The following is a 142819-nucleotide window of genomic DNA, read 5'->3' on the forward strand; positions in this document are numbered from 1 at the left end:
TGCACAAGGAGCTTCATATCAGCCCAGCTCAGAGCAAGGTGGGGCCTTTGACTCAGGGTTCTTCCAAATCTTCTGAAGGGGGAACCCCAGTGTGAGGGAGAGGAAGGGACAGACAGGAGGGGAGGGTAGGTGAGAACCTGGATTTGTCTTGCGCTGTTCCCTCCCCCCAACCCCCCAGCACTGGTGGCTTGCTACTGGAAGCAGCACTGGCTCTGCCTTAGGACACCTTGGAGCTGCCCCAGTTCCAAAATCTGAGTCCCTGTGGTTTCTCACTGCTCAGTCTGGTTTCCTCCTCTGGATAATGGGAGACTAAGTCATGACCCTGTTTTGTCTGCCTCAGAGAACTGTTGCTAGGATCAAATAGGGAGGAAAGAAAATTGCCCTGGCAATAGAGACCAGAGTCACAACGCAGATTTGCACTTTTTCCTTTGATAGGAAACCCTTGAACATAAACATCATCCATTCCATTACATAGTCCCACCCCCTCCCCCAATATGATCATTTTCATTGGCTGAAGAACCATCAAGGACGCCAGCATAATTTATTCAATCATCCCACCAACCTGACATCAATTGTTATAATTGGGGTGCTTGCCATTTTTCTCAACTATGAACAACACTACAGTTGACATCTTTATGGGCTTCAGTTTTTGCTTTGCTCTTTAAAAATCATTTCACTAGGACAAATTCCAGAGGAAATAACTGGTCAAAGTATACAAATGGTTCCTGTGGGTCTTGCTCTGTTCTGTCAAATTGCAGCCTACCAAAGGGTTGGCCATGGTGACATGTAGGTATGTATAGGACACGGCATCTCTTGCCAGGAAGGTCTACTCCTGCTGTAACACAATTCAAATTTCACCGAAATCAAGACTAATCCTGACAAAAGACGAGAGGAGACATTTATATTTGTTTACCACTTTAAAAAATGCCCTGTTTGACAATGTTGTCAATCCCTTTTGCAGCTCACTTAACCAGACAGCTTTGAAATTGTTTCTTGACATACATTTTAAAAGTTGGGAGAATTCAGACAAAATGAGACTTTATTAATATTTCACATTTGATAAAATATTTACCTGGCATGTTTCAAATGCTCACAAAAATGCTACCACACATGGTGTGCTAGTTTCACCACACCGTCTCCACCACTGGGTGCTATTATTTTGGTGTGTTTTTTTCCCTAAACAAATTGGTCTTTTTCTAATTACTAAATTTGCAGCTCCAGGCCTGGAAGATCCATTTGTAAGGCAGGGAAGGAGGAAGCAATATATATATATGTATATATATATATGCCTTTCTTGGAGCCAGCTAATAATTATATGCTCTACTTTGTAAGAATCGACTTCCTGCCAGACGCTTTTTTTTTTGATCCTATTAGTCAGGTACAACTACCGCCCTTGACAGAAGAGGAAGCCGAGGCGCAGGTCCTCGGGACACTGCCATTCTGGATGCAGTAGGTAGAGAACAAAGGTAGGACTGATGTCAAGGGTCAGGGGCCTGGTCCTGGCTCTGTCCCTAGTTTCTGGCCCATCGTTCCACCTTGAGGGCCTTGTCTTTACCCCAGTGAGAGGCTGAGGCCCAGGGCATGGTCATGCGACTTCTTCACATCCCACAGGTGGGTCCTCTGGGTCCTCTGGAAGGGAGACTGACTGGCTTTTCTTGGTCCCCACAGAACACTAAGCGAGTTGTGATCTTGGGGTTCAGCTGAGCATAGGAGGGGCCACGCCAATCACCCACAGCACACGCTGTGCTTATAGTCTTCGTTGCTCACTCAGGAGCCCTAGAAGTCAGATATACACTTTTAGTCATTCTCCCACAGTTTTTGAGCACCAACCATGAACACAGCAGGGAGGCCATGGGGCCAAAGAACCCAGCACCACTTCACCTGTGACGCCAGCGATGGGGTAAATCACTTCTGTGGCCTGCGACCGCAGCTTCCGCATCTGTAAAATGGGGATAAAAATGACTGCCTCAGAGCGTTGTTGTGAGGCCACACAAGCCAAAGCAGGCTCTCCAGGTGTTCTCTGGGCATGACTCAGGGGCCCACTAGGGAGTTCACTGACACCCAAAACAGGCCACAATGGGGAAAGTATCAGACTATGAGAGGGTAGGACAAACTTTCCCTGAGGGTTGGGAAGGGTTCTTAGAGGGCTTCTGGAAAAAGGTGGTGTTTGCCTCAATGGCAATTCAGTCCTGTGGAGTGATTAGAGCTGCCACCTGCCATCAGATTCCATTTAGAACCTGGACAGCAGATTTCACATCGGAGGGAATGTCACGCTGACTCCACGCAGCCAGAGCAGATACCCCAGAACATCTAGGCGAAGTCTCCCACCCTCTCTGTCAAATGACAGATGTGCTTCATTCATTCATTCATTGGATACATATGTCTTGAGCATGTGCCACGTACTGGGCATTGCTCTAAGTACTGGAGATACGTCAACGAACAAAACAAACCCCTTGCTCTCAGAGCTTACGTTCTTTAGGGGAACAGAGGGAAACTAAACAATAAAAAAATAAGGTTATACCAGGTTGGCATAAGTGCCAAAGGGATAAATAAAGCAAAGTGAGGGGAGTAGAGCATCAGGGAATGGTGGGGAGGTTGCTGCAATCAGGGAAATTTGTAAAGGGCTGATTTTTGAGTGAGATCTGTAGGAAATGAGGGAAAGAATGTTCCAGGCAATGGGGAACAGCAAGTTCAGGAGTCCTGCATGCTCCCTTGGCAGAGTATAAGACAGCAATGACCCCAGGGAAGCTGGAGAAGGGAGGGAGGTCAAAGGGCGTCTTGTGGGCCTGACAGGAGGAGATAGGACTCCAGTTACCCCATGGGGGATGGGAGCCCTCAGTAAGCTCCTCACAGGAACTGCATGCAGGGCTCTGGCTACAGTGAGGAGACGGGAGCAAGGCAAGGCAGAAACGGGATGGCCAACAGGCAATCGCACAGGTGACAGTGGCGTAGACTTTCATGGAAGCAGTGGAGCGGGAGAAGAAGCCGGATTCTGGGTATGCTTGAACGTATAGCCAAGAGGATTTTTCTGATGAACGAGACCCCCACCACCATTGCCCTTCTTTTCAGTCCTCCCTGTGGCCTCACCAAGCACCACCTGGGAGCCTCCTCATTCTGCAGGTGACTGGGGAAATAAGATCTCAAACACTCATTTGGGTTTTTTTCCTTAAATAAAACCCAATGTAATCACTGTAAGAAAAGCCCCACCTCCAGGGCGCTGCTCCCTCAGGTGGAGGCAGGGATTAGATGAGATTTGCAGGACTGTGTTAACTCCCAATTTAGATGCTTTCCATAAATTAATTACAGAGGCAAAGCCAGACAGAGAGGCCCGGGGGCCGGTTCCAGGGCAGCTCTTCCCAGACAGCTGGGCTGCTCCCTGCTATGTGCTGAAGGCTCTGGAAGGGCTGGGACTCCTGATTTCTGCCTGAAGTTTGCTGCTCTCCGTCCCTGTGGGGTCAGCACCTTCACCACCAGGAGAGGAGCTGGGAGAACGCAGGGGCTTAGGTTTTCTCCTGAGGGCAATGGGAGCCATGGACAGTGGCAGACAGGGAAGGAACAGGACAGATTTCCATTTTAGAGGGGACTTCAGGAGACTGGGTTGTGGGAGGGGAGGCTGGAAGCCAGGAGATCCAAGTGGGGCCCTGAGGGAGGAGAGGAGAGAAGGGAAGTGGGGCCAACTAAAGGTGCAGGAGTTACCACTAATACAGAGGCACCTGCCTGGGCCGCCCTCGTCAATGGTAGCTCTGCCCTTTGGGCCCAAGCCTGGTGCCCACCATGCCTAGAGCCCCAAGCGCCTGTTGGTGCGGCCTCTTGAGGCCCAGGTCAGGCCAGTGACTCATTTCTGAATGGTTTTAGCCAAATAAGACAGTTCTGTCCTACACCTCAGCTATTTGTCCCTCCTCGTCACAGTTCAGGGTTTTGGCACTAAACAGCAGCACATGAGAAAGGGATTTCCGGAGGTGGTTTACGGGACTTTTGCTGAAATAACTGAGTGAACTTCACCTGCAGCCTGTAGAAAGCAGCCCCATTCTTCTGAGCTCCGTGCTCCTCCCTGGTCTGTCCTAAATCAAGGATGGGGCCTTGGGCCTCATCCAGGTAAGAAATGCCAATCTTGGCCTCCTAGAATGTGCCTGAGCTCCGTCCTCAGGTCCTGCTCAAACCCATTTCCTCAGCAGAAACTGCATGTCCTGCTCAGTCATCTCACAGCAAGGACATACAGTACCATGTTTCCCAGAAAATAAGACCTAGCCGGACCATCAGCTCCAATTTTGGAGCAAAAATTAATATAAGACCCGGTCTTATTTTAATATAAGACCTGGTATAACATAACATAACATAACATAACATAACATAACATAAAACATAACATAACATAACATAGCATAACATATACTATAAGACTGGGTCTTATTTTAATATAAGACAGGGTATAATATATTATAATATAATACCGGGTCTTATATTAATTTTTGTTCCAAAAGACACATTAGAGCTGATGGTCCGGCTCGGTCTTATTTTCAGGGAAACACGGTAGCTCCTCCAGGAAGCTGCCCAGATCTCTCTAAATGGTGCTGACTGACAAGGTCCAGGGAGTATGGAAGCTCAGCTCCTTTGTCTGGGTTTCGACAACCTGAGATGTAACTACACTCCAGAGACCCCCACAGAATCAGACTGAAGCTACTCTCTGTGGGACTCAGCTGGAAATGGGGCCCGCTTGTCATCCTCCCCACCCCTCTCCGGCTTCCTGCTCCTCTCCTGGCTAGTTCTAGGAGCACTTCCTGTGTAAATCACTTGCACACAAATCCTCAGCTCTTCTGCTAAGAGCCTGCTTCTGTGGAACAAACCAGGACACATCTGTGCTTTTACTTCTGCTGTTTCCTTTTCTTAGACCATCCTCCTGGGAAGCTCCCTAACAAACTAGAATGATGCCTGCCAGGCCTCACACAACCTCTCCTTCGGCAGGGAACCTTCCCAGTGGGAATGGCCCACCCTGAAGCCCCCTGGCTCCTGATGGCTCCCAGGGCTCTTGGGAGGCAGCCCCTCCACTCGACTCCACCTTGCTGCACCCACCATCTACTCTACACACAGAATTGTGCTGCCCTGTTGACTCTTCGTTCTGCCCCCAACCTCGCAGCCTCCCTGGGCCTCTGTGTGTCCATCTGCATAATGGGGATGCTGGGCTCTGGCCCAGTGTGAGCACGGCTGCTGTTCCAGTCCTAGATTCTTGCTCCCTACCCTCCACCCCTGCAATATCTGAGCAAAGAAGAACCAGGCTCTTAGAAAGAACAGTTGTTTCCCACTCACAGAACCAAATACTCTGGCTGTTACAGCTCATTACTAAATCCCAGCCATGCCCTGAGAAGGATTAAGGAAACAGCTCTGGTAAAAATCCCCCGCAGGAGCGCAGAAATAACACGCTCCTGCCACAGGGAGCCCCAGAAATCTGACTACAGTAATCTTCTCCTGGCCCTCTCCCCTGAAGCACATTCGGGTGTTTGCATGCCAGTAAGGTCAGCTCGCAACTGGGCGATCACTTCTGCCTGGAGGACAGCAAGGTGGCAGCCTTAGGATCCATGTTCAGGACTTCAGGCGGCATAGCTGCTGGGGAAGTTTGTTCCCATGGGGGAACCGGAGTCCCGGCAGTGGGAGGCCTGGTCAGGCGACTGCTCTGCCTGGAGCCTGTCAGTGACTCAGGAAGGCCATGGTCTCCCCAAACCCTTGGTTTTCCCATTTGAAAAATGGGGGTGGTGTCCACCCTTGCAGGGGTTCACTCACTCACAGAGAACATGTTTACCAAGAGTGCACCCTGGCTGGGTGCTGAGGCCTCAGAAGAGGCTTGGATCCTACCCTGCCCTTGCCTGGCTGTAGCTGCTGGTTCACAGGCAAGAGTGTATGGTGAGGCCCATGTTAGCACAAAACCAGAGGCTTGCAGCCAGCATCCCAGGCATTAGGGCGGAAGCAGATACCCCACATCTGAGATGGTGGATGAATCAACAGCTGGAGATGTGACCAAAGGACTCACCAGGGCTGGCTGGTGACGTAGGTCAGGGGCAATCCTGGATGTTGTGGTCAAGCTTTGGTGTCACTTTGACCTGGGTTTGAGGCCCAGCTGAAACTTGGTGATTTTGGACAAGTCCTTCCACCTCTCTGCACCTCAGTGTTTTCTACTTGAACGTGGGAATTGTAATGGTGCCCACTCTGAGGCCGGCGTGGTGGTGAAGAGCACAGTGAAGGCCGACGCACAGCTGGACTCAGTCTGGATAGGGGTGCCCGTCCCCCGCCCCGAAGTCCCCAGTCTGGGCCCTCTGCTCCCCAGAAAAGCAGGTTGTGAAAGGGGCAAGTGGATTCTTAGGCTGGATGTAAGGCTGTCGCAGGGCTGAAAGTCTAAGGATGATCCAAGTCCACTGCTGAGCTGGGACAACTGGGCGCCCGCCCCCACCCTGTGCGTCTAGCCTCCAGAAAACCTGTGAGGCAAGTCCAGCTAAGCTCCCTTCCGTGGGGAGGCCCTGGCCCTTCAGCTGGTAGTTCCACACACTCACCCCGTCCCCAGAGACATGCCTCACTGGGCTGTAAAACTCAAACACATTTCCCAGGGGCCTGGGCTGGCCAACGGGGACCCAACTGGGCCCTCTGCTACTCTCTGTGGTCAGGGCTCAGTCCTTCGTATGGTAGCCTCAGCTTCCAGCTGCCACATGGGACCCCAGGCCGGGGCCACGATGAAAGCCACACTAAGCCTAGCTTCATGTGCATCATCAGGGAAGTTCTTTCCCCTCTCGGGGCACCAGTTTCCATATCTGTATAATGGGCGAGTGAGATCTCTGAGGTCCGTTTACAAGTCATTATAGCCATTGTACTCTGAGGCCCAGAGAAGTGAAGGGAGCCCAGGCAGAGCCGAGACTAGAACCTAGGCATTCTGCCACCAAGGCTGGGGCTCTAGAACCATGAGGGTGAGCAGAGGGAGGACCCCTGGTAACGTTCTGTGAAGCCTGAGTCAATGAGGAGAAGCCTAGAGCTCAGGGCTACGAGGTGCAGCCCCTAGCTTCTCACATATGCTCCACCAGCATGCCTTGCCCCCAAGCCCAAACCAGGGGCCGGCACTGCCATCAGGGAGGAGAAAACAGTTAGATGGTCTAGATCAAATCTAGTCCTGCCCCTTACCGGCCGTGTGACCTTGAGCAAGTCACCTCACCTATCTCTGTCAGTTTCCCCATCTATAAAATGGGGACCCTAAAATCTGCCTCACTGGGCTTTGCAGGAATTAAATGAACTCCTGTGTGTGTGAAGTACCTGGATGACTCACTCACTCACTAAGATCAAATACTCACTCGCTTTCCTTGGGGCGTCTTCCTCTTATGTCATTATCTGACTTCATCTTCTGCTGCCCATCGCAGCTACTTCTACTGTTCTTTCCTTTTGGCATATGCCCATGCTTTCCAGCCTCCAGACCTTTGCTCATGCTGTTCATCCTGCCATGCATGCCTTTTCTCCCTCTTTCATTCCCACCATTCCAAATCTTATTGCCTTCACTGTTCAGCTCAAATGCCCCCTCCTCCAGGAAGCCTCTTCTCCCAGGAGCTCTGTGCTCTCGACAAGAACACAGATAACAGGAGCACCACAAGGGGCCGCTCTCTGCCCACGCTGGCCTCCTTTACCTTCTGCTGGGGTCAGACTCAAACAAGTAGAGCCTTTTTCTCCCCCACCCCGCAGTACACAAAAGTGCCCACTAGGTGGTGATAGAACGACAAATTCCCAGCGGAAATGAGTAATACGGGAGGCCAACCGCCTGCCTCATTCATTTCTTCAACAAATGTTTGCTGACCACCTGCCATGTCCAAAACTGTAGCACCACAGTGGTAAACAAAGTAACAAGGTCCCAGCTCTCGAGCGGGGGGAGGTATGCAGAGGGAGAGGGAGACACAAAAAAATAGGAACTAAAGCAAGAAAAACGTGGGACAGAGGTGAAGGCTGTACAGAAACGCTGGGGCCTGCTTGCATCCAGACCTCTGACTGAGCATGTTTTCAGTGAACAGCAAGACCAGTAATCAAAGCAGCACTTAGGGCCTCAGAGACTGGCCAAGTTGGAAGATACCCTAGTCCCCCGGCAGTCAAAGTGCAGTCTGGCCCAATGTCACAGTCCAGGTACCCAGAGAGGCTGACTTAGGAGCACCTGCACTGTGCCAGTATTGGTGGGCACTCTTCTGTGTGTTGCCTCTTGCAGCCCTGCCCTATGGCCTGGGAGGGAGCCACACGCTTCCCTGTCTCTCACCCTGCAGTGCTCCCCTGGCAGTTTGATCTTCAGGGGTCTTCAGTGTGTGCCACATGCCCGGGCTGCGTCAGTCTATGCCTGAGTGGGCGTGGTGAGGCCGCTAGGTTACACAGTCAGCGCTGGGGTGCTGCGGTGGAACGCGAGCTCAGAGGACCAAGGCTGGACTCTAGCCAGGGCTAGAACAGTGGAGAAGAGAGCAAGGTAGGTCCCCAGGACAGCTGATCAGGGTTCAGGAGGGTAACTGTGTTGGCTCAGGAGCTCAAGGTTCCAGATTCCAGAAGTCAGGAGTGGGGACAAGTCTTAGAGATCAGGCAGATAACAGACCTAACAGCTGACCTAACAGATGCCCAAGGGCTGATCGGACCCCTCAGCCAGGGTGCTGCAGGCCGACACCCCTGAGCACTCCACACCCCTGCCCAAGGGCAGGAGAGGTCCAGGGCCTGGAGCATTGGGGGAGCCCGCTGGGGGCAAGTGTCACAGCTGTGGGGAGTGAAGCCAGTGGGGACAGGGAGGCAGGCAGTGCCGACGTGGACACGGGCATGGCTTGGGCCCATTTTCTTCCCCTGGCCAAAGGGGTGAGGTTGAAAGTCAATCCCATTCTGTCAACATTTCCTGTGTACCGCTGAGGCCCCAGCGCTGCATTCGGCACATACCAACCACCCTGACATCAACAGATTGTCCCCATTCTGTAGTTTGGAAACTGAGGACCAGACAGAAGTGCTTTGCCTGATGCCCCCTGGTCAGTTTGTAGCCAAGGCAGATTTTGTGAGCCAGCCAGCCTTGTTCTCACGACACCTCAGAAATGCACAAACCACAAGCACCTAACTTTCTGCTTCTAAAGAAATCTTCAGATGTGTCTTCGCCAATATTATTGCACTACTGCTGCATAGCAAATGACCACAAACGTAGTGGCTTCAAACAACAGCCCTTTACCATCTCACATATGACTAGTCACATATGCTAGGTAGATAGAAACAGAACAGAACAGAATGTCAAGTTCAGAAATAGACCTTAGTAGACCCAAATTGAGTATACGATGGTAGAATTTCAAATTAGTGGGGAAAGGATGGATTATTTCATAAAAGGTATTGAACAACTTGCTGGCCATCAGAAAAAAAACAGAGAGAGATCAAAATCTCAGTAAAAAATTAAATCATAAAAGTACCAGGCCTAGAAAGCATGAGAGATTTTTTTAAAAAAATTAACCCCTATGTGGAAAAGGCCTTTTTATGTGTGGCAATTTTAGGAGGCCAATGCCTTATCCATTAGGCGACTGGGATATGTGTGGCAATTTTAAAACATGGCCCCCAAAGTCTTCCATATTTTTCCCATCAAGACACGGGGTCCATGCCCCCTCCTGGAATCTGGGCTCTGTGACTGGAAAACCAATGGAATGTGGCAGCAGCACCATTGCCAGGCTCAGGCCTTAAGAAATGGAGAGCTTCTTCTTTCTGTCCCTTGGAATGGCCTAGGCTTGGAGCCCAGGCTCCAGGCAGTGAGGAAGTTCAAGCCAGATGCAGAGATACTGTGTCGATGTTCAGGCCAGCAGCCCATCCGAGGACCCAGCTGACAGTCAGCATCAATGAGCAGACTTACGAGTGAAGAAGCCTTCAGCTGATTCTAGCCCAACCACCATATGACCGCCCAGCATGACAGAGCCGGAACCAAAACCCCTAGCTGAGCCCAGCCAACCTCCAGAACCATAAGAGATGATAATAGAATGATTGTTGCTGCTTTAAACCACAACATTTTGGGATCATTCATTATACAATAAGAGGAAATTGATATACTATGCATGACCAAACCGAGAAGCCATACGAATAAAAAATTTCTGCGTTAAAAATAATTAACAAAATCATAAGAAAACAAACCAGGGCAAAGACCATATTTGCAACTCATTTTACAGACAAAGGGCTAATTTCCTTAGGATACAAATAGTTCCCACAAATCACTAAGACAACAACGCCCAACTCATCTGAACAGGCAAAGGATATCAGCCCATAGTTTGTAGCAAAGGAAACAGCCCTTAAATGAATGAAAAGTGCTCAGCTTGGCATAAAAGAAAACTGTAAATTGAAATTACAATAAAACACCATTTTACAAAATAATACACTGGGGAAATAAGTGCTTTCAACATTACTGGTAGGGGTGCTAATTGACCAACTTCTATGGAAAGCGTTTTATCAGTATCTATGAAAATTTATAGTACACATATTTTTTGACCCAGGAATTCTGCTTCTAGGAATTTACCTTACAGACGTACTTACACATGCACAAAATGACACCTGCTCATCCTTGTGGCACTGTAATGTAAAAGATAGAAACAACCTATGCGTCCATTAATATGGGACTGTTCATATTTGTGGTCCACTCCCACAGTGAAATACTCCGCTTCAATAAAAAGAATGAGGCACGGCTATGTGTACTGATGTGGAATGATCTCCAAGATATACTGTTCAGTGAAAAACTTGGGTACTACAAAGAGTACATGCTACTTCTATGTGAACGATATATGCATATTCTTATATAAACATGAAACATCTCTGGGAAAATGTGATGGTCTCTAGGGAGGGGACCTGAGTGGTGAGAGACAGAGTAGAAGAGAGAGAATTTTCACCACACAGCCTTGTATACCTTTGAGAATTTGTAACTTGTGTATTTACTATCTATTCCAAAAATAAAAACACTCATTTCAAAATAGTACGTGAATAACTAGTTAACCATTTGGAAAAACATTAAGGACAGCTCCACCTCAAACCAAGTGCCCAAAATATTTCGAATGGATTTAAGATTTAAATGCAGAAGTGAAATTATAAAAGTCCTACACAAACTTCTTTTCTTACTGTCCTTTTGACTTTTTGCATGCTCTACATTTCCATCCCTCTGCTGGCGCTGTGGTCCTGCGCCTCTGTCAGTTGCCCAGGTGTCTCCCACGCTGCACATCCATGCTGATGACTCTGGAACAGCAGCTGCAGCCCCCACCTCTCACTGAGCTTTAGATTCATTAGCCCGCTTCTCTCCTGGGCTCCTCCACCTGAGCACCTCCCCCACCCCTGGGCATCTGGAGCTCAACCCTTTCCAGGCTGAACTCGGCCACCTTCTCACCTACCCCCCAACACCCGCACATCTCCTGGATATCCATCAAAGTGACAGCCACCTCCAAGAGTGCCCCCTAGCCAATACCTAAAAGTCCTCCCTCACTTGCCCCCTTCACCTTCTGTTATAAACTGAATGTTTGTGTCCACCCCCTCGATTCATATTTTGCAATCCTAACCCCCAATGTGATGGGATTAGTAGGAGGGGCTCTGGGAGGTGATTGGGTCATGAGGGTGCAGCCCTCCAGAATGGGATTATAAAAGAGGCCTTGGAGACCTCCCTTGCCCATTCCACCATGTGAGGACACGGGGAGACCATGGCCATCTGCCAGCACTTTGAGTTTGGACTTCCAAGCTCCCAGAACTATGAGAAATAAATGTCTGTTGTGTAAGCCACCCAGCCAATGGCTTTCTGTTACAGCAGCCCGAATAGACTAAGACGGGCCTTCTTCACTCCCAAGAGGTTTGCAGAGTGCTTAAGAGCTTGGGTCTGGAGTCAGGGTGATGTGCTTAAATCCAAGCTCTGCTTCTTATTAGCTGTGTGACCTTAAGCAAAGAACTTCATCGTTCTTGCCCTCAGCTTCCTCAGCTGGGAAGTAGGTAGAGTAACAGTATGTACCTTACAGGGTGTTGAGACGTTTTAATTACAGTGAGGTACCGTGTACTGTGCTTAGGACAGTGCTTAGAACTTGCTAAGAGCTCCATCAATCTTAGCTACTTATTAGATGACCAGTTTTACCCTGTGAAGCCCAGATCAGACCTCCAGCTCCTCTCCATTCTGGATCCTTCATGTCCCAACCACTGCACCTGATCCCTCCTCCTGGGCCCCCAGTTGGTTCCACGTTCTGGCTCATGCCCATCACCCTGTAGCACTTACTGAGCTCCAGCTGAGTGCTTTGCCTTGGGGGCAGGGGCCTACTGATGTGTCATGAGCCCTTCTGCCCCTGGTGGACAGCTTGCCCAGTGTCCTTGCCTGCCCTGGTGTATGGAAGGAACTGGACTCAGGTGTCACGGCTGATGAACAGAGGTTACCACCACAGGGACAGTGCTGTCCTCAGAGGGCCTGACCTAAGAACAGAAAAATACCTCGTTGTCTCAATGTTTGAGGTATTTCCGAAAGTGTCCCTGAGGTGGCCTAGCAGTGCAGATAATGATCTGTGGGAAAGACATTTATTAATGTGTTACTTAAGAGAGGGAGGTGGAGGTTAGAGCACTGGCCAGGGATCCAGGTGGCCTGGGGCACCAGCTCTGGACTCTCCTGAGACTTGCTGTGTAGCCCTAAGCTGGACATGTCTCCTCTCTGTTCCTGTCTCTATTCCCTATCTGAGGGCCAAGGGGGTAGAATGCATTCAGATAAAATCAACAGAGACCATCAGGCAGGATTTTGCCCTCTGGGCGCTCCCAGGCCTGGGAGCAAGTATTTGAACAGTCTCTAGCAGAGATGAAAGCCAAAGAGCTGAGGGACAGGCCTGGGTCCTCCCATTTGTCCTGCGTCTGGCTTTTGCACCTGTATCTCTGATCAACTGCCGGCCCCAGGGCACCAGCATGTGGGTTTCCTGGAATGTGTTACTAGTTGTCAAGCACCCACAAGATGTGTTACACCTTGTTGTAAGCCCATAGCTCATGCTCTCAACAAGCCATGAGTCAGGTACTATTATTATCCCCATTTTATAAATGAGAAAACTGAGGCATACAGCATTTCAATGACTTGTCGTTAGTATGCAGCAGATTTAAACCCAGTTTGTGTCCAGAGTCTGAGCTCCTCATTCTCTCCTCCATGGCCTCCATGCTTGATGAACACCCAACATGGCCCGGGGCCCACGCAAATGTTGCTTGTTTAATCATCACAATAACCTCAAAGGAAAGTTCTCATAACCTCATTTTATAGCTGAAAAAACTGAGGCTTAGGAAGGTGTTGTGAACTGATCCAGGCCACACAGCTTGTAAATGGACCAAGAGTCAGACCCAGTTTCGTCTGACTGCAAACTACTGGTCTGCTCCTGACCCCACAGTGCCTCATCCAGCACCTTGGCCCTGGCCCTATATATGACCTACCTCCAGCCAGACAGCAGGTATCTAGCGAGCTGGGTGGCCCATGACCAATTAAATTCCCCCTCACACCTGTGGGCTTCATATGGGAATAGCACCAAGTATTGAAGAGGCCCTTCCTGGATGCAGAATGCCCTGGTCCAGCCTCCTGTGTTTGCACAAAAGGCAAGGCTCAGAGCCCAGGCTGTGTGACCAAAGGGCCTGGAACACTGCCTGGAACAGTGTGACCATGATGGAACAGACTTAGCAAGGATGGTCAGGGCACTCAGGCCCTGGGAATGCGGATGGTCGCTGACCGCATCCCCCCTCCGGGAACACAGATACACTCTGACAGTTATAGTGCCCTGACAGACACCCACACACTCATACAGGACTCTCCCATGCATGCGCCTTTAACCACGCCAGCCACCCCAACCCCCGGACACCCCTGCCAGTCTGAGACCCTGGGGCAGTGGTGCCCAGAGAGAGGCCCTGGAGGGCAAGGGCCAAGGCACCAGCCTGGCGGCATCACCCAGAACGAGTTCCAGATCCACTGAGGCTTAATCACACACCTACAGTTGCACCGAGGCGCACACTCGGGACCTCACAGTTACACCACACACAAAGACACACTGTCACTGCCTGCACACACGCAGTGCGGGTACAGCTGCAATCCTACACGCCCCGGCACGCGGCCCGCTCGCGCCCCGCCCAGCCCCGGGCCCGCCCCTTCCGAAGCCCCGCCCCGGCCCGGGCCCCGGCCCCGCCTCCACGTCGCATCCCGCTTCCGGCAGGCAGGGTTCGGTTCAGTGTCCAGCGGCAGCAGGTTGAATGAGGCCAGTGCGACTCATGAAGGTGTTCGTCACCCGCAGGATCCCCCCCGAGGGCAGGGCAGCGCTCGCTCAAGCCCCAGAGTAAGAGCCCGGTGCCCTGCGGAGCCTCCCCCACCCCCCCACCCATGGAGCGCGAGGGTGGGATTGTGTCGGGCAAGGGGCTGCGGAACCCCGACACCTCCCCGGGATCTCGTGCACCCCGGAACACAGGGTGACTCAGCGTCTCCAGGAGCTACTTTGGGGGTGCCCGGGGCTGCGCCTGGGCGGACTGGGGCGGCCTCGAGAGACCCCAGTTATTTTTGGTGGAGAGAATGGGACGGTCCCAGGGGCCAGAGAGAGCCGGAATCCTGCGCTTGGGCCTTGCTGGACTTTGCAGCCTGTGCCTGGCCGGGACGGTTTTGGAGTTTTGGGGATCCCTGAAGTTCTCCGGGGCCCGGCTCTCTCCAGACCCGTTGCAGTGACGCTGAGACCTGCGTCTCTCCTGGCACTTGCCATGGGGGTGAGGGGGGAAAGACTGGAGCACTTCCCAGTCATGGCCTGGGGAGAGAGGAGAGACCTCTGATGCAAAGTCCAGGCTGTTAATTCTTTACCCTGCAAGGTCACTTGATGGGGTCAAGGACCTTGTCATTTCACTGATCTGGTCCCTTGGAGCTTGGCAGGGGCCTTGGGTGACATTTCTTAAATTGAACCCTGCATGCCAGCCTTGCCAAGTGCTTCATATTTATAGACTCTTTTAATCTTTGCAACACTGTGAAGTTGGTATTATAATCCTCATTTTGCAGATGAGAAAACAGGCTGGGCGAGGTTAAGTCCTTTGCTCAAAGTTACCCAGCTTTGCGTGTGGCAGGGCTGGGATTTGAACTCAGCTCTATCTCATTGCAGTCTGGGCACTGCGTTATGCCGATCGGTCCTGCCAATGTCAGGCAGGGAGAAGGTGGAACCCAGCCTGAGAAACCAGTGCCAGGGGAAAGTGAAATTTAATTCGTTGAATGCAACACAAGTTTTGCAGAGGACCTGTCCTGCCCTGAGCATCGAGGGGGAGGAACAATGGCAGTAGCTCACACTGTGACAGCCCGTGGCCACAAGCTCAGGGAAAGGAGGATGAAAGGTGACCTGTGCCTTTCAGGTGGCCCCCCATTGCCCCAGGGTCTGGCTTAGTGGGCCAGATGCTGCAGCAGGGTGTTCTGGGAGCGCCAGCAGCTGCTCTGTGTCGGACACCTGTAGATGCTCCTACATGTTGTCTGCACTGAATTAAATGGCCAGGGCTGGGGGGCTGGGCAGCACCTCAGGAACATGCCCGGTGCCCATACGTGTACTCCTCCATGTTGCATTGCTCTGATCTTGCCTTCCTGGCAAAGTCCTCAAGTGTGAGAGTTTTTCATCTCATGGACTCACAGGACAGGACATGCAACTGGACATGGAATCCCATCCCATTTGCTGCAGCACACCCTCCACCCGCAACTGGCCTTCCCAACAATTGGCCACCTGGGCCAGATGCTCACTGCCTGGGAGCCTCCTGGGAGGGTGAGGAAGCTCTTCCTTGTGCTGAGCTGAGAGCTGTCCCCATGACTTTCTTCTTTCAGTTTAGGCTCTTGTCAGCCCTCTCTGCTCTGTGATAACCCTTCACCCTTCAGCCACCCTCTCAGGACAGTTCTGAAGTTGCCCATACCTGACCCAACTCCCCTCAGCCAATCCCAGGCAGCCTGAGGCCAGAGCAAGCAGAAGGCAATGTTTCCCTCGGAGAGAGGGACTGTGGATGGGGCTGGGGCGACTTTGGGGGCCTGGGAGCATCTTCAGGACTCCTCTTTTCTGAGTGGTCTTTCCTGTGCCCTCAGCTGTGAAGTGGAGCAGTGGGATTCAGATGAGCCCATTCCCGACAAGGAGCTGGAACGAGGTGTGGCCGGGGCACATGGCCTGCTTTGCCTCCTCTCTGAGCGTGTGGACAAGAAGCTCCTGGATACCGCAGGTGTGTGCACTGGACAGGTCTGGGAGGATTCTGAGGGTACCTCAGACTGTGGGGCACATCAGCCTACTGCACTTAGGGCCCCGAGCAGGTCTGCAGGGCCCTCTCTGAGTGAGGGCATCGGCTGTACTACTAGGCCAGAGGGAGCAGTTTTGTGCAGCTCCATCTGGCACACATATTGTTCCTCTCTCCTGCCTGTGAATCCCTGGAGGAAGGCCTTTGGAGGGCAGAGACCATGTGTGGAGGCAGCAAAAGGTGTGGGGGGGGGGCATCCCGAGGTCTGGGGTCTTTGTCCAGCCCTCCCACAGCTATGCTTTCTGACCTCCAGCAAGGCCCTGCCCCTCTGGGCCCATCTAAAGAGTGCAGGAGGGGCTGAAAACCACGAGGAAAGATAGAAACCATGCTTTTTCTGCACAACAGGACCCAATCTCAAAGTCATCAGCACACTGTCTGTGGGCGTTGACCACTTGGCTTTGGATGAAATCAAGAAGCGGTAAATGCAGTTTGGGTTCTGGAAGGGGGCCCGGAGTGAGGGGTGACTACCGGACGGGGAGGAAGGGGAGCTAATCCCTGACTTATTCAGTGAGAATGTGAGGTGGCTGATGATAAAATCTGTCCACATGTGCACAGGTCAGTTAAAATAAGCCTGAGAGGTCAGAAACAGTGGGTAATAGCTGGCCAGGTATCACCCTTTCACATTCATTATCTTTTTTTTTTATTAGTTTCAGGTATACAAAACAATGTACTAGTTAGACATTCACACCCCTCACAAAGTGATAACCTCCTCCCCCCATCTACCACCCCTCTGACATCGTATGTAGCTGTTATAATTCCATTGAGTCTTTTCCCTATGCTGTACTCCACATCCTGTGACTCTATATATTAAATTATAGTTGACATTCATTATTATTCAACTTCAGCTTCAGCAGTGGCCAGGCATCATTATCTTTTCTGACCACAACAGCCCCTTGAAGTAGAAAAGGCATGGATTATTATTTTTCCCTATAGATGAAGAAATTCAGAAAGGTTAAGTATAATAGTTACTTGCTCCAGATTTTGGACCTTCTTTCCCATCTTCATATCCTTCCCACAGCGGGAGATAATTGAAATGGAATGAGGGGCTGACCATTCCTGAGTATTCATTTACAGCTCTGAGCTTCCTGGCAGGCAGTGCAAAGAGGGAGCAAAGCAGCACCATGGAAATGTCCCAGCATTAGAAATTGCTGACGGTGCTTGAGGCCAGTGTTACCACCAAATGTTTGCTTCATAGCGGGATCCGTGTGGGCTACACCCCAGACGTCCTGACAGACTCCACTGCAGAACTCGCCGTCTCCCTGCTGCTCACCACATGTCGCCGGCTGCCGGAGGCCATTGAGGAAGTGAAGAAGTGAGTGAACACCTGGCGGGAAAGTTGGCTCTGCCCAGCAGCTGGCTACCGAGCACCCAGTGTTGCCTTGGCCCAGATGTGATCCCTGTCCCCAGATGTTACTGTCCCCAGGTGTTCCCCATCTAGTGAGGAGGGACAGATTAAGCCCAAGTAGTAAAGTACAAGGCAGAACTGAAATAAACAGGGCTTGAAGGGAAATCGTGAGAGAAGAGGAGAAGGAAGGTGAGGTAAGGGGAGGAGTATAGATCACGGAAGACTTCATAGAGGAAGTAGCAGGTGGGTGTCGTCGTGAGTGCTTAGAAAGACAGGTCCACCAGCCCTTAAAATGTGGAAATCCGAAAACTCTGAAAACTGGAAGTTGTTTCATGAATCTTTCGGTAGCAAAGCTTAACTGGAACTAACAGGAGGCTGCTTATGGTTTGGATTTCTCCCAGTCAGTGTGAATATTCATGTGTTTTGTTGCAGGTAGACCAAAGTGTTTGATAGTGTACTACCCCAGAGGTTGCTGAGGGTGTTGCACAGAATATAGCAGATGCACTATACTACCTTTCTAAAATCTGAAAATTTTGGAATCTGGCCTGAGGGTTTCAGATCAGGGGTTTGGGTCTGTATGCCCAGAGTTGAGGAAGGTATTCTGGGTGCAGGGACTGGCCTGTGCAGAGTCTGGGAGACAGGCAAATGCAGGCCCTCAGAGCCTGTGGCCCAGGAGCGTGGGCTCTGGGCGGGGGCTGTGCACAGCAGCATGGCGCTGACTAGACACCGTGCTGAGTGTCCCACTCACCCTCCTCCCTAGGGAGTCAGAGCCTTCAATGGAGGCTCCATTCCGCTGTCCGCCCACGGCAACAGGGTGGGCCTGTGGCTTTACTTTTTATTGCTTCCGTAGGACACCGAGGATACGGGTTTTGGAATCCCAGATCCCAAGCTCACAACCTGCTGCTACTAACTCTGAGCTGGCTGGATCACCTCAGTCAGGTCCCCCTTTCTGGTCTCAGTTTCCCTGTCTGCAAAATGCGATGAGCACTTCCAAAGCTGCTTCCAGCGCTCAGGTTCTGAGTCCCCAGTGGCTTTAAAGGAAGAGTCATTCCTGCTGCTTGTCCGCAGCACTGAGTGGCTGAGGGCGTAACTCACGCCACTCTCAGTGCTCAGACCTGGAGGGCAGTTGCTATCCCTTGGACCACAGCGCCTGCCCCGGGGTGCTGGCTCTGTGAGGTCACAGTGGGCCCTCGTCTTTGCCCCAGGCCGGGGCCTCTCACCCACTCCTCTCCCTTCCCCGCAGCGGTGGCTGGACGTCATGGAAGCCCCTGTGGTTGTGTGGCTACGGCCTCACAGGCAGCACCGTCGGCATCATCGGGCTGGGGCGCATCGGTGAGGCCACCTACCCTCCTGCCTATCGCTGCTCGCATGGCTTGGTTTGAATCTCCAGCATGTGTCTGGATGCTGACAATCCTTCTTTGGAAAGAGTTGTCATAACTGCGTGTGATCGGTGCACTTTGCATGCAGTAGGGATATTTCTAATGGGAACACACAGCTTTGTAACACACAGGCAAAAATAAAAACAAAAACCAGAAACTCAGGCATTCCTTAAGAACTCAATAGGAGAAGACGCAAGTTGTAAGAGCCAGGGTTCTTTATGGCTACAGCTCCATACGGAACAGATGAAAGCAATGATGAAGAGGAGGGGTGGGAGCCGTTAGTGGGGCTTTACTGTGGGAGAGCCCGTGCTCCCCTAGGCTAGGGTTTTAGAAAGCATTTGACTCGTAAAGCCTTAACTCAGGAACCTCAAGGTCCCGTGGGCGGAATTTACCTGTGACGCCGCAGCAGCAGCAGAGCTGGTTTTCTTCCAATGGTCCCTGTTTGGAGATGCCTGGCGTAGAGGCTTGAGCTCAGCCAGGCAGCTCTCGGTAGTTCTCTGGCGTCCTGCCTGCTGCAGAGATGAGAGTGAGGATAGAAAATGTGGATAATCTATCTGGCCAGCTAGCAGGCCTACCTTTCACACTAGAGAGTTGCTTAGAAGAAACCATAAGCTTTGGGGCATGTGCTGAGTCCAAAATCCAGCTGCTCAAGCCTGTCTCAGCAGCAGCATATGTGAAAAGATCTTACAGATTAACGGCAAGTTGGCAGTTTGCAATGCCACCAAAACGTTAAATGAAGGGCAGCTGGATGGCTCAGCTGGTTAGAGCGCAAGCTCCGAACAACAGGGTTGCCAGTTTGATTCCCACATGTGCCAGTGAACTGCACCCTCTACAACTAGATTGAAGACAACGAGCTGCCTCTGAGCTTCCCAAAGAGTGGCTGGATGGCTCAGTTGGTTAGAGCACCAGCTCTCAACAACAAAGTTGCCAGTTCAATTCCTGCATGGGATGGTGGGCTGTGCCCCCTGCAACTAAAGATTGCAAATGGCAACTGGAATTGGTGCTGAGTTGCGCCATCCACAACTAGATTGAAGGACAATGACTTGGAGCTGATGGGCCTTGGAGAAACACACTGTTCCCCAATATTCCCCAATAAAATTTTAAAAAAAGAAAAGTTAAATGAGGTCCGGAACTGCATTAACACAAGCAGAAGGTCCAGAAAGATGGGAGGGTACTGTTTGGTCAGACCTCTCCTGGGATGCCAGGTCCAGTACACAGGGAAGCTTAGAAAATGGCCCTTGAGATGGCTGGGACCATGTGGGGACAGCATAAGCCAATCACAGCCACAGAGGAGCTGTGGTGCTGCCTCCAGCCCTATGAAGATCTGTTACGTGGACCCCTGAGGGTAGTTTGGGCTGGCTGGGGGCTGGTTACACAGGGGCAGGACCAGTTAACATTGGGACTGTACTGATGAAAGGATCTGCTCTCTCCTCAAGGGGCTCCCTGCCCCTGGAGCTGCTATCCTTGCCTTCTGAGGGTTTGGGAACAGCCATGACGCTGACTCCCTGTCTCCAGGCCAGGCCATTGCTCGGCGTCTGAAACCGTTCGGGGTCCAGAGATTTGTGTACACAGGACGCCAGCCCAAGCCTCAGGAAGCAGCAGAATTCCAGGCAGAGTTTGGTAAGTAAAACTTTGATTTCCACAGGCTCTTCATCTGTGCTCAGTCAAAGGCTTCTCCCTATTTTCTGTAATGGTAACATTTGCAGGCAGAATGCAGGAGCTCCAGGTGTGTCCGGAGCTTGTGACAGGCCTTTGGTGTTATTGGATCTACTTGCCCTGGACACAGAGGCCCACTGAAGGAGCAGAGACTTACCTGGGCCACCTAGCGAGTTCTCTCAGTGCCAGGAAAGCACTCTAGGTCTGTCTTTCAGAGTCCCTTGTCACCATGGGCAGAGCAACAGGGATGATGACAGACAGAAGGAACTGCTGGGAACTTTCACTCACAGTTTCCTTAATAAACTGTTGAGCACCACCCCGCAGCCTGTGTCCAGGTGAATCCAGCCCCCTGGCAGGGTGCACAGCGTGGTGTGCAAAGGGCAGGCTGAATTTCAGCCATTCCTCACCGCCTTGGCACTTTGGGCCCTGAAGTTGGTGAAAGCCAGAGTGGCCCAGACCCCACTGTGTGACCTTGAACAAACTCCTGCCTCTCTCTGGCTTTAATTTCCTCATCTGTTAGACCAGGGTGCTGCATGTAATGATATAGTACACCAGGGTCCCATGAGTGGCTGTCAACATTGTACAATTATCAGAGTTGTCCAGGTAGAGAGAAGGCCTTCAGGAAGTACCTGTGGAGTTCCCATTATGGGAGGAGGAGACAAGGATCTGGTCTCCTACCCTCTTGCGGCCCCTAAGCTGGGACTCAGCATCTGATGGAGCCATGCCTTCCCCCAGTGTCCACCCCCCAGCTGGCTGCCGAGTCTGATTTCATCGTTGTGACCTGCTCCTTAACACCTGCAACCAAGGGGCTCTGCAACAAGGACTTCTTCCAGCAAATGAAGAAAACGGCCGTGTTTGTCAACATCAGCAGGTATCCTGGGGCCACCCAACATCCCTGAGTCACTGGGCTGTCCTTGCTTCTGGGGATCTGAGGATTTTCTTCCCTGTGGGTTGTCAATGAGACCTCAGGCTGAGCTTGCCTTGCCCCTCTCCACAAAATAACCAACAGCCAACTCAGAAACACAGTAAAGGCCACGAGAGAGCAGCCAGGCTGGGAGGAAGAGCGGTGTGAGCAGGTCCTGGCCTGTCTGGTTCCCAGCAGTACCACAGCGTTGCTCAGGGGTGTTGGTTCAGGGAGTGAAGGCACGATGGCGGCGACTTCCCAGGTAACCTTGGGCAGCCCCTGTTCATCTGCATCACAGAGGGTTGGACTTTATGATTTGACAGCCCTTCAGAGGCCAGCTTTCCCTTGCACTGAACCTGGGTCTGTCTGTGTGAGTTAGTGACAGCTCGACACCTCCATGTTTCTGGGAAGATAGACCCAAATCAAGTCTTGGTTCCTCAAAGTGTCCCCAGGGTGCCTTCAGGCTACTGGGCGTGTTATGGGGGCAGACTGTCCCTCTCTGCCTTTCCAACCCCTTCCTACCGTGTTTCCCCAAAAATAAGACCTAGCTGGACCATCAGCTCTAATGCATCTTTTGGAACAAAAATTAATATAAGACCCGGTATTATATTAATATATTACATTACATTATATTATATTATTTATATTATTATATTATAAAGGCCGGGTCTTACAGTAAAATAAGACCACGGTAGCTGGTGCCCTTTTAACCTGCTTAAATCAGTTTGGAGGCAACAAAGATGAGGGAAGGGGTTGGATGAGATCACCTCCCAGGGATCTCCATCCCAGAGGCCCCTGTAATTACTAATGTTTAGCTCTCAGGTTGGTGCAAAAGTAATTGTGATTTTTGCAATTTTTTTTTTTAACTTTTAAACCGCAATTCCTTTTGCACCGACCTAATATAAAGGAGGTGACCTGGAGGCAGAGTGAACACAGGGTTCATGCTGAAGGCCAACAGTATACAGCTTGCATTACTAAGCACCCACACGGCCCAGTACTGTGCAAGACGCTGTGTGACTTATTATTGCACAAGTATTATTTAGTGCACGATATGAAGTCTCCAGCCAGTCATTTCTTCAGTGGTTCAGTCATAGGAAGACTTACTCAGGTGGATGTCATTAGGGGTGTTCTCCTGTCTCTGCCCTCAGACAGGTAGGTGATTGATGGTTTGCTGCAGTGGTTCTCAGCAGGTTGTCTGGGTACCAACTAGATCTGAAACATCTGGATGGGGCCCTATACAAATGCAGAGTTCTGGGCCCTGGTTATGCAGTGGTGCACGTCAGTAAGCTTAATCCTCCCAGGACTCCTGGGAGTTCGGTAATATTTTTTCCTGTCTCACAGAGGAGGAACTTGAGGCACAGAGAATCTGAGACACTTGCCCAAGGTCACACAGCTAGAAAGTGGCAGGGCTGTGTTTCTCTGATTATAAGACCTGTGTTACTATACAGATGTAAGTACCTGTATATAAGTAAGTAAGATGTAAGTAAGTAGGACATACTGCTTTAAAAGTCAGTGCCAAGGTCAGTGGGAAAATTCATTCTGTGGGTTGTTCTGCCCTAAGGGCAGCCTGGGTGCGGGGAGCTGCTGGGCACCCACATCACCACTGTCATTGCCAGGGGAGACGTGGTAAACCAGGATGACCTGTACCAGGCGTTGACCAGCGGTCAGATTGCAGCTGCTGGACTGGATGTGACGACCCCAGAACCACTGCCTACAAACCACCCTCTCTTGACCCTGAAGAACTGTGGTAAGAACTGTGCTTTTTGAATGCAGTCAGCCATGTGCTGTCCGGCAGGAGCACGGGAGTAGTTAGAGGGGGTCTGGAGGTGCTGTGTGTGACGCTCCCGCACGCAGTACCGAGCACCGTACATGTTTATACCATTAATGGCACTGGTTCATGACGCCATGGGGCAGGGGCTCCTGCGTGTGCGCACCTCGGTCTGCGTCCCTAAAGGAGTGAAGGGAGGTAGGGCGTGAATGGATTGGTTTAAAAAGAGTGGGTTGACTGCATGTCTGATATTCATAGCTAGTCACGTGTAACACGGGTAAAACCCATTACTATAGATTGCCGTTATCAGTTTAAGTGTGAGAAGTCATAGGTGTACTTTCAATACCAACATTTGCAACTTGTGCCAGTTACTAAGCTCTTGTCTCTTGACTCCAAAGCTACCCTTGTGTGTCCTACTTTTGTGGTGCAGGGGCTGGGACGCTGCTGGGCCCTGTCAGTGTAGATGCTGGGGGCAGCCTGGCAGGCCAGGGGCAGCAGGATGTGGCTCGCTCCCTCCTGCCTTCCTGTCTGGGCGCGGCAGGCAGCAACTTCTTCACTGGCAGCAGCAGTTCTTCCCATAGTGGTTTCGGTCTGCAGTTTTCCCAGCACCTGGTTTACCATTGAGCCCCCACAGACACAAGCCACAGCCGGTGCCCCACACAGGTCTGAGCTGCAGCTCCAAAAGGGCCCCCTAAGTGTTAATAATCCTGCCCTTTCCCTCGGTCCCCCTAGTCCTAGGGTGGTAGATGCTCCCAACAGACGCTGTCTCTGCGATACCTCAGGACAGGGTTTCTCAAGTTCGGTTCCTTAGTCACCTGGAGGGACTGATTAGACACAGGGCACTGGGCCGCCAAGGGTTTCTGCTTCCATAGAGCGGGGGTGGGGGACCTGAGAATGTCTGCTTCTGTCTGACATGCTCCTGTGCCAGTGCTGCTGGGCCTGGGACCCACTGCCTTAGTGTTCCTTCTTAGCCTCCTCAGTTACCTCGTTAACAACTTCACACCTAGTTACAGTTCTTTATATTCAGCTCTATCTGTTCAGGTAGCTGGTGTGGTTTGTGTCTCCAGACTAATACATAGCTGTGAGTGGTAAGGGCCCTTGGCAGTCTGGGCCAGCCCCTGCCCTTTATTTACATTCTGGAATGGAAAGCCAAAGACAAGGTCCTAAACTGCCTTCCCCAGTGAATGCTCCCATTGTTGTAGCCCTTGGAAACGCTACCATCCCCACCCCCAACCAGCCGGATAGGAACACTGGCTGTCAGGCCCATGCCCACAGTCGAGAAAACTGTCCCCATCCCAAGGCCTGGGAGTTCGGCTCAGTGCCCAAGGTATTGCTTTCTAAAGGCACTCTTTAGGGACAAGTGACCTATCTTGCTTGGCATTGGGGCCACAGGAAGCTGTGCTGTGCAACATTTCATCTTGTCATTATTTCTGTAGGTCAGAAGCCCTGTGGAATCACTTTCAGGGGCGCAGGGTGTGGACAGTCAGTGAAGCTGGCACCATTCACACTCTGATACCTGAAGGGCTGGGATCTAGATAAGCTCCCAGCTGACATTCTTGTTTTTAGGAGACGTGTCCCTTGTCAGCCTTGCACTTGGGTGTCAGGCACCTGGATTCCCTTCACTCTTACTCCACGCTCAGCGGTGGGGGAATGCAGTGCTTAGTGACAGGAGGGAAGGCAAAGAGAAGACTGTTGAGACAAGCTCTCTTTATTCTTCTTACTGGCAAACCTGAGCTGTGAAGGGACCTGCTTTAAGGCTCTTGACCCAACCCCCTCTCACCTCCTGTTCTCTCTTCTTTCCAGTGATCCTGCCCCACATTGGCAGTGCCACCCATGGAACCCGAAACATCATGTCCTTGTTAGCAGCTAACAACCTGCTGGCTGGCCTGAGAGGGGAGCCAATGCCCAGTGAACTCCAGCTGTAGCCAGATGAGACACCAAGGGCCAGGGGGCTCACAGTGTCCTAGGATGCTGTCGGGTGCGCCGGGCTTGATTTGGACCCACAGGGTGGGAGCGAAGGAAAAGTCTGATCTATACAGATTCTGCCTGGGGACGACTGGTGCTGACAGGTGTGTTTGCCACTTTTGTGGTTGGAAACATCTGAGCAAAAGTGTGTAATTCTATTAAATAGTTCTCTGAGACACGGTGTTGGCCTGTAACTGGCAGAAGCTAATGACAAGGGCATCTGCTTTACCTTTTCTAAATCCAGGCATCTAGTGACCTATGGGTTCAGCTTCACACCTCTGTCCTCGCCCCCTAGCATTTTAATTATTAGAACTTGTCCAAACCACTTGACCCGTCTGCTCGAATTCCTTCATATGTCCGTCACTGAGAACAGATGACCAGGGCCTAGTGGTGACCGTAGCATTTGAATCTGCAGCCTAGACCATCGGGGCAAATTAAATATACATGGCAAAGAGAACCAGGTAAGAATAATTGGAAGTAGGTGAGTTTCTAATTTTTATTTTAAAATTAGTTTTAGCACCTTCACACTTTGTTCCCTTTGTCCAGCTGGTCCTCATCCCCACCCCCCAGATGGATGCCCTTTTTCTAATCACCACCCCACTCACTTCTCGCCAAGGCCAAGGCCACGGCCACCAGCATTGGCAAAGCCCTGCTCCTGCTGAAGGAGTCGGGTTCCAGCTCTTCCTCACGGCCAAGCCAGACTGGCAGGTGGAGTTTTCAACCCGGGAGGCAGGTCAGGGAGCAGCCGAAAGCACAGGATTAAGCAGGCCCTGTAAGAGTAACCCTGGGTGGACTGAGAACAACCTTCACACTCATCCATGGCTCAGAGACAGAGTGCAGGCAAGGCCGAAGGGACTCACTCGAGGAAATGACCAATAATCGTTACTGACAGCATTCGAGTATTTTGGAAGAGGCTTGGTTAAAAAAAAATATTGGTCAAAACACCATTAGCAAAGAAAGCAATATTACTTCCCTGTTTTGTTTTAACCTTAATAACCTAAGAGAAGAAAAGGAACACATATTGAGTTAGAGGCATGAATGTGACAAATTTTTTTTATTTCAATATCTCAAATTTTGACCAGCATAGCACCACTGACATGGGTGCCCTGATAGAACTTTATGAGTTGATCACCAGAAATGATTATGCCAGGCTATAATTAAGGCTAACCAATCAAATTCCAGGTATGCAATACCAGTTAAAATTCAGGTAGAAACTATGGATCCTAGGAACCCTGGGACTGGTTTTCCAGGGAACCTCTGAATTACCTTTTAAGTACTACAGCTTGTATGAGGACACTGGCCCGCAAGCTTGCTTCTCACACGTAGAAACTGACTGACTAAGAGGTAGATGAGCAATTCTAGATTCCGTTTAGCAGTGGAGAGCCAGGGCTCCAGCTGTTGTATTGGAGATAGGCCGCAAAGCAAAGTCCACGTAAGCCCGAGCTGAGGGGAGGGGGCAGAATCCTGGCACCACCTCCTCAAGATAGAAGGGAACGAGAGCCGCCACTGCTCTTCCCGGTGTCACTGGTTCCTCTCCCTGGGCCCAGGCAGGGCCCCTTGTTGTCCATGCTGACCCAACTGCCTCCAGAGGTTAATCTCACAAGACACTGGTCCCCACGGCATGTAGAGGGGTGGATGCAGAACCCCCTCACAACAAGTCAGAAAATGGCTAACAATTAGCCACACACACAACTGAGTTTCACAGCTGACCCCACGTCCTCCAGTCTCTTCCCCACATCTGCTGGAAAGGAGAGGACTCCCAAAGGTTCCCTCTCCTCCCTGGGAATCTGTTCACAGGAGATGCTAAGCCCGACTATGAACATTGAGTTTATCCACGGACAGATGTGTAACTGCACACACTAGATGAAGAGGAGAAAACACGCTGATTTTTGTTTTAGGCTACACACACTTAGCTTTCTCAATGTAAGAACTGAAGGATTTCTCTCAGTTGTGCACAATGGTTGCTATCTAAAAAAGCTGTATAAAAACAATGAACTCATGGTCACACACGAATTAAACTGACTTCATGAGCTGTACAGACACATTAACCTATGCTGTTTCCCTGAAAGCACACAAGTCAGGTCTCAGCCTGACACAGGTGCCACCAAGAGCCCCGATGGCACAGGGTCAGGCCGCCAGGTGGGCTGGGGAAGTGAGGCAGTGGGACCAAAGAGGCCCTGGGCAGTGACCCAAATGTCTCTTCCAACAGTCTCAGATGCCACTTGGTGATTTCTATGCTCTGGGCTGCCCAACTCTCTTACCGTCTGGAAAGTAGTCATCCATGAACACTGCTACGCTTAGACTTCAAACATTCAGGACTGAGCTGGAGCAACAACAACTAAAGTCGGGTCCTACACTTGAAAACTAGAGTACATATATAACAGTAATAAAACCCGCGGTGGGAGGGGCTGGACCTCATTTTTGGTTCGTTTGCCACTGAGAACAGCAATCTGGGTCTTGGAATGATGCCATATAGGGTGAGTGCGTGAAGAAGCGAAGCGGAAAACAGGCTTGTCACTGCGTGAGATGTGTCAGGCTCGACTGGCCCCCGAAATCTGGATGGAGCAAAAGGTTAAAAGCGCTTTCAAAGATCCCACAAAACTGGACTCCACATCATCAGAACAAAGACAAACACTAGCTCTTTTCTGACCTCCAAACATGGACCTGTAACATAGGCATACAAGTTGGTTAAATACTGCTACAACCGCACATACAGAAACAACACTTGTCACTCCCTACGAGTACATACTCCATTTACAACTTTGTTTTCAAAACCAGGAAAAATTATTAAAACATCTATGCAACAGTGATGTTTTCAAAAGTATATACACCTAATAGTCCAGAGAATGCTCGCTCTGGACCCAGTGTCAGCACCATCAAAGTGCAGTGCCTGTGACTGCAGATCAGACAAAAATAAAAGCTACAGTACTTTCTGAGGCCGAGGACGAGCTCCTCATAGACATTAAAGCATCTGTGGGGACAGGCCTGTCCTCTGGGGCCTTTTAGACGGGCACAAAGTTGCCATTGGTTACACATAAGTGCGATTTGCATCACTGTACAGGTATATAATATTCCCATCAGAGGGTATAGGAAATTTAATTAACTGCTTCAGAGTTCTACAAAAATTGCTAAAAAAATTTTTTTGCACTTCAATTTTTAATTTTTACATGTGCCACTTTTAACGACATCAATTACAAACTACTTGCTGACTGCATTACTCAACCCTAAGGAAGAACCTGGTATGGGGATTGCAACCCTCTCTGAGAGTGTGCATTTCACCCAGACATGCAGCAGCACGGTGCTGCACGTGTTAGTTCTCCACTTATTAGCCATCGAAATTTACAAGAGCCATCGTGGCAGCTGGAAGCCTCAAACCCAAACGGGATTTTAGTTTCAGTCCTACAACTGGCACCGACGTTATCTCAAGAGGTCGGGGTTAGAGCAAAGTGCTGGGAAGACTGCTGCTCTGCCAGCGCAGGCAGGTCGTCTTCGAATGTTTATACAGGTGGCTGGACTGGCTGAACCGCTTGCCACACTTGAGGCAGGCATAGGGTTTTTCACCTGTATGAACACGGATGTGCTTCTTGCAATCTGTCAAGGTCAGGAAAGTCTTGCAGCAGATTTTGCAGGCATACTTGCGAGCTCCCTCTACAACCAAGACGTTGTGCTCTGATAAGGCCTTCTTGCACTTGGACAGGACATCAGCAGATGCCCGGGTCAACTGCGGAGGGCCAGGCTGGGAAGGATGGCCATTTTCAAATGAGGACGATGCCCCATTCATCATTAACTGGGAACTGGCAGAGTTTTCTGGGATCTGTGAGCTCCTGACAGAAGTTACAATTGGCATTTTGGGAGCTATGCGGCGGTAGTATGGAAAGTTACTGGCCTTTCCTCTTGAGGAGCCCATCATTACCCTGGAGAAGGAGGAGTGGAGGCCCAATCCAGACCTGGAAAAATCCATCCCAAACTGTTCTCCTTGATAGCCTGAAGTCTGCACACATGGCAGGCCCATCGCCTCCTGCATGGGCCTAACAAAGTGGGAGTCTGCAGGCTCGCTGAATGGGTTCTCCACGTGAGACCCGGGGGCTGAGGAGGGCCCGCCCGCAGGCCCAGCCTCTGGACTCAACAAATACGGGCCCTCACACTCCAGCCTGCAGTCACTAGTGGTATTTGGGATATTATCGTCATTGCTCTGAGTTGCACTAAAGTTACTTCCTCTGCTCTTGTTAAGGAAATTTGAAATGCTGAAAGTGGACTTGTGATCTAAGTTATTTGTGACTTCCAAAATGTGGATGTCACCTACCCTGTCCGTACTCGACTGCGGATCCGAAAAACTCCGATCGCTGCTTTCCGGGCTGAGGTCTATCTTCTCGGCACTGACCACAACTCCTTCCACTTCCACCGACTCGCTGCCTTCTGCTTGTGAGGTCACATCGCTCACTTCATCCTGAGGCTCGGGAGAGCTCAGCGGCTCAGATTTCACCACCACTCTCATGTGCTCCTTCTCACCGAGGCCAACCTCGGGGTTTTCACACTGAAAACCACTTTTCTCAGTTGCAGCTTCCTGCTCAAAACTAGTCTCCACCTGAGTTGCACGGGAAGCCATGGCCAACGGAGCCATGTCGCCGGCGCCGTTGTCCGACTGGCTGGGCACCTGGGCATCTTCTTGCGCACCGAAGGACTGGTCAAACATGATGGCGCCATCTTCCTGGCTGTCCGTCATCCCGTCGGCCTTCGGGTTCTCCACGATTTTCAGAGAATCTGGTGAGAAGAACTCCTCCCGAGGATGCACCCCCGCCGGCCCGTTCTCTGGTGTCACATTGGACAGGCCCGACTCGTCCAGGGCGGGTCGGAGGCGCTGCCTGGCCCGCTCCTCTGCAGACTGCTTGCGCTTGTGAAGGCGTCTCATGGGGAAGGGCGTCCGCGGGTCCAGCGTACTGCGCAGCGATGAGCTCATGGGGGCCGGCTGCTCCTCGCCACTCTGGTTGGAATTGAGGGCTGAGCTCACGATGCTCAGTCCCAGCTGCTGCAGCATAAAGAAGCGCTGCATGCGGGCGCTCTGCTCCTGCACACGCTCACTGGGGGGAGACATGGGCAGTGTCCTTGTCGTGAGGTAATGTTTACAGGCCTTCACCACCGAGTTCAAATGCAGATGAGAGGCTGCCAGTAAGACGTCCATAACATTGCTCTCCCCCAGCATGAGGGTGGACGTGTACATCATGTCAATCAGTGCGGCAAAGGCCTCCGCCGTCACCACCTCGCTATCCAGCTGGATCATGTTCATGGTCTGGTCTCCCTCGGCCACTGAGAACAGGGCTCGGAAATGCGTGCTGCAGGCTGCCAGGACGGAGCGGTGCGCCTTAAAATGTCTATTCCCCACTACGATGACACAATCACAGAGCTGGCCGTGAAGTCTTTGGTAGTTCAGCTGCTGGAAGATCTGTTCAAAGTGTCCCGGAAAATCCATGATCCTACGGGAAAACAGAGAAAGAAAGTATGAAGACTTAGGACAACTTAAGACAAGGCCAGGGGCCTTAGGGTGTGATGAAAAGAGGTGTGGATGACCAAGCCTGGACCTTTGAAAACTGGTGATGTTTCCGATGATGGGCACACAGACTAAAAACCTGTCACATAAGGAGCAAATCCTCATTCAGCTACAGCGCTGGAAGCACGCACATGTGTGGGATCAGCTACTGGCTGTTCACAGGCTCCTCTTCCCTCTTCCCATGACCTGCTTTTAACACTTAACATGCTTTTAACTTGTTAGAAAAGACCAACGTGTGAATGACAGAATATCTACCCCACAGAAGTAAATTTGTGTTCTGTATTCCCTAAAGACAATGAATAAACTAACTCCAAGAATTCCAAACCAGTCTTTTAGCAACCTTACATGAATGAAACCAGTATTAGTGGGGAAGATTTCTAGTTATCATAGGTGGTAGTATCATAGATTGTACACACACGTTTACCCCCCAATCATTCCTGAAACCCCATTAAAAATACACCAAAGTTTTTCGGTTTTGTTGTTGTTTGAAAGGTATAAACACACAAGGAAAAAACGAATGGGAAAGAAAATGTCAATAACATTTTGGAAGCGGCTGAACAGGTGAGTGATTGAGTGCTAGCTGACTTAACACACCCAGAAAGCTAAATCCTAAACCGGCAGTAGATAAAACACCCTGACTTATATATAAGCCCCCCATCCAGCCAAAGGCTCAGGAACTGGTTGCCAAGGTACCAGGGGAAGTGGAATGGAGGTGACCAAGAGGAGGACTGGATGGAAGTCTATTAAAAAATAATAATAATCCAAGGGACGCTCTCTGCCTCTGGCACAGAAAAGGTACATGTACAGAAACAGAGCGTAGATTACTGGTTATCTGGGGCTGGGGGTGGGACACGGAAGGACTGCAAATGGGCGCAGGGACTTTTGGGGGCTGATGGGAATGTTCTAAAACTGGACTGTGGTGATGACTATACAATTCATACATTTTCTGAAAATATTTGCCCCCTTAAAATAATGAATTTTATGGTATGGACATTATACCTCAATATAGCTCAACAAATTATAAAAAATAATGGGGAAAGAAAAACAAGAGATGAACAAGATCCAGATGAGGGGGACATAAAAGACTAACTTTTAAAATAAAAGATATTTCAACCCACATACTGATTTAAAAAAATAACGATATTTTGTCCAATGCCTTTCTTCCTCAACAAGCAGCAGAAGTATGATTATCTGCAGGAAAAAGAAGCCTCCTCATTTTCTGAAATGTAAGTTATCTTAAGTATAAGAAACCGCCACTCTTTCCCACAAAAGGTCGTTCACTAGAATGTCAAACTCTTAATGTTCAATCCCCACTTCTATACAAAAGGCATAAGCAGCAAGGAAATGGTGGCCTGAGAAGCACCATTTGGAGGAAATTCCCAGCACCCAGAGATCTTTGAGAAAAGATTACCGAGGTAGCTAAACATGACCCCAACAAAGGCCGCGGTTTGAGTAATGTTGGAAGAGTCCATACAATCATTTAGCTTTCCCATTTGCCTCAAGATCATCAGCCCTACACTAGATGCCCCAACGTAGTCCTCGAGAGAAACTCAACTTTTCCAGGGTCTTCTCAAAACACTGTAGGGACGCCTGGACTGTCCTGCTATGCCTTGTGGTCAGGCCATCTTCAGAGCAGTACAAAGGCTCAGGCTTCTTTTGCTCTTAAGGGGCTCTGGGTGAAACTACATGGTGACATTAGAGATGATCAAAACCTGGAGAAACACCTGTTGTCTAAGTCACAACAGTGTGCGATTACCCATTTTGAGATACTCCAAACTTATTTCTCCTGAATGACCATATTCTTTCATCTCAGTATCAGTCGGTCAATTTACGATCATTTGGATTAGTGACGGAAATCAAATCCACCAGCTCAAAGCTAATCTTAGCCATAAAACTGGCTAATTATTCACTGTCCTTCCTTCCCATATCGAGGTGTCAGAAAGGACCTCAGGATTAAGTCAGAGTCCTTAACTGACTACAACGGTCTACTCGTCTACTCGGCTGACTTAAGGAGAGAGGGGAAGTCACCGGCTCGTGACACAGGAAGTCCTGGGGTGATGCTAAGTAGAGTCACGGCTGGATCCCAGGGTCTCCACATCATCAGGACACTCTTTGGGGCTGCTCTCTTCTGTGAGGCAAAAATGGCCACGATCAGTGCTAGACAGAACTCGCCCTTCTAGCTTGCAATCTGGGTAACGAGACTATCTTTCTTGATAGTACCAGAAAAGTCCCCAGAGCAGACTTTTACAGGCAAGGCTTGGGTCACATACCCATCTCTGAAACAGTCACTGTAATCAAGGGGAATGGCCTTGCTGGAACATCTACCTCTGGAATTCACAGTCAGGGGCACTCTGATCTGTACACATACACGAAGACTAGGTGAAGAGTGATTTCCCCCAAAGATGGAGTAGACAGACAAAAACAAGCAAACAAGAAGGGTCCCTTGGAGATAGTATCTGAATGTTGATTTGTGGGAAGATGTTAACAAGTTTTACATTAGTGCAGTTTTTTTGTTGCTGTGTAACAAATCACTTTAAAACTTAATGGCTTAAAACAACAAAAATCATTTTATTCTCTCTTGACAGTTCTAGGGGTTGACTGGACACCACTGGTTCTCTCTTGGGAATTGTCATGTGGTTGTAGTCAGGTTGTGACTGGGGCTGAAATCATCTTGAAGCCATAGTCACACACCAGGCAATGCAATTAAATACAGGAAATACTGGCCCATCTTTCCAAATGGATCGGTAGGGATGAGCATGCAGAGAGAAGGGCAACCTGTGCTGTGAGTACGCTGACAGACTTTTAAGAGAAGCTATGTAACATCTAGCAGCACATGCATAACTCAATTAAGGTAAAAGTGGAACCATGAGTTCCACTTTCTCTAGTGAAACCAAAGAAGAAGTGCAGCTGATGCACTAGTATCACTCTCATATATGTTTGGCCATCCCAAAGTGCCACTGTCAATATTCCAAGAATGAGCTGGAAATATTAGGTTGCTGCAAAAGTAATTGCGGTTTTTGCAATTATGTTTAACCTTTCAAACTGCAATTACTTGTGCACCAGCCTAAGAGCAGGGCATGACTATAATACCCAAAAGTGATTCCAAAGTCTATGAATATGAAGAAGGCTTCGATTTGTCCCATCTTAGGTAAGGTTTTCCCAGAAGCAGCCCATGAGAGAAGGATTCAAGTGCAAGTGATTTATCAAGGAGGCACTCCCAGGGGAAAACGGGGGTGGGGCAGGGGAGGGGGAAGCAGCAGTGGCCAGGCCAGGGTGTGATCTGGGGCAAATCCAAGCCTTCACCTGGTCCAGCAGGGCAGCTCTAGAGTATCAACGTGTTGGGGGCACCTCAAGGCAGGGGAACTGGTCTTTGGCAGCGCCGCATCAGTCAGTCCACCGCTAAGGGCCTCTCCAGGGGGATGGAAACGGCCAGGTACTTCCGGCTCTCTGGGCCCACGCACAAAGTGACGCCAGTCACCCAAAGACCCAGTCCTCAAAGAGTCACAGACGCAAGCCATTAGAAGAAAAAACATAGAGATGCTGCACGGCAGGGGCACAGAACTGGCAAAAAGGATCAAGGGGGTCTGATCAGAGCCCAGACAGCATCTGCGACACATTGTTCGTGATACTACAGAAGAAAGTGACATGGAACCATACAGATAAATACACACTACTGTCTGTCAGGAAAGGACATTTTTACATACTTATGCTTTATTCTCAACGCCCCACTGCCGTTCCAAAACTATTAAATAAGGAGAAATTAGGTAATAACTTTATTTCAATATTGGATCATTGGAAGCTTCTTCTCTTAAAATGGTTTAAGTAACGTAAGAATGATCTTTTTTATAGCATTGGATAGATATTTCCTATAAAACTATTGGTACTGATGCTTAATACCATTCGCTAATAAAAGGAACCAGGGCTCCTTGGACAAATGGCTGATGCTTGGACTGAGGCAGGAAATATACAAGATAAGCCTGCAGAATTTTGTAGTGCCAGAAAGTAAGGGTGTGCTTAAAACAAACAAACAAACAAACATGATAATGGGAGTACTTGAGAGGGACATAGGACTCCACAGAAGAAAGCGCTCCCAAAGGCCAAAGCTGGAACAGCTTGAGCAAAAAGATAAATAAAACAGTACTGGTTTATGACCCAAAATGCAAAATAAATATCCGTAGGTCCATACTGATTTAAAGTATGGATTCGATAAATAAATGGGAGAGAAGAGACAAATCTCTTGTGCAGAAGAATTTCAAATAATTTATGTAGCTATTCTGCCCTCAAGGACATAGAGCATATCTCCCCACTCCTTAAGTGTGGGCTATGCCCAGTGATTTCCTTCCACAGCACAGTACGGAAAGGGAGGGGAAAAGAGGAACTTCAGACTTGAGAAATCTGACAAACACTACCTCAGCCAGGTGACTGAGGGCAACACCAAAGATGACAAGTCATGCTGACAGTAAGTACGTTAGTAAGCGTCATGTGCTGATGTAATGAGAATGGCACTTCATTTCTGTGGTCTTTCCCCCTGCAAAACCTGGAACCCCGGTCTAATCATAACAAAAACATCAGACAAATCCCAATGGGACATTCTACAAAATAAGTGATCAGCACTCAAAATTATCAGTCACCAAAAACAAGGAAAGTATGAGACACTGTCACAGCCAAGGGGAGCCTAAGGAGACATGATGCCCGATTAAACGTGTTTTCCTGAATAAGATCTTAGAATAGAGAAAGGACAAGAGGTAAAACTAAAGATAACCTGAGTAAAGAATGCACTTTAGTTAATAATAATGCATTAATAATGGTTCATTAATTTTAACAAATGCCCCCTACTAATGGTAAGATGTTAATAACAGGAAAACTGGGTGTTGGTATGTGGGAACGCTCTGCACTGTCTTCACAATCTTTCATCAACCAAAAACTGTTCTAAAAATAAAGTTTTTTTTTCAAATGCCACTATTTTTTACCAAACACTTGTTTTGGAAAATAGTTATTTTTCATAAAAATATGTTACTTATGTTCACATGTAATGAGCTTATCACTTTTAATGAATGCTTAAATCTTTTTTCTCAATTTTAATTTCTAATATGTTTTATCCTGATAGCTATAACCCACAAAAAAGCTCTTTGGAGTCATTAATCATTTTTAAATGTGTAAAGGAATCCTACAGTCAAAGTCTGAAAACCACTGAAGTCGATGTTTCACATACCTGTATACGGGAAATGCACGTATGTGGAGTCTCAATCTTCAAATATATAGGATGAAGGAGACTAAAGGCAGTCTCCATTATACATACTCATCTATTATGCTACTCAAGTGTGTGAAATGAATTGCCTGGCATTTTCTCAGTGTTACCTTCCAGGATCATCAGGAAGTATGCCTTTAACCTGTGACTATTGTAGCCAGCTGTCACAGCACCTGTGCGGCACCAGTAACACCGCACCCCTTCCCATGACGACATCTATTAGTTGGGTGGTGGAGGACTAGTTTGGTGGGAATGAGAGGGTTGACTGCCAACTAAGAGCCAGGTTCTGTAGGTACTTTATGTATATTATTTCTTAGGGAGGATTGTCAAGCAGTGACAGTCATCCCGTGTGTAGAGCCGACCTTACCCAACTAGTGCAGTGAGTGAAGGAGAGGAGTTGTAAATCCAGATCCGACTACGAAAGCTCACTTTGCTGTAATGTGGGCAGCCCCCAGATAGACATGGGCCAGGTGGATGATGACAGGATATTCAGAGAGAACACTACGTACTTACGAGAGTGAGCAAAGGCTAGGAATAGGATTAGGAGATCGAGGGAGTAAGGGGATGAAGCTGAAGAGCAGGGTCAAGGTCAAGGATTGGGAGTGAGAGTGAAAAGACAAGTGCGTAAAATAACAGCTAAGGGAGTGAAAATTAGAGCAAGCGTTCTGGAAGGTGTAGCAGGAGGGGCTTCTCTTCTCTTCCTCAAATCCTCCAAAGCTGCATGCCACCACCACCGACCACACTGCCAAAATCACCGACCACACTGCCAAGCCTTCACGGCCAACAGACTGATTTGGAAGGTGAGGAGGATGTAGGATGAGCTTTGCTTTCTCTTCCCACTGTCCCTTGCCATTGGCTCCTCCCCAAACCTGCCTTCCATGATGCTGATGCAGAACAAGAATCAGGGACCAGAGCTTTGGGGAGAAGGGAAGGGTGACAAAATACATTCCTGGCAGCAGGCTCACCTATCATAAGGGGAGAATCTTGGTCTGCTCACCCCTGGTCTCTCAAGGTGGTGGGCCACCAGCGGAGTGCTGTCTGAAGGATGGGCGTGTCCAAGACAGTTACATGACTCTGAAAACTCTGTATTTAAACTTAAAAGTAACTTATGACATATTTCACTGCTTTATCCTGTTTAGAATTTTCTACTTACACTGTAACTGGCCTAGAAATTTCCCCTTTTTGGGTACTACATTTTCCTAAAACGTAAAATGAATAGCCAGCTAGCTGACTCTAGATGAAAGAACATCTGGAGCCAGTTAATGCTCTAAAGATCATACAAACTTCATAAGCATATCAAAATCTATAAAAACCACCATAAATGACTTCTTTTAGCTACTTACAAATCTGAAACTGTATCTAGTTTAACATCTGCTTAAGAAGTCTAAATGTATTTTCCCTTTGTTATTTAGAAAATGTTGCCTGCCACCCCCCAGATGTCCCCGTACACACAACCTTTTCAGCAATTTTTAAAAATAGCTTTCATTGCCTTTTACCCCTGACAGATCAAGAAACATATTTATTAATGAACAAAAACTGTTTTATCAAGAAAAAAGCCATGCCAAAGCATTGAAGACACCATTAGTGATGATGCCTTTACAGTAGAGAAAATGAAAAATAGATTTAAGTCGTTTTTATACCTAGTTTACTTTCTAAGTAGGATATTCCTTACTTCTGAATCATTTATCAAATCAATAGCATTCAGCAAGGGATACATACTTTACCTGCTGAGTGGCTTTTGACATTCTACTCAAAGAATACAATGTATGTTATTAAATGTGTTTAGGTTTTTGTACCATCTGTGGGTTCTTTTCACAACTGAACCCCCAAACAGTGGGTTTTCTTCTCCATCCTCCTCAAATCCTCTAGTAGAGACTAAAATAGGACGAAACAATTGAAGGTCTTGCATATTTAGAAGAAGACTGTTGAGTGGATTTTAAATTATAATCGACTAATTACAATATAGTGAAAAATCTGTTATCCCAAGTTAACAATCATATTCAGAAGAAAAGGGGAGCAATTCTCCCTATTCATTTTAAACTTAAGAAATTGGAAATAAAGCATTTGTAAACTTGTTATCAAGTACCCAAAGTAACAGACTACCAAGTATAATTTCCAAAAGTAGACTCACCAGACAATCATCCTTTAAAGTTAGTAAAAGAAACAAAACTTTGTTAATTTTCATTGATAAGAAACTCGTATCACTTCCAATAGGATTCCTTTCAATAGCAAACTTTTTTCAAAGTACAAAGGAAAATTTGGAAAATTAATTGGTTATAATTAAGTGAATTAATTGGGCACAAGTCTTTTAACCGTACCAAATGTCATTAAATCTAAGATGCTAGTGATTATAAAATGCAACATATTTCATACAGCATTAGGAAAGAAAAAAAAAAGCTGTCAATTAGGCCATAGGATAACGCTTACTGATAGCATCCTGTCTTCAAGATTAAAATGGAAACAAAACTGTTTTACAATCAAGGAAATACTAGAACCTTAAACATATCATTCAAATGTTAGACGATCAGAAGGAAAAGCATCTACAGATAAAATATAATCTTGAATACTAAGAAAGTTATCTATGCCTACTCTATTACAATAAAGTCAATGCTCCAATGCAATTCCCAATCTGTTTGAAGTGAAAGATAAATGAAAGTTTTTAGCAAATATATGCATAATTAATCAAATATAGTCACCCCTCCCCCCAAATTGGTCTTGAAATTAAAAGTCCCTTTCAGTGATGAAAATGATGAAAACAACTGTAAGAGCAATAGCTCACTCAGAAACAGCTGGTCTTTTAGCACATACGTTCACTGAATACTTAAACAAAAGGTGCAGTGTAGTGTTACATTCCATCCCACCTGCTCCACTAACAAAAGTGGCTCTACTAGACAACATCCGTATGTGAGAAATGTTAAGTGTAGTAAAAGAGAAATCATACGCTTAAAACTGGAAGAGGAGGAAAAGTATTTGTTTACGACAAATTTACATTTTAAACAATGTTGCAAGCTAACATGGAATCAGTACCTTGGGCTTTTCCTTTTCCCTGTTCAAGGAGAAACTGAGGCAGATTCAAGCTCCTGTGTCAGCAGCACAGCAAGCTTGGTCATGTCCGACTGTCCACACACTGAAGGACTCAGTGTCATTCGTGCGAAGTACTTTAAACACTAAAACCCTTACATGCATTTCGTATCCAAGTGATTTTTGTAAAACGACTTCAACTTCTCACCACAGTCTTGCGACGAAGCCTCTTCTGAGAGCACTGAGCCCTAAACTTAGGAAAACACTCCACTGTGAGACGTTTTTCTTCCATATCTTACCATTTTCCGAATTTTGCCAGACACCTCCGTTACCCAGAACACAGCTTGCCAGTATCTCCGGCTGACTACACGGTGTTTTGACACAACTTGGGAAAGAAAACATGGGGGAGCAGGAAACAAGTTGCTTTCAGGACTCTAACGGCCCTGGCGCACTTGAATTCAGCGAAATGCAGGGGCCGAGAACACGGCTTCCACCGAAGCGTCCGCGCCGGCAGCTCGGCGGGCTGCGTGCGGTGGCCCGGCCAGCCCCGCCGAGTTCGCGGGGCCTCCCGCGAGGCTTTGCGGCCAGGCTGCGGGCCTGTGCTCGGTCCAGGGGGGTTTCTCGGAAATCCTCTCTTCTCTCCCCACCGCATCTCCTCCTCCCCCTGCCCCCAACTTCATTCTTTAAACTTACGGACAACCCCCCTCAGCACGGAAATCCCAAGGCTGGAGCCAACGGAAAGCAAGTTGTCCACAAGACACAGGCGCCCGGGCCATCGTCTAACCCAAGCGTGCTCCTTAGTAAGCAACACTGCCGTGTTTTTACCCAAAAAATTGTTCCTCCACGCTAAATGAGAACTTGTCTTCTTCTCAGAAGTTAGCTTCCGCAGCCCCCCCCGCCTCCCCGCGATGCCAGCACGCAGACGGCCGTGATAACAGGTGACCCTGGGAGGCGAGAAGAACCTAAGGGTGCGCGCCGCCCCCCGGCCCCCGCGCCCGAAGCCGCCGCCTTACACGTTTACGGACGGGGCTGCCCGGCCCCCACCAAGGGGCGAAGGCGGAACGGCTGGAAGTGGTGGGCGTTCAATGAACGCCTGTGAGCCCTTCCCCTCCGCTAACCAGTTGGGGCATTCATTCCAAGGCACGCGCGGCGCCCCTCCCGGGGCAGCCCCCGGGTCCCGACGGCAGACCGCCTCGGCCTGGCGCCGGAGACATGAAACCTCGTTCCTCAAGGACACCCAGCACGGGGGGAAGGAAGCCACATCCGACCCCGTCCCGCAGCGAGGCAGCTCCTCTGTTCACCCCGCCAGGCTGCCGGTCCCGAGACCCACCCCACCCGACCCCTCCACCCCGGCCAGCGACGTCTCCAGCCCGCGGATCCGAGGGGGCAGGAGCCCCCGCCCCACCCCGCAGACAACCCGGCGTCGGGACGCGGGGGACGCCTGCGCAGAAGAACCCGCCTCCCAGCGTCCCGGCCCCTCCGCTCCGAAGGGTAACAATACCCCCTCAGAAAGACAACAGAGGAGGCGAGGGCACCGGTACGCGTCTGCGCGCTCCCCAGATGCCTCGTCGCGACCCCACTTGCGCCGCCAGCCCAGCGCCGCCGGTGCTCAACCGTCTCCACGTGAACGCGCCGGCGCGCGCCACCACCGCTCGCGCTGACAGGGTCTTCTCACCTGAGCCGGGCTCCGCCCCCCTTCTCGCTGGAGGAGGCAGTGACCCTTCCCCGATCCGACCCGACAGTGTCGGAGGAGGCGGGAACGTCCAGGCTGGCGTCTCCGTAATGGGATTTCCTCCTCCTTCCGTCCACCCTCCCCGCCCACCCCGCCTCTCGTCCCCTAGATCCTTCAGCCCGTTCGCCGCCACACTGAGAACACCGCGGCGGCGGCCGACAGTAAACGGAAGTGACGCAATGCGAGAGCACCTACTCCGCCTCCTCCCCTCGGGCCGAACTACAACCAATCAGCAAGGGAGGGGGCGAGGCCCTGGCAGGAGAGCAGCCAGCCGGCGCGCGGAATCCGGAGGAATTGACTGGGCCGCACCGGACCGCTGACCAATCCACGGTCCCGGGAGCCTCGCTGTGTTTACTAACGATTGAATCCGTGAGCGCTGTGACCAATCACCGTTTGCTTTACAACACGTAAAACTGTTATCAAACGCCTTTAAGGCGGGATTTACCACTAAGCGGCGTTAGGTTTGGGCTATGTAAAAGCTAATGTGTGTCGTAGCCAATCAAATCACGTTGTCGTTGAGGCAAACGAGTTTTCCGCCTAATTCCACCAATCACAACCACGACTGCCAGGAGGCGGGCCCTCAGGGTAATGCGGCTCCCACCACTCGCGGGACCTGGAGGACATCCCCACCCTCCAGACGCCGGCCCTTCTGTGACCCCCGGCTCCTCCTCCAAAGCGAGTGGCCTTCGCGAGACTCACACACATCGCGTCGGGGGCTTTTTCACGTCGTGGACTTAGGGAAAAATAAATTTCCAAGAAGCGATTTAGGTTGAATTAGCCGAAATCTGGCAAACATCCATCTGACGGCAGTTTAGTCCGACAGCGCCCTGGGCTGGCTTCTCGCAGTTCTGAAACCTGAGAATGACCAGCAGGTACCGGCGTCCGACTTGCTCGCTCATTGATCCACAGTTCGTGCCTCAGGTCCCATAAGCCTGCAGTCTCCAAAACCAACCTCTCCGAAACCAAAGTTGGACACCTGGACGGTCCTGGACTTCGGTGGGATGCTGTCAGAAAAGAGCAAGCTCTGGGACGGCTCCCGGGATCCCCGCTGCACTCTCAGACGGACAGCCCGATCCCGGAGGGAGTCCAGCCCGTGGCCTCCCAGGGCACCAGGCACTGGGGCAGGAAGAAGCCCTCCTTTCTCGGGTGAAGAGGAGAGAAGAAAGCTTGGAAGGGGCCTTCCCTAGGGAGCTTTTGGGCACTCCGCGTGGCTCCAGAGATAACGGCAGGCTGGGGACTGCCTCAAGCTCCTTTTGGGGGGAGAGAAGGGAGACACTATTTTTAAAAAGGAACGTCCTGCTGTGTCAGAGCTTAACACCCCAATATTATTACAGCTGATCCATCTCTTCAGACGTTACAGGTTGGAAATACTGCCTTTGGGATTTCTTCAAGGCCTCGATGAAGTCGGATGGTAAATTCTGTTCTTGAAGAGTCCCTGACTCTTTATAGCCCGTACAGATGTTTTATTGCCAAATTGGCTGGACGGTGTGTGAGGTGTTTTCACACAGGACCCTTACAAAACTGCTGTGAGCTAGATATCTCAAATTTACAACTTGGCAAAAGCTTAAAATATTTGTATATTCAGTACTTACCGTGTTTCCCCGAAAATAAGATCGAGTCGGACAATCAGCTCTAATGCATCTTCTGGAGCAAAAATTAATATAAGACACGGTTTTATATTATATCATACCCGGGATTAGATTAGATTAGATTAGATTAGACCGGGTTTTATAGTAAAATAAGACCGGGTCTTATATTAATTTTTGCTCCAAAAGACACATTAGAGCTGATTGTCCGGCTAGGTCTTATTTTGGGGGAAACCCGGTAGGAGAGTACTGAAAAGGCCCCCCTCCTATTTTGTTGATGGGAGTATCATTGACACTGTTTTTGAAGATAACAGTAGTATTTATCAAAATTTTTTTTTTTTTTTTTTTTTTAAGGATAAAAGAGTAATTTAATTTCTCCAACAATCTGGAAATCTATATACTTTACAGTCAAGTTTTGCACTTCTAAGAAAATCAAAATTTTAAATATGCATTCATTCCCTTCTAGCTGGAAATTTCTTTCTAGAAACGTATTCTGAAATACACAAATTAACCTAGATGAAATACACAAATGTAGGAGAATACATAGGAAGCCATTGATCACAGGTTTGTTAGTAGGAGAGAAAAAAAAGCTGAATGTGCATCTACAGAGGATTACAAAAAACTGACACATGCATTTTATTGCGCCATCACTAATGATCTCATATACATACAAAACAAAATCAGTGAAAACCTGCATGTGGACATACACATAAACATTTGTAAATGTATGGCTAAGTGTGAAAGGATACTATCAAGCTATTCACAAGTTACCTCAGTGAAGGGTGTTGGGGAGGAGGGAGTGATAAGGAAATGTTTTAAGAGGGCCTTCTTAGTTTATAGTCTTTATATACTTCTGTATTAATATAATGTTTATTAAAAGCTTTATTATTTTAGTAGTATTTATGAAAACCAGGACTTTTAGTTTGTGTGGGTTTTCAAACCATTAACAAAATTCTTCCTAAATTAAGCTATAAATTTCCCAATAAAAGTCTCAATAAGGGCCTGCCCGGTGACTCAGGCAGTTGGAGCTCTGTGCTTCTAACTCCAAAGGCGGCCGGTTCAATTCCCACATGGGCCAGTGGGCTCAACCACAAGGTTGCCGGTTCAATCCCTCAAGTCCCACAAGGGATGATGGGCTCCGCCCCCTGCAATTAGCATCGCCAACTGGACCTGGAGCTGAGCTGCGCCCTCCACAACTAAGACTGAAAGGACAACAACTTGAAGCTGAACGGCAGCCTCCACAACTAAGATTGAAAGGACAACAACTTGACTTGGAAAAAAAAAAAAGGCCTGGAAGTACACACTGTTCCCCAATAAAGTCCTGTTCCCCTTCCCCAATAAAATCTTAAAAAAAAAAAAAAAAAAAAGGCCAGTGATCCTGAACTGGGGATCCTGGAAGACTAATGATTCTCTTTAAAAAAAAAAAAAAAAAAAGTCTCAATAAGATACTTTTTAGAACTAGACACATTGATTCTAAGATTTATAAAGGAAAACAGTATTGTAGGAATAGTGAAGAAAATTCTGGAAAAAAATCAACAAGGCACCCATAGCCCTAACAATTACAAATATATTTTATAATGCTTTCTTATGTTTAAAAAAAAAGGGGGGGGAGAGATGATTCTGCAAAGATGACAGAGTAGGAAGCACCAAAAATCTGCCTCCCTACCCAGACAATTGCAATGGCAGAATCTATCTAATGTAACTATTTTGGAACTCAGGAGTCTATTGAAGGTTTGCAACTTTTAGGGAAGTGTTTGAAAGGTAAATTGCAGTTAATTTTGGTCAATTTTAGCTCATAGCACAGGAAAAGTAACCCATCCTTCACCCCTCAGCCACATGGTGAGTTGTTATGCATGGGTTCCTGGAGCAGTTTGTACCAGCTTGTGGGAGCCACAGTGGACAAAAAGGACCCTGTCCTCCAAATATTTGAGATCACTTCTTGCTGCTAGTGATCACAGAGATGCAGATCAAAGAGGCAGGTAGCCATTATTGTGTACCTCCCCTTCATTGTTACAAGCCCTTCCCCCTCCTGCTGAAGTGACTTCCATGGGATTTTGGAGCAAAAGCTGACAGAATTGAAGGGAAAATAGTTCTACAATAATAATTGGAAACTTCAATATCCCACTCTCAATAATGGACAGAACAACCAGACAGATTATAATAAGTAAGGAAATAGAGGACTTAACATAATTAACCAATGGATCTAATAGACATATACAAAACACTCTATGCAACAAAAATAACATACCCATTCTTCTCAAGTGCACCTAGTACATTTTCCAGAATAGACCACAAATTAGGCCACAAATTAAGTCTCAATAGATTTTTAAAGATGAATATCATACAAAGTATCTTTGACTACAATGGGATGAAGTTAGAAATCAATAACAGAAGTAAAACTGGAAAATTCACAAATCTGTGGAAATTAAACACCACACTCTTAAATAACCAATGGGTCAAATTAGAAATTACAAAGGAAATTAGAAAATACTTAAAGATGAATAAAAATGAAAATACAACAGACGAAAACTTATGGGACACAGCAAAAGCAGTACTAAGGGGTAAATTTATAGCTATAAATGCCATTGAATCAGTAATCAAAAATCTCCTGACAAATAAAAGCCCTGGATCTGATGGCTTCACTGGTGAATTCTGCCAAACATTTAAAAAACTAACACCAATTTTCTCAAACTTTTCTAAAAACTTAAAGAGGAGGGAATACTTCCTAGACTCATTCTATCAAGCCAGAATTACCCTGATACCAAAGCCAGACAAAGACATTATAAGAAAACTACTGACCCATGTCCTCTATGAATATTGATGCAAACATTCTCAACAAAATATTAGCACACTGAATTCAGCAGCATATTAAAAGGATTATACATCATGACCAAGTAGGATTTATTCCAGGAATGCAAGGATAGTTCAATATACAAAATTGATCAATGCAAAACACCACATTAAAAGAATAAAGGAAAAAAAGACATGATCATCTCAATCGATGCAGACAAAGCATTTGACAAAATTCAACGCCTTTTCAAAAACACTCAATAAACTAGGAATAGAAGGAAACCACCTCAACATATTAAAAAATGTGAAAACCCACATCAAACATCAAAGACTTAAAGCCTTTCCACGAAGATCAGAAACAAGACAAGATGCCCACATTCACAACTTCTAGTCAACATAATACTAGAATTTCTAGCTAGAGCAGTTGAGGAAAAAAAAGAAATAAAAGGTATCCAAATTGGAAAGGAAGAAGTAATATTATCTCTGTTGGCACATGATATGATCTTATATGTAGAAAATCCTAAAGATTCCCCCCAAATCTGTGATAGCTAATAAATGAATTCAGCAAACTACAAAGATACAAAGTCAATACACAAAAATCAGTTGCATTTCTACACACTAACAATGAACAATCTCAAAAGGAAATTATGAAAGGAATTCCATTTACTTTAGCATCAAAAAGAATAAAATACTTAGGAATTAATTTAACCAAGGAACTAAAAGATTTATACAATGAAAACTATAAAACATTACTGAAAGAAATTAAAGAAGATATAAATAAATGGAAACACATTCCATGTTCATGGGTTGGAAAACTTAATATTGTTAAGATGTTAATACTGTCCAAAGCAACGTGCAGATTCAATGCAATTGCTATCAAACATCCCAATAATATGTTTTTGCCAAAATAGAAAAACTCATTCCAAAATTCACATGGAATTTCAAAGAACCTGGAATAGCCAAAACTATCACGAAAAAGAAGAATAAAGCTGAAAGACTCACATTTCTTGAGTTAAAAACTTAACTATGAAGGCATAGTAATTGAAACAGTGTGGTGCTGGCATAAAGACAAACGTAGACCAATGGAATGGAATAGAGAGCCCAGAAATAAACTCAGGCATATAAGATCAAGTGATTTTGGACAAGGTGCCAAAACCATTCAATGGGGAAAGGACAGTCTTTTCAACAAATGGTGCTGGGAAAACTGCAAAATAATGAAATTGGACCCTTACTTAACATTATTTTAAAAAACAATTCAAAGTGGATCAGAGACCTAAATGTAAGACCTAAAACTATAAAACTCTTAGAAGAAAACATAAGATAAAAGCTTGACATTGGATTTGGCAATGATTTCTTAGAGATGATACCAAAGGCATAGACAACAAAAGAAAAAATAGACAAATTGGACTTCGTGAAAAATTTTTAAATGTGCATCAAAATATCAACAGAATATAAAGGCAACCCATAGAATGTGAGAAAATAGTCGCAAATCATATATCTGATAAGGGATTAATATCCAGGATATTTAGAGAACTAAAACTCAACCAAAAAACAAATGTAACTCAAAAATGAGCAAAGAACTTGAATAGGCATTTCCCCAAAGAGGATATACAAACGGCCCATTAGCATATGAAACATCTCTGATCATTAGGGAAAAAAATCAAAACTACAATGAGATATCTCCTCACACCTGTCAAGGTGGCTACTGTCAAAAACATAAAGAATAAATAATTTTTGGTAAGGATGTGGAGAAACTGGAACCCTTCTTTATGCCCTATTGGTAGGAATGTAAAATGGTACAGCTGCTATGGAAAATAGTATAGCGGTTCCTCAAAATTTTTAAAATAGAATTACCATATGATTCAGCAATTCCATTTCTGGGTATATACCCAAAAGAATTGAAAGCAGCATTTCAAATAGATATTTGTATACCTATGTTCATATTAGCATTATTCATAATAGCTAAAATGTGGGAGCAATCCAAATGTCTACCAATGGATGAATGGATAAGCAAAATGTGATATATACATACAATGGAATGTTATTCAGCCTTTAAAAGGAAGGAAACTGTGACATGCTGTATATAATATGGGTGAAACATGAGGACATATGTTAAGTGAAATAAGCCAGCTAAAAGAAGACAAATACTGATGACTCCACTAAGTAGGATTCCACTGATGTGAGGTACTTAGGGCAGTCAAAATTATAGAAACAGAAAGTAGAATGGTAGTTGCCAGAGGCTTGGGTGAGATAAGAATTGGAGTTATTATTTAATAGGTATAGAGTTTCAGTTTTACATATGAAAAGAGCTATTGAGATGGATGGTGGTTATGGTTTCACATTATAAATGTATTTAGTACTACCGAACTGTAGTACACTTAAAATTGTTAAGATGGTAAATTTTATGTGTATTTTACCACAATAAATAAACCCCCAAAACTTGGTACTGGCATATGAATAGACAGATAATTCAGTGGATCAAAACAGAGGGTCCAGAATAGACCTAAATATATAAGAGAATTTAATGTATGAAAAAGTTGTCATTTCAAAGCAATGGAAGAAATATAGATTAAATTTTGAGCCTGTGAAACTGGGAAGTATTTTGGAAAAAATATATTGGGTATCTAACTTCTTACAACAAATTTATTATCAAATGAATGAAATATTAAAACCTTTTGAAACCAAACTATAAAAGAAGAAAACATGAAACATGCTGTCCATAGAAACCTGTTTTAAATATAAAAATACAAATAGATTAAGAGTAAAAAGATAGAAAAAGATGTATCATGGAAACACCAATCATAAGAAAGCCAGAATGACTATTTGAAGATCAGGTAAGTGGACTTCTGGACAAGGAATGTTATGAGAGATATAGAAGGACAGTTCTAATGAGAAAAGGGTTAATTCATTAAGAAGAGATAATAAGCCGGAATGAGTATAATCCTAGTAACAAAGATTCAAAACAAATAAAGCAATGAAACTGAATGAACTGAGAATTTCTAAAGACTTAACAGTACCCACCCTTAAGAGTGCTCTTTTCCATTTTTGTGTTCCTCCTACCAAGTAATTCCTGAGGCCAAGCATTGTGTATTTTTATTCTTATATCTTCCAAAATGTCTTGAATAGAGTTAGAAGGCAGATCGCTTAAAAGATCTGAAAATTTTTGGAGTGAAATTTGACTGTGTATTAAGATTTTAAAAAAATGTTCATGCTCTTTGACTCATTAATTCAAATCCTAGGACCCCAACTAAAGAATTCATCCAAAAAAACCCACAAAGTTTTATGCTTAAAAAGTTCATGTAATGTTGCATGTAACAGGGAGAAAATTGGGACTAGCCTAAGTGATCAACTAAAGGATTGTGGCAACATTCAATGAACTATCATGTGTGATTTGAGAAAATGCTTGCAAGATGATTTTAAAATTTTTAAAAGGAGGATACACAATTGAATACAATACTGTATCAGTTATATAATCATAGATATGCAGAGAGACAAATCTGGAAAGGAATAAAACAGAATGTTAACAATGTTTGCCTTTAGGCGGGAAAAAGATCATGGGTTACTATAATTGCATTCTTTATATTTTTCTGTATTTTCCCCAATATTGGACATCAAAATTGCTTTGATAATTATTGTAAATCTAAAAAATGTTGGGAAAAATAAAAAATCTGAGTAAGCTAAATCTAACACGATTAAATTTAACAAGCCTCACATAAAGCTCTGAATCTTTGTTTTTTTAAAAAAATCAGGGATGGGGTTACCAGTTAGCTCAGTTGGTTAGAGCGTGGTGCTAATAATACCAAGGTTGCTGGTTCAATCCCCGCATGGGCCAGTGTGAGCTGCGCCCTCCTTAAAAAAAATAAAAATTCAGGGATACTGTGGCTTAGCAGAAGCAAAATCAAGAATTTTTGTTTATTAACCCTAAATAAGTTAACTGAACAGTATAGAGGCTAAGAATAAATTCACATATTGGTTTCATTAGGAGAGGCATGGCAAATAGCAGAAGGGAGTTGATGGGTCCTCTTTATTCTGTGTTACCCAGCCCAGAGTTGGAGTATTGATCTATGTGGGGCTTCACAGTTTCAAAAAGATCCAGATGTATTAATGTATGTCCAGAAGTGGTGACCAGATGAAGACAGACCTAGGAACTCTGGTGTGTGAAATCGCTGAGGGGCTGGAAGGAGTTACTGAGGAGCAGTGGAGCAGGTCAATGGAAAGTATGGTCAGAGCAGTCAGGCTTTTGAAGGGCTCAGGGCAGAGGAGTTGGTCGTGTTCTGTGTGGCCCTAGAGAAGCAGAACTGCCATCACAGGTAGAAGCTACAGAGGGCAACTTCAGCTCCATGTAAGGAAAAACCTAGCCAAGGTGAAAAGTCTGCCTTATAAGAAATGAGTCGCCCATATCTATAGGTGTACAAACAGCATCTGCATCAGAAATATGAAGGAAGAGAAAAACAGAAGGGAGAACAGAAGAGTGAGACAAACACAGAAAAAGAAACAAAGGGATAAAAAATTGAGGCAGAGGCAGAAGAAAGGAAGAGAAAAGATGAAATAGAAGAAGAAACATTTTTGAGAGTACACAATGAGTGTCTACAAACATACTGCGGGATCTGGTCTGCCTTTCCGGGTCTTCGTTAGCGATATCTTGAAATACCAGCAGATGGAGATATTACCCCAGGAAAGGAGGATTCTGCCTCATTCCTTACTTTCAAAATATATATCAAGTTTTCCTCTTCTGAAAAATGATGCTAAAAGACAACTCCAGAAGTCAATGAATTTCCAAACCAAATTTACAAACAAACATTTATGGTAAATTCTGCCCGTGATTACCCTGATTCGAATTTAGAAGAGGTCACTATAACTTTTTGTATTTTGGTCACTGACTGAGTAGGGCTCTATATTGTCCTGTCCCACTTAACGTATATGTATATTTATATGCATATGGTATATATATATGTTTTGAATCATTGCGAAATAACTAAACAACATAGTCCCGGTCTCAACCACCTTGCCATTAACACTTTCCTTCCCCAGATAGAATCTCTGTCACTTTGAATTCTTGCCTGTGGTAATTCTGGGAGTCTTTGCTCTAACTCCACGTGTGGTACTCTTGGGTCTTTCACCCAGCTATAAACAGCCAATTCTGAGCACTTGCACAGACTTTGTCTGCCTGATAAAGATGTACCTTGAAAGGGAAACAGTCTTGTACAAGAGTGCTTCCCAAGATTAAAGTGCACAGAAATCACTTAGGGATCTTGTTAAAAGTGCAGATTCTGATTCAGATGACTTGATAGGGCAGGAGATTCTGCACTGCTAACAAGTTCCCAGGTGATGCTACTGGCCTGAGGTCCACACTTCGAGAAGCAAGGTCATACAACATGTCCCTTTATCAGGAGGGGCCAGGATACTTCCTTCATGAACTACAATTGACTCCTTGTAGACCCTCCTGTCTTCTTTGTCACCCCTTAACTTTGATCTAACGGTTCATATTTTCATTCAACGAATCAACACAGAGAATCTACCATGTGTAAACACAATGCAAGTTCATTTTAACCAATATTATTAAGCATCTTGAGTTCCAGTCCCTATGCTAGGCTCCTAGGATTAGTGATGATTCAGAAACCAGCTTGATGGGGTTCCCACTGCCTAATCTGGGAAAGTTTGGACATAAAAATAAATGATAGTAGCATATTCTAATCTACTGAATAAAGTAGGAACCTGTAAGTTCATACTGATATAATTAATGAGTGAATAAATCAGAAGTGGGATGAACAGGATACGATTTATTTAGTCTCTAAGTACCTGCATACAAAATACTTATTAATTACAAAGGAGAAAGAATAACATTACAGTAGTAAATCCTGATTGATACCACTTTAATTAAGTGATCAAAGTTAATATAATGGGACAAATTGAAATTGTGTGCCGTCTGATAGGATACAGTTAGAACAGTCTCATGTTTGTGATATTCCTGCCAACAATGCATAACCTGAAACTAATCACTTGGAAACATTAGACAAACCGAGACAGAGCAACATTCTACAAAATAACTAGCCTGTAATCTTTTAAATTGTCAAATTGTGAAAGTCAAAGTAGAGTAAGGAAGTCATCAGGTTGACAATTTACTCTGAAAGGTTCAGGTCAAAAGCAAATTCTTTGCACTGTACTTGCAATGTTCCTGTAAGTTTGAGATTGGGAAAAGCATTACAAGTACTCTAAGGGGAGCTCAGTGTTAGGGTTATTCAAAACATCCTGGGTGTGTGTCTGGAGGAGATGAATCTTAAAGGAGATTTGGAGAGCAGAGATGAGTCAACCCAAGTTCTTGCCCTACAACAGTACTCGCCTTTGACAGGGCAAAAGGGGCCTCCTCCTGGGTCTATCCTTAGGGATTCTGCTTTGACCCTTTTGCTTTGATAACTGCCCATGTGGAGGGTTGAATCTTCAGGGACTATGGGACTTACCCATCAGATCCAACTCCCTGCCTTCTAGTCCACCGGACTGGATGTTTGGTTCAAATGCTCTTGAGCCTGCTGAGCCACTCCCCTGGTCCATCCTCCCTGGGTTGGTTGGACCACACACAGGTGTATGCACGCCTGGGTCTGAGGAGTGATCATGGCTAGAAGCTGTTTGCAGCGTTGTGGACGAAACTTGGACTTAAGGACTGGATGTCCACGTGTGGATGGAGGCCCTAGAGACCAACTGCTCTCTGCCAGCTGCCACATTTAGTTGGGGTTCAAGGAGTGCCTCTCAGAGAATTCTAAATTTGAAGTTGGCCTTTCAGGTCTTGTAGGATGTATTTGTCACCATAGGGGAGATAGATCATACTCTACGTAGATCGTGCTGAGCAGGAAGAAAACCCACATGACTGTTAGGCAAAAGCAGCAAGACTTTTAGGAACTTCGGACCCTTGTCCCACACAACCCTTCTTGCCAGGCGGAGCGCTGGGCCAATCCCGTGGAGCGCCTCCGAGAGGCTGTCCAAGGCTGGGGCGGGGCAGTGTAGAGACCACGCCTCTGCGCGGAGAGGCGGGGCGACAGGTGGGCGGGGATTGGTGCGCCTCCGCGCTCGGGGCGGGAGCGCGGAAGGAACGGTGTCTTTGGGCCACGCCTCTTCCGGCCCGCTGTGCTACCTCGGAGTGTTGGGCAACACGCGGGTGGCTCGTACCGTCTTAACTCCTGGGCTTGGCGGCCGTAGAGGCGAGATGGCGGCGGAAGTGTTGTCGAGTGCGAAGTGGCTGTACTGTGGGGAGCCGGACGAGAGCCAGAGAGCTGTACTGGGTAAAGACTGCGGAGCTGGAACAGAGCTCCTCATAACTTCCGCTCCCGTTCCTGTACCTTTACAGCCCTCCCGCCCCCCGCCGGACCCCTTTCCCAGCCGCGCCAAGAGCCCCCCACCCCCAGCCCGCTCCTTGGTCCACCACTACTTGGAACTCGGCCAGGGCCCCTCTGTCATCCCAGCACGTTTCTGCCGCTACCTCCCACGCTGATGAGGACGTCCTATCACTTCCTCCCCAGGACTGTACCCAGGATGCTGTCATCCTCTCACTCACGAGGAATTAGACCTGCTCCATCTCATTCTCTCCCCTGGGCAGGGATTCCATCGCTCTCTAGGTCTGGATGAGGCCTCCTCAGTTGACCCCATTCCCCTAGTTATTCCTTACTGCCGCAGCCCCTCCCCGGGACCCCCCTCACCTCCCCATCCTCTCTTCCCAAGTGGACCAGGACCTCCTTCAGTCCCACTTCAAGTCAGGACCTGGGCTTACTTGCCATCCTCATTTTTCCAGTCACTCCCTCCCACTGACAGTCCAGTTCCTCCCCACCATACCTTGTGGGACCTTCTGATCCCATCCCGTCTGGGAATGTGATCTTACAGTCCAGTTCTCCAATGGGAAGCTGCGGGATCCAGGCAACATGCGCTTCACCTTGTACAAGAACAATGACTCCACAAACCCCAGGAAGAGGACTCAGCGGATCCTGGTAAGTGCTGGAGTGGCCAGTTGCCTCCACTCTGCAGGCCTCAGGACCCCTTGAGTGTGGTGGATGTGGGAGGGAGGGAGAGGAGAAAAGGGGGAAATGGCAAATGAGCCTTTGAAGAACTCTTCTGAGCTCCAGCAGGTAGGGGTGTGGGGACAGGCTCCGTTCAGTTTCTTACTTTGGGTGAAGTGATAGCCTTTCATTCATTTCTTCATTCAACAGCATTTATTGAACATCCACCTGGCCCCACTCTGCGGGAGCTTGTATTCTAGAGCAGGGTTTCTCAACCTTGGTGCTATTGACATTTTGACCCAGATAATTCTTTCTTGTGGGGGCAGCCCTGTGCATCACTGGATGTTTAGCAGCTTCCCTAGCCTCCACAACCTCCAGGTTGTGACAACCTGAATGTCAGACATTACCAAATGTCCCCACGAGTGGGAATTCCCTGGGTGGAGAACTACTGCTCTAGAAAAGTCTTTGAGATTTTACCCAATCTCAAACTTACAGAAACATTGCAAGTACAGTGCAGAGAACTCTAGAGAGTTGAGAGCTGGCTGTGAGGGACACTCATACAAACAGACGAAGCTTAGGGCCCGAGGGAGGGAGAGTACAAGGCACAGTGAGCTCCGTCAACATCTCTGCGTGCTAGAGTGTCTCCCTGGGAGGACACATGGAGCTGAGCTCGGAAGGATGGAGGAGGGTTTGACAGCTGAGGTTTTAGTATTCCAACTGAAGAGAATAGTGAGGACAAACATTGGGAAGCAGTAAAGCTTGGCTGTGGTTGAGGAGTGAATCAGCCATTTCCATGGTCCTAAGAGCATATAAGGAGCAGTCATGGGAGAGGTGGGCAAAGAGGTTCAAGAAGGGTATGGACTGTGAACCCAGGAGGTTGCCTGCAGAATCAGTTTATTTAACTCCTATAAGTGTGGACAGTCCAGGGCCTGTCTCCCAAGTTCTGCGGTACAGCTTCCCCAAGAACTTTTCAGACCAGCTAGAAGCCCGCACGATCTGCAGCTTCCCTTTCAAAAGTCCTCTTGTCTTTCCCCCAGGGGCATCCCAGATTCACTTAGAGATCGTGAGGCTGGATGTCTCCTAGCAGCTCTGTGGTTCTGATGTCTGTAGTTTGAATTCTAAAGCTCTTTGCAAATGTGGAAATGGGAGATAAGCTGCTTAATACCTGTCAACATTGGTTGTAATGGAGCTTTTCCCCCTCTGCATTTTAGGCAGCTGAAACAGACAGACTTTGCTATGTGGGAAACAATTTTGGGACTGGAGCCCTCAAATGCAACACTCTGTGCAGGTAGGGACAGGGGAAGGGACAGCTGGATGGGGAGGGGAGTGATGGTAGCAGCCCTGGTACTGACTGCTGTTCTGTGTCTACTTTAGGGGATGTTTGCTTTAGGGGAAGTGGGGGACATCTGGAGAGGTTTACCAAGTCCCTGTGTTCCCAGACGCAGGGGCCGTCACAGCAGCCTGTAGACATTCTTGAAAAGAAAGTTGACTTACATTTGTTGAATTTCCTGAAAACCTCATTCATTTGTAACATTCTTTAAAAATTTTTTTAAATTGGGATGTAGTTGACATATAACATTGTATTAGTTTCAGGTGTACAACATAATGATCAGATAGATATATGTGTAATGAAATGGTCACCAAAATAAATCTGGTTAACATCCATCACCACACATAGTTACACTTTTATTTTTCTTGTAATGAGAACTTTTAAGATTTTCTCTCTTAGCAACTTTCAAATATACAATACAGTATTGTTAACCATAGTCACCATACAGCACGTTATATTTCTAGAACTTAGCTTTAACTGTCTTGTTTCCAAAAGGCAACAGTCTTTGCTAATATGGAATGTATGATCAGTAGGCCAAAGCTTGCCAGAAGTTTTCTTTAGGAGTAACTACAAGAAAGAGATTTGGTAGTGTCAAAGGCTCCAGGGTTTCTATCCAGCTCTGTCCCTGATTGACTGTCTGACTTTGGGCAATTTTAACTTCACTGACCCCCGGTCTCCCGCGGGGTACAATGAAGATTGCCCAGACTGAATGGTCTATAATTTAAAAGCCCCTTTCAGGGGCTGGTATAACGCAGTGTCCCCGTGATGGTATCCAACAGTGAACCACAAACAAGGCCCTTTCAGAGCCCCACTGGACCCCCCGATAGAAGTCAGATTAACAAGTATGTGCTTAAAACTATTGGTTCTGCATCATCATCCCTTAATACAAAGATTTTCTAGTTCAGACTGATCTCCAAGTAGTTACCCGGGCTTTACTTGTCTTTGCTTCCATAAAATTTATGTGTGCAGTAAGTTCTAGTGTAATTCTAGATTCTTACATCCCAGAAGGGTTTCCCACTGTAGCAGTGAGCCCAAATATGATTGCCTGCCAGAGTCACCTGTCGCTTTCTTTTTTCAGAAACACATCATGAACCCTCTCACCCCAGCCCCACGCAGAGAATTGCTGCTCTAGGGGATTATTGTTACTCCAGAGCAAGTGATGCATTCCTTGGGTGTATTAAGACAGAAAGAAGGTTGAGAACTTTTAAGCAGGAAAAAGGAAGTTGTATAAACAATACCTTTGGAATAATCCATTATCATTGATGTTATTCCTTCTTTATTCAGGCACTTTGTGGGCATTTTGAACAAGACCTCTAGCCAAATGGAAGTATATGATGCTGAATTGTTCAGCATGCAGCCACTGTTTTCAGGTAGGTCCCAGTCAAGGCTTACAGAAATGCTGCATATTTTAGGTTTAGGATGAGTTTTGGATTTGGATAACTAAAAACACTTTTGTAGTTATTTTTAAAAGGGTGTCTTTCTGCCAGATTTTTTTTTTATTTGAACAAGTCTTAAGAGTGTTTTAACTCAGTACATATTTATTGATGACCTACTATGCTCCAGGCACAAATTAGGGGCTGTGGATGTAGCAAAACAGTCACAGATCCTGTCTCACGGTGTTTACAGACTTGAGATCAGATACTAATGTTAATTAAAGCAAGTTGAGCAATGATCAGAGCAGAATATTGGAGGGCATGTCTGATACTCTTTTTCCATTGAGGGCCTTTCTTAATTCCTAACTGTCCTAGTTGGGGTAGAGGTTTTAGAATCTCTGGCAGGTACTGGAAGTTACTTATATGGTGGACAGTAGCTTTCATGTTGATGTAAAGTCTCTATACTTTCTAATTTGGGAAGAGATCCATTTATTTTTCCCTAATCCAGTCGGAGAAGTTGCATTGCTACTCTGCTAGAGTGGGATCTTCCAAAATGATAGATAAGAGGGTCAGACTCCAGGGGCTCCTGTTCCCTAAATCTGAAGTACTGAGAACCATGGTGGGGGAGGGTGTTAAGTAAGGAAGGATCATGGTGAATCTGCCTTATAACTTCAGAGGCATTAGTTCTAACTCCATTCTCTCAAAACAGTGGTCTCCACCCTTTTGAGAATCTGATAAGGACTTGGACCTACTTCCTGGAAACATACGTAGTATACAAAGACATATATGAGATTTTGCATATAATTTTAAAGGTCTCTTGAGTCTTGAAGCCTATCTGTGAAATTCCTAGGGGTCCATAATCTCTAGGTTAAGAATTCCCTACTTTGCAAACAAATGTAACTACATTTAAATTATCCTCCAAATGATCTTCTAACTTTCAAAAAGGTCAAGAAAATTGTTCATTAATTTGTTGATTAAACAAATTTTGGTTTCAACATTTAAAAAAAATTGTAAATATTGGTTTATTCTATCTAGCGTCTTGAGCTGGGGCAAGTCATTTCATCTGGAGGCTTCATTTTTCCTTATTTGTAGCAGTTGGACCACATGGTCCCTTTGTTTCACTCCTTAATTCTCCAAATTCTCTAAAACTACATACTAAATGTCCATAGTATACACTCATGTTAAACTCTGGGAAGTCCTGGAGTAAAGAAATCTGTTTTTCTTAGATTAACTGTTACACAAACAAATATTAAACGTTTACTATTTGTAGGCCTTACAGTTTGCTTATTTTTCTGTTTTTTGTTTTGTGTTTTGATAGATGAGTCCGTTGAGAGTGAATTGACATTAGAGAGTGAGATCAAAACTTTCAGAGAGAAGGTAAGTATGACGAACTAAGACGTGGGACCTTAAGTGAGTTCCTTCTAGGTCTGGGTTTCTCCATCAGTAAAATGAGCTGGTTGAATACCAGAGTCTCCCTGGCTGCTCTCAGCTCATTTATTCTGTGGTTGCCTGGACAGTTCACCAGCAGAGGCTTCCTTGGCCTCATAGAGAGCAGTTTTCCTGTCTGGACCAGCCTCACACAGTTCTGTGCTGATGTTTTGAACTGGGTCTCTGGGCTGACATAAGTGTAGCATAACACTTGTTTTTAAAGATTTAATCCAAGTTTCGAAGAATACTGGTTGTAGCCTAGAAATGTTCACATTAAAACAAAGTAAACTTTAGGATTTTCAATGTAGGAGGTTCCTACAAAGCTCATCTCACCCCAGGATGGCAAATTCATTGAACCTTCGGTGCTGCCTGGAGCACTGTATTGAGAAGGGGTGTGAGGCTACTTGAGAGTCACAGGGAAAGAGTGAGTGCTCTATTACCAATGTCTGTCTTGGGTGTAGGGTTGGAAAATGGTAAGCTGTGTGCCAAAGATTTACCAACCCTAATCAAGTCAAGTCTTTACATTTATAGGTGGAGATGATGTTGATTTATAAATGGCTCATTGCAGTTTACAAAGCACGTTTTTCAGATTTGTTAATCTTATTTGATTCTTACAATAAGCCTCTGAGGTAGATAGCTATGATTCAGCCCAATTTACAAGTGAAGTCATGAAGGCTCAGAAAAGCTGAGTTTCCCCTTAATCACACAGCAAGGGGAAGCTAGCCGAGTAACCAAATTTGCCTCTTGCACAGATGGACTCTTGCATTGAAGCCTTTGGGACGACCAAACAGAAGCGGGCTCTGAACTCTAGGAGAATGAACACAGTTGGCAGTGAATCTTTGAATCGTGCAGTAGCTAAAGCTGCAGAGAATATTATTGATACAAAGGGTGTGACCGGTAAGTAGCTGGAACTTGGGGTAAGAATCTGCTCACAGAGACAACTTTCTCTTGAGATTTTTTACTTGCCTCACACATAGAAATGGTGCGAGTTAGGGCTAGTTTTCTGCCTACCTCTCTCTGAGGGCCTTTGCAAGAACAGATGTTGGAAGTAGTCAGAAACATCTGGCGTGGCCTGCCACGTGAGCTTTCTATTCAAAGGGAATTTCAGTAATTTTTAGAAAATCCATACGCTATGATCATATAACTATTTTTCTATTTTATTTCAATATTTTTACAATTTTATTTTCACATCTAAATCTTCACTCAATGAAGACGTTTTTTTGGCATATGCTGCAGACCTCATTTTATGTTTTCCAAGTGATTAGCCAATTGTCCCCACCTCCATCCTTTCCTTTTGTAAAAGGAGATTTAAAACGTCACGCTTATCATTGTACCACATTCTTAATTATGTTCTGGTCCATTGTTCTGACCGGCCATTCCTATAGCAGCACCGGGATCTTTTGATTATCATCCTCCAGTTTATTATGTGACAGGTCAAATCTACTCTTCTCCTTTGTTCTTACTTTTCCAGGTGATCTTAAAAATTATTTTGCAAATTCCCTCAAAATCCAATGAGATTAATACGGGGAGAAGCAACATCTTTACAATATTATATTTTCCCATCCAGGAACATGGGAATATGTTTCTCTATTTATTCAAAGACATACTTTAATGTCTAAGTAAATTTTTGAAATTTTTTTGGTTTAGTTTTTAGAGGATATATGAAAAGAAAAATAATTCACCCATTTCCCCATAAAGTTGCCAGACCAACGGTTATGATTTTCCTGTTTTCCTCTCTGTCTTATCTATATGCATACTTAATTCTTATATGGTTATTCCTTTGTGGTAGTTACAGTTTTATAATTTGATTTTTTTTTTTTTTCACATATAGTATGTGGAGAAATTTTCTGGAAGTTAAGCCATTTTAAAGGCTATTTGGAAGTCCCTCACTTTTAGTTTCCATCGTATTGTATTGAAAATATTTATTAGCACACCTGTCTCTCCCCATTATACTGCACGTTACTTGAGGGAAGACCACACTGGATCTCCCTTCTCTGGTGCCTGGTTAGGTTTGTGTCATGAGTGGACATTGTAGTGCTGGGCTGTCAGCCTGATGGGGAGGTTCGGCCACATTGGCGGGAACATTCAGATGAGGGGTTGCTGGACTGATTATGGCCTTGAGTGCACAGATTTCAATGAGTGTTGGGGAACCTGAAGCCAAACAGGGTGATGCCCACACTAACTCTCCTTTTACTGAAAAGCTCTGGTCAATGATGCCAAACGTGATGACATGCAAGACGACTCCCTCTACCTTCCTCCCTGCCACGCCGACGCAGCCAAGCCTGAAGACGTGTATAAATTTGAAGACCGTATCCTTCTGGCGGTGGAATCACTGCCTTCTTTCACATGTTGGGATGTACACACATGAGCGGCAGAGCCAGGCCCTCGGAGGGTATCGGTGATCCTGTGACGCTCAGAGAAGCTACATCCAGACCTTCGCCGTTGCCCAGTGTTGTTGCTGGGAAGTCAGCTAGGCTTCCTCACTAGCTGAGGGACCCCCTCCAGCACTGGCTTCTCTGCTCCTGGGATTCAAATCCATTCCTCAGCAAAATGCCAAATGCCCACAGCGTGGCCCTCTAGGGGTTACTCTCCACGAAGAGTCCAAATATGGCTTAAGTCAGCCAATGCCCAAAGTCTAGGATAGACTAATTTTGCAAAAGGAAGGGTTGGCGCCTGCAATTTCCCTACTCACGGGTCTAATCAGATGGAAAATGCCTACAGTGGCTTTGTGATAAGAAAGAGAAGGCAGAAAAGCCCAGGCAGGGAACAAAGTGTGGGCCCGGAGTCTGCAGAACTGAGTCCCTGAGCTCTGCCCCAGAGTGCTGTATGATCCCCCCTCTCTGAGCCTCAGCTTTCCCATCTCTAAAATGAGGCCACCAGGAGATGATCTAGCTGGTTGGATGTTTCCATTTTGGTCAGATTGTGTTCTTGACCACTTCCTAGTTCTTTCCCCTGCGGAGTATGAAGCTCTTCAGAGCCCATCGGAAGCTTTCAGGAATGTCACCTCGGAAGAAATACTGAAGATGATTGAAGAGAACAGGTACCCCCACTTGGGCAGATGGAGTCTGGGGAGGGTGTGATGTTGGGACTCAGCAGTAGTCAGACCTGAAGCAGACCTTTGGGTGTCAGTCAGTAAGGATCAATGTCTGTTCCTCATTTGAACATGTGAGATAGTGTTTTCTTAAATGTCTGGCTTTTCAGACCCGTTGCCCCAAAGCTGTGGGTGGCATTCAAGGGAGAGAGTTGACCTCTTGAGTGCATGGAACCTGTGGCTGGGCAAAGGGTGTTGAGGCCTGTAGTTGTCCTGGGAACTAAAGATGGCCTATCCCCCATGTTATGCTTAATGCCCAAGTGCTGGCCTGAGAATAGGTGCCAGCTGAAGTGATAATTTATCCATGGTGATGTGCTGGGTGAGCTTTTCTAAAGTAAAATTTATATATTTTAAACATTGTATATTTTACATAATTCAGAGATTATTTCCACACCCCTTTGGCCATTTAAAACAGCTCTTTTGTGATGATGGTGGGATTGTTTTGCTTTTGAAGGTTTTTGTTTGTTTGTTTGCTTCTTTTTTTAATAATTTCATCTTGAGAAAATAAAATGTTGCCAATCCTAGATTGATTCCTCAACTTTTTTTTTGGAAATTTTTCTGGTCATTGAAATCCACGGCTTTGGAAAATACTTTTCTTTTTCTTTTTTTTTTTTTTTTTTTTTTTTTTTTTTACCAAAGATCCATTTCCAAAAAAAGCTCCATACTGGTTGATAGTTGTCTTAATGTGATTGTGGCTCAGGGCAGGTGCTGGGATGAGCTCTGGGCTGGAAGTCTGGAGAACTGAGTCCCTCAGCTCTGCGGGATATACCGTGTGATCTTCCCCTCGCTGAGCCTCAGTTTTCCTGTCTGTGAAATGAGGCTGCTACATGATCTTGAAGGGCCTGTTTTATCTCCGTGTGTCCAGGATCCTGATAGTGGCAAAACAGTACATAAAAATAATAGCTAACATTGATTGAGCACTTACAGGTGCCAAGCACTATGCTAAGCGCTTTACTTGCATTGTCTCTTTTAATCCACAGAAAATCCCTCTGAGGAGGGTACTATGATTGGCCCCAATTTATAGATAAAGGTGATATTCAGAGATGTCCAGAAACGTACCCATGCCACTAAAAGGCACAGGGGATTCACACCCGGACATCTGACTTGAGAGCCTATGCTCCAGACCACACATTGTGGCAAATTGGGGCCTGTGTGCCACGTCTGGCCAGCTGCCCATGGATAAAGTTGTGTTGGAACGCAACCATGGTCATTCATTTGTGGATTAGTGGTGGCTGCTTTTGCACTGCAGTGGCAGATTTGAGTTGTTGTACCAGCCGGTGGACCACAAAGCCAAACATACTTATTATGCTAGCCCCCAACCGCCCCTGCACTCCACCATGCTCCTCCTGTTACAGGGAGCATTGGGTGTGTGTCGGGTGTGAGGGGTGCCTGCTGTGCTAACTGTGAGGTGGTGAATGGTTCCTGACAGATCTGGCGCACCCAACACATTGTTCCCTTTCCCTCCCTTGTTTTAGCCACTGCTCCTTTGTCATAGAAGCATTGAAGTCTTTGCCATCAAATGAGGAGAGCCGAGACCGCCAGGCCCGATGCATATGGTTTCTGGACACACTCATCAAATTTCGAGCACAGAAAGTGATTAAGCGGAAAAGTAAGTTCACGGTGGACATTTTCTTCTGGCTATTTCCAGTCTATTATTCGTCTGTACTTAGACCAGCTCTAATGAGAGAAGAAAATGGGTGTCTGTTCAGGTCTTTAACTGTGTAACAGTGAGGTTCCTGTTGGTACTGCTGCCATGCTGAGAGGGCTTGCCAAGCTCTTGCCTCATCTGCAACTGAGGGCAGGTTGGATTCTGTAATTGTTTAGAGCTAACATTCATGTCCGTTCTGCATTAGGCAAAGTGTAGTATCCAAATCAAACGAACATTTTAGACACATCATTCATAGAGGGAGAAAAGTTGACCTTGCTCATGAAGGCTTGTGACAGGTTTGTGCTGTGTCAGCTTACTTCTGACTGGGAGAGGAGAGAGTTAGTTTCTGCTGGTAATTCCAGTGTCACCTACAGCTAGGGCCACGGATAGCTGTCACATCCTTCCATCCATCCAAAGTTGGAAAGCCAGCAGGAGACACCTGTGGTTTTAGGTACAAGGTGTATGAGTTTTATTACTGTGTTTGCGTACCCAAGAATCCTTCTGTTTTTCAGTACTTGCTTAATTCTCATTTTCACATTCCAGTCTCCCTTCCTTTCCCTGTTTCTGGGCTTTCTCCACAACCTCTTTTGCTTTCTTACATCTTAGGGATTCTGTGTTTTTAGGCCTCATTGGAGTCTATTTTTCTTTCTTGTTGTCGTCCCATCATAAATGTCTCTCGTGCAATTTCATTTGAAATGAGTATGGTTTCATTTGAAAGTGGCTGTTCTGTTTCATGGGCCCTGCTTCTCTTACCATGTGGTTCTGTTCATAACAGCGGCCCAAATGTTGGCCTCTTCTCCCAGCTCTTGATCTTGGATCACGTGTGACCTGAGGGTTTTGACGGAAAATGATCAAACTCACCTTTGTATTGTAGGTGCCCTGGGACCTGGAATTCCACACATCATCAGCACCAAACTGCTGAAGCACTTTACCTGCTTGACCTACAACAACGGCAGGTCAGGGGAGTGATTTCTTTGGCTTGTGCCTTGTAAAGGAGAAAGCAGGTGGGCGGTGAGAGTGGGGAGCACGGGCTTGGCTAGAATTCCGTGTCCACAGAGACACTGTGCCAAAGGGAGCGCCGCCATTTGGAGGAGCCCTGGGTCCAGTAAGAGTGTATAGAACATACTCTGTCTCCTTGGGACACGTTTACATTAAAGGCTCTGGAAAGTCCTGCGACAAAGACATAAATCACTTTACACACGTCCTTTGAGGAACCCTACTTGATGTCCCACAGAACTGGTGTTCTATGGAAAGGCAGTGTGTGATACTTTTGGGGAAAGAATCCCAAGCAGTGCACCTGCTGTTTGCTTGAAAGGTGTTTCCTGCTCTGAGTGTGCTTGGAAGAATCATCAGCAACTCAGTGTGGAGCCATTGCTTTCATGGCAGCCCTGCTGAGCAGGCGGGGACAGGCCCGAGGTCCTGGCCAGTACAAGCTTCTCACGGTGCCTGGGAAAAGTGTGGGTGCAGCCTTCTCTCCCCCAGGAGGGAGCACTGAGATTGGCCCAGTGTCCACTGTGTGAAGCCTTGGGCACCTTGTAGGACAAAGGAATATCGCTCGAATTCCCCTTTCTCTCCCCAGGATGGGAAGAGAGATCCCATCCCAGGATGGGATTGAGTGCCTATGGCAACAGGCTGGGATGCTTTCATTTTGCTTGTGGAGAAATCATCTTAGACTTTAATTTTGTCTCTCCTTTATTGCCACTGTTTTTGCAGTTTGCGGAACTTAATTTCCGATTCCATGAAGGCAAAGATCACTGCATATGTGATCATACTGGCCTTGCACATAAACGACTTCCAGATTGACCTGACTATGTTACAGAGGGATTTGAAGCTCAGTGAGAAAAGGTGAGCACAACAGGGCAAAAGCTCCCTTCGGGTGCCTTGACGTATATCTGGTACCACTGGAAAGCGTGAGGCTCCATTGAGGGAACGGGACATTTAAGATGGGAAAGACCTGGGACCAGAGGTCCCAAGTGAATGAATGATGGAATAGGTGAGCAGCCACACGTATGGAGTGCCTTCACTATGCCAGGCGCAGTATTAAATCTGCCAGAGTATCTCAGTGATTTCCCTAAAAAAACAACTGAAGAATCTACAGTTCAGAGAAGTCACTGCCTTTCCCAAGGTCACACAGTCAAGAAGAGGACTAGTTGGGCTTCAAAGCTGAACCTTCCCATAGCGGTCTGTCCCCGTGTAACCGAGCAGCCTCCAGTCTCCAAATTTCTTTCTCTGGGGGGAGGGATTCTGTATGTTGTAAGGGGTGGAAGCTACAAGAACCCAATTTCAGCTTAGCAAAACAACCTTTCTGAGTCAGATGTAAGGGGCTGCCAGGGAGGGCAAGATGGGGCCGCTGTTGTGCAGGGATGTCACACGGAGGCTTCTCTGACCAGAGTGGGAGACTTGGCAGAGATGATCTTCCAGGCCTTTTCTGGCCTTGCTAGAGGGGATTCAGACTGAGTAGGGAGCAGAACTTCCTAGAATCCTGACCAGTGGGGTCCATGGGCCTTTGTCGGTGATTTAAGGGCATTGGACACCCACGGACCCTGATGGTGTTCACGAGAGCCTGTGAAAATACCTTTGTCTGGACTCTCCTAGAGTCTACAGAGGGGTTATTCTGATGGCAGCCCACAAGTGGCGTTGTCACAGGCAGTGACACTGAAAATCAAAGAGAGCAGATACTTGGCGTCTGTTCTAGCAATCTTCTAGCAAGTGTTTAATGCTTGTTATAGGACGTAAACAAGGTTATTAATAGGGTCTAGATAGATTACCTGGTTTTCAGTCACCTATGAGGGTACTTTCCAATGGCAGCACATTAAAATGAAGTCGCCTGAGGCTCTGGCGGGGATCTCGCCTGCCTCTCCCCTGGTGGCCGCTTTGGGGATTCTGTTTTCATGGCCTGAAGCACGACAGTGCTGCTGCCTCCTGCCAACTCTCCCTAAGCAGTGACCTCCTGAGGAGACTCTCCATTGGTTTTGTGTGTTTGTTCCTTAGGATGATTGAGATAGCGAAAGCCATGAGGCTGAAGATCTCTAAAAGAAGGGTGTCTCTGGCGGCCGGCAGGGAGGAAGATCACAGACTGGGCGCCCTGTGCATCCCGCTGCCCCCGGCCCAGACCGTGGACCGCCAGTCAAAGCGGAGGAGAATCACCTAGAGGTGTGCTTTCCACACAGAGCATTTTGGCCGCATCATAGCCACTGCTTCTATTCATTTCCATTTTTGTTCTTAAAAAGAGAGGGAAAAGAAGCCTTGCTTTGGCCCGGGTATGAAGCCAGCAGCCAGCATCTCAGTCGTGCTTGCCTTAAGCAGAAACATAAAGCGACCGCCATATTGGACCTCACCTCCCTCCTTTCCTGTTTCTGTGATTATAAACGGCAGATGGTTCTCATGTTGGTTCATGTGGTGATGTGGGAGGTGGAGCCTGGGAAGTCGGAGTCAGAAGATCTCACAGGCTGAACCCTGGGTGAAATCTAATGGATAAAGGTTAATAATGAGAAGTGTGACGTGCCATGCTTAGGTCTGGAAGGGGCGGTGTGGAGGATACAGCCCAGTAGGGCTGGAGGGGGCGTCAGGGCAGCAGTGTGAGGACGTCGCCGAAACAGGCTGAGTGTGAGGCTAATGGAAGAGGGTGGAGCCTGGGCCAGACAGGGAAGAGGTGATTGTCGCAGTTGCTCTGCCTGGTTCAGGCCACATAGAGGCCACAGTTCTGAGGGAGATGAATCAGTTCCATACAGAAAACAAATTGTTCTAGATATCTTTAGAAGGAAGGAGTTTAATACACAGATAAAATGCTATAAAGTTGTGAAAGGCCTGCAGGAGTGGGAACCAGGAAGTTGCCACCAGAACTGCTCAAGAACACACTGCTGGGCATCAAGAAGCCACCTGTGCCCCACGACTGCGTGAGTTCATGTGGCGGGGTGACATGACACTTGGAATGCTGAGTTCAGCCACCCATGCCTTCAATATCCACATTTCGACCTCCTTGATCGTCAACACTCACAGCCAAAAGATCAAGCTGCTTTCGTCTTGTTTCCTTCTGTGAGTACATACGTAGGAACCTAATTTGCATGTAGGATCCGAGCAGCAAGGGAGTCTTGGAACTAGGTTTCAGTTCTCCAGCATCTTGTTACAGGAAGGCATACCTGAAGGAGATGGGAATGGATGCTGGCTGCCAACCAGCCTTATCTGCCATGTGGAAGGTGGAGAAGTCAGTGTCCAGAAGGGTGTTATGAGGAATGGGAATATGACATGGAGAGACTGAGTACGTGGCTAACACGCAGACTGAGAGCAGCTAACACTCCTCAGGGAACAGCTGAGGTCTGGTGCTCAGTGCTGGGGCATAAGGAGTAGAGAAGGAAGGAAAACAGAATTCAGCTCTCTGAAAATCAGAAAGGGGGATGTTTACACAGCAGCTGGGCCATCCGTTAGGGAACACATGGTGGAAATGAGTCTCAGGTGCTCATTTGGGACAGGCAGTCCTTGTATTTCTTTGAGCCCAGTGTAAGCTCACGTACAAAGATCCAGCTCACTTTGGTCTGTTCTGGCCTCGCCACAGCCACCATTCCCTGTACTCAGGACCTCCTCTGGACACCAGGGCATTGGCCTCAATAGGACTTGGAGGCCTGGATAAAGAAGTTTTGTTGGTTTTTGTTGTGCATATTATACACTCCTGTCAGCAGGCATCAACATTTGGGTCTGAGTGGCCAGCAGGGAAGGCCGAGGAGGCCACAGTATGAGTGCTTGGGTAGGGAGAAACCGAGACCTGGGAGCTCTGCACCAGGGTTAAGCTTTCACCTGTGGCAAGTCACCCTGTGGCGGGGGCCCTCCGCGACTGCAGACTGAAAGCAAGTGACCCCAGGAAAACCATCGCCTTAGAGAATCCTATCTTCAGATGCATTACTAAGAGCTGGGACGTGCCTCCTGAGATGCAGGCAGGACCCCTACATGCTGCCTCTGGGCTCTCCCAGGCTCACTCAGACCACTGGAGTGGGTCCAGGGAAATGACCAGGGTGGTGAGGAGATAGTCCGCAAACTGGCACGGATGAGGGAGGCCAGGAGCAGGGTGGGCCCCGGGGAGGGAGGGGTGCTGCCTGCAAATCTCTGGACAGTCATCACAGACAGACAGAGAGGTCTCCAGGAGATAGAAATACTAAGAGGGTTTTTCGTTGTTTGTCCGCCTGTCTGTCCGTCCATCTATTCGTGCACCAATACTTACTGAGTCTTGCTCTGTGCTGGGCGTAGAGAATCAACAGGACATGACTTCACAGGGCATGGGGAGAGGGGGCCGAATGAGACAAATCAATACACTTTTTCAAGACAGGAGTCAGTGCTTCCATGGGGATAATGGGGGTGGGAATGGGAGCAGAGAGGAGGGGCACTTAACAGATTTGAAGAGATCAGAGAGGGTGTTCCATGGAAGTGATGACAAAATAAGACCCTGAAGTATGGGTAGGATTTCACCCACTGGACCTTCACAAGCGTCACCACTCAGGGCCTCAATTCCTCCTGTAAAAAATAGGGCAGTGACTTCACCAAGTCAGTGTTTAATATGTGATTGATGGAACGTAAGATGATTTTAGTGGCCCAGAGATAATCAAAATACACGAGAGTAAACTGGTTAGGCTAAACTGCAGTAACAATTTTTCCCTAAATGCATGGTTTCAACAAGATTGATTTGTGGTATTGTGAATATTTCATTTAATAGTTTGCTTTAGTTTGTATTAGAAAACACTAGCTTTTCATCTACTGTAGTGATGTAAACATTTCTTTTTAGTTCAGCAAAATTAAGTGTCCTGGATAGGATCCTGGAATGAAAAAAGGACATTAGGTAACAACTAAGGAAATCTGAATAAACCGTGGACTTTAGTTACCAATGATGTATCAATATTGGTTCATTAATATCCACAAATGTACCACACTATGTAAGACGTTAGGGGTGGGGAGAGTAATGTGGAAACTCTGTACTACCTATCTGCTCATTTTTTCTGTAATTCTAAAACTCTTCTAAAGAATAGTTTATTAATTTTTTTTTAAAAGAGGATTTAAAGAATATTAAGTAGTAACTTTCTCCTCAGGTGACATGGATATAGCAAAAAACTTAAGAAGCCAAGTAACTGAAGTTGGGGAAAATGCGATAATGGATCTGAAACCCTTTGCAGACTGTCAGGTCTCCCCACAGGGATTATGTCTGTTGATCTTCACAAAGGCCAGGGCCTATCACACGAGGACACAGACCTTGGAACCTGGAATTGTGGAGGGAACAAGCGGAATGGACATGATGGTCCTGGGATTCTGTGTCCTGCCATGGTACCTCAGGATGGTGAGCAGTGCAGGGCCTGCATCCAGCCGCCCAGGAATTCCAGCATATACGCAGACCAAGGAAAGCCCCCTCCCCAAAGTGCCTCTTTTAAAATATAGAACTTTATTTTAGTTGCTGAGATTTTTATAAGCACTTGGTTCACAAAAGTCATTGCTTACAAAAGAATGAAGGCAGCATTTTATACAGCGACTCACATTGGGGCCACCAGAGAAGTGCAAAGGACAGTGTGGGGACAGGAGGGGCCAGCACTCTTGTGCCAGTCCTCCAAGAGAGGCCAGTGCTCCTGGCTCCCTCTAGCCCCCTCCCTCCCACCTGACCTGGGAGAGCAGCACCGAGGGCCTGGCAGGACCAGCATGGGAAGCCATTGGTAAGGTGCAGACAGCAACCCCCACAGGCTGGTGGAGGCCCAGCAGGAAAGGCCGAGTGGGAGGGGGATGGTTCAGGCTAAACAGGTCCTACATCCAGCCCCTCCCTCCAGCAGGGTTTGAGCCCAGCTGGCTCTGGGACTGTGACACACGGTACAGTTCAGTAAAGCCCTTTGGGAACTGGCCTTCTTCTCACTCAGGCTACTGACCCTACCCTAGGCCTGGGCTGGGTCTTGGGGACCCAGACCTGCCCTAGGCAGGTGAGTGGCACAGGCAAGAGCCTGGATAACTCCGAGGCAGAGAGTGCTCAGTACCTGAGGGGGCAGAGAAAGGGCAGGGGCGGCTTGTGGGAGAGCACTGAAGACGGCAGTGTGTGAGCTACCCCTAGAAGAATGGGGAGGCCCTGGACATGTGCAGATGGAGAGAAGCGCATGCCAGGAAGAGGGGAGAGCAGAGCCAAGGCACTGAGTGGAAGCCATGAGGGTCAGTAAAGGCAGGCGGTTATCCATGAGAGCGTGGCCACAGGGGAGGGGCCCTAGGCACCCTCATGTCCACCAGTCATGCCCAGGGGGGCAGCAGGTGTGAGTGTGCTTGTGGGATTTGAATCCACCAAGCTAACGTCCTCCTGCGTGTGTGAGCTTCTTGAGGGTAGAGCGGAGTCATATGTGCCCCTGCACTGCCCAGCTTGGCACCTGGGCCACTTGAAGGAAAGCTCTACACTCCACTCCTGTTTTGGGCATGTCCCTTGTCATTCTTGGGGCAGCCTGTAAAGAGGGGCTCCCTATCCCAAGCCCCTTCCTCCCTCACAGGTCTAGGTCTAAGTCTACGAGGACTATGTCCTTAAGGAAACCAAACCACTTCTCCAGCCTCTGTAGGCAGCTGGGAGGGTGTGGCGGTGCCCCTGGAGAGATCCAGGCAGAGGTCTAGGAAAGGGAGAAATTCTGGGGCAGCTGTGTCTCTCCACCTCACTAGAATCACTTCCCTCTTTCAGGAATAAATCTCCCTGAGAAGAGCTTGGATCTGGTGTATAAAACACAGCTCCCTGTAACTCACACAGAAAACCCTGACCAACGCTTCAGTGTCCGTTTTCCCCAACTCTTCATAATCTCTACAAAAGCTTGAGTGACTGGAAATCCACCGATTTCTGTTCCCTTTTCTCCCTGAAAAACATTTCCAAGTTCCTTCCTACTGGAGAGCTGGGGAGCTGAAGGTTTTGGAGGTACCTTGTTCTTAGTCCCCAGGAGGCCTAGGAGCCTGCTTTTTCAGGGGCGAGGTGAGGAGGACCCGAGCCTTCTCAGGCGCTGCTGCTTCCTTCCCGAAGGCCTCACCTCCTAGCGTGGCTAAGCCCTGTCAGGACCGAGTCTGCGACGGGATCCGTGGTTGCTGCTCCCAGTCTTTGGACAGTGCTCCAGTTCCCACACTCTAGCTCCTCATCCTTACAGGATGGTGCAGAAGATGCTGTGATTGCTGTGGTACCCACCTTCCACTCGGGCTGTGATCCTGGTTGCCATGGCTGTCGCCTTCTGCCCACTGTGGGCTACAGAGGGGCCTCGGATGGAGTTTTCAAGGTGAGGGCGTGCGGGTGGGTTCACCAGGCGCCATGTGTCAGACCTGGAGATGCAAGTTAATAGTGGACTTGAGTCTAGAGCGTTTGCCGAATGCCCTGCACAGTCTTACCTTTGGCTCCAGCTCATTGGATCCAGGTATTTAAATCTGGGTGTAGGTTTTGTTTCCCAAGTTAGTGATAGCCCAAGGAAGTGGGATATGTGAAGCTAAGGGGCAAAAGTCTTGCTTTCTAGTTCCAGCTATGCCTTCAATTCTACATGTAACCTTGGACAAGTTCCCTCTGCTAGAAGCCTCAATTTCCCCATCTTTATAAGGATCTGGATAAGACCAGTGGCTTTCTTTTTTCTTTTCATTTTCCTTTTCTTTACCCCGGCCCTGTGACCATGAATGTTTATAGCTTTATTCATAATCACCCAAAACTAGAAACTAAATACCCTTCAGCTGATGAACAGAGAAACTGAGTGGTACAGCCATACAAATGGAACCCCGCTCAGCAACACAAGGAATGACAGATGACACCATAGGCGAAGCTCAGTGCATTAGGCTAAATAAAAGAAGTCAGACTCAGAAGACTACATACTGTATGATTTCTTTTACACGGCATTCTGGAAAATGCAAATCTATAGATGACCGAAGTTGGTGGGCTTCCAGTCCCTCGAGCTCTAGTAGAGATTATAAAGGACTGGGGAAAATGGAATGATCATGAAGCTTTGCTCAGGGCTTTCTATCATTTGAGTTATAAGGAACTGCCTCTTAACACACACCAAATCCTAAATTGCTTAAGCCAGCAACAAAGTCTTCTATGTATTTTTACGCTGATATTACAGTGAGTAGGACTGTAAAAGGTGTGGAGAGTGAGACGCTGGCTACCGCGGGATGAGTAAAAATGCCTGGATGTATGTTCAAAGAAATCCAAGCACTTGAGTTTGGCAGCAGAGAGAGCACCTGCATAGGAGTGATGAAAAGAGGGCTGGAAAGGAAAGTCAGGGCCTGGCAGTGCATGGCAGGCAATGCCAGGCCCACAGGTCTGGAGTCTCCAAAGGGGGAGGAGGAAGAGGACCCCAGGGAGTCCACAATGTGATCTGCGGGGACATGGGAAAATGTTAGAATTTCTATTTATTTTTCATTTTACACTTTGTTATGTACATATAAATATATATATGGGGGTTTCCTCAAAAATATTTTTACTGAGGGTATATGTATATAATAAAGAAGTCACTACTATAGAAACGGGATCCATCAAAGGTTTTTGACCGTAGATGTGCCATGACTACAGCTGACTTAGAAAAGTTAATCTAGAAGGATGCAGAGCACAGCCTGCCTGGCAGAAGTGGGGGGTGCTGGGGTGAGGGCACGGAGACCAGGCAGGCGGCGGCTGCAACAGGACGGGCATTAACAGTGCAGGGGTCATATCAACAATAACAGTAATATTTTTATAACCAGTACAGCAAAGCACCAACCAATCAGAACAGAGTCCATCCATTAACCACTGAACAACTGTACTGGCAATAGGGGCCATAGGTCAGGGGGATGGGTGCTGAGACCTGAACGAGGGTGGTGGCACTTGGGGAAAAGAGGTGCCAGACACAAGAACATTTTAGAAGCAGAATGAAGAGGACTTGGTAACTGACTCACGTACGGTGTTAGGGAGAATACAGTGGATGTTGATGTCATTGAAATGGGGAATGGAAAGACAAAGAGGTTCAGGGAAGATGAGTGTGAAGCGATTGTGGTACACTGAGGCAGAAATACTAAAAACAGTGACAATAGTGGCAGCAGCAAGTAACATTTTTGTGATCTCAGATGTTCTGCTAGGTCACGTGATCTTATTTTAAATTGGTACTACAGAGCAGAAATTATTAAGTGGATTTCACTAAGGCTCAGAGATGTTGAGTAACTTGCCCTAGGTCACACAGCCAGTAAATGGCAAAGCTGAGATTTGAAACCACATACCCGATTCTTAAAGCTTGTTTCCTCCCAGGGAGTCAGGCGCAGATCCTCCCCCCAGGCCTGACACGAAGCCCAAGCACAGGCCTTTATCTGATTAGAGCTGAAAGCTGGCAGGACCGTAGGGAGCAAGGGTGGCCGCAATCCCCGGCCCTGGCTTCCCCAGTGACCTCATTGTAGTTCTGTAAGATTGGTTCAGGGAACCCCAGACACTTACTTTTTCTTGAAGACCAGGAACTTGTTGTTTTTCATGATGCATTCTCGGTTGTTTGAGACCTGCTGAAAGATGGTCTTGTTGGTCTTGCCCTGGAAGATGATATTCTCCTGCACCAGAGCCTTGGTGCGGCCACGCACTGCAATGCCGTAGGCACGGAATGAATGGATCCGGTTCTTTATTACCTGGGAGAGGCAGCCAGAGCTTGTCACACCGCAGGGACTCCAGGTAAGGGAATCACCCGTTATAAAACAGGGGTAAGAACATGCGAAGTAGGTCAGCCATGAGCCATGGAAGCTCAGGGAAGGGATATTGAGACCAGCTTTGGGGAACCAGCGGAGGCTTCCTGGAGGAGGTGATGGGTAAGCTGTAGGAGTTTATCAGGTGGAGAGCAGGGGAGGGCTATTCCAGGAAGAAGAAACAATGTGCAAAGGCCTGGCAGAAAGGGGAGGTGGTGTCAGAAGCGAGGGTCGCTGCCACCCAACCGAGGCAACAGCATGCCCCCCTCGCCCATTCCTCTGCTCCTAGTGCTCAGACACAGAGCCAAATAATTCTGTACTATTTGCCTAAATCGCTGCTCATGAAGCTTCAGAGCTGAAGAGGCCTTGGGATCATAATTTCACAAGAGCAGGGACTGTCAGTTTGGCTCAACACTGAAATCTTAGCACCCAGCACAGTGCTTTGCATAAAAGGGAGCTCAGAGCTCACTATTCCACGGAGGAGACAAACCGGCAGAGGAATAGACACCAAGCACTGTAGGAAGTGTTCTGTGAGGTAGGGATGGGCATAGCACCTTAGAAGTCCAGAAATGGGCACCTCCACCAGTTAGGGGAGTCAGGGAGGGCTTCCTGAAGAAAGTGATAGCCAAGCTGTAGGACTGAGGTAGCAGAAGAAGGATAGCCTGGAAATACAGGGACTAGTGTGTGTCAAGGCCCAAGGCAAGCCTTCTCATTAAGCACCTACTGCATACCAGGTCCTGTGTGAGATTATTCTGTTAGGGGAAGAGAGCTGAAATAGCCCTGACCTTGACCTGGAAACCACAAAGATACCCCAGGTGGAACCCCCACCCTGGTTTCCTGTCGGTAACTCTTTTTTATTCTTCAGAGTCCAATTCATGTATCTCCTCCTACGTGAAGTCCCACCTTCATCTCCCAGGCTGAGTTTTGGAAGGAGGAATGATGTCCCTTCCAGTGATGGGTGCTTAAGTGCTTTGTGCTTCTCAGCAGATGGGGCATGAGGGCTCTGCCAGGGCTGTGCCCTGGGTTGGCACCACATGGCGCGCACGCGCACACACACACACACACACACACACACACACCTTAGTGTCAGACCTGGGCAGCAGCTGCAGCCCACTGCCCCGGTTGCCAATGATGTCGTTTTCCATGACGATGGTGCTGTCTCCCTTGGTGATGACGCCATGGCCTCTGTTGTCATAGATACCGTTGCCCCGGAGCTCCACTTTGCACTGGGCTTCCACCTTGACCCCACTCTGCCGGTTGCAGGAGATGCTGTTGTTAGCCACCCGGGTGAGCTGGCTGCTCTGGGCCACAGTGATGCCCCTGTCCCCGTTGGCGTGGATCACGTTGGTGATGATGTGCAGTGCCTCGCTGCTCTGCACGTAGAGTCCTGAGGCTGCGGGTGGGGGGTGGGGAGTAGAGGAAGCACAGGGTGGGCCCAGGCTCAGCCCCGACAACACCCGTCAGGAAAGCTTTCCTAATACTGTGCCCCCCAAGAGAGACCCAGGGGAGAAGGGGTCGCCACACTGAGAACCAGCCCTTGGGAGTTACAGCTGGCTGACACAGAGCAAGGGGAAACCGGGAACACCAAGGAAACTCTGCTCCTTCTGAACTAAGTCCTCATTAAATACAGCCAGGGAAATGTGATGCCAGAAGATTCCTTAGGCTCAGATGCTCATCTGGCCTGGGCTCTCATCCTGTGCGTGAATGTCTCCGACAACATTATCGTCCTACTGCTACCGTGTTTCCCCGAAAATAAGACCTAGCCGGACAATCAGCTCTAATGCGTCTTTTGGAGCAAAAATTAATATAAGACCCGGTCTTATTTTACTATAAGACAGGGTAATATAATCAATATAATTAATACAATTAATACAATAAAATACAATACAATATAATATATAATTCTGGGTCTTATGTAAGACGAGGTATAATATAATATATAATATAATATCGGGTTTTATACCTGAGGGAAAGTTGTTTTGTTTTCCTTCCCATAATAAGCTGGAATCTGCCTCCCTACTATTTGGAGAAATTTTCTTCGTAAAGGGAATTCTATCATTTTTTAGTAGAAAAATGTATTAAGCTACCTAATACATGTCTAGAATGTGTTAGAAATTTGGGGAAGAAAATGGTGTTTGTGTTTGTGGATGCTTAGAGACACTATGTTTGTAGACAAAAAGCAAAAAACATCAGCAGGCTCAGAGCTGTACAACTTGGTCAGGAAGAGACAGCAAGGCAGGCGGACCAGGGGTTAGGAGGAGGAGGACTCCCCAGTTGTGACATCCGCAGCCCCTAGAGCAAGCGGCACCAGGGCAACACAGGAGGAGAGTGTGGGGAGGAAGGCGACACACAGCATGTGGAAGGAGTTTGAGCCATGAGCCTGTGAGCTTGAACCTCTTGCTGGCACCTGCCTGTTGCTTCTCCTGCTTGGTTGAGAACAGCAAATATAAATCAAGTATTTGTGAATTTTTGCAGCTTTATCTGCCCCCTGGAGGAAACCCTTAGCTGGGAGGGGACAGAACTCATTTTCCGGTGAGTGGCCTGGGGCTGCTGGCTACACACCTCCCTGCCCTCTGCCACTCCCGAGGAAAGAGCTTCCGGGGGCCTGGTAACCCCTTTTTAACAAGCCTTCCTCCATCATTCCTCCACAGTGATTCCGATACCAGCCAAGTGTAGGAGCCCCAGAGTTGGAGTTAGATGAACTCCACAGTGGTGTTTTTTTCTTCCAGTTCAATAAGCATTGAATACCTATTATTTTTTGTCAAGTGTTAGATAACATGGATTTAAAACACTCTTATTTTCTGCATATCTGAGAAAAATCACTACCAATTAAACCATGACATGCCATCAACTGCAAGACATATCTCATCAGAGATGTTAAAATGTGAAAAATGTGTCTCAGGATATATTAGAAATGTGTATGCCAGGTGTGGATTTGGCACTGCAGGGGCAGGGGCCACTGACAGGGCTGGGATTCAGTTCTTTGGCTCAGGTTCACAGCCTGTCAGAGATGATGAAATAGCCACAGAAACAAATGCAGTCCCAGGCCCCCTAACAAGTGCCACTGGGGATGGGGGGAGGGCATGGTTCAAAGGAAAGGATGGAGGGTACTTTTGCGGTGGGCTTTGCGGTGCAAGGTATTTGAGATGTGTGGATGGGAGACAGGGAATTTCACACAAGGAAAACAGCATGTGCAGAGTCGGGGGTTGGAGGACAGGAAAGAATGGATGCAAGTTCAGGGAATGTGAAATCCAGGGGACTGGGGTATCAGGTAAGAGGCTGAAGGAAGTGGCCAATGAGGCTGGAATGGTGAGTCCATGAAGGGCTCTTAGGCAATGAGGGCAGTGAGAGCCGGTAAGGCTCTGGAGCAGGGGCTGAGAGGGAGGGGGTACTCACCTCCATTGTGGTTAATACTGTTAGACTCCACAAGAGCTATGGTGATGGGCCGGCGCAGGGGGTCGTCATCCTTCTCCAGCTCTGTCTCCCAGAGGATGGCATCCCCATCCTCACTGAAGTTCTCCTGGGCCCCATGGCCTCCAGGGAACTCACCGGAGCCATCCTTCTGGCTAAACATTGCCACTCCATACAGGCCATTGTAGCTGACGTGGTTGCTGGTGACATGGGGCAGGCTGGATGACATCATCCAGACACCACAGCCCTTATTAGCTGGGACAATGAAAGGAGCTAGTCACTGACACCAAGCAAAGGGTGAGGTCGCCCCTAGTGTCCCCCAGGAGGGGAAGGAAGCGAAAGAGGCAGTGGCCTGGGAGACCACGTCCCTGATTTGCTAATGATCTTGGACTTTATGGCTCTGGCTGCAGGCTTCTCCTTCATACAAGAGGGAAAATAACAATCGGGACTATGTCCCTCAACTAGGATCACCCCATAGGGTGTAAAAGTGCTCTAAGAACTGCCAAGGCCACACGACCAGATCAGAAGCACAGAAGCTCATGGTGACAGTGTCAAAGGGGCCAGAGTTCATCCAGCCCAACCCCTCCCTGCAGAGATGCAGCCCTACCACTTCCTAGCTGTGTGAACTTCAGCAGGCTATGGAACCTCTCTGCCTCAGTTTCCCCATCTTTAAAATGGGCGTAATAACTATACCTCACAAGGATTACATGTGATAATGCATGTAACAGGCATAGCAGAATTGGGCCTGAATACATGTTAGCTGCTATTATTAGTTATTTATTATTATTATTACTATCATCATCATCATCATCAGATATATATACAGTCCAGAGAGACTAAGGCTTTGCCCAAAGTCGCAGAGTGAGTGAGGACAGTTTTCTTTCTCTGATTATCCTATTTATTTTCAGTTCTCTGGATCAAAAGAAAAGAGAGTTGGCTGCTCATATGTCAGAGCTTAAGGATCCCTGTCCTTACACAAGACCCAACTCTTGCCTTTTGCTGTTTTAAATGGTGCTAAAGCACTCTGCTTGGCTGACCCCCTGGGTTAATCTAATTACGAGAGGCTTGTTCTGAGAGGGGCTGTGTGGCTGGGACCTGAGATGGATGCTGTTCTCCAGTGAGGTCTCTGAGGCCCAGGGAAAGGTGGTGACTTTCCTAGGACCCGCAGCTGGAGGTGGCACCTCCCCAGCACATGCTCCTCACCATAGATGGTGTTTCCTTCTATCAGTCCTTTGCCTTCATCGCCCACAACCACTCCGTCTGAATAGCCGAAGCAGATGAGGTTGCTCCTGAGCACAGGGAGCCCGCCCCGGCGGATGTCCACGCCTCCCCACTGATTCTCACGGATGACATTTTCTATGGAGAGAGGCAGAAAAGAGGGTCAGGACGCAAGGGCCACCTCCAGTGCTGGCAGCCAAGAGGAAGGACAGCCCGGACCAGGGTGCCCAGACCTTACCCTGTCATTAGCACCCTGAACTGTGGTTGGTGTTGGATGTTTTAGAGACTTGTCTGCTCTCTGCTTTCCCAAGAACAAGTTTTCTGTCTGTGCTCTCCTATGTCCCCAGTACCCACCATACCCAGTGGCCTTGGGGACTGATGACAAAGAATGAACTGGCTTTAAAGCCCCTGGGCCAGGCCAGGCAGAGGACATCTGTCCTGGGGGGCTAAGGCAGAATCCAGCCTCTCCCCAGCAAGCCTGGGGAGACATGAGCCTATTCTTCTCCGCCTCAGCTCCTGACTGACCACATCCTTCCTCTCCTCTCCCTTCCACCTCTCCGGGAGTCCCAAGTCAGAAGGGTAGTCCTGGGACCATCTGTCCCCAGCACTGAGGCAAGGCAGACTCTCAGCCCCCTGGGACTGGAGTGCAATGGCTCCTGAGACCCTGTGTGACTGGCCCCGTCCTGCCCCTGTGACCCCACCTCAAACCCCTTGCTGACCACAATCCAGTCACTGCTAATGATCTCCTTGCTCCTCAGGCATCCCAAATCTGGTCCCCAGGTGGCCCTGCAGGAATTCCAGTTCTTTTGTCAGGTTCCTTCTCGTCATTCAGGTTCTGGCTTACATGTCACCTTCTCACAAAGGCCTGCTCTGACCACAGACACTTAAATACCTACACAGTCCCTCTATCACCTTATTTTAATTATCCTCAAAGCACTTACCATCCTCAAATAGGTCTTTTCTTGTTTGTACACGTATGCTTTTATTTATTTGTTTTCCCTTCCTAAAATGTCAACTCCTGAGAGCAGGGATGGTGTCTGCTTTGTTCACTGCTGTACCCCTGGCTCCTTCATGCAGCGTGTGCTCAACAAAAATGTCTGATGAATGAATGGAGGCTAGATTCACTGGGCCAGTATTTACCAAATCCCTTTTATGTCCCAGGTACGGCTATGCTCTGTGGTAAGGCTACATGATGTACCAGGTACACTTGATCCTTGCCTTATAGAATTTACTGCCTTATAGCAAAGCAGACTGACATTAAACAGATCACTAAGAAATGAAGAAAAATCTACAGAGCAGGCCTACTGGGTTCAGTGAATGTCTATATGTATAAAGGGGAGGGCAGGGCAGGGCAGGCTTCCCTGAGGACGTGACACTCAGGTTCAGGTTGAGACCCGAAGGAGGAACAAGAGTTGGCCAGGCAGAGGGGAAATGAGGATGGATTTCCAGAGCCAACAGGAGGGATTCAGACAGTTGTGTGGCATGAATGTTCCCGGGTAATGAACCTGACGGTAGTGAGATCCCGTGAGCACTGGGCCTGGCAAAGAGCAGACACCCCCTCCCTGCCAGGCTGTCCTTGTGATTAGCAGGGCCAGTGTGGGAAGCCAGCATCCCCGAATGCTAGCCACTGCTCAGAGCAGGAGGCCAGGCTGGCAGCAGACAGGCTGCCGCGTTGCTACCCTACCTGTGATGAGGCCTTTGCCATTCTCGTTCACTGCTATGCCGGCTGCACGGCCCTTGAAAATGTGGTTCCCGCTGAAGTGGAAGGAGAACGAGACAAAGAGGTGAGACCAGACCAACGTCAGGCATCATAGACAATGCCCACCCAAGGAACTGCCTTCCTATGTGGGCTTCCGCAGATGGCTCGAGTCCACAGCATAAAGTGCTTCCTGAAGGCCTGGAAACCAGGCATTCAGCAGTCTGCAGTTATCCCTGACCAAAACGAAACCCACAGCTATGCCACAGAGGCACAATGACATCCAGGTCCTGTGGCCTCTCTTGAACACTAACTATTTTAAATGGATGTCATCGTGGAGCACGGGTCTCAGGTGAAGCCTTGGATGTGTCAGAATTCCAAGGAGTTAAGCTTGTGTGGGAGTCACTGTATCCAACACCTGAATCAGACGCTCTGCCTGTATCAAAACCTTCTGTTTTGGTCCAACAGCCACTCTTTACCTTATTTTCTGTTAATCACCCACCCACCAAATGACAACGTAAAATAATGTCACGCTTTAAAATAAGAAAACCAGATTTTTAGAAAGGGGGGTTTCAAGACCATCAGACAACGTGTATGTGAAGCCTCGTGGGTTGGGTTCGTGACAAATGGAAGAGGGAGGAAAGCATGCTCCTGCTCAGAGACACACACACGGGCCTTACGGCCACGTAACAGCCTCACAAATGGGTTCCTCGAAAGCAGACACTTGAGCATGTGAAAGGACATGCATTCCTTTCCAGTCTTTGCAGCTTGGTTTCCTGCCTGTAAAAACAAAGCCAGTCATAACCAGACCTTAGCAGAATTAGGGGATCCCTGGAGGACACGTTTGCTAACTGTACTAACAGGAATGCTGGGATCTCCTTCCCTGCTGGAAGGGCACCTGCCCCCTCTCTTAGGAGGCGGCCTCCTACTTCCTACCAGGTTGCTGAGAGATGTAGGCCCCATATTCATCTGGCCCTCAGAGCCTGGCAGCCCATAAAATATCACTGAATAGGAGTTGGCTGATAAGTTTTCCCATCTTCCAGGGTGAGGTCCAAATGCTCTACTTCCTTAGGAAAAAACAGCAAATGATGTTAGTGCTGGGAAAGCCCGATGTCAGGTACATCTGCGCTATACATGTTGGAGTTGAAGAAGTGAAATCACCTGGTAAAACATCCCTATTTTGAGACCACTTCAGGGACGGTGTAGATGCCTGATCACTGCATTGTACACCGGAAGCTGAAGCTGAACAATAATGAATGCCGACTACAATTCTATATATAAATATATATATACACCCACAAGAAGTGGAGTACAGCATAAGGAATAGAGACAGTGGAAATGTAACGGCTGTATGCAGTATCAGAGGGGTAATAGATAGGGGAAGGGGGATTATCACTTTGTGAGGGGTATAAGTGATAAATGTCTAACCATTCCATTGTTTTGTACACCTCAAACCAATAAAAAAAAGTCCCTATTTTCCCCTCAGACAGATTTAAAGAGTCTGCTTTGATGTGGTTACAGTTCAATAGGCTAATGGCTACTGTGGATTTCCAGAATTCACAGTCAGTCAGTCCCTGGTCTCAGGCCTGCCTCATCCATATTTCTGAGAGCTGTGTCATAGTACCAAATGCATGACTGGTTTATTTTTAATACAAATATCATCTCCCAAGAAAGGGCCCATGGCCACTTGGAGAAACATATATGTGTGTGTATATAGGGCGGGCAGAATAAAGATAACATATGTATCAGAAAACATTTAGGACAAGGGGACAGATCTTTGTTCCGAGAACCAAGGGTGGGATATTTACTACAGATGAGCTAGTTTGAGTCCTGTGCTTCCTTGCAGCCAAAGCAAAAAGAGAAACACAATAGGCAATGTAACTCTCACTGGCAAAAAACAAGAAAGCTGTGGTTTGCCTCATCGAAGCCACATCAGAGATCTCAAAATTCATTCTGTACCCTCCCCTGGATCCCTACCTTCCATTACAAAGAAACATAAAGGAAAAAAGCACAACTTATTCTCTCAAAGTGACTGTGTTTTAAAAACCCTAGACACTGATCTGATTATAATATTCCTTGCTCAAAACCCTTCAACAACAAAAAACAAACAAACAAACAAAGAAAACCCTTCAACAATGCCCTAGCACCCTCGCTTGGTGTATGTTTCGTATCACAAATTACCACCAACTTAGTGGGTTAAAACAACACAAATTTATTACCTTCTAGTGTAGGAGGTCAAAAGTCCAAAATAGGTCTTTTAAGGCTAAATCAAGGTGGCAGCAGTCCTGCATTCCTTCTGGCGGCTCTAGAGGGGAAATCCATTTTTGTCTTTTCCAGCTTCTAGAGGCCGCCCATATTTCTTGGTCTGTGGCCTCATAACTCTGACCCCTGCCTCTGTTGTCACATTTCCTGTTCTCTGACTCTGATCCTCTTGCTCCCGTCTTCTAAGGATCCTCATGATTACAGTGAGCCCACCTGGATCATTCAGGATAACCTCTCCACCCCAATTGAAGGATTAAGTCTCTCATTGAATCCCATCCTCAAAGTCTCTTTTGCCCATGTAAGGTAACAGAGCCATAGGTCCAAGGATCAGGTCAGGGGTATGTTTGGAGGGTCATTATTCTACCTGCCACCCTTGGCATTTGAGGTCCTCTGGTCCAGCATCAACCTGCCTTTGTAGGCTGATCGTCTACACAATTATCCAGGGCATCTCAGGCCCAGACATTTTTTAAAAGCATTTTCCCAGGTCATACCCTGAATTTCACTGCCCCTAGGCTCAGAATGCCTTTTCCTTGAAAATCTTATTTATTCTTCAAGCACAACTCAAATGTGAGCTCCCCATGGGCCTGTCCCTGACTTGCTCAGCTGAAATCGTGGCTCCTTTGGCACCTGCATGAAGACCTATGAGAGCGCTTGTTTTGGTGAGTCTTCCTTCCCTTTGTGTGTATTTCTATCTCCAGCATGAGATGGTAAACTCCATGGAGCAGACTGTTCTTACACACTTCTTATATCACTGTCCCCTTACGTAGAGTAAACATTTAAGTATGTGTTAAATACATGCATGCAAAGAAACATACCCTTATTTTAAGGCAATAATGCAAAAATGGAGAAAGAGCACTAACTTTTTAGTAAGTTATTAACAGTAAAAAAATAAATGACTAACAGTAATAGAACTGGTTCAAAAATTATGTACTATCAAAACAGTGGAATGTTCTGAAACTTTCCAAAGTGATAAATATAAAGGCCAAGCAACACCGTGGAAAAGTGCACATGGAATAATGCAGGAGAAAACAGCAGAGAATACGTGTACTGCAGGTCAATGCCAGGTATTTTCCTAGAGCACGGACATAGCTGTGTGAGCCTTCGGCTCAAAGCCTTTAATAATTCCCTGTTATCTAGATGAGATAAACTCCACCTTCCTCAGCTTGCTCTACATAAAGCCTTCCTCATCGAGCCCAAGGCTTTCTTTCCGTCGTCCGTTTCCGCTGTGCTGCATTGCAGAGATGGAATACCACAGGGTAGAAAAGGTCCTGTTGTAATGACTACAGCACCCAAGATTTGCTGGGACAGTCCCAATATTTTACACCAATGTCACACCTGTGTCAGACCTTTCCTCCAGCCACAGTGGGCTGTTTGCTAACCCCGAATCTACTGTGCTCTGCTGCCTTTGCTCAGGTCGTTCCTTTACTAGAACGTCCACCCCCACTTCCATGACAGTGCAAGTTCCACCCATATTTCAAAGACCAACTCCAATGCAACTTTCTAAATGAGGCCTCCCCACACTCCCCTAGAACGGTTCCCTCCCTCTCTTGAAACCACAGTCTGCCCTACATGATAGCTGTGAGGGCAGATCCCTGGTCCCAGTAGTGCCTCTGCCATTCCCACCTACAGCTTACACCACTGATGGGTCTCAGCATGCTTTCATACTGAGGCCAGATGTAGCCTCTGGATCTTACCACCGTGTCCCAGGTAGCCACTGTCAGCTGACCGGAGTTGAAATCTCTGTGCCATCTCTATCTTAGAGATATTTCTGGGCATGTATGTCCTCCAGACTAGAGTAAGCTCGTAGGGAGCAGAGTCTGCCTCTTGGTTACCTTTGTTATTATTATTAGAAGTGCTCAGTAATGTCTGATGGATAGAACGGCTACATAGTTAACTGGAAGAGAACACAGAAACACAAAAGCGACTGTGCTATTGTGGTGCGATTGTGGGTAAAGTTACTTCTTTGCTTGAGTCTGTACAGTTGTTTTAGTAAAACAAGGACGTTTTCAAATGGAGGACAGACAGGGAGTAGGAAAACAGAGATGAGCGAGGAAAGAAGGGGCCGTGGGTGAGCAGGATAGTCTGGGTCCAGCAGTGCATACCTCACGACTGGATTTCCATGGTACAGGATATAAATGCCAGCTTCCTTATTTGAAAAGATTTGATTGCTCCGGATGACGCCTTTCCCATTGCCAAGGACGACAATGCCGGAGCGAAGGCCATGGTGGATCTGGTTACACTGCAAGTGAACATGAGGCACCACAGAAGACAGGTCAGTCATGCCGGCGAGAAGCCGAGTGTTCCCCTGCTGCCCCACAGCAGGTCCAGGAAGCATGCAGTGGAGAAAGCAACGTCACTGTAGGATCCCTAATACACGACGACGTGCATGGACGCTGCTGCCGCCCTGCCCTTCCTGCGCAGGTGCACACATGGAAACCTATCAGGGAGAATCGAAGACAGGAGCCTTCACTGCCCTGCCTCTTGGCATGTTGTGATGCTGGCCCTTACTTGCCAGAGCGAAGGCCATGGTGGATCTGGTGACACTGCTGAGGGCTCTTGTTCCTCACCAGCGAGACATGCTACTGGAAATTTCTGCGTCTCCAGAATCCCCCAAACACACAATCATCTAGCCAGGCCACACCACCCGGGGTCTGGGGAGCCCACCTCTCCGGGAAGGGCAGCACCCCAATACATAAGATGTTGGCCAAGTGTCGTCCCAAGGGGGCCACGTCCAGAGAAAGGTGACAGCCATTTGGCGTCTAGTCCTGACTTCTTATTCAGGGGAGGGTGGTGGAAAGGCATGGCTCTGGAAAGCTCAGCTGTCCCATGGGGCATGAGGTCATAGGTGTGTGAACTACCAGGAACCTTAGAGACATTCATTCTAATACCTCTTTGTACAGATGGGGAAACAGGCCCAAGGTCATATAATGTTTGTGCCAGAGCCAGAACTGAACCTAGTGTTTCTGTTTCCCAGTCAGTTAGTTGCTTTTGAACAGTGATAAAAATTTTAGATTATAATAGGTTATAATAAAATTGCTTCACTAATTATTAATGTACAGCCCAAATACAATCCCATACTTAAACCAGGAAGTTAGCTGTTTCGCCTCCAAAAGAATTTCATCAAAGTTCTAGTTTGCTTTAAAGTGTTCCATGCTGTGAGCTTTTCTATTCTTACTCACTTTCCAGATTTCCTCGACAGATTTGGCTGATTTACCAGGGCAACAACGGCCTACCAGAAGTCCCTCACAGGGTTGAAAAACTTGGAGAGAGAGGTGTATGGAATGACATTTCCATCCCCACCCTTTCACAAAGCCAAGACTGATATGCAACGGCCCCTTACCCACCTCCACCTGCTAAACTGGCCCGCCACCGAGAAGGCAAACTCATTCTACTGGCCACAGTGGCAATAATTTCATCAAACACCAAAAACATAGCAGAAACACAGTGCGAGGAAGGGGTTAGAAGAGGACACTGGCTAGGCGTGTTAGGACTTCCTTTTCTCTGCATTTGTAAGGGCAGTCTAGATGAAATGGGTTAAGAACATCAACCCTTAGTTAGAATGCCCTGATTCAAATCGCAGCTCTGTAACTAGTTGTGTGATTTGGGGCAAGAGCCTCAGCCTCTTCGTGCCTTAATGTTTCATCTTATTATAAAATGGGGATAATAATTCTACACCACAGGGTTGTGTAAGGATTAAATCATAATTAAGTGTGTACATATACAAAGTGCTTAGAACAATATCAGGCATACATTCATAATAAGCACCACACATAAGGGTGGATATTATTTTTCCAGGCCCATAAAAAGTCCCTCATGTTTCCCAATTTCTGGGAAATCTGTCTCTTGGGTAGAAAGGCCAGAGTGGAAAGGGGGCTGGTCTCTCACGTCGCTGGTCTCATAGTCTAGGATTTTAAGTGGCTTTCACACCAGTGTAAAATCAAAGGCACTATGGCCTCGCAATGTCCATGAAAACAAAGAATCTTCATAACTAAATATCCTTTTTATAGTAAAGAATGAACTGACTTGGTGTTTTATTTTTGATCCACATGTCTTTTAGGGCAGACGTCATTATTTTTATTCCTCCCAAAGTCAAAGCCAACCAGAGCATGCCAGGGCTGAGGGAGGATCCTGTGAAACTTCCCCGTCTCTCCAGCCTCTTTCTTAATGACAGGGAGACTACAGGGAAAAGGGCAGGAACCCTTTGCAAACAGGAAAAATATAAATTCAAGATGGCCACATTTATTTAACTGTCCTCAGAAAAGGTTTCTGAGAAGCAAGAACCACTCTGAAAGAGCATGAGACAGAGAGAAGTACCAGTATGAGTGGGTTGGACTTTTTCCGGATGTCTACGCCAGCCTCCGCGTTGTGGTATATGTTGTTGCCAGCGATCAAGCCTCCACCCTCCAAGCGCAGAAAGATGCCTGATGCTCTGCAGCGGTGAATGTCATTCCTGAGCATGACGATCTAAGCAGAGAACACAAAGCCATTTGGTTTCCTGTCACAAAGTTTAAAAAAAAAAAAATCACTCAGGAACACAAGTCTTTTCCTTAGCATCTGGTTCACGCTGGTCAACTTGTAGGCGACAGGAGTGCATCAGTGCCAGCACTGCCTGTCCGACGGTGTGCTCACAGGGGCAGAGCCACTCCGTGCCCTTGCTGGCTTTGCCCTCTTCACCGCCCTCACTCTAGTTCTTTAATAAAACCTGGATCGAAGCTTGGCTCTGTGTTCCACATTTGTAACTTTTGAGCAGCATTACTGGATGATGGGATGGAAAGGAACTTTAGAGAAGAGAACTCACTGGTCTTCACACTCTACATGTACTGGGGTTACATGAAGATTTCCCTGGGGTCCAAGCACACAGCTACTTTGAATGGAATCAAGTTCCAGGTCCACCACTTCCACACATGCTTTTGCAAAATCAAACCTGCCTGAGAAAGCACCTGAGAGCAAGGTTCTCTTCTTCCACCTTCCCTTACACTTTATAAGCAAAGGCCTATTCTTGCCTACTCTGAATCTTTCTTGGTATATTATCCTGGGGTGGAAAAACGACTGGAATTCCCAACTAAGGGACAATTAGAAGTACTGGTATAAGGAAGCCTCCTTTAAACAAAATACCATAACTCAGCACACAGCTTAGGAAGGGGATATATTGCCACTTATATTTTCTTCTTTTAATAATTATATTAAAAATCTAGAATATACTTATATCATTTTAAACAATTGTGTAGTAACAATAAAAGTATATTACATTAGGATAAAATTCTGTGAGGGGTAAACCAGAATGGAAGTACAATTCAAGGAGAAGCTTTTAGCTTCTGCTTAGGATGGAGAAACTTGGGGAAAGCATTGCTCCCACACTTACAAGAAGAGGCAAAACAACCTTTCTTAAACCCATCAGAGCCAAGGCTGCAAGACAACCAACTAGCCTGAAAATAGTGAGAGAACAGGAACTCTCCGGGGAGTTGCATCTTTCATTTCTCCATGGACCTCACAAGAACGACCAGGGCCAGGACAAGAGATGGGACACATGCCCTCACCATGGAGGCTTAGGGGAAAAGAATAGCCACTGTGGGGAAAGCATTAAGCGCATCCTGAATTTTTCTTTCCTCTAAATTTCCTATAGAACAAGCCTATTACTCTCCAGGAAACGAACAGAAAAAACAAACAAACAAACAAACCAGAAAGACAAACCTGCACCTCGGGGGAGGTGGGAGGAAAACATATTAAGCCCCCCTAGTGCTGGGAGTGAGGCAGGATCACTGACAATAGTGTACCCCTGAGGGCCTTGGCCCATAGACACAGCAGCTACCTAAGACTAATGATAAATCAGGATGTGAGCGGAACCGTCACCAGGTCACCAGGCTAGCCAGCGCAGAGCGACAAATGAAAACGGTCTACTGTTGGGAGGTCAAGAGCACGGAGAGAGATCCTCTCTGAGGAGCAGGGGTAAAGGGGAGACCCGAGGAGGAGAAAAGCCCGCTGGCCAACAAACACAAGGTAATGATGGAGAAACGTGAGGCCTGCGGTACACTGAGGATAACCCCAGCCACAAGAAAATCTGCAGCAGCTCCACTCCTGCCCGGATCAACCCAAACCCTGGTCCGCTAATGGCATGCGCCTTTCCACATATAAATACGATCTACCTCAGTCTCTACTGTCCTGTACGAGATGCCCGACTTTCAACTAAAAAGTGCAAGATACACAAAGAAGTAAGAAAAAGTGAGTCAGTGACACTTTTCTTTGTGGAGCCCCAAGCAAGCGGGCTCCTTCTGCCAGCCTTTCCCTTCCTGGGGACGTTCCCAAGGGGAAACAGTACTGGCGCAGGCTAGGTCTTGCTCCTGGGCACAGGGACCAGCTCAGTAAGCCCTGCACTCCTGCCCTCAGATCCCTGCTTGTACAATACGAATGCTACTTAGCATACAGTGGTCCTCAGGAGACATGAGTTTTGTGTAGCCACGAAACCTGAATAGCAGTTTTTCAGGTTCCTTTTTAGAGACTGACTAGCTGCACAACTGAGTCACTAGCTGCGTGATTCCTGCCAGAAGTCCCCTGAGGGCCATAGATCAAGAGGGTTATAACTAACGCTGTATAATGGCATCAAATGGGAAGAATGGTTTCTTCCCTGCCCAAATCAGAGAATGGACATGAGGCAAGTGTGTGAGTTTTTAAAGATGCAAAATAGCCCCATCCAAGCCCTCCTGCATGTAGCCACAGGAGGCCTCTCGTCAATCAACAATCATGTCCCTGGTGACCCAGTAAGGCCTCCTGGCTCTGTAGAGGAAACCTGGGGACAGCACCTTGCTGTTATGTATACACCGCACCGCATAAGTCAGGTTCCGGAAGATGTTTCCTTCCATCTTGGCTCGGCCGTAGGAGCACACGAAGACGCCGCCCTTCCCGTCCCGGAAGAGGCACTTGCGGATGAGGCACCCCTGCACGGAGCTGGCCAGTGCCATGGCCTCCTTGTCTTTCTGCAGCTCCTGCTGCAGCGAGTTCAGCACTAGGCAGCTGGGCAGCTGAATGGATGCTCCTGGCAGAGGTGGGCCCAGAAAGGAGCCCCCCAGCACAGGGCGTGGGCCCTGCACTTGGTAGGACAGTCTGTACATGAGCTGGTCCTCGTCCTCATCCTCACTGCTGGGACTCAGACCTCCATCGCTGCTATCTGGGGTCTGGGCCACCCTTTCCCCATCGCTGCCCACCTCTGCCTCCTGTGAGCCAGCCTTGGAGCCTGGCTTTGGGGAGCTAGAGGTTGGGCTGGTAGGGCTCTGGCTGCCCTCAATGACGATGTCACAGGTCCTTGGGCTCCAGGCTTGGTCCCTGCTCTCCAGGTCCAGGGACATTAAAGAGTCAGCGTTCTCTGTGGGGAGCATACTGGGAGAGGACTTGATGAGCCCTAGCAGGTACTTGTAGGCCCAGTTCTTGTCCGCAGACGGGTGGCCCTCAACAGTCACAGAGTTATTTTCACTGCCCACAAATTCACAGTTTTCCAGAACACACAGAGGCACGTTGTGCAGGAAGACATGGGTGTTTTTGAAGGTGCAAAACTTCACTTGGCAGGTTCCTGGGCCATGGACCTGGATGTGCCCATTCTCAAAGTTGCAGTTGTCAAACTGGACATGACCGGATGTAGTCTGGGGAATGAAAAAGAGAAAGCGGAGATAACAGGAATAAGATCTGTTCTGCTACTCAATACTCTAACTGCTCGTTAAGGAATGTGGAACATGCAGGCGCCATTTGTCCTGCTGATTATGTTCCCTTCCCCAAGTGGGTATGTGTCAGTTGGTCCCAGGAGGAACTGGGGAGTGGCTCTGCAGCAGAGGGAAGATAACTGCAGTGGCCTGCTCTTCCTTCCCCCTAATCCCAAAGGGAGGGAGACGAGAATGGAAATGGATAACGGCAGAAAAGTTCACGCTCTGCGGCAGGGCTCTTCCTAAAAACCTCAAACCTCAAGTACACTCTCCTAATACTCAAGAAATGCCTCGTGAGAATAAAAGTCAGGGGACAGGGGCTGAAAATGGGGAAGGGGAAAGAAGCTGAAGGATCAGGGGATGTTTGGGTGAAATGGAATCAACACATGTTAACACAGAAGGTGAACCAGGAAAGCGTCACTGTAGGGGTGATCAGAAATGATTGGGAGAGCTTTGAATTTTTACAAACGTAGGAAGTGGCTGGGATGTGAGCCCAACTTTACCAAGATCTCTTAGGGTGTGAGAGTCCCAGCTTGAAGTCTGGGTTCTATGAAGAATGTGTCGAATCACGTAGCGCTTTCCTAGGTCTTACCTTTCTAAGCACTTTCCCTTCATTTGCACCTGCCGTTGGCCCTGCAGCCGCATGCCCTCCCGAGCCTGCTGCTCTGCTGCACATCACAGAGCACCAGCTTGGTGTCCGAACTCAGGACAGAGCCAGGCAGCAGCCTGAGGCTGGAGGGGCTGAGCCCTGCCTGGGCTGGGGCAGGCAGTGGGGAAGCCCAGCCAGAGGTGCTGGGAAAGAGTCCAGTCTGTGTGGCAACTGGTGCATGTGGGACACAGCAAGAGACAGCAGGCCACGTCCCGAAAGAGGGGGGCAGGTATGCTGCACGGCTGGGCAATGCTGAACAGTGGTTAAGAGCACGGGCTCTGGAATCTGACCACACGGGACAGCTCCTAGCTCTGCTTCTTGCAAGTATGTTACCTTGGACAAACGACTTCACCTATCTAAGCCTCAGTTTCTTTGTCTGCAACCTGGGGCTTACTAGCAAACAAAGCACAAGGCACAGAGCCAGGCATAAAGTTGATAATCAATAAAAGTTAAGTATTATCATTTGGGGTCAGGGATGTAAAGAGCAAAGAGTGCTCCAGAGTGGGGCAGGGGAGTGCTAAACCCCATAGCACAACTCACCTGAGCCCCTTAGCTCTCTGGGCCTGATTGAGGAGTCCAACTACTCCATATTCCTGAAAAAGAGCTGTTTCTGGATTTTGCGCCAAATTCCATCCGATGGATATGAACCATAAAATGAGGAAATGTTTTATGATGCCCCTGAGTAATCCAGACACATCCACCCCTTGAACAATTCTTACATTCTCTAGCAATGACTTCCCTTGACAGCTTACCCTCTTAACCTCTCTAAGTTCTTCCCTATGGCTAGCTGAATTTTTTTCTTGTTGTAATTTAATTCTATTTTCTCTTGCTTGGTCCTTTCTGTCGATAAACACCAGCTCTCTGGAGATGCTTAGCCACTGCTAAGGTTCTCCTCGGAAGTCACTGAAAACTGAAATCACCCTGGCCTTTGCATTTTTCAGGCCAGGTCATTTTAGCCCCTAATCCCATTTTTAGTGAAAAGGCAGTCATGGACTGAGCACTTATATATGCTGAGCACTAAGCCAGATGGTGGGCTGGGCTACAAAGAAGTCTAAGGCCAGGCCCCATCCCTTGAGGATTCGTGGCTACACTTCTGAAGGGAAAGTGGAGCCAAAATGAACATATTGCTCTAAGAATAAATGTATGAAACGTAAAGGGTCTGGAAACCAGCTCTTCTTCTGGGTCTGCAGACTAGCACAGGAGGAGCTCATCAGTCCTCCTGAAACATTCTAGTCCTAAAAGCAGGGAATCTTGCACAATATAATTTCACAAGTGCTTAGAGTTGGAAGGCCTGGATTTGAGATCTAACTTCACTAATTATCCATTTGAGAAAGTAACAGCATCTCTGAGCTTCGGTGGCCCTCATCTGCAAACGGGATACCACATCTGCTCCGTCTGCCACAGATGTTTGCTGTGGGGATCAAATGAGGCCATAGATGGAAAGTCACCTAGATTATAAATACACACTTTGAATCCTAGCTCTGTCCCTTATCAAGTCTGAGACCTGGGTAGTCACTTAATCTTGTTGAGCCTCTGTTTGCTCACCTATAAAATCAGATGACATGACCCATCTTAATAAATGGCTGTTAAACATATGCCTGGCACACAGTAAGTACATGGTAAATGACTGGTGTTATAACGATCATTACAAACCCGAGAGACAATTTAGTTGTTATTGGTGGTAATATTGGCAATATCATTTTTGTTGACTGGGTACATAATCCAGGTATTGCAGTCAGTTTCTAGGCAACGTAAGAGCTGTAGACTGCTCTGCCAGGAGCTACCAACCTCTCAATACACACTTTGCTTTGAACGCAACTTCTGCTCTGTGTTCCTAGAAGGAATGTGTTGGGACTGATATTTCCTGGCCCTCTCTCTAGTCACCCTTGGTAAAAGCCTGACCTTCTTTGACCCTCCACAGGGTGGAGCTAATGCACTGAAAGTCATTGGTCCTGCGTCACCTCCCCTTTTTTGGCTTTCCCTCTGGGCATGCTGCCATAAAGTATTCTCTGCTTTGTCACCATGTGGCATGCTCCCAGGAACTGGCTTTCCCACCTAGCTGCTCCACCTGTGGCTCCAGTTGATCCAGTTTGGAAGGGAAGAAGCACAAAACAATTTTGGCCTCAAGTCCAAGGCTACTTTTTTAAATACAGCTTTGCCAGGAATAAAGCAAAATGTTCATCTCTACTGACCCTGTGCCTATTTGTCAACTGGTGCAGAACTCAGAGGAGTGTATTATAGAAATAATGACTAAACTCTCAATTCCAACAGAAAAGGGATTACAAACCCACTGAAAAGACACCGCGGCCCAAAGGCAGGGCTGGAGAGGCCATCCCTCTGATGTGGACACCCACCTTAAACATGAAGGGAGAGAACCACGCCGGCATGAAGACGAGGTTGCACACGCGCATGGTTGAGCAGTGCTGATCGATGCTGGCCAGCAGGGCCACTTCACCCAGCCTCCCATGGCCCACGATCTCCACGGGCACCTTCAGGATGATTTCGCCTTGCTCTTCGTACACGCCTGGGAACAGCACAATTCGGTCATATAGGCTGGCCATGGCCAAGGCACTGCCCAGGCTGTCAAACTCACGGCCTGGCCCAACGCTCAGGGTACGACGTTCCCTCCTCCGGCGAAACAGAGAAAAGCAGATAGAGGACTCTAAGTCCAGCGCATTCTTGGTCCATGTCTTGGAGGCAAGGTAATGTTGCTTGAAGGCCTCCCTCCAAGACGCAGGCTCCACATCAGGCTGGTTGGGCCAGTTGGGGTGGCGGCACTCCATGCAGCCCAGGCACAGCTGCCGCCAGCGGGTGCTGTCAAGACTGAGGATCAACTCATACCAGGCCCTGCATACGAGGCTGCAGCGGCCCAGGTCGGGAAGGTGAAGGTAGGCCAGGATCATGCGCCACAGCTCCAGAGGGAGCCCACTAGCTTCCATGGTCACCTGGGAGACACAGAACAAAAGAGGTTTTGGTTGACTCTGGGGCTTAGGATCCCCCCTAAAATATCCTCAGCTTTTCCTTAACCCGAGGGTGAGCAAGAGAACAAGGCCCAGCCAATCATCATGGGGCTCCATCCCCTCAATCAGAATCCTTTTCTGGGATTTTTCTACCTGGAATCAGATGGGATGACCCTCTTTTCTCTTTGGTCAGATAATAGAAGGATGTGACCTCAGAAATGCTGGCAGCTGCACTTCCCACCTTGTGAAGAAAACCTTGTGGTAACAGAGCCAAGCAGAAATGAGAAATTAAAGATAAAAACAAAAAGGGAAAGAAAAACGTGAGCACATGTAAGTGTGTCCTGATTGTACTGATTCCAGATTCCTGCAGATGCCCTGAAACCTTCAGTTCATCCTTCAATTCTGTGAGACACCTCAGTGGCCTTCTAAGAAATGTCCTTTTTGCTTAAGCTGGTTTGATTTGGGTTTCTGTGACTGGTAACTAAAAGAGTTTGGACTAATATAGAGGGAACCGCCTTTGGCTGCTATGGCCCCAGAGCTCTGGATCCCCTAGGCTCCCAGGGAAGGACCTCTATTTCATCACACCAATAGGAATGAGAGCTGAGGCAGGCAGTGCCCAACTGTCTGTCTCTCCTGGTTACCAGAGCATATAACTACCATGGCTTCCCCATGTGAGACAACCTCAGGAAAGACTGCTCTCCACAGACGCTGTGGGTCTTGGTCCTGGGTCTGCCACTGGTTACTGATGTAACCCTAGTGTCCTAAACATCTACTAGGCTAGCTGCCCAGCCATCTGCCCCCTCTTTCTTCTGGAAAATATCCTCTTCTCCCCGCAGCAATTTACACTACGTGGTTACAGAGGTAGGCTCCCTACAGCTGTGTGTGGAGAACAATGCTTCTCCAGCCTCTTGGCTGCAACTGATTGGACTCTGGATGGCTCCAACTAGGCCACTGAAACCTTCCCCAGGGGAATATGAATTGTGATTCTAGAATTGGGTTGACTCTTTCCTGAACAGAGGGGGAGGGATAGCTTCTTTTCTAAGCTATAAACTTAGGAATAGTTGCTGGTGATCATTTTCTTGGGGGTGGGGCACAAGAAGCTGTTGTACAATAAGAAAAGAATGAATCAGAGACAACGGGAAAAGCAGAGCAAGGGCAGAAACAAGGAACATTCTAGTTTCTCTACAGCACTCCAGGTCATGGCTTCAGCTTTGTCCTTGCCTTTTGAATTCCATCAGCTGTCTCTGCACTCGTAATAAATTCTCCTTTTTGCTTAAACTGGCTTCATTGAATTTCTGTTATTTATACCTGGTTAAAGCCCTCTCATTTATGAGTATCAGTTTTCCTACCTGCAAAACAAGGGGATTGTGTTAGATGACCTAGAGCCACTTCCAACTCTGAAACCCTATAAAGTCTCTAGACAACTAGAAACTAAAACTAGAAACAGGGTAGACTCTACAACTAATCAAGTTTCTAACCTCTCCAGGGCCTTGGTTTTCCTCTCAACTCTGTGAAAATGATGATCATACTTGTCAGCTTCTAAGCCCCAAGAATTCTGGAAGCACAAACATGTGATTATGTCTGGAAGAAACTCAGAACTTCCTCAAGACATGTGTGGATTTCATGCTACAGATTAGTACTGGAGTCTGGGTATGTAGGTTGTTCCCTAATGATCACCCAGTGAGTTTACTAAATCCTCAGAAGCAGTGGAGAAAAGCTGGGCTCTGGACATAACATATACAGAGAAAAGGCTAGGTTCCTGACAGCTGTTACTCACCTTGATGAATGCCATTTATTCACGGTGTTTGTGACAGTGGTTTCCTGTTCCTCACCTACTTTTTCACCTATACCTTCTCAGACTCTTTAAGAGAAAACTGCTCTTCTACTCCTCTCTAACCATTCTGTAGCTAAGAGATCACATTCATTCCCTTGGCTTCAACGACCACTAAAGTCGCACCTACAGAATCTGAATCTCTAGCCCCAATGGTCTCTTTTAAAGGCTCCATAAGCACAACCAATTGCATGCTGGGCATTTGTACTCGGATGTCCCACAGATACTAAATACTCAGCATCATATCCAAAACTGAACCTGAACTTCTACTTCAGGCCATGACAGAGTAACTGGAACTAGATTCATCCCTGTGCCATAAACAACTATAAAGCTGGACCAACTGTCTGAGGCGACTGAATATATGCTTTCAGGTACTGAGCAGCCACCAGCTGCACAGGACTGTGACCTTTGAGAAGAGAAATAGGAGGGAAGTGCAGGACTGCCTCGGCTTTCATCCTGGGGTACCTCCTTATCGTGGTGTAGGGAGATGGAGACCAAGCAGAGTGGTGGGTTCACTGAGCAGGAAGATTTGAGTTCTGTGCTGCGGAGGCAGCGGAGTCTGAGGCAGGGGACCAGAATGGAGCGAGCGGCACAGGGTGAGGGTGGGGTGGGTGAGCAGTTTCTTGGCTGTGAGCTGGGCCGCACATGCACAGGGCAAGACTTCATCGTCGCCTGCCATGGGGTAAACTGATACTAGAGCTCGCACAGAATTGGGAGACCATGGAATTCCAGCTGAGAATATGGACGATTCATGCGAACACTCAGAAAGGATATGCCATAGAACAAATTCAAATTGGAAGAATAAAAGCAAGCCTGACAGGATTAAAAGGTTCCATCACTGTCTTAACTGCCTGCTAGAATAAAACTTAACACTCTTTAAAAACAAAACCCATAATTTAGACTCCCTCAGCTTGTCAGCCACAAGTCAGTATGGTATGGGCATAAAAAAAATACAGTCCAGACCGCCTCTGAGCTCAGATGAGAATTTCCTTTTATTCAAATGTCACATTCCCTGTTGTTCCATGTGGCTTTATTTATTTACATTAATCCGTGGGGATCCATACAACAATAGGGATTTCTATATCCAAGTAACATTTTTAAAAAAATTGTATTCAAGTTTTGCCCTTCCTTTTTGCCACTGGGGCCTCTGAGCCATTAAAGTAACGAATGTCCCGCAGGGCTGTGCACCTGGAGTGTGATGCCTGCAAAGGAGAAACAACAGTGGGAACGTGTCTGGGGCAGGGGAAAGCACGCAGTGAGGTCGGCCTCAAGCTGCCCCTTTATTTATGTGTTCCTAAGAGTGTGAGAACTCAAGGTTTCTGTGTGGCACCTCCGAACCACCTCACATGCCTCTGAGCCACCTGGTGTCCCCAGTCTCCGTGGGCCAGGCAGAGGCCACCCTCTGGGGAGGTGAGTCTCACAAGACTTAGCTCTCAACAAGCAGGCTCTACTGCTTCCCAACCCCGTGACTTGACGCAAATCCTTTAACCTCTCTGAGCCAATTTCCTCATTAGTAAACAGGCTAATGATGGCTGTCCTGCTACATCTCAGGAGGATTTTGAGAATTTCCAAAGGAAAAAAAATATTTATTCAAGAAATATTAGTTGATTGTCAACTATTGTGCTAGGCACTGTCACACGGGTTGTCATGCTCCGCTCCCCACACAAGAACACAGGATATGGTGAGGCCAAAAAGGAACACCCACAGAGCCATAGGTAGGAGAGTCATACCACTATAGTCTCACTGGAGGCTGGATTCACACGAAGTGTGACCTGCTGTCCGCTTTTCTGCCAACCGACCGACTCTTTCTCTCCACCATAACCGGGGCAGTTATATCAGTGGCCAATTGGCTAACCAGCTACAGTTGACGGCCAACTAGCCACAGCCGATGGCCATCTACTACCCAAGCCAGCACCTTTCTACATGAGGCCGAGAGCCTAGAAACTGCTCTCTGGGGCTCTGTCCCCACACTTCACCTCTACAGGGTCTCGCCTCACAATCTACGTGATAAGCATCTTCTGCGAGGGTCCCTGTGCCATATTAGCCTATCAGCTCCTACGGACGAAAAGAAACAGTAGTCTTAGGAACCAACAATGGCAAATCCCTTCCCTCTGGGAGGATGCATGCTAGCTTTTTGTCCTTGGAAAGGAGGGTCGCTGCCACTGTCACCCTTCCTGGTCTGTGGTACCAGACCTTTATGGCAGTGCTTGGGGTTCCTTAGTTACATGTTACATAGTTTAGTAGTCCAGTGTTACATAGTTTCAACATGTAACAGAACAGGGGACCCCATAATAGGCCATAGTAAGAGCACATAGTTTCCCCGCAAAATCATCCCGGTATTGGGACCTCCGTATACTACAGTCACTTGAGGTGGCCACTCAGCCACCACCCCTGGCATCACTTGCAAATCATGAGTCAAACTCAGAGTCTCCACTGTGGGGCCCCTCTTCTAACAGGTGGACCCGGGCTTCCAGCGCTTCCAACCGGGACACCTGGTCTGGCACCTGGGCCATTTCATTAAGCGCATTTTCTGTGTTGAGACTCAAGACCGTGAGGAACATCCAGCCCACGCTGCCAGCTGTAGCCTTCTCCTCCTCTGGCAACCGCTCAGCCAGAGCCTGCAGGGCCCTCTCCACGCTGGCCGGAGAGCCGTCCATGTCCTCTCACCCCTCCTTTGGGGTCCAACTCCTGAGAACAGTGGCCACCGGACACCACACACTGTGTGGGGGTCACACGTCCTCCTGCCCAGAGTCAGACTACTTTCCTACCTGGTCGGAATCCTGCTCGCCATGCCAGGTGTCTGAGTGGATGGTGGCCTCGGTGTATAATGTCCACAATCCTCGGAGCCTAAGGCCGCAGCAGATCAACAAAAGGAAGACAACGCCTTCCATGGCCAAGAGAGAGGTGTGCCATGTGGAGGCTCGAGCCTCCCAGGCAGACCTTGCCTCCCGCTCCTGGCGTCGCTCCTCGAGGGCCTCCCGAAGCTGAACTTTTACACGCACAAACTGCTCCACCATGCTTCGGTGAGTTTCGGCCAGCACCATACCCTGCTCTCTGCGCCATTTGTGACGCGGGGTGTCATGCGGGGTCTCAGCTCCCGCTCCCCACACAAGAACACAGGATATGGTGAGGCCAAAAAGGAACACCCACGAAGCCATAGGTAGGAGAGTCATATCACTATAGTCTCACTGGAGGCTGGATTCACATGACATGCGACCTGCTGTCCGCTTTTCTGCCAACTGACCGACTCCCTCTCTCCACCATAGTCGGGGCAGTTATATCAATGGCCAATTGGCTAACCGGCCACAGCTGACGGCCAACTAGCCACAGCCGACAGCCATCTACTACCTGAGCCAGCACCTTTCCATGTGAGGCCGAGAGCCTGGAAACTGCTCTCTGGGGCTCTGTCCCCACAGCACTGTTCCAAGTACTGACAAGCAGTAAACTCTACCTTCAGAGACAGACAATAAAATTTTAAAATAATAACATAAATGCTATGAAGAGAAATAAAGCAGGTTAAGAGGGCTGTGTGTGGGTGCCAGCGAGCATGAGCATGTGAGCTATTTCAGATAGGGTTGTTAAGGAAGATCTCTAAGGAAGTGACATTTAAACAGACACCTGAATGACATTTAAAGCCATGGGATGAGATGAGATCACTAAAGTGAGTGGAGAGAGTAAAGAGACAGAAGTCTGCTGACCAAGTTCTCACCTTAGTAACATCTAACAGCCATAAACTGGAAAAGGACTTGCTAAGGAGAAACTGGGAGTGGACATCCTTAGAAAACTATACAGAAGTCTTGTCACATAAGGCACTAGAAGTAAAGCTTTGCTTTGTTTTGCTCCCACTGAATCTGAGCGGGTGGGTTCTATGGGCCATTTAGTTTGCTGGGCATCATGATGGGTAGGCAAATTGGGGTCAGGGAGAAAATCTGAGTGGATTGGTGGGGTGAGTGAAGGGGACGTGAGAAGTCCTGTGTTAGAGCCATAGGGACTACTCATGTGAAAAGTGAAACTGCACATACAGATGTTAACGTGGCCAGGTGACATTGTGCCTGAACACCTACTATGAGGAAACTCACTGTGATGAATTAGACACATTCTCTGCCCTCAAGGAGCTTATCACTTTACATATAATGTGCTTTCTTTACTTATTATCTGTCTCCCCTGGGGAAAATGTAAGCTCCTTAAAGGCAGAAACCTTGTAGCATTGCTTTGTATTATGCCTAGAACTATGCCTGGCTCGGAGTAGTACTCCAACCATTGGCTATAGAATCCCTACTGTAACACAGATCCCCGTGGAATAAAACAAAAAAATAAGTAAATGACCCAAGTATGTAGTCAACACTTACTTTGTATAAGACCACTGGTAAGCAGTCAGGGAGTCAGGAATCAGATAAAGACCCCACCTCAAGTCTGGTAGGAGACAAAGATATCTCATCAAAAAAGCCCCAGAAAAACAAAGGAACCAAAGCCACAGTAAAAGGGAAAAAGTGCTCAGTGCCATAAAAGAGGGAAAGCTCTTGTTCAAAGAAGGAAAATGTGACCTCCAGCTGGGGAAATCAGCCAATAATAATAGAAGGCAACAAAAACAGCAGCCGCTACCTATTTGAAGGGCAGGATATGAAGTACTTTTCATGTCTTATTTATTTTATTCTCTCAACATCTCTCCAAAGCCTTATAGCTCAGGATGTTGTTCCCAGAACTCAGGAGCTGATTAGAAATGCCAACTCTTAGGCACCATCCTGTACCTACTGGATCAGAAGTGGCATTTCAACAAGATGAACAGGGAATTCCTGTATGTTGGAGAAGCACTGATTTGAAGTATTATTGTCTTCATTTTACAGATGAAAACACTAAGCCTGAGGGAACTTATGTGACAAATGATTCCCCAATCACTCTGCTGGACAGCAGCAGAGTCCCCTTTTGCAGCTAGGCTCGACCCTAAAGATTGGGTTTTTAACCACAAAGCCAAGCTCCATGGAAAAGCTGGACTCTGGGATATGGGTAGGAATGGGGACTGAGAATGGAGAAAAAGGGACTGTAGGCAAAGGAAAGTGTCAGCAAAAGCCCCAGGGTAGGAAACCTGCAGCTGGATTTAGGACATAGTAGTAAGAGGTTCGGTCTGGCTGCAGCTCCTGGAGTATGATGGGGTCAGGGAGACAAGCCAGCTGGGTCAGTTCACACAGAGTTTTCATTAATTTGGGGGCAGCAGGGATCTGCCTTGAGTCCCAGCACAGAGGGCCCTACCCCGTGCAGAAATGACTCAGACAATAGGGGCTCAACAGGCTTTTAGTAGGGGCTCTGCCTCTCCCTCACTGGGCAATCTTGTGGGCCGGGACTTAACAATTCTGCTTCCATGTCCCAGTGTTTGTAAAATGAAGAAAATGCACCTACTTCCTATCTAGGGGAGGCGAGGCCGTATCAGTATCAAAGTGGTGGGAATTTTGCTTTTAATACAAAAGTAAGGGGTGGCGGGGGCGGGGAACTATCGAGGACAGCTCAGAACTCTAGTACCAACAAAGGAGAAAAAGATCCTTTCTCCCCACATTATAAGGCATACAAAGGTCCAGTGTAAATAACTGTATTAAGCTCCAGTGTAAAAAAACTGTGTTAAGCAACCGTAATGGGTTAATGATTTTAGACCTTTCTTCAAATCAAAGTAAATCTCCCTAAAGTTTTGTGGATTTTTGTTTGAAAAATACACAGAAGAGTAAAATATTGGGAACCACGAAAGAGCCCCGTACACATATTAATACCTACCTACATCTACACTCATACACACATTATTGGAAATGATACAAAATGTAAAACTTTGAAGATGACAAAAAATCTCAGCTGGGCTTTTCATCATTTCTTTAAACCTTAGCTCTCTTCAGCCTGAGAAATCACCAGCTGTTTCTTATTTCAGCTTTGAAATTCGATGACATAGAGCAGAACGCTGTGTTCTGTAGCACACGTGGTGCTTTCTGAGCATGGTTGGGAGCCAGGGGGCCCTCCCCTCCTTCAGGGCATTGTTCGCTCACTGTGGTTCACCTACGGAGGGCACTGGGTCGGGATCCGGGGTCTGAGTTTTAGAGCTGATTTAACATTAACAAGCTGGGTGACCTGGGGGCGGGGAAAGGTGTGATGGGGCTTACTAAACACCAGGTACCTTTTATATGTCATCTCAAATGAGCACTTATAACAGCTACCCAAAAGGTAGTCTTATCCCTCATTCCAGGAACAAACTATCACTCCCTTTTTTATTTAGTTACTAGGCATCACAGTTGAGGTGCCTCCACGAGACTGAGCCCAAGGCCTCTGCACAGGTCCCTGGTGAGTCAGGAATTGGCTGTTCCTGGGTCTGATGTCCATCTCTGGTCCAGTAAGTTTTGACTACTAGGAGTTAGGGATAGAGCAAGATTTCATACTAGAAAATATCACTGTCTGGGGCTGCCCCTACATGAACAGGAGCTGTGGATGTACAAGTTTCTCTTAGAAAGGGCTGTGTGATGTCCTCTTCTTTTTTTCTTGTACATGTTAACTGAGTTAATTCCAACTGCAACCTCTCTAACCCTCTTCATTTTTTGCATCACTCTTCCAGTCATTACTCAGTATAGTGGATTGTGGGAGCCATAACTTTCGTCTGCCCAGCACACCTTCCCTCTTCTGGTTCCTTAGAGGAATTCCACTCCCCCTCCATTTAGTCCTAGTGGGGCTGTCATTCATAGTGCCTCAGTCCTCCAGCAGATAGGATGGACACTTGATCCAAAGTAGACAATCAGAACATCCCACCTCCCTTGCCAGGGATGGGGCAACTCAGAATAGTTCATCTGAGGAATGAAGCCAAATTAAGACAAGCAAGGTTGAGCAACTGGGAGAGATGGACGGGGGAGGGAGGGAGAGACAGAAAGAGGAAGAGAGGGAGGAAGTAAGGGTGGGGAAAGAGAGAAAGACATACGAGTACGTACACACACACAATTTTTGAGCCCCTAGATCCAGCTATGCAATTTTATAAGCCAACAGATTTTTTTTCTAAAGTTGAGAGTCAAAGCTGATCACTTGCAATGAAAAGAGTCCTGACAGATATACAGAGTTTTCTCAAGTAAATTCTTTGCTCTCTCACTTTTTTCTTCCCGCATCACATTTGTTCCATCTGTGGGTCCTTAAAAGACTCTAATCAAAACTGACACAGTGTATCACAAATAGTCTACCACCAAGCAGAAAGGGGATAAATGGAGTTTAAGCAATTTAATGTTCCTATACTGTCCAAAAGAAGAGTAGGGATAGTAATCACCTCTAATTTATTTATCAACTTTGGTTAAATTAAAATTTCAAGGGTAACCATTAAAGAAGAGCAATTACTTAACATCCAAACTAGTCAAAGGAAAAAAAGTGAATGATTAAAAATAACCCAAAAGAAGGGAAGAAAGATCTAATGTGAAGTGGAGAACTGTCAGTACAAATACATTGAAAGCATAAAATATGAAGACATACTTAAACCTACATACATTAGTGGTTACATTAAATGAATATGACTTAAATGTTCCAGTTAAGAGACAAAGACAGGCTATAAAAAAAGCAAAATCTAATTATATGCTGTTTATAAGAGACATATCTAAAACAGATACAGGATGAAATAAAAGTATGGAAAAAGATATACCTTGCATAGGTTCACCGAAAAAAAAAAAAAAAGATGGTGTAGCTATACCGCTACCAGATAAAATAGTTTTTCTCTCTATAATAGCTAGAATAGGCAAAAACATTAGTGAGGATAAAAAATATTTAATATAATTAACAAACTTGAATTAATGGCATTACATAGTCCACTGAATCCAATAACTGTAGAATACGAGATGTGATAAAAAAATACGGTGAATGCTGCTGCCCCATGCCATCCAACAGAAAGGCAGGGATCTTCAACATGGGAAGGGCACATCGAACCTTAGGAACCGTGTGCGACAAGTTTCAACTTGTTCGGTGCAGTCAGTCGGTGTGAGCTACGGTTGAGAGAAGGTATGTTTTTAAAGTGTGTCATAAATCATGGATCACGAACAATGCATGAAATTTTGTTTCAAACTGCAAAAAAGTGCTAAAGAAACACAGGAAATGTTAAAATTAGTTTATGGTGATGCTGTAGTGACCATGATCTGGCACCTTGTGACTTCTGGCTCTTCCCCAAGGTCACAATGACCTCGAAAGGTAAATATTTTGAATTGATTCAGGACATCGAGGCAGCCACGACAGCGTAACTAAAACACTCACGAAACAGGACTTCCTGAACCGCTTCAGAAAGTGGCAAGAATAATGGGATAAGTGTGTTTGAAGCGAGGGGGAGTCTTTTGAAGGGGATTAATGCAATGTGTCTTTTACTGTAATAAATTTTTGTATTTAAACATTCACCACGTTTTTGTTTTAATCACACATAGTACATATCACTTTCGAGCACGCATGTAACGTTTCATAAAAACTGACATTAAATGGAGCCTTAACAGAAATTTAAAAGGATTAAAATTATACAAAACAAGCTCACTGACCACAATCAATTATTAAAAGATAACTAAAAAATACTCATATATTTGGGAATTAAGAAAACACATTTCTAAGATACCTATGAGTCAAAGGGGAAATCGCAATGAAAATTAGAAAATATTTTAAGATAAATGACTAAAATAAAAAACTTATGAGTTCCCACTAAAGAGTATTTGGAGAAAAAATGTGCAAGCTTAAATGGAAGAAATAAAAATAAAAGGATAAAAATTAATGAACTAAGCATCGATTTCAAGAATTTAGGAAAAAAGCAAAATATACCCAAGGAAAGTAGAATGAAAAAAAATAAAGAAAAGAGCAGAACTAAATGAAATAGAAAACTTTACTATGGAGAATATCAATGAAGACAAAAGTTCGTTCTACTGAGGAAGAAGAAAAGGAACAAGCATAAAAACGAAATCAGAATCTTTACAGATTCTGATCTTTACAGATGTTGGAGATCTTTACAGATATTGCAGCCATTAAAAGAATATTAAGGAAATATTATAAACAACTTTTATATATAAATTTCAAACTTTAGAAGGGACAGATACCTGGAAAAATATTACTTACTGAAACTAACTTAAGAAGAAAAATTTTAAATTGTCCTAGATCCACTAAGAACATTGAATCTGTGGTCAAAAATAATATAAAAGATTGTAAAATCTCTGTCAAAGAAGAGCATGAGTGTTTACCCAACTCAAAAAAGAAAGGTATCATTATTTTGACATGTCAAGTGATTTAATGCATAAATATAAAATTAATGTCCTAAGTATTTTATGCACAGAAACAATAAAGTATATGGTCAAGGCAAAAAAAACATTTTTAATAAAAAATAACATAAAAGAAAACAAACTCCAGACCCAAGTGGCTTCATCACTGAATTCTCTGAAACATTCAGGGGACAAAGGAGGGGAACTAAAATGGTGGTGGAGGAGGAAGTGAATGGGTATTAGATCTGTGGATTAAAGGCAGCAGCAGGGATTGTAGTTTGTCTCACTAAAATTCCTCTTGTAAGATATCCCAGAAATTGAGACCAACCAGAATCCTGGAGAAGTTGGATCCGGATGGAGAAAATTTAAGATTAAAAAGGAACGGATCAAAATAGACTGTAGAGAATATCATCGGTGCGTCACCCAGGTCCCCTTTACTGGCTAGCACACACAACTCCCGGATAAAAGTTTCGGCTGATAACAACTCACACATGTCTGTTCTCCAGAAAACTGCCACCTCACCTGGTATATCTCTCTTTCTCTTGTCCCCCCATCCTGCTTCCCTCATTCTCCTTTTCCCGAGTACTTCTCCTAATCTATCACTTGAACAAGAATCCCCATTATAGGTCCTGCTTCTACAGAATAGGATCTAAGAGATCACCATTTAAGAGGGTGAAAAGAGAGTCACAGAATAGGAGATACTTTTGAGACACACAACTGACAAGGGACAACTAATCAAAATATATCAAGAGCGCTGACAAATCACAAAGAAAAACTGAAAAACAGGCAAAAGATTTGAATAGGCAGTTCACAAAAGAGGTCATCCAATTAGCCAGTGAAAAAGTGCTCAACATCAGTGGTAACCAAGGAAAGAAAATTAAAGCCACAAGAGATATCATTATACACCAAGAATAGTTTAAAAAAAGTTTTAAGCTGACAATACCAAGTACTTTCAAGGATGTGAAGCAACTGGAACTCGCATATACTGCTGGATGGGAGTAAACTGGTACAATCACGTAGAAACTGTTAGGCATTATCTGGCAAAGCAATTCCACTTTGACATACAGAACCCAAAGAAACTTGTTCACGTACACAAGAGAAAATGTTTAAGGATGTCCTTGGCTACACCGTTTTTGGTAGTCAGAAACTACAGCAACACAAGCACCTATCAACTACAGGATGAGTAAATAAATATATTGTGACATATTCATATCACGAAATACTGTTGGCAATGAAAAGAAGTGCAGTCACCGCAGGGATGCAGCTCACATACAACTTGAGCAAAAGAAGCAAACACGAAATACACACAGTGTGATTCTAGATGTATGAAGTTGAAAACAAGTAAAAGTAAACTATATGGTTTAGGGATACAAATATAAGTGACGAAAGTACAAAGAAAAGCACAGAAATGATTATCACAAAAGTCAAGGCAGGGTTTCTTCCGGGGAGGAGGTTACGATTTGGAAGGGGGTGTTACTGCTGAGTATTGGCAATGTTCCATTTCTTGACATAGGTGGTGGTTACATGTATATTTCCCTTAGAATTGTTACACTATACATTTGTGGTTTTTCCCTGCAGGCATTCTTGTTATAGCTCATATTTTTAAAAGTTTAAAACAGAGACAATGAAATAAATGTACTGATTATTGTTTGATTCTTAGAAAATCTGAGGGAATTGAAAATCCTTCATCTTTAAATTAAAACTTTGTCCCCCAAATCCCTAACAGGTTACATGCCAAGTAAATTTTCAATAATGCCTACTTCTCTTAGGACTATAGATGGAGACAATCTCCTGGGGACAGATCTATGCTTTGCTAAGAGTCATCAGAGGAGCCCCCCCCCCACCTTACATATGAAAAGTAAGGTGAGTAGGCACTAACGGGAGTTATCTTGTTGAAAGCTGCCATTCCCAAGAAGCCTTGGTCGGCAGATTGCTGGAGAGGAGGTAGAACGAACTTGCCAAAAGCCTTGGATTATGGGTTAGGAAGAGAAGAAGGGATTGAGTCTCCAAACCCTGACAGAAGGTTTGAAAACAGGAAAATCTCTTGCATGGTCTGGGGTGACCCTGACCAAAGCTGCTAGGAGGAAAAGGGCCCCATATGTCCCCAAAGAGATCTTACCAGGAAGCTGGAGGGACCCAGCCTGGTGACAGGCTAGAATGCAGTGCTTTGGGGAGAATGGCTAAGCGTGTAGGCATAAATTAAAAAGGTCTAACCTTGGAATCCAAGCATGGGATCAAGCTGGCAGGAACCTGGTCCAACAAGGGCATTGGGCAGCAGTGACCACACATCCTTGGACCGTGCAGGACAGCTCTTCAATAGTGATACCATATAGCTGTGTCAGAAATAACAACGTGGGTGGACTGCGCAGTCTCTGCAGTTCTTGCTCCTCTGGAAAGTGGAAGTAAGGCTGACAGTTTTGGATTGTTTAAGCCTCCAGGGGGCTTGGAAGTGGGCGACATCGGAATTCTCACTAATAAGGGCATTAAAGGACTTGGGGGATTACTTGGAAAAATAAATAAATATGTGACTGCATTAGAACCCAATTGGTGAAATGAGACCCATAGGTTAAACACGTAAAATGAAATAGAAGAAATCTTAATCAAATGTCTCTGCTTATCTACTTTTATGTGCAAAATATCATGTATGAGTAGGAAACTAATACTGTCACTAAGATAACAGAAACAGGGTAATGAGAGAAATTAGCAGGCATTTCAAACAAAGCCGGTGATGGGTGACTTAAGAGAAGGTTCATTCATCAAGGTAAAGTGAAAGAACAAAATGCTTCCTGTACCATCTATTATTACTATGTGACTAAGACAAGTAAAAGGAACTTGTTTCTTTTACATTTTCCTTGAAAAGCATCTTGTACGTGACATCTTCTTCATTGCCCAGAATACTAGCCCTCCCAGCTGAGAGCGCTGGCTGGCTCCCAATCTACGCCTATTGGAGGGCCACTGGTTTGCCCCTTGGCTACAGTCGTACACAAGGATTATCCCCCAAAGATTCTGAGGTCTCTAAGCCAGGGTCTGTATATGTTTTTATCTATTTCTACTTATTCACACTCTTCTTGGCCCTGCCACCCAATGCATGTTTGTTAAAAGAAAGAAAGAATGAGGGAGGGAAAAAGGGGTGGATAGTTTGTACTGCAACTAAAAAAAAACACCAGAAGACCATCACCAGAGACCAGAAACCCATAGTGAACTGGGGACTGCTTGACCACGTATTACTTGTGCTATCATAAAAATACAATTCATCTGATAACCATGGAAACCAAAAGAAGGTACTATGATGAGGGTGGCTTTTTCCAGAAATCTAAAAACAATAAGAGGCCTGAAACCAGAAAGACAAAGAAATCTAAGTGCTCCAGGCCAGAAGGAAATCCTTTCCTAACAGCCTTGTCAAAGCAGCATTTTCTCCAGTGTCTAAAACCTCATCAGTCTTCAACAAAGCCTCTGGGACTGCTGTGACTGATCATGAAACAATTCAGACCTCTCTGTGTGCTTCTGTCCTTTGGGGCCAGCTGCTATGAGGCGCAGTCACTGGGGGCTGAAACTTATTGTTATTATAAAATGTACTGAGAAGAGCATCTGAGAGCTTGTTCCTTGGCGTCATTTTTGCCCAAACACACTCGTATAAAAATTCTCAAACAATGTACTGAGAACCAGCAGAGGGGTGTGTGTGTGCGTGTGTGTGCACTTGTGTGACATGTATATGTATGATACATGTATATACACATATATATTTCTTCTCCAGCTCTTGGTAGGTGTACAAGCACACAACAGGTGCTCCATAAATACTCGTTGAGTAAATGAAGAATTAGGTTAGAACCCAGGGAAAGCAGTGTCTAGTAAACAGTGTGCATTCTTTCCACCACTTAGTGCCAACATTCGTTGGGTCCTGAGAAAATCAAAGTCATTCTGGACCTCATTCTGGGTCCAGCTTCTCCATTTGCAAAAGGAGCCAGTTGGATTAGATGGTTTCCCAGGCATTTTCCAGCTCTGACAGTCAATCACTGTAGTGTGCTTTTTTTGGTGGTAGCACACGCCTGGCACTTTTCTTTCCCCTCAGAGGGAACGTGATATCCATCTGCTCGAGTACATTAATGTTCCCATCCTGCCTAACTCATCTGATAGGAACAACAGGTTCACATGCCAGTTGTAAATAAGGCAAAGGGGGCCCAGAAAGAGAAAAGGGGGAGAATAGTTCCACTTGGCCCTTTTCTTAGGAAGCCAAGACAGCACTCTTTTCGGGACTAAATGTATAGAAACTGAAGCGTGATTATTCCAAACATGCCTCATGTGAAGCTCACTAATGGAATAATACGTATTTTAATAGCACTATCTATTGAGCACTTCTGTGCGGGACACTATGCTGAGCCCTATAAACTTAACCCTCACAGCAGCTTCACGAGCTGAGTACTATTACCTCCTTCTAACAAATGAGGGTTCTCTAAGGCTCAAGGTCACACAGCTAGTTAGAGGCAGAACTAGGACGCGAACCCAAGTCTCACCGCCTCCAGAGTTCTGGCTCTTCAAATGGCTTTCCATTCTTCACTGTCGCCCCACGAGGGAGGCAGGGCACGAGTCATCACCTTTACTTGAAAGGTGGAGAAACCGAGTATCCTAGAGGCTTGCAATGTGCACAAAATACAGAAGACACTTCACAGATGCCCGGCCCCGACATTCGCTCCTGCATTCCTAGGTGAGGGCTCTTCCCATCCCAAGAGTCTGCTGCTCCCTCTTGGACTTCACTTACACAATCGCAAAACCTCAGGGCTGAAGGCAACCGCGGAGATCCACCTTCCCGACCCGGTCGTTTTCCAGGAGGGGAACCCAAGGCACAGCTCGTCCTCCGCGCGGCTGAGCGTCCAGGCGCCGGCGGAGCGCGGGGCGGCCTGAGCACCCCCGCCGGGTCCCGCCGCGGCCAGACGCTCAGCCTGTGCCGGGACCGAGCGGCGCCTGCAGGGCCGGTCGCCTCGCGAAGCGCCCCAGGTCCCCAGGAGCGGGCGCCCGAGCCCCTCCCCCGGGCCGCCCCCTGCTCCGGGCCGGGGCCCTCGCGGGGATGCGGGTGGAACAAGTTCGCCCGCAGCCCCCGCGGCCCGGCCGCCTCTTACCTCGCCGGAGCTCCCGGGGGCGCTCGCCCACGCAGGCCGGATCTCGCCCACGCGAGGACGGCGGCGCGCTGCCAGAGGCCGGAGGGCGGACGCGCCGCGAGCCCCGCCCGGACGGTGACAGTTGCCGGGCTCGTGCGGGGCGGGCACCGTCACGTGACGCGCGAGGCGGGGGATGCCGGGAGGCGGGGGGGCGGCCGGGGCGGCCCCGAGACCCCCGCCGCGCAGCGGGGCCCCCGGGGGGGGGGTCGGTGCAGGGCAGGCCCGAGAGGGGACAGGAAGCGCGACGCGAGGGGCACGGGCGGGGCTTCAGATGCTGCGAAGTCGAGCGTGTGGGAGGACGGCCGAGGCTCGTAGTGCGTGGCCCCGGATCGGCGGGTGGAATGGCCGAGAGGTTTGCTGGGGTCCGCATGAGGACGATTCTTCCAACCGCCAGACTTGTTGGGCTGTTTCAGGAGGTGGGAAGCGACTGGTAGGTGGCTTCCTAAGGGCTGAGTTGGTTCGTGTACAGACTGACCACTGGCTGTGGGCACACAACACACTGGGAGTGGGTGTCCAAGTGTGGCTCGAGGGCTCAGCACTTTGCCTGCCACGTAGTAGTAAACGATAGCTGCTGCTGTTAGTTATTATTATGGGCATAGAAATGAACAAAGCTAGTATGCTTCCTGTCCCTCTTGAATTCTCAAGTGGAGAAGGGAGTCACTAATCAGATACCATTTAAATAAATATATTTTAAATTAGGGTAAGTGCACCGAAGGAACCTTGATTTAAAATTAGAGGGCAAGGGAAAGTGGTCAGGGACCTGTCAGAAAGGTAAGGAGTTGGCCAGACGGAGGAGAGAGAAAGCCCCTTTGACAGCTCTTGGGTGGGGCGGGGCAGAGGAGAGAAGACTGCTCTTTGGGTAAATGGAAGACAGTTTGTCAGAAGCTTACTGGATTAAGGACCAAACAGTGTAAGTGAAGTTAGAAAGGTAGTTAGGGGCCAGATCACGGCAGCACTTAGTAGGCCATGATAACGATTTTGAAATTTTATGTAAAAGGAAGCCATTGAGTGGGTGGAGAACTTGGATGATTTGATACTTTTTCTTTTGTTTTTAAAGTTTGCTAGCTCCTACGTGGAGAATAGACAAAGGTAAGAGCGGAAGCAGGGAAACTGGTTAAGACGTGGCTGAAGTAATAGTAGCGAAGATGGAGAGAAATGGAATTGAGACACATTTTTGAGGTATAGTCAAAATTGGCTTGATAAGGGGGGGATTTCCAGTCTTCTAGCTTAACCTACTGACTGGGCCCAGGCAGGTGTTATTTACTGAAATGGTAACTGTTGTAAGGAGAACATATTTGGAGGTGAGGGGAGATCAGGAACTCAATTTTGCACTTGCTAAATTTAAGACGCCTGTGTCATCCAAATGAGGCAATCAAAAAGGCAGTTGGCTGTAGACTCTGGATTTTAGAAGAGACTGTCAGCTACCCAAATCTAACTTGAGAATGCTATGAAACAATATCACACCAGACTGAGGTTTGTTAACAGCTGACCCTCTGGTCCCATTGACCTGTCGGTCCCTGGTTCTATACTATGTATCCTATAAAAAATGTATTCCATCTATTATTACCATATGATGAATTTGGTATTATTGCAGATTCTGGGTGAGGCCCAAGTTACCATGCAGTTGCTCTTTTATAAATGGAAAAAAAAAAAAAACACCCTAAGCATAAAGCCAACAGTTTATTTTAAGCAGACACAAAGCTGTATACACAGTAGCCAGATAGAGAAAAGAGCACGCCTACTTAGGTCAGATCAGAACAGGGGTGGTTCACACTACAGTGAGTCTGATGATTGATGACTGGCAAAGATGTGATTTGTTTAATCCTTTGAAAAGTACCCCATTGTATGAAACTGGCAGTTCTAGATATGTCAGTCCATAATCAATCAAAAGCCTGAATTTCTTCCAGCCAACATTGTTTTGGCATTTTTATAAAACAGCTAAGCCTTTTAAAGGAGTACACCTGCAGCTTTCTAAAAGAACATGCTGTCTTTCCCATTAGAGGTACAAGCATCACTTGCCGAATGGAAATTTTGATTTCATATGTCCTTAAATAATATCATTTGCAAACTGCCATTGAGCCCTCTCTTCTGCCCTCATTTCTCCTGTCCATACCTCCATCCTACCATTTGCTATGGAATTTTCTCCTCCATTAAACAAGAGCCAATTTGCTCATCTTTGCATCCTTACACAGTTGGCATTTATTGTGAAATGAATGAGTAAACGTACACAATCTCCTCAGCCACACGAACGTTACTTACCTTTTTTGATAGAAAAGTGAAGCTCAGAGTGCTTTGTCCAGGGTCAACGTGATAGACTTGTCATCCTTTTAGGCGGCCCAGGATCTTCATTCCCTTCCTACATTTGGGAGTTCCCCATCTTATGAGTTTGGAATCAAGAGCATACCTTTCACTATAGAAGCTGAAACTGGATATTTTCTTTGCTTCTCCATGTGACACTACAAATTAAATATTCCCTGGACTTTGTATTGGGAGCCAGACACAGTGCAGTCACAGAATAATTTTTTGATGACTTTGGTAAATGCAGCAAGATGAAGTTCGTAGAGCAACAGTGGCTGCCATGATAGTCCAGGGTTTTGTGCCTGGAGACTTGGTAATACATGGTGGCATCTAATCCTCAGCAGAGTTGGTGTCTTCACTGCACCAGGCTATGTGGAGTGACCAGATGACAAAGGGTGATGTTCTACCTGCTTAGTCTCCAAATCCAATTCTCTAGGCCTCCTGGTGACATTAAACTATCTATAGTTCTTTTCATTACTTTTCTTTACCCAAACCGGATTTTGATGTGTTTGCAAGTACAGATCTGACTCCCCTAGTCACATAATAGCAGAAGTGAAGCGGTAACCCAGGACTTGGAACTAATCCTGCTGCTCCTTCCTAATATAGAGATCTCTACTCTCCAGCAACCCACATTTTCACATGACATATTGATGTCTCTAAATCACCCTTTGTTCATCAAATTGATACTTTTAATGTCAGCTGATTAAATGAATACTTCAAGCAACTACATGGTGAGGCACCTGCCAGCGTAACATTAAGTTTCGAATGCAGCAATATCATTGTCTATAAAACTGTTTCTGTAATTTCTTTTTGCATTTTTGTCCTTTATAGATATAAGCAGAAAATGAAAATACTATTACTAATGTGACTGAGAAAGAGGCAAATTACCAGACATGCTTAAAGCAGATCTTTAGCCTTAGTAGAATGCTTATTGGATTAAAGCCAGCTGTTGTATTTATGAAGGAAACAATTTAAGAGCATTTTATAACTGAAAATGCTTCATCAGATACTATGTTTAAAAGACAGAGTGAATAAGTGATTTTGTAATGTTTTTACATCTCAGTAACAAGTCAGTTCAACTTTCATGTTTATGATTTCTATAAAAGCTTTTGTGAACTTGCACAAAAGTTGGCTAATGGCACCACAGATACACATATCTGTGATATTGAGTACATGCAAATAGCATGTAACAACTGTTCACGGTCTCCTGTGTGACGGCCCTAATACAAAGAAAAAGACCTGGTGCTCTATTTCCAAATTATTATTGTAGGCTTCAAAAAAAATAGGTTACCGAAGGTGGTTCTTCTGTAGCCAAATGTGGAATTACAGTATATAGACAATAGCCAGCAGATGTCAGAATGGGAGCTCTTTCTTAGGACTCAAGTTTGAAAATAAAGGAATAGTTTCTGAAAGGACTGAAGGTTTTCTTTCTCTTCTGTGCTCCACATACTTCAGTCACACTGGCCTCCTTTATTCCTTAAACATATCTGCATTAACTCTTTTTTCAAAGGCTCCTCACTCTTTTATCAGCCCAATTCCTAGTCCTCCAAACCTTACTCGATGTATTGTATTACTTCTTCAGGAGTCCCCCTCGCTTCCTCCCCAAGCCAGTAGATCAAAGTTCCCCTAAGCCAGTTACCTGTACTTCCCTCTCCTAGCAGTTTATATAATGGAGTAATCAGTGATGAAATTATGTAATGTCTGACTCCCCTGCTAGATTGTAAGCCTCTTAAAGATACGTACCATGACTGAATTCTCTGCTGTAACCCTTACCTACCACAGTGCTGGCCCTGTGTAGTCACTGAATAAATATCTGTGAATATAAACACCTACCAAATAGACCGGGAATATTTTTCTGAGGCCTGGACAACATGTAGTATGTGGAAAGTATTTTTTCACCTTCACCTTTTTTCACCTTTTTTCACCTTCAATTCAGTGGTCAATTTATTCAGATCCTTCTTTGTAGAGATTATATGGGATAGAAAAATGTGATAGTACCATGTTTCCCCGAAAATAAGACCTAGCTGGACAATCACCTCTAATGCGTCTTTTGGAGCAAGAATTAATTAAGACCTGGTCTTATATTACATTATATTATATAAGACCAGGTCTTATAATATTTACACTTAAAATTATATGTGAACAGAAAATCAGTTACCCATAAAGATGAAGACACATTTATCTTATAGTCCTTTTTCTACCAAGAAACAGGTATAGTCATGCACCACTTAATAATGGGGATACTTTCTAAGAAATGTGTCATTTGGCGATTGGTCCTTATGCGACATCAGAATGCACTCACAGACCAAGCTGGTGTAACTTACTGCACGCCTCCGTGATGGCATACCGCCGGTGCATATGCGGGCTGTCATTGACCAAAGCGTCATCGTGTGGCATGTGACTGCATTAAAAATATGTCATCTCATTTGCATGTGGAATTGGGAAGCAGGGAATAAGTGATACTGGGAGTCTACATTTAGTGCAAAGTTTCTAGGTTCCCTCCAGTTCTTCCTGTTAATCTCTGTAAACTAAGGAATGATGAAATAATTAACAGTGATCTAAGTTCAATATGTTTAAGAAAGAAAACAGGCTGAAAAGAAATTAAATGCTTTCCAGCAAATCAGGAATAAATAAGCACCTTTGAACTTATGGAACAATGAAGTAAAATACATGAGTTGCTGATTTATGGTGACGAACAGCTTCTAAACAAGAGAGGCTTGCTAACAACAGTGAGGGTTAGGTTATAGACGGAGAAGTAGCTGTTAAAGATAGGCTTGGCCTTCGATAGGAGCAGTCATTTCTAATGCGAGGGAGGATACAAATGCTGGTGTGTGCATAGGTATCATGGGGTAAATTTATGGATGCTTTCTTCTGGATGTCTCTATGTTCTCAGGGAAATGTGAAGCAACATCATCAGCTGAGCTTGAAGACGAGAGAAGGAGATATGGGAATATCGAGATAGGAACAGGTGTGAAATGTGTGCCCAGTAGAGAAAAATGACCTCTGGAAATACAGTGGTCCTGCACCTATCACGGTTAATAGTCATTGCTCTCCAGGTGGATCCTGTCAGCATGTTTGTTTTCTTTCCAGCCACACTCAACTGCACAGGGCAGGCCCAGAGCAGGCAGAGAGCTGGATTTAACCAGAGTCGGGTCTTGCCCGGGAAGTACAATGAAGCTAATGAGAGGGAGGAGAGTTGAAGGTGTATATACGAGAATGATTACAGTGAGGGCTAATGGAATCTAAGCTGAGATATGAGGAAAGTGAAGCACAGAAACTAAGTGGTACAATGAATAGACTATAAGGCCCGGGGGGCTAAATTATTAGTACTGGAGCAAAGCACTTAAGGATAGGGTACAACAAATGAACACTAAAAGTCCCCAAGCCTTGGCCAGCGACTATTTATTAGCTACTGAAACTTTCAGCTGAAACTCCCCATCTGTAAAATGGTATCATTATCAATTGGTTAAAGCTGTTTTCAGATAATGAATTTAAGTATTTGGTAATTTTGAAGTCTGTATATAATTAGAGGACAAGCATGCTATCTCATAGCATCTGGAAATATGAATGAAACCGAATAAGGCAGTGAACACCAGCACAAATCACTTCTAAACACCTTATACCGAAGACTAACCATGAATAACCAGCATTTACCAAATGCCAGGCACTGTGCTAAATGCTCTACTTGTGTTCTCTCACTTCACACTTACAACAATACTTTGAAGTAGATAGGTGTCTCTATTTTGCTATTTTTACAGGGGGAAAAATGAGATTTAGAGGTTCAGTTGCTAAAGGTCATCTATCTCACAAATGTTGGAGCCAGGACTCAAAATCAAGTCTGCCTGTCTTTAGAGCCAGTGTTTTTAACCATGGTACTATATACTGCACCGCCTTATGTCAGGAATGGGTATAAATTACCAACATGAAACAGCATCACAACGCTAAAACACATACTGCTTGGGTAAAGATGGTGGATGGAACAATGCATCTATTTCCACTCCTGAAACGCCATTAATGACAGCAAAGATTTTTGTTTGTTTTAAGGTATAAACCCAAAAGGACGGAAGAAGAGGAAACAACAGCAAGAAAGTTAGAAGTTGGAAAGCAGATGGACAAGTAGTAAATAACATGGTAGACCCAAGAAAACCGAATCCTGAGACAACAGTAGAAAAAGAGAAACAAACAACCCAATTTACATCACAGAATCCCTAAAAGGCCCAGCTTCACGTACCCGTACCCGTGGAAGTAGAAGATGAAGGGGTAGGCACTACAATAAGAATCGGTTGAGGTTTAAGCAGGCAGATGCTCTCTTCAACTCTCCATTGCTAAGCAGCCTCTTCTCCTCAAATGAGAAGTTTATTTTTCTGAAAAGGGTAAAATGGAGGATTCCTGGATGCCGAGCAGTTATGCACAGGGGTACGTACTCAATACAGAAAACAAGAGATCCAACAGGGGAGGAGAGGAAAACAAATTCCCAGGATGATGGTGGAGGGAGATCCCAGAATATGATCATATGTCAGGCAAAGAAGACTGTTTTCAGGCTGGGGCAGGTCAGAAAGGTCTAGGAAAGGCTCATTCCGCAAGATGAAACAGTGTATCTAATGAAACTGCACATTGTGAGCAATTTAGATAAATGGCAAAACTTGAGATGACTTAGTGGCAAATTCATAGAAAACTAAGCCTACGAAAAACAGAAAGATGTACAGGAAATGAAAACAAGGAACAATATCTGGAGTCCTAATGAAATCGATCTAATCAAAACCACACTAATACATAGATTGGAACAAGAACCGAGAAGAGATGAACGAATGATGGAGGTAAAGGGAGGAAAGAGACCTAAATCCTTACATGCGGAGAAGTCAGCAGGCAATGTCTGAAACAGGAAAATCATAAAGTAACAATGCAATCATGTCATTTATAGACCTGAGGTAAATACCCAAATAATTACCTAAAAAGAGGTGAATATAGTTGTGTTGTCTCCTGGAAGCAGGTTACGGACTGTCCCCTTCCCCAACAAACCTGGAGAACTATCTGATTTAACAGCATACCGTTTTTTCCTTTGGTGGTATTATATTCTTTCAGCATCAAGCAGGAACGTTGCTTTTCCCAAAGATTAACAATAAACAATGTCACTTCATCAGGAGTAGCAAATTCTCCAGTTCCAAACAAGAGGAACTCAATTTCACGCAGTTGTAATAATCACAATATTATAGTAGTCTCACCAGCAATTATTGGTTTGCAGCAAAAAGCAGGTTAAGGAGAAAAACAATTTTTTTAAATTGGTACATTTATTAAAAATATAAACGAATGGTCCTGTGCTTAAATGTTGTTGTGGTTGTTTGTGTGCTGGCTCCAAAAAGCATAAGTATCATAAGGAGCTCTTCACCAAATATACTCCAGACAGAAGTAAGAAGGTAAAACAGAAATGACTGACAAGACAGTGCCACTGCAGACATAATTCCCTTGTATAATTAATATTTGCTAGAAAATGGAGTTTGACATTATTTACAATTACACCAACATTCATGGAGGCTGACAATCACAGGTATCAAGGGCATACTATGGCCATAAAACATCTTTCATACTTCCCAAATAGTTTGTATTTTAGCTACGAAGGTCAGTTACCAGAACCAAACTTGTTCTTAACAAGTAGAAGTTTTATGTCCATTCAGTCAAAGAGTCTTACATCTTTCTGGGCCTATTCATTTGCAAATTCATTTGTAGAGTAGAAACTGGAACCAGGTTCTTCATATCACGCATTCACATGTGATGTTCAATCTTTATATGCTGTCCAATTTCTTTAAGATAAAAGGAGCTGAAAGAAAAATAAACCCAGAATTTTTCAGATCTATTAGCCCACAAGTGACATGGATTTTTAAGACTGGGGGATATACCTTACAGGTTCAGTTCAACGCATTTTTGAAAACAACTGCAAGTGATGGCCAAGATTCTTATGCACAACCTACAAAAGGGACTCACTGTCTTTCCAGGGGGCCCATTCGTGTCATGCAGCTATCACTATTATACAGTTCATTCATGCACGATATGAAATCTTCTCTCCAGGTAGTTCTACCTCGCAGGGCCATGAAGAGTAAATCCAAACCTCTTTCAAATGACAATCCTTTTACTCGGTGATTTAACTGTCAAAGGTGCAAAACTCTAGAATAAACGAATTGGTATTTTTTACCTTTAAAACTGCATTTGAAAGCAGGCAGAGGATAGGGGTTGGGAACACAACACTGAGCTAGGGAACCCGAAAAGCCAGACACACATTTTGATCCCCCTACTGTTTAGCTATATATCATGTGCTCCAGGTCACATAAGGTACAGTCCTACGTTAGTTATTGTCAGGGCCTGTTAGGATGGTGTAGATAGCAATGTCTAGACAACTAGAAGTGTTGTCCTGGGATCTAAAGTGGTGACATTAATGTCCTATGTAAAAGTGCAAGGGCCAAAATAAGCACTTCAAAAGATGCTCAGCGTGCAATACAAAGTCAAATGACAACGAGGTACCATCTCACAGCTACTAGGATGGCTACTATCAGAACAAAAATGTGGGCAAGGATGTGGAGAAATTGGAACCTTTGTGCACACTGTTGGTGGGAATATAAAATGGTACAGTAGCTTCTATGGAATACAGAAGGGTGGTTCCTCAAAAAATTAAAAAGAGATACTTGTACATCGATGTTCATAGCAGCCTTAATTCACAGTAGCTAAAATGCAGAAGCAACCCAAGTGTCCAAAGATGGATGAATGGATAAGCAAAATATGGTATATAATGAAATATCATTCAGCCTTAAAAGGGAAATTCTGACACATACTACAATATGGATGAAAACGTCAATGAAATAAGCCAGTTTATTATATGGGGTACTTAAAAGCAGTCAAAATCATAGAGACAGAAAGTAGAATGGTGGTTGCCAGGGGCTGGGAGAAGGGAATGGGGAGTTATTGTTTAATGAGTCGAGTTTCATTCTTAGGGATGAAAAAAGTTCTGGAGATGAATGGTGATGATGGTTGCACAACATTAGGAATGTATTTAATGTCACAACCCTGTACACTCAAAAATAGTTAAGATGGTAAATTTATGTGTAATTTACCACAATTTTAAAAATTGAGGGAAAAAGAGCTGTGACCAAAAAAGCTGCCAGAAAGATCTTTTCTCAATACCCATACTAATAAAACATTTTGATAATATTAAACTGAAGATACTGATATCAGAAGCTGACAAAGTCAGCAGTATTTCCAGTCTTTTCTACTAATTACCAGAAAAAAGAAATCCATCAAATGAATGGAAAAACAAAATGTGGTCTATCCAAACAATGGAATATTATTCAGCAATGAAATGGAAATAACAATACATGCTACGATATGGATGAACCTTGAAAACATTCTATGAAGTGAAATAAGCCAGACACAAAGGTCACAAATTATACAATTCCATTTATATGAAATGTCCAGAATAGGCAAATCCATCAAGACAAAAAGTTGATTACCAATGTCTGGGGAAGGGGGTGAAACAGGGAATGACAGCTAATGACAACTAATGGGTGTTTCTTTTAAAGGGGAGGAAAATGTTCTAAAATAGATTGTGATGATGGTTGCACAACTTTGACTATACTAAGAACGACTGAACTGTACACTTTAAATGGGTGAATTGTAAAATAGGCAAATTATAGCTCAATTTAAAAAGTGATAATACTGAACAGTATTCTGTTTTTTAAAAAAAACAATTCATGTCAAATACAAAGGTCATTGAGAAGAAGCAAATATTTATCGGCAGCAAAGTCAACAAAAAGTGGTTAAGAGGAGGAAATAAATTGGGAGTTGCAAAAAGCTGTTGAAGGAGAGGGATGATTTCGGAATTTTGTTTACCAGGGCTCCCTCTCCTGGGTAAGCGGAGTAATACCATAGACAGCGAAAGGGGCACGGAATAAGGAAGACCGGGCCTCACTGAGCTCTGCCCTAGGCCCAACTTGAGCCTTCTACAGATGACCTTGATATGGACTTCATTTGAATGGTCCCTGGCTCTCCGTCCAGACATGTCAACTATACACAGCAAAGAGCAATGGAGAGTACTGAACTGAGAATGAGACGGGAGTGGGGGTGGGGGCAAATCACTGCTGAGGTTCACATCTAAAACTAGAGATGGCATCTACAGAGTTGCTTCCAGCTCTCACATTCAGTGTGCCTGCAACTCTCATATCTTGCATAAGTTCCCTCTGAAATTCGAGTTTTCATCAACAAAAGGGATTTACACAACGTTAGGCCCTGCCTCCCTCAACCGGCTACTGTCAAGACCAAATAAAGTTTCAGCCAAATGCAAAATTAAATAAACAGTTATTATCATTAAATCCTGTCAACTCATATTCTTTTATTCTCACTTTCCCCCAAAACGCAATTATTTACTTTATGCACCGTACCAATAAACAAAGGAAGCACAACTTTCTAGATGTCAAAGGTCCGCATCGAAGTAAGGAAAACCTGGTAAGAAGAGGTCTGGATTCCAGGCCAAGATCCCTCACTGAATTGCTAAATGACCTTGAGCCAGCCATTTCCCTACCTAGATCTGTTTCTCCCTGCAAAACGAGGGAGCTGCTGAGTTATCACCCTTGAAGCTCTTTCCAGGCAAACGCTCGTAAGGCAGGACAAGGCGGGACCACTATCCACGCAATGCGAGCCCCCCCGTTGCACTTCAGCACCCCAAGCCTGACCCGCAGACCCTAGCCGCGCATGCGCCTGCTTCCCCCCACGCGCCAGTCCCTCGCTCCCTGGGGACCGGTCAGCTCAGCTCAAGGGCCCCCAAAGGCCTGCGGGACCAGAGTTGCGCGGGGGTGTCAGCGAGCTGCGCGCCGTTCTTACGGCCACAGCCTGGAAGGACACTCACTGACTCGCAGCAGGGCCACGTAGATCAGGAAGTTCCGTATGGAGGAGATCACATCTTCGCGCATCTTCCGTTTCATCTCCTCCGGGTCCAGCTTGGGCGCAAGGCCCTCGATACGGAACATCGCGGCGCCGCCCCGCGACCAGCTCCCAGCCGCCGCGCTCGGCTCTCCCCCGCGGCCGCCTCGCGCACGGAACTAGGCGCAGTCCCGTTTCCTGTTCCCGCCCCTCACTTTCGCGCGCGTGACAGGAGCCTGCGAGGGACAATCCTCGTCCTGCCCCAGCGGCTCTGCAGGGGGCGGCCTGCAGGGGGCGGCCGCAATCCTAGCCACGCAGGGCTGGGGCTCCCCCAAGCTGCTGAACAGCCCCTTGGCGGGAGCCGGGAGCGCTGGGCTGCCAAGTGCTTCTACGCCCCGGAGAGGGCGTGCGTGGTACCACGATAAACAGGGATCATTGCTAACATTTATTGATCAAGTACTCAGGACAGTTCTACCCTCTGAATTACATGTCATCATCGAATCATTTCCTGGATGTGAAAAATTGAATCACAGAAATCTTTAAAACAACCACTTGCCCAAATGTGTTTTAAACGACCTCAGGGGGGAAAAAAGTTTGAGAAAGGAAACGATATTAGCAAAACTTTGAAAATTGCTTAAGCTGGTGATTAGTATGTAATTTTAATTATTCTAGTATTTCCATTTGGAATGTGTGTGAAATTTTTCGTGAAAAGTAAAAAACACGAAGAGAAAGAAGATGAAACTTGCTTAAGATAACACAACTAGCAAAGGCAGAGCAGGGTTTTATACCTAGTAAGGCCTGTGGATCCACAGAAAACTGTTTTGTTTTTGTTTTTTTTAACATTTTCCATATTGCTGTGTTCTGATTTCTGGAGTTAACCGATCCTTACAAATTATAATATTGGCCCAGTAATACAGTATATATAAAGCAAGTTCAAACCTGTTCAACATTTTACAGAGGAGAGGGAGGGATGCTTAGACACCAAGTGCACTGCTTAAAGTCATGCTGCTAGTGACGGCAGAGACAGGGTTTTAATGCAGGTAATTATCATGTCGTGTTGAAATCTCTTCTGTCCCCCACCCCCCGCACGTGTCCCTCTGTTAGTCTTTCACAGTTCGTGCCTGCCTGGGTGGGCATCACTGGAGTCGGAAGGTAGAAGTTCAATGAAACCAGACTTCCTGTCACAAAATCGTCAGAACAGTGCTGCCCCAAATTATACATGCCAACGAGCCATATATAATTCTTAGACACGAACCAGATGACTGACTTGCTCACATAATTCAAAACCAGAATGTTCCTTCTTGATTGCACATTGCATAGCAACAATAGATTTTGGAAAAGTTGAAATGGTAATTTACTATGGGAACACCTGATAACTATAGACATTGCCACCCACCTTCCTCATTGCCAGAATGTAAGACATTGGGGTAAGAAAGGGAACTCATCTACATTTCAGGCTTTAGTAATCTGTTTCATCTATAATTCATGCAGTGGAATAGCAGAGGCAGCTCTGGAATGGGAGGGGCTGACTCCCAAGGAATATCCTCCATCAAACCCTTCAAGAGAGTTTAGAACGCCTGCATGACCCTGGAAAGCAACAGGGGCTGTGGAAAGAACCTGGACAGGAAGACTGCAGATATGGCCCCTGGATCTGGCACTGCCACTATCCAGGCATGTGATGAGGGACAAGTCTCTATTTCACTGCAACTCCATCTCTTTAGTTGTAAAGAAAGGAGATATGATTAAATGCTCTTAAAGAGTTCCTTTCAGTTCTGTCTATGCATTTTGAATTCTAGGGTATTCTGGTCTGGAGTGTATAGATATCAAAATATCAAATGTGATCGGATAGCAAAACAGCCAGCGTGTGTGTTTTCCATGGTAGGAGGAATGTAACAATAAGGCATATCTCATTTATCTGAATAGTGAGGATTGACAAGGAATGAGTTCTTACGTGATTCCAGTAACTTAGATCCCTAATACTGACCAAGTTTCGGTAAACAGTTCTCTTATAGACCTACCAATCTTTTTCTTTACAGGAGATATTTTTGAGTAACTTGCTTGGATTCACGGAGAACCAAAGAGGGGAGAAAGTAGCAAAAATTCATGTTTCTTGGTGACAAGAACAGATTTTTAGCATTTGAATTTTATTCACCCAATACTAAAGCAGCACCTGTTTAGTTGTTAGGTGATGTGATGGCAAATGGCTGGCCTGTTAAAGAGCAAAATTATTCTCATAACAATTCTCATATAAAGGTATGGTGCTTGCCTGCCTACCTGTAGGGAGACAGGAAGGTAGCAGATGGAAATATTAAGCAGCTGTGTCTTGAGGTGAGGGATTGGTTCTGGATACAGTCTAGGAGAGTGAACCGTTCCTGTCTCAGAAATGTTCATCCTGCAAAACTCTGTCTTTTTCTTTCATGGCTCCTCCAGTTGTAATAGAGGAAACTCCTTGAAAGAGTTTAGGTTCCTTTCTTTGCCTTTTTTGGCATGTAGTTGGTGGTATTGTCCAATTACGGTTGGTTTAGGTGAGGCAAATTGATAGAATATACTTTAGGAAGTTAACACTGGAGTAAACTGTTTCATATCTTGGACCCCTCATTTTTTTCCTCATTAGAATGATGAAAGATTGGATCTAATCTTTAAAATCACTTGCAGCTCTAAAATGCTGAAATTATGTGTTCATCTGTCCTATTGTTCCTTCATAGCCTTGCACTAAAGGCTAAAAGCAAAGGATTCCCTGTGATTTGCCATGAGAGGCAAAAATAAAAAGTATGCATGCATAATTTAATATTGGTATTTGTATTATTTAGTCTGATCACAGAGGAAATGGTAGCTGATATCATCTCCTGTCTTGTTTTTCATTTCGATTCCAGGAGGGACTAGGAGCCATTTCCTTTGCCTCAACTTCCCAGACAGTACTACACACAAACATTCAGTGTGTACAACCTTCCAATAAGAGAATTAAGTGTTTTGATTTCCATCACTGGGGAGGAATTTGTATTTGCAAGGTCAGAGATTAACAGATGACTCACGACTGGGGAAAAATTCCAACATACAATCACAGGAACTTTATGGTTTCTAATTTATCGGGAGCTATAGGCTTTGGGAATTGAACAGTTCAAACCCTTCATTTGATAGATGAGGAAACTGAGGCCCAGCGGGAAGCTAGTTAGAGGCAGAGCTAGTTCCTACCCCTGGAACAAGGGTAGGTCTCTGGGCTCCCAGTTCAGTACTTTTTCCAATCATACCCTTTAGCTTTCAATACTTGTGAATATTCTCATTGATAATTCTCCCCTCAGAGGTAAGGACTGGAAGAATGGGGTATTGTTCAACCCCCATTTGGGAGGGACACGGTAAGGGGAGGCTGCTATTTGTCAACACCCTGAGGGCAGCCCTCCTTTCTATGTTTCCACATCCATCTCTAGTAGTTAATCTGGACTGTGTTATTTTCCAGTTCCACCCTCTCCTTCCTCATTCCTTCAGGAGATGAACATGGTCTGGAGTTCCCAAAATAAACTTGGCTTGGAAGGCCACTCAGGACCCAAGACGAAAGAAACAGAGATCAGGACAAAGAAAGGACACTTGGGCCCTTAATAAAGATTTCTCTGTGCTGGATATTAACTGGAGTCCTCACCCCACAGATAGGATAACTTCATTCTAGAAATTATTGGCCCACAAGAGGCATCTTCAGGAAGAGGGACCTTTTGAACCTTAAAGGAATGAGTAGAATTTTAATAACCTTCACCTCACTGGCATTTGCTTTTTATAATACCTGGTTCTCTGTCTAATTCTTAGGGCGTTTTTGTCTGGAGGATTCATGAGTGTTTGATCTCTTTCCAAGTAGACTGTAAGCACCTCATGTACAAGGAACGTGCACTTGAATTCTCCAAACAATTGAGGACAGGTATTTATACATGGTCAAAACTCAAAAAATACACCCTGAGTGGATGAACAAACTTCATAGCTGCTAACCATTAGAATAAAAAAAATTGGTAGCTTTGTGTATTAGATTGAAAGAAAATTGTCCCCTAAAGAAATTTACCCAAAATGCTACATCATATTTTTATATAGGTACTTATTTCTCACTGTTTTTGTACAGCTTGTTTTTGTTTGCCTAACTAAAATTCATTTAAATAATTTTGACATATCTTAAGCAAAGTTAACAAGTGAACTTTAAAATTTATTTGCTTTATTTATAGCAATGTAATTATATTAAACCCACATTATACTTATAGTAATTTCTTTTTCATGAAAGTACATGTTTATTTTTATAAAATTTAGAAAATAAAGAATTAAGGGAAAAAAAGAAAATAATCCCCATAATCCCACAACCATTATTGACATACTGGTGATATTTCTTTCAGTATTTTTTCTTCTATTATATGAATATATAGCTCTCTCTCTGTGTCTCTGCCTCTCTTTATATATATACACACATAAGTATGTGTGTGTGTGTGTGTGTATATCTGCACACCTATGTATATACGTATTTTTTACAAAAATGGATCATATAGTACATGTTATTTTAACTTGCATTTTTTTCATTTAAGTTATATTGACTATCTTCCTATATCTTTAAATATTCTTCTATACATCATTAACGATAGCTATATAGTATTCTATTATATAGACATACCGTAATTTATTTAACTAAACCTCTACCTTTGGGTATTTAGTTTGCTTCCATATTTTCCCTATAAATAATACTCCAGGGAACAGCCTTGTAACACTATCTTCAGGCACACATAAACATTTTCCCAATCATTATAATTATTACCTTAAATTTAGAGTTCTCAATTTTTCCCAATTACCCTCTTCTTTTCTCAGGAAAAAGGCACTCTCTGGCCAAGAGTGTAGGTATCAGATCTCTAGACCTTTGGGAACTATAAACAAGGGACAGGAAATTTTGTTTTTAGAAGAGGTTTGCTTCCTTGTGCTACAAGTTCTTACTATTTTGAGCAAGAAAAGTAAAATGTACTCAAAGGCTTAGTTTGCATTATTTAGAGTACATAATAATTACCAGTTATCTTCCTGCAGAGGTTAGAACATTGATTTTGCCACCACTTCCATCCTCCATTACACAGAAACACATGTATATGCTATGGAAATATGTTTATACAGCTGGGTGTAGTTTCTTTCTTGTTTTTCAATAAACATGCAGTGCCTATAGTAGAATAGGTGCTCAATTAATATTTATCAAGTGAAATAAAAAGAAATAATTTTTAATTGATTCAATTATCGCAGGTCTACCTCTTGTACTGTTAGACGTGCTCTCTCACCCCATGTCAGGAACCCTTTGCAATCTCTACAGGAAACAAAGGTGAGGCTACCAGTATCCATTGTCCACACCCTGTCCCCGATATTTTCAGGATGACAGACCTGACTGATTAAAGCAAACGAGTAGATACTAACAAGCATTCTTTCTCATCTTCGGAAAAAAACCAGAGCTTCCTAAAGGTAAAACTACATTTTGTTCTTACATATCAAAGCTGAATTGCTATACATTGTACAAACTGTGAATGAAGGAATATGCCAACCTTCCCGTTGCGTAATATTTAAATTCATTTGGGGAGAATAAAGGCCAGGCCTTAATGTGTGAAACCTTATCTAACTATTTTCTCCAGAGGGTCTCTCAAAATCTCAGGTTCGAAATGGCCTAAAAGGCCGTCCAAGTCTTCTCTGATGCTTGGCCCACACCTCCAACATCCCTGCTTCTGTGTGAACATCTCCAATGACGGGGAGCTCCCCGCTTTTCCTGGGCAGCTGCATCCATCTTTGATAGGCAGCTCTGCTTGTTAAAGTCAAAACCTGCCACTCTATGCCATATTCCCACTGGTCCCAGTTATGCCCTCCAGAATGTCAAAAGCAAGTCTGATCTTTCTTCTTCATGGATGTGTAAAAGCAGCTTGAGACTTCCCTAATGCTTGTTTTCTCCAGGCTAACACTAATTTTTGCAAAATTCTCTTAAAAATTTTCCAGTTTCCCCTTACCTAAACCTTAACTTTTCTAGTTAGCAATGATAGACTGATTTATTCTGAGCTATCTGACCCTACTGGCTTTCCAACACATACCAAAGGGGGCATATTGGGTCCCTGGCGAGGACCTCTGGGATTCAAAGCCATAGACTCTTTATTCCTTACTCAGAGATTGTTCTTGAAGAAGAAGGGTATGCCTGGGTTAGAGGTCTCTTCCCTTAGGTCTCTCACAGTGGTGGATGGACTTCGGTGTCCATTCATTTTAGTTCCTGGCTTTTGCAGTAGGAAGTGAAGGTAAGCTGTAGGAGATATTCAAGAGAGGTCGTGTGGTTGCAGTAGAAAAAACATGGGCTTTGGAGTGAAGGTTAGGTTTAAATTTCAGCTCCTCTATGAAGTTGTTTTGAGACCTTATGCAAGATGGTTAACTTTTCTGGGCTTTTGTTTCTTCATCTGTAATGGAGGGATCTAATAGCTACATCAAAGTGTTGTTTTAAGGGCTAAATAGGATAATGTACTTTAAGTGCCTGGCTTATGGGTACATTCTATAAATGGTAGAATTTATTTCTTATTATTTCTACTAATAAGAGGAAATAATTTTTCACTAGAAAAATTATGGCTTAGTCATACTCTAAATGGAACAAGTAATTTTTTACTACCACGGTCTCTATTATCATTTGTTAGTCCCATTTAAATGATCTCTGGCCTCCGATTCACGGTAAATCTTTTTCAAGGAATGACCCATATCCACAGACTCTTGTTCTGCAGTCCAGGGACAGATTGGGCTTCTGGCCTCACCTAATCTCTGAAATGCCTCTGTTAAGGGAAGGCTTTATTACCAAATCCAGGGAACCCTCGTGGGCTGCAGCATTTGACCCGATTGTTCACACAACCCTTTCAGGAAAGCCCTCCCCACCTAGGAGGCACATTCTTCTGGTTTTCCTCTCTGGATGCTCCACAGTCTCCTTCCATAACTCTTCCTAGAGTCATCTCCTAAATGGCAGCATTCTTTAAGGTTCTTCTCCTGGACCCTCTTCTCCTTGATACTTATGGGCAATCTAGTCTGACTTCAACTGCCAGCATTGTTAGGCCTAATGATTCACCACACGTCTCCAGCTCTCATTTCTCTCTGGAAACACAGACTTGTGTGTATATCCAACCCAGATGATCTCTTGACTTCATCATCTCCTTCCATGTCCCTTGACTACTCACATTCCACTTGTTCAAAGTGGAACCATCATCTTCCTCTCCTCATCAACCTTAACTTCTGGGCTCTGTAACCTAGTGACTGATGCCACCATTCAGTCCCTCCAGTTGCTAACGCCGGAAATCTGGGAGTCAACTTTGACTCTCCTCTCTCTATATCTAATTAACCACCAAGTTCTGTCAATTCTGTCTCTTTAATATCTCTAAAATATTCTTTCTATACCCTCCACCACTAGTTTTGTTCCAGCTATCCACCACATGGTCTTTTTTCTTCTATTTGATCTCTGTTAGTGAATTTTCCACCTGGCGGTCTAAGTGATCCTTCCAAATATGATTTTAGCAATGTTGGTCTCCTATATGAAATTCTTGAGTTTATTTTCTGTCACCCTCAGGAAAAAGTACAAATGGTTTGGCCCTGTTTAGAAGACGTTTTATTGATCTGCTTCTTACTTTCCTCACTAACCTTATCCCTTTCCACTCATCTACTCGCACCTGGTATCTCTACTTCACTCTTCCTTTATCCTCCTCTTTTTCCTCCAAATCTCCCACCTCCCTCCCTATATACTGTGACTGGATAGTTCCTGAACTCACCAAACCCTTAGCTCTGGGTCTTGCACATGGTTTTCTCTCTAATTAAAATTCTTTTTCTACCTCTTTGTTGGGCTAACTCCTAATGTTATTCAGAAATCACGTTGGATGTCACCTCCTTCAAAAAGTCTCTACTGGTTTACTTAAAAGTAATAAGCCAATGTTGTTCCCTTTAATGTAACAAATGTATCACAGTAATATAAGATGTTAACACTACGGGGAACTGGGGAGAGGGATATAGGGGAACTCTGCACTGTCTTCGCAGCTTTGCTTAAACTATTCCAAAACAAAAAAGATCATTTAAAAAAAAAGTCTTCACTAATGCTTCTGTGCCTGCTTAGCGGCTGCTTCTGTGTGTCTACAAGACCTTTGCCAACTTCTGTCAGTGTCAAAGCACATAGCACAATATCTCGCCGTTTTCCATGCATCTATCTCCTCCACTGAAAAAGAATACGAATCATGTCTTACTCATTTTTGTATCCCTGATGTTAGTCTAGTGCTTACCACATGGGAACTGTTGGAACAAGTATCTCCTAAGTAAAAGCTTATGGTTAAATAAGTTGATTTGGGGGGACAGTACGAAAGCTTTTGTCGTAGGGTAATATGGAATTTTAGGCCTAGGAAAAAGAACTTTAAAGTCTCAGACATTATAAATGACTTATCCACTCTGCTTGCTTCTCAGCATGATGGACTTGGCAGAACTGCAATGATGGATGACCTGAACATCGCGTGCGTCCTTACACACTGTGTGTGTTTCCAGGAGAGTCACATGACACTTGTTACTCTGCAGGTGGAGAGTCCTGGGCCAGTGAAGCTGGGTTAGTTCACGCCACGTGAGCCTTGCAGACTGCTGGCACATCCCAGGAGGGTGTGGACTGTGTGTCAAGTACACAGAAGCCAAGTAGGGCAGAGAGCACAAGAACCGGTTGGAAGAAGAATGACATCATGGGTACATGACTCTCCAGTTCCACAATTCTGGTCCCAGCTCTTTCATTAATGAGCTATGTGACCTTGGGCAGCTGTCTTCCTCTGCAGGCTCCAGTGGCCATATTTGTAAAATGAGGGTTTGGATTGGCTGGTCTCTCAAGTCCCTTCCAGGATTGATGCTCTGGGATTCTGTGATCAGTGTGAAGAGTTTGGACACCAGTGGAAGGAAGCAGGTAAGTGTGTATTAGGAACATGTGGCAACTAAACCATGGGTTCCAGGTCAACAGCAGTCTTCAGCAAAAGGAAACCAAGCTAGGACAAAGATTTGTTTAAGTCACCTTGGGGAACAGAGACCTCTGGGGCACGATAGCTCACCATTGTGTCTTAAGGATCTAACTCAAGGTCTGTCAGAGGGAAGCATTTCCAAGGACTGGAGTAGGGCTTGGTGGGTAGAAGAGCAGTGGTAATTTTCACTTAATGATAAAATGACCGCATTTGGGGATGATTTTGGTGTTTATTGGCCAATAGTTTTGATTATTTTCTTTGCACTGAAATTATCCAAAATTTGAGCATTGGAAATAATGCATAGAGTACCATCTGAGAGTGGACTGGGACAAACATGACAGCAAGGCAGTCAGAGTTTTTGAATGGAACTGGGAAGTGGGTGAATTGAGATTTTTTGGAGTTTGGGGATATGAACTATCAAGTCATGAAAATTCACAATGGCCTTAGCCAAGTGAAAAGAAATCTAGTTTATTTTGCCTGTCTTAAATGAGTGGTAGTGGCTTTGATAATTATATTAAGGACAACTTGGGAAACACATGGAAAAGTATATATTTGTCTAACTGAATAAATACATCATATCCAACTATTACTAGTTAATTAGATCTTGCACTTGCTAGAGAACTTAGGATGAGTACAGAAGAAAATAACATTATGATTTTTAAAAACCCTGGGAATATTCTTTTTGCTTACTGTTCCCTGGTATCAGAATTTCTGAGAGGTGTGTGGAAACTCCTGCCTTTGTCCTTGAGAGAATAAGAAATATGTGGGCAAAAGCTGGGCTCAGGACCAGCATCTGGCTCGGGGCAACTCCTTTCATATCTGGTCCAAACTGTTGATCAAGAGTTTCCTTACCTTCTTAGAAAAATACTTATGTAATCATTCCCTTGGGTTCAGAGATGGTTGATGATTGCTTAACCTCTTGAGGGTTTTGGATTTGACCCCTAGTGGATAAAGCACCAGCCAAACGTTAGTGTGGAAAGGTGTCATTTTTGACCCTTAGTATTGAGGTATACCAAGAGCAAAGAAAAACCCCTCCTGAGAGATGAGGGAACTAGCCAGATGCAGGGAGCATCAAGGGAAATAGGCCAAGCTTTAGGCCCCCAGGAAGAGGAGCCAAAACACAAAAATAGCAATAGTTAAATTTACTGAGTATTTACTGTGCCAAGCATGATTCTAAATTATAATGGATATAATCAGAATTATATTATGTTAATAATTCTCACACCAACCCTCTGAGGCATGCTCTTATTCCCATTTTCTAAGTGGAAAACTCAGGTACGGAGAGGTTAAATATTCACCCAAGGTGTAGAGCCTAGATACAAGCCCAGGCAGTTGGGCTGCAGAGTCGTTGCTGCTAATCACCCATGCCTCGGTACATATATAACCTTTCAAGGTTGTACACGACTCTCATTCTGTATCTCCAGAATTCAGCCTGAGGCTGAGAAGGCTTTGTTGAGTGTCCCCGAACTGAACAGAACCTGTCTGTGCCCCAAGCTGGTACCTGGAATCTGTGGGAGGCTCTGTTTGGCTCAGCATAATACTTGGGCAATGGAATGCTAGCAAGTCCCTGGGGTCTGGCAGCAGAAGCCCAGTCCAGCCAGCTGATATGAGATCTGGCAGGATTCCCCCCGTGGGGACAGAGTCCCAGAGAGCAGTTTCCAGGCTCTCGGCCTCACATAGAAAGGTGCTGGCTCGGGTAGTAGATGGCCATCAGCTGTAATCAGATGGCCATCCGCTGTGGTTGGGTGGCCATCAGCTGTTACCAGTGAGCCATGGGTCACTAATATAACTGCCGTGGCTACACTAGGGGATTGGTGGTTGGTTGGCAGAGAAGCAGATGGCAGATTGCGGCTAGCGTGTAGCTCCTGCTTCCTGTGTCTCGACCAGTCGCCAGTGAGAATATAGTGGTATGACTCCCCTGTCCATGGCTCCGTTGTTGTTCCTTTTTGGCCTCACCATATCTTGTGTTCTTGTGTGGGGAGCGAGACCAGAGACCCCGCATTACACCCCCTCATTGCATGAAAAGGGGGAAGGAAACCATGGGGATTTGGGAGCCCAGAGCTGAGAGATGTGAGGAAACAGCTTGCTCCTTCCACAGCACATACTGAGAACTCCCCCTACCCCAGTCCCTGTGCTGGGCGCTGGTCATTGCCGATACAGAGTTGGATTGTGCATGTTCCATGCCCTGCTGGTATTGGGAAGGGCTGGTGTCATGCGGGAGACCCTGCTCGCTGCGCCATTTGTCGCGCAGGGCGGCCTGTGGGGTCTCTGGTCCCGCTCCCCACATAACAACGCAGGACATGGTGAGGTCAAAAAGGAACCCACGGAGCCATAGGTAGGGGAGCCATACCACTATACTCTTGCTGGCAGCTGGGCTGGAGAAACAGGAAACAGGAGCCACAGGATCCACAACCTGCCGTCCACTTCTCTCCCAACCAACGCCCTTTGCTAGCTGCAATCTGCCGCGCTAACTGCAATCCGTGCTTGCTAGCTCAGCCACCATCTTCTTGCTAGCCCCCATTTTCTGCTAGGGTAGCCATGGCAGTTATATTAGTGACCAATGGCTCACTGGTTACAACTGACGGCCAATTAGCCACAGCTGATGGCCATCCAATCACAGTTGATGGCCATTTACTACCCGAGCCAGCACCTTTCTACGTGAGGCCGAGAGCCTGGAAACTGCACTTCTGGCTCTGTCCCCATAGCTGTCTATCTGATAGGACCCTGGAAATTGTCTAAGACCCCTGTCCTGCTTTGTAGGGGCAGACAAGATTAATCCGAAATCCTATTGTCTCTCTTGATGGAGTTTTAAATATTCAGCTCACTGACCACTAACAGGATTTAGCAGATGGGTCATATAACCTTCAGACCACTGGATGAACTTTCTGGATCAATGGTGTAGGGGCTAAGATAGTTGCAAGGCTGGGCAGACAGAACTTGCAAAAGGACTCTGCAATGAAAATAACTAGAGAGATTGTAGGATAAGAGAAAGGAAAAGGAATGAAAAAAAGATAACTGTTCTTATATTCATAAAAGGAGAAGAGGACATTCATTTTCTGTATTAGTCTGGAACTTTCTTTTGGGTCAGGTCTCTTGAGTGATGGAGAAATTTTGGAAGACTGGGGATTCATTTGGTATGAAGGTGATGTCTGGATTGTCTGACCAATCCCACTGGATGCTTGTTATGCGTGGCATTATTTATATTGCCATATTCCACTATAAAAAGTATCCAGGTTTGGATGGTCAATTTCATTGTCAAACTGCCCATGGACAGAAAAAACCCTGTATTTTTTTTCTGGCTGGCCTGAGTTCTGCATTTTAAGGCCAAAGAGATGTTGGAGTACAAACACCACTTGCTGGATAGTCTTTTGCTCTGTCACCACCATGCCTGAATATGGACAAAACTCTTTTCTTTTCCCCCTTAGCTTGGCTGGGAAAATAAAAAACTAAAATTCACTTTAAAAATTAATAGAAAAAAAAAGATCTCCTTTAAAATAGAAAAACAGACACAGGGTACAGATTCATTAGGTTCTTGCCGCAGGTCAACTTGACTGGTTCCACTTAGAGTTATCAGTTCTTGGATCTTTTATCTTTCCTCCACCTGAAATTCTGGGGCACACAGCCAAAGAGAGGCTGGGGTGGGGTGCTGGTAGGAAACCCTAGATGGCGATGGAGGGCCTCAGCCCCTCCCATGTCCTGCTGGACTGTGGGACCCTGAGGTGTTAATCCTTGACGTGTCCTCTCCTGACTCCTGGGGGAAGAAGGGAGGGAGAAGAGCTATTTCTCCTGTGCAGCCACCGCTGGAGATCGGCTTGAAATATGGTCACAGTGAATGTAGCAATTATTAAAAACTTGCAAAAGAATCAAGGAGAAGGAATTAAATTGCTGTTTCATGAAGCTTAATTGAGCATTGCCCTGCTCATTTGTAGCAATCAGCTCAGTTTCTGTGGCCTCGTTTACAGACAGGAGAAAAGAAGAATGTGGGGAAAGAGGCTTTCTTTCACGCCCTTTCCTCTCTTTCTCTCCTGCCGAGTGCATCTACCCACGTCTGTGTTGTTGCGCTGCCATTGTGAAATCTATCAGCCAACATCTGTGTTTGTGGGTGTCCTTAGTCATCTATTTGTTACAGACACATTTGGGGACTGTTTGAACCAGTTCATCGCCTCTTCCCTTTGGATACAGATTGAGATAAAGGAGGGTTATTCGTAGACAATTATTGAGCCTTCCTGCTGTCATAGATGCTGAAGAGAATTACAAGGTCAAGTGTTTATAGTCAAAATTCAAGGAAGTGTATAAAGAATGAGAAACCACAAACGTTGTTTAGGTTTTAATGTTAGAAACTCATTGCTCCAAAGATCTTGAAGGGTGTAATTAAACCACGCCAGGTCTTGTTTCCATTATATAAAACAGCTAAATATAAAACAGCTAAAGTTCCAATATAAAACAGCTAAAGATCACTGAATAAATTAATAACAGAGAGCAAGGGTGTGCTTCTTCAAGGGAGGTTCCTCTGAGAAGCTTGCTATTTTAGGAAGACATGGGTCATGGCTTTTGTGAATCAATTTCAAAAGGAGCCAGATGAACTTGTGGCCAGCAGCAACCACTGTAGCTACTGAAATAGAGACGGGGTAGTCGGTTCTCACGCTTCCTTCCATTTAACCTTCTGCGTCACTGGAGCCATGTGATGTTGCTGGGAAAGTCCTCCCTGTAGAGTCCTTGCTGGTATTCAATTTCCTCTGATAAACTGACTCATTCTCCTTGTCAACCCTCTTTGAAATTTGAAAATAAAGTCTGAGTTGATGAAATAACTGATTATTGAAGAAACACGACATAACCTGCCTGTGAAGACTGTTACACGTGTACGAAAGCCTCCACAGTTTTAAACTCTGGGGGCTAGAGACCAATTCCCAAGGTGCTGCCCTTGCTCAAGACTTTGTTTTCTTTTGCACATCATGCCTGGGAACTGACACCAGCAACAACTTATCAGTCTTCAAAGCAACCCCACTCAACTTTCCAGTTGAGTGATAAAAACACTGTCTGAGAATATTTAAGTTTTAATAAAAATAATAGTTAAAATGTATTGAGGGCACAATGTGTGCTAGGTCCTGCACTGAGAGCTCTACAGGAATTGTCTTGTTTAATCCTCCCAATAATAAGTATTACTCTGTAGACATTATTAGATTATTATTCCAATTTAGAGATAAATATTATTAAAGCCCAACTCTCTCCAGAAATTCCTGACCAGACATTCAACCATCTAGTCAACATCTCTGTTGGGTATTTAATAGACTCCTCAAATTTAAAATGTCCGAAACTTGGCTCCTAAGGAGGCCCTTGTCATTCCCTTGCCTCCAACAAACCTTCATCCTTCAGTCTTCCTCATCCCAGGTAATGACAACTCCAGCCTTCAAGTTGCGTAGGCCTAAAACCTTGGAATCAGATTGACTCAGCTCTTTCACTCACATAGCACACTCAATCTGGAAAGCAAATTCTGTCACTGCCCCTTCAAACTATGTCAGAATCTAACCACTTCTCACTCCTCACTGGGACTTCCCTGGTCCCAACTGTCATCCTGTCTCATCTGGGTGATTGCAGTGACCGCCTTCTGCACTTGCCCCCTTCAAGTCTATTTTCATCATGGTATCCAGAATGCTCCTGTTAAAATGCAAGTTCAAAACCTTATGTGGCTTCCCATATGACTCAGAGTGGAAATCAAAGCCTTTAACGTGTCTACAAAGCCTCATCAGGGGCGAGTTTCTTTTCTGATCTTTACCTTCTGTTCACAGACCCTCAATTTTATGCAGTCTTCTGTGCATATGTGAATCTGTGCACTCTTCTGGGGAGAGCCCATGTGGCTGTCACCAGATTCTTGAAGGACTCAGAATCTCCCAAAAGCTTAAGAACCACTGCTTGGAGCAAACCTCACACTTGAAAAATCAAATTTTAAGAAGGGACTTAACTCACATTATAAAATAATTTGGAGAGGACTCTTGATTTTACCAAAGGAACCACTGAAAATGTCTTATGCATTTACAAGGAAGTAGATGAAATTAAATGTATGCATTTGTTTTAGTAGCCTCTGTGACCCAAGTGTACAGTTCTAAGAGGATTTAGAGTAAATCCCACTACAATCAAATCTCTGTGTAACAAATGTTTGAGCCTCCAGCGAACAGTTCTCTTATTTCAAATAATATCAAACCTGTGTGCATAGCTTTGGAACTATTGTGTGTAAGGTGTTGTATTTGGACACATTTTGACATATTTCAGTACACAGTAAGCCCTCAATGTCTGTCTTCTATATGCTCTTGACCCTTTACCCCTCAAACTAGAATCTGCAGCAGATCACAGATCTGGTTTTAATGTGATTCAATGGACCCAAAGTAATTGTCAAAGCCAAGGAGAGAGCCCAGTGGTGATTGTAGGTGGATCAGTCTAGATATGGGTTCTTGAGTAAATGAGACCCCAGCACTGTAATTCTATCCTTCACTTGGTCCTAGCACGTGTGCACAATAGGTCTTTGTTTTCTGCCTCATTGGAAGGCAGAGAAACCCTGCCTGTACCCCAGGAGTGTTACGTGGATTAGCCAGGAAACTGTAACTAATTGTGAAGTGAACATAAATTACTGTTGTCACCATCAGTTTCGGTCTGGGTTCCCAACCTGGAGAGAGAACCTGCCCATACAGTAGTTCTCTGTCGGAGTTCCAAGCACACAAACCTTGGAGGGGTGTGTCCTCCTTTGAAGTATGGTAGGAGTATTTCAAAGTACCCAAGTTCTCACTGGAGAGGTGTCTTGTTTGTAGGTGACTACAGGGGACCTGGCCACTGTCCCCGACATCAGAAAGATTGCCATAGGGCAGAGGATTCGTATTTGTTTTTCATGGGCCCAAAGGGCAGAACTAGGCCCAGTGGAGAGGCAAATGGTAGCTCAAGAGTAGGAAGAACTTCAACAGCTAGCGCAGTTCAACTGTGGAACCGACTACCTGAAAAAGCAGGAATTTCTTCCCAGTTGTGGAAAAGTTCAAGCAAAGCTAGATGACATTTTACTTTCAAATACGTTATTGATTGATTACCTGCCTTGTGCAGGGAACTGTCCTTAGTGCTGGAACCCAAAGGTGACAGGTATTGTGCTCTTAGAGCACTTCTAGTATAGGAGGGAAGATAAAAATCCATCCATCCATCCATCCATCCATCCATCCATCCATCCATCTACTATGAATATATATCAAGTATCTACTATAGGCATCATAGCACTGGGGATACAGCAATGAACAAAACAAAGGTTTTTGTTTCTTACAGGAGATAGATGAGACTGACAATAAGAAGCCCTAAAGTGTGAAGTTAATGTCACCCTTTGAGAATGAAATGAGGAAAAGCTAACAGGAAACAAAATCATTTGGCTAACGGGGATATAATTATAATTAAGAAAGCTTAAGTATAACAAATCATATACTTTGACAACTGTAATGACTGTTTGTGTTAAAGGGGTGGTCCGCCTGCAGCTAGGAGACAGGGAGTCAGAGGGAAAATGTTTGTGAATTTGTTCCTGGCATTATCTGAAGACAGGGTAGTTGACCAGGGTGTTATATCAGGCTGTGATAGCTCAGTGACCTGACCATTGAGATAATTCAATTCAAACTCTTTCAAGCCCCTCCTCCTCTTCTGGCCAACTCCTACTTACCTCAGGTTTTAACTTAAATGTAACTATCCCAGAAAAGCCTCATCTGTATCCTGACATTGCTATATATGTACTTCTCTTTTATGGCACGTATCACAGCTGTAATTTACTAATTGTTTCTTAACATCTATCTTCCTCACTTAGACTGGAAGCCGCATGAAGGTAGAAGCCCTGTCAATCTTATTCACCACTGTATCCCATTGCCTGGCACATAGAGGCACTTGTGAAAGACTCAAGGAATGTGGTGTCCCAGGAAATTTTTCCTGTAGGGGAAGAATGCTCTGAGTAGAGCGAGATGACTTTTATTTCTGGAATTCTTGGAGACCTCACCCTTATGGCAGAATTCTAAGATAAGATAGAAACTGTGAGTGAACAGGAAATGAGCTATGGAATTTTAGAGATGGAATAGCAATTATGGACGTGGTTATAGAAGAGAGGCCACCAGACCTGAGTCTTGAATCCAAGAGGGGATTTGGCATGTGCAGTTGAGGGGTGGAAGGGAAATGTTTATTCTAGTCACAAGTGGACAGCATGAGTAACTATATCGAGTTTGTAATTCAGAGTGTGTGTAGGGGAGTCATGGGACAAAACATGGGGAAGGCAGGCTGGGATCCCAATGAGGCAGGCTGGGATCCCAATGAGACAGGCTGGGATCCCAATGAGGCAGGCTGGGATCCCAATGAGGCAGGCTGGGATCCCAATGAGACAGGCTGGGATCCCAATGAGGCAGGCTGGGATCCCAATGAGGCAGGCTGGGATCCCAATGAGGCAGGCTGGGATCCCAATGAGACAGGCTGGGATCCCAATGAGGCAGGCTGGGATCCCAATGAGGCAGGCTGGGATCCCAATGAGACAGGCTGGGATCCCAATGAGGCAGGCTGGGATCCCAATGAGACAGGCTGGGATCCCAATGAGACAGGCTGGGATCCCAATGAGACAGGCTGGGATCCCAATGAGGCAGGCTGGGATCCCAATGAGGCAGGCTGGGATCCCAATGAGACAGGCTGGGATCCCAATGAGGCAGGCTGGGATCCCAATGAGGCAGGCTGGGATCCCAATGAGACAGGCTGGGATCCCAATGAGGCAGGCTGGGATCCCAATGAGACAGGCTGGGATCCCAATGAGGCAGGCTGGGATCCCAATGAGACAGGCTGGGATCCCAATGAGGCAGGCTGGGATCCCAATGAGGCAGGCTGGGATCCCAATGAGGCAGGCTGGGATCCCAATGAGGCAGGCTGGGATCCCAATGAGACAGGCTGGGATCCCAATGAGACAGGCTGGGATCCCAATGAGGCAGGCTGGGATCCCAATGAGGCAGGCTGGGATCCCAATGAGGCAGGCTGGGATCCCAATGAGGCAGGCTGGGATCCCAATGAGGCAGGCTGGGATCCCAATGAGGCAGGCTGGGATCCCAATGAGACAGGCTGGGATCCCAATGAGACAGGCTGGGATCCCAATGAGGCAGGCTGGGATCCCAATGAGACAGGCTGGGATCCCAATGAGACAGGCTGGGATCCCAATGAGGCAGGCTGGGATCCCAATGAGGCAGGCTGGGATCCCAATGAGGCAGGCTGGGATCCCAATGAGACAGGCTGGGATCCCAATGAGACAGGCTGGGATCCCAATGAGGCAGGCTGGGATCCCAATGAGGCAGGCTGGGATCCCAATGAGGCAGGCTGGGATCCCAATGAGGCAGGCTGGGATCCCAATGAGGCAGGCTGGGATCCCAATGAGGCAGGCTGGGATCCCAATGAGACAGGCTGGGATCCCAATGAGACAGGCTGGGATCCCAATGAGGCAGGCTGGGATCCCAATGAGGCAGGCTGGGATCCCAATGAGACAGGCTGGGATCCCAATGAGGCAGGCTGGGATCCCAATGAGGCAGGCTGGGATCCCAATGAGACAGGCTGGGATCCCAATGAGACAGGCTGGGATCCCAATGAGGCAGGCTGGGATCCCAATGAGGCAGGCTGGGATCCCAATGAGACAGGCTGGGATCCCAATGAGGCAGGCTGGGATCCCAATGAGACAGGCTGGGATCCCAATGAGGCAGGCTGGGATCCCAATGAGACAGGCTGGGATCCCAATGAGGCAGGCTGGGATCCCAATGAGACAGGCTGGGATCCCAATGAGACAGGCTGGGATCCCAATGAGACAGGCTGGGATCCCAATGAGGCAGGCTGGGATCCCAATGAGGCAGGCTGGGATCCCAATGAGGCAGGCTGGGATCCCAATGAGGCAGGCTGGGATCCCAATGAGACAGGCTGGGATCCCAATGAGGCAGGCTGGGATCCCAATGAGACAGGCTGGGATCCCAATGAGGCAGGCTGGGATCCCAATGAGACAGGCTGGGATCCCAATGAGACAGGCTGGGATCCCAATGAGACAGGCTGGGATCCCAATGAGGCAGGCTGGGATCCCAATGAGGCAGGCTGGGATCCCAATGAGGCAGGCTGGGATCCCAATGAGACAGGCTGGGATCCCAATGAGGCAGGCTGGGATCCCAATGAGACAGGCTGGGATCCCAATGAGGCAGGCTGGGATCCCAATGAGGCAGGCTGGGATCCCAATGAGGCAGGCTGGGATCCCAATGAGACAGGCTGGGATCCCAATGAGGCAGGCTGGGATCCCAATGAGGCAGGCTGGGATCCCAATGAGGCAGGCTGGGATCCCAATGAGGCAGGCTGGGATCCCAATGAGGCAGGCTGGGATCCCAATGAGGCAGGCTGGGATCCCAATGAGGCAGGCTGGGATCCCAATGAGGCAGGCTGGGATCCCAATGAGGCAGGCTGGGATCCCAATGAGGCAGGCTGGGATCCCAATGAGGCAGGCTGGGATCCCAATGAGACAGGCTGGGATCCCAATGAGACAGGCTGGGATCCCAATGAGGCAGGCTGGGATCCCAATGAGGCAGGCTGGGATCCCAATGAGACAGGCTGGGATCCCAATGAGGCAGGCTGGGATCCCAATGAGACAGGCTGGGATCCCAATGAGGCAGGCTGGGATCCCAATGAGGCAGGCTGGGATCCCAATGAGGCAGGCTGGGATCCCAATGAGACAGGCTGGGATCCCAATGAGGCAGGCTGGGATCCCAATGAGGCAGGCTGGGATCCCAATGAGGCAGGCTGGGATCCCAATGAGGCAGGCTGGGATCCCAATGAGGCAGGCTGGGATCCCAATGAGGCAGGCTGGGATCCCAATGAGGCAGGCTGGGATCCCAATGAGGCAGGCTGGGATCCCAATGAGGCAGGCTGGGATCCCAATGAGGCAGGCTGGGATCCCAATGAGGCAGGCTGGGATCCCAATGAGGCAGGCTGGGATCCCAATGAGGCAGGCTGGGATCCCAATGAGACAGGCTGGGATCCCAATGAGGCAGGCTGGGATCCCAATGAGACAGGCTGGGATCCCAATGAGGCAGGCTGGGATCCCAATGAGGCAGGCTGGGATCCCAATGAGACAGGCTGGGATCCCAATGAGGCAGGCTGGGATCCCAATGAGACAGGCTGGGATCCCAATGAGGCAGGCTGGGATCCCAATGAGACAGGCTGGGATCCCAATGAGGCAGGCTGGGATCCCAATGAGACAGGCTGGGATCCCAATGAGACAGGCTGGGATCCCAATGAGACAGGCTGGGATCCCAATGAGGCAGGCTGGGATCCCAATGAGGCAGGCTGGGATCCCAATGAGGCAGGCTGGGATCCCAATGAGGCAGGCTGGGATCCCAATGAGGCAGGCTGGGATCCCAATGAGACAGGCTGGGATCCCAATGAGGCAGGCTGGGATCCCAATGAGGCAGGCTGGGATCCCAATGAGGCAGGCTGGGATCCCAATGAGGCAGGCTGGGATCCCAATGAGGCAGGCTGGGATCCCAATGAGGCAGGCTGGGATCCCAATGAGGCAGGCTGGGATCCCAATGAGGCAGGCTGGGATCCCAATGAGGCAGGCTGGGATCCCAATGAGGCAGGCTGGGATCCCAATGAGGCAGGCTGGGATCCCAATGAGGCAGGCTGGGATCCCAATGAGGCAGGCTGGGATCCCAATGAGGCAGGCTGGGATCCCAATGAGGCAGGCTGGGATCCCAATGAGGCAGGCTGGGATCCCAATGAGGCAGGCTGGGATCCCAATGAGGCAGGCTGGGATCCCAATGAGGCAGGCTGGGATCCCAATGAGACAGGCTGGGATCCCAATGAGGCAGGCTGGGATCCCAATGAGGCAGGCTGGGATCCCAATGAGGCAGGCAGGATACAGAGTTTGGACATATTTATCTGTTGGCAGGCTTTGCCACAGAGGGGCTCCCTGCACTGAATGGGGGAGGATCAGTTCTTTCTATCGTATTCCAAAAGAAATGGCATGGATAGTGACAAAGACTGGATGACTTTAAGAGAAGGCCAGCAGGTGGCTGTCTCCCTAAGGCCTTGACAATGGAGTATGGGCACAGTGATCTCACAGGATCCAGGTTCTGGCTCTTTGCCTGCCAGACTCAGAAATCTGATTTTTCAGCACTCAAGTGTAGATCTTAGCTCCAAAGGTTACTATATATAACCAGGATGCTAATTTAGTAATTTGCAAGGAAAACCAGAATTGCTAAAGGTATTGAACGCTCAAGAAGCTATGACTCACCCTCTAAACAGGCTGCATAAGAAGTCATATTGTAATTAGGGGTCAGTTTATGAACTCACAATAAGAAATGTAATTGCTAAAGGATACCCCAGTCCAATGGCTTAATTTTCTGTAGGTGGATCTACGCGGGAAGCCAAGATCGGATTGCTTGATAAGCTTGGAATGAGAACAAAGGGAAATCATTAAAAAAATGTTTAGAGACATCTGACCTAGACCTCTATAATAGGAAGATGCTTGTCACCAGAATTACCTGGATCACCTTCTTAACCAGAGCTCCTCTGCCCTGGATGGTGGTAGACGGGCAATGCCAAGGTTTGCTTGTCTGACCTCCTTTCCTTACATTTTCATGGCTAGTCAATCTTCCTTCTGTGTGATGCTTTCCTTCTTTTGCTGTGTTAATACTTTCGATCGAATTTCATTAAGTTCTTTCTCCTAATCTGAGAACCATTCTGTTTCTTTAAGGTGACTTAGCAAATCTCCACTGTAATCAATTATGTGTTGATGTCCTAGTTTAATTCTCAGAGGAACATCTTATTTCTATTTCTTTCATGATCACTCACTGACAACACTTCCCAGCCTCGAAGTTCTAGGGCACCCCAAGTCCCACATGGCTTACAATAATCTTATTTAACACTGTCAGAATTTCATAAAATAGATAAAACCTCAGTGGCAATAATGCCCTCCATTCCATTTGTGTGTTTCTTTGCAATCAAAACAGACGTTCACTTCTGCTATTTTATTCCATAATTCTAAGAACTCTTGAGGTAAAGAGGGCAGGGATTGGAGGGGTTCATGGTCACAGTTAATAAGAGGCAGAGACAGAGATCAGACCCCAGGCCACTTTCTAGTATATCCTACTGTTTCACCCGTGAAAGAGAAGAGAGCTTTCTTTCAAATTCCACTTACATTGAAAAGAAAAGTCAAATAACACTATTGTTTAATTTATGCACTTGAAGATCAAGCACAGAAATCAGGTGTTGAGGCGTAAAAGCCATGATTGAGAATTCCAGCATCAGAACCAGGGCTGGTTAACAGAAGATATACCCAATCTCATCCCTACTCCAAGGAGGCAGAGCAGTGGGATTGGACAGCGGAGTTGGCAGGAACAGTAGCAGCAAAGACCAACTCACAGATCAGAAGGCCCATCTATGAATCCAGGGCTAGCAAAGAGGCAGCTGGTGTCCCTGAGGGATAGTGCCACCAAACTGGCCCCTCTCAGACCTCCTAGAATCAGCACACTCTTTTCTCTCAGCACAGTTGGATATATGAGGATACATTCTTACTCTTCGCTTCCTTGCTGGAGATTTCATTCCCACAGCCACCTCCCCTTATGACAATGACCATTATCGACAATACTGTGCCAGTTTGGGAGTAGGTACATTATTTGGCTCATAACAGGCTTGAAGATTGTATTGCTTCCATCCTATACCCAGGAAACTATTATCCTTAGAGGTTAAATAACTTGCCCAAGGTCACTCACTAATATATAATGAAAATGGAGTTTTTACGGGGCATCTGTTTGCATGTGAAACTCAGGCTTTTCCCATTGTTCCCTGACCT

The 142819-nt window shown here is 46.3% G+C and overlaps 5 protein-coding genes across 12 annotated transcripts; 2 read left to right on the forward strand and 3 right to left on the reverse strand.

The window, feature by feature from the left end:
* Positions 1–14160: 14160 nt before the first annotated feature.
* On the forward strand, positions 14161–25601 carry GRHPR (glyoxylate and hydroxypyruvate reductase). The gene is made up of 9 exons (XM_081066443.1): positions 14161–14303; positions 16058–16188; positions 16606–16678; positions 17456–17572; positions 18849–18937; positions 20500–20604; positions 21376–21511; positions 23161–23291; positions 25116–25601. Exons 1-9 carry the CDS (start codon positions 14221–14223, stop codon positions 25235–25237), a joined length of 987 nt encoding a protein of 328 aa, XP_080922569.1. The 5' UTR covers positions 14161–14220; the 3' UTR covers positions 25238–25601.
* A 165-nt stretch (positions 25602–25766) lies between these two features.
* On the reverse strand, positions 25767–40993 carry ZBTB5 (zinc finger and BTB domain containing 5). 2 transcript variants are annotated; one of them, XM_081067333.1, is made up of 2 exons: positions 40767–40993; positions 25767–30748 (listed from the first exon to the last, which is right to left on the reverse strand). In XM_081067333.1, the coding sequence occupies exon 2, from the start codon at positions 30742–30744 to the stop codon at positions 28714–28716; it is 2031 nt and encodes a 676-aa protein (XP_080923459.1). In that variant the 5' UTR covers positions 30745–30748; positions 40767–40993; the 3' UTR covers positions 25767–28713. The 2 variants fall into 2 exon arrangements, with proteins under 2 accessions (XP_080923459.1, XP_080923460.1); XM_081067334.1 differs by lacking the exon at positions 40767–40993 and adding an exon at positions 39098–40406.
* An 11311-nt stretch (positions 40994–52304) lies between these two features.
* POLR1E (RNA polymerase I subunit E) lies at positions 52305–65825 on the forward strand. 2 transcript variants are annotated; one of them, XM_081067409.1, is made up of 12 exons: positions 52305–52473; positions 52980–53172; positions 54393–54469; positions 55796–55881; positions 57203–57261; positions 58065–58209; positions 59514–59621; positions 60256–60352; positions 61879–62012; positions 62926–63007; positions 63765–63896; positions 65043–65825. In XM_081067409.1, exons 2-12 carry the CDS (start codon positions 53107–53109, stop codon positions 65200–65202), a joined length of 1146 nt encoding a protein of 381 aa, XP_080923535.1. In that variant the 5' UTR covers positions 52305–52473; positions 52980–53106; the 3' UTR covers positions 65203–65825. The 2 variants fall into 2 exon arrangements, with proteins under 2 accessions (XP_080923535.1, XP_080923534.1); XM_081067408.1 differs by having other exon boundaries at positions 52310–52473; positions 53069–53172.
* On the reverse strand, positions 65808–108963 carry FBXO10 (F-box protein 10). 6 transcript variants are annotated; one of them, XM_081067404.1, is made up of 12 exons: positions 108749–108878; positions 91977–92567; positions 88083–88916; positions 85600–85749; positions 83388–83524; positions 79012–79082; positions 77313–77465; positions 76095–76364; positions 73778–74091; positions 72463–72644; positions 70213–70343; positions 65808–66190 (listed from the first exon to the last, which is right to left on the reverse strand). In XM_081067404.1, exons 2-12 carry the CDS (start codon positions 92559–92561, stop codon positions 66156–66158), a joined length of 2862 nt encoding a protein of 953 aa, XP_080923530.1. In that variant the 5' UTR covers positions 92562–92567; positions 108749–108878; the 3' UTR covers positions 65808–66155. The 6 variants fall into 6 exon arrangements, with proteins under 6 accessions (XP_080923530.1, XP_080923529.1, XP_080923533.1 ...); XM_081067403.1 differs by lacking the exon at positions 108749–108878 and adding an exon at positions 105849–105912 and having other exon boundaries at positions 65809–66190; XM_081067407.1 differs by lacking the exon at positions 65808–66190 and having other exon boundaries at positions 68448–70343; positions 108749–108963.
* Positions 108964–116532: 7569 nt separating this feature from the next.
* TOMM5 (translocase of outer mitochondrial membrane 5) lies at positions 116533–120180 on the reverse strand. Its single transcript, XM_081067410.1, has 2 exons — positions 119973–120180; positions 116533–116900 (listed from the first exon to the last, which is right to left on the reverse strand). Exons 1-2 carry the CDS (start codon positions 120091–120093, stop codon positions 116866–116868), a joined length of 156 nt encoding a protein of 51 aa, XP_080923536.1. The 5' UTR covers positions 120094–120180; the 3' UTR covers positions 116533–116865.
* Positions 120181–142819: the final 22639 nt, after the last annotated feature.

The sequence above is a fragment of the Rhinolophus hipposideros genome, assembly GCF_964194185.1.
Source record: "Rhinolophus hipposideros genome assembly, chromosome: 11".
NCBI classification, from domain to species: domain Eukaryota; kingdom Metazoa; phylum Chordata; class Mammalia; order Chiroptera; family Rhinolophidae; genus Rhinolophus; species Rhinolophus hipposideros.

Excerpts from the sequence above, each read along its gene's own strand:
- POLR1E (XM_081067408.1), top strand. The coding sequence starts at position 52,398 with ATGGCGGCGGAAGTGTTGTCGAGTGCGAAGTGGCTGTACTGTGGGGAG. Across the intron at positions 52,474-53,068 it reads GAGCCAGAGAGCTGTACTGG|TCCAGTTCTCCAATGGGAAG; the intron begins GTAAAGACTGCG and ends GTGATCTTACAG. Across the intron at positions 63,008-63,764 it reads TTGACCTACAACAACGGCAG|TTTGCGGAACTTAATTTCCG; the intron begins GTCAGGGGAGTG and ends CTGTTTTTGCAG.
- ZBTB5 (XM_081067333.1), bottom strand. The coding sequence starts at position 30,744 with ATGGATTTTCCGGGACACTTTGAACAGATCTTCCAGCAGCTGAACTAC.
- TOMM5 (XM_081067410.1), bottom strand. The coding sequence starts at position 120,093 with ATGTTCCGTATCGAGGGCCTTGCGCCCAAGCTGGACCCGGAGGAGATG. Across the intron at positions 116,901-119,972 it reads CGTGGCCCTGCTGCGAGTCA|CTCCTTTTATCTTAAAGAAA; the intron begins GTGAGTGTCCTT and ends TTTTTCTTTCAG.
- FBXO10 (XM_081067402.1), bottom strand. The coding sequence starts at position 105,902 with ATGCCCTTGTTGGACCAGGTTCCTGCCAGCTTGATCCCATGCTTGGAT. Across the intron at positions 79,083-83,387 it reads CATGGAAATCCAGTCGTGAG|CGGGAACCACATTTTCAAGG; the intron begins GTATGCACTGCT and ends CTTCCACTTCAG. Across the intron at positions 70,344-72,462 it reads TTCCTGGTCTTCAAGAAAAA|GTCTGACACATGGCGCCTGG; the intron begins GTAAGTGTCTGG and ends TTGCATCTCCAG.
- GRHPR (XM_081066443.1), top strand. The coding sequence starts at position 14,221 with ATGAGGCCAGTGCGACTCATGAAGGTGTTCGTCACCCGCAGGATCCCC. Across the intron at positions 16,679-17,455 it reads TTGGATGAAATCAAGAAGCG|CGGGATCCGTGTGGGCTACA; the intron begins GTAAATGCAGTT and ends TTTGCTTCATAG. Across the intron at positions 18,938-20,499 it reads CATCGGGCTGGGGCGCATCG|GCCAGGCCATTGCTCGGCGT; the intron begins GTGAGGCCACCT and ends CCCTGTCTCCAG.